Source organism: Salmo salar, chromosome ssa06, assembly GCF_905237065.1.
Source record: "Salmo salar chromosome ssa06, Ssal_v3.1, whole genome shotgun sequence".
Classification (NCBI taxonomy): Eukaryota; Metazoa; Chordata; class Actinopteri; order Salmoniformes; family Salmonidae; genus Salmo; species Salmo salar.
The window spans coordinates 38,597,627-38,741,805 of record NC_059447.1 but is presented as its reverse complement, the minus strand read 5'-3'; the positions used below and the strand labels follow the sequence as shown (position 1 = coordinate 38,741,805).

At 41.8% G+C, this 144,179-nt stretch overlaps 1 protein-coding gene across 1 annotated transcript; it reads right to left on the bottom strand.

Moving 5' to 3' along the window:
* Nucleotides 1-49,615: 49,615 nt before the first annotated feature.
* LOC106607349 (heparan sulfate glucosamine 3-O-sulfotransferase 4) lies at nt 49,616-140,271 on the bottom strand. The gene is made up of 2 exons (XM_014204238.2): nt 138,822-140,271; nt 49,616-51,857 (listed from the first exon to the last, which is right to left on the bottom strand). Exons 1-2 carry the CDS (start codon nt 139,439-139,441, stop codon nt 51,203-51,205), a joined length of 1,275 nt encoding a protein of 424 aa, XP_014059713.1. The 5' UTR covers nt 139,442-140,271; the 3' UTR covers nt 49,616-51,202.
* Between the last annotated feature and the right edge of the window lie 3,908 nt (nt 140,272-144,179).

Here is a 144,179-nt window from a genome sequence, read left to right as displayed (position 1 = left end):
TTTTATTCAATGTGTGTGACATACTGTGAAAGCATAGCTTTATGACACTGAATATTTACAGCCATATACATATTTTCATTGACGTTGTACTTTCAATTGGTTGGGGTGTCTTTCCAATTTGTTTCTTGGTAATCATAGTTTTTTCTCCAGAATAACCGCTGTTGATGTAAATTAAAATTGCAATTGGAGACAATCTATTTGTGAAATCACCAGTGCTCATAATAACAGTGTTTTCTCAGTATAGTTCACAATGTTCGTCTCCAATGAGAAAACACTATTGTCACTCCGGAAATGTACTCTGAAAGGAATAAAAGATAAAAGGTGGAATGAATGGTTTCTTTCACAGGAGAAAAACGGAGACAGTAATATAATGTCACCATGATAAAAAGGCACCCAAAACCTTCAGACCTTCAAAACATCACATCCTCTAAGGCCATTGTGTGAATAAGTCAGACTGACATGACAATGCATGGCATGTTTATGTATTTACATGGACCTTATTTGCATAATACAAATGCTCAACCAAGAGCTGAATGCCAATGTCTTGTCCTATGTATAGTTGAGAGAGTAGGTGATACGATATCTTGTCCAATAAACTACGGTATTGCGTGTATTTGTCTTTTATCTCTTTAATTGGATGGAACATAGTTAGAGATTTATTATCATTCCAGTCTGGTTAGGACTCATATGCCTGATGTTTTGTTACTCATATGCTCAGCTTTCTTTCACTTTATTACAGTATATAGACTTGTTTGTATATAAGGCAAAACAGTGAAACATTTATTTGATAAGATCAAATTCGACATGTTCTGATGAAATCAGTTTAAGTGTGCCAGAGCCAGACTGAGTAATTAGTCCTTGTGAGTGCCTTTGTTGCAACTGAAGAAGAAAAAATTGTTTATTATTAATGGCATAGTATAAAATTAGTAACATTGTCCACCATCTCAGAAAAAGAGCCACCATTTTTTATTAGATAAGGATAAAGATGAAATATCCAGTTGTCATATCAAGGGTAATGGCAATGATAAGCAAAAACCATATAATTTTTCTTCTCATTAAAAAGATCTCCTCGTTTTGCAGAGGAATGTTGCTGCGAGATGGCTGACAGCCCTGGGACTACATTTCTACAGCACAAGCTGATGTGAAATATTTAATTGAACACCCCTTCCTGCTTCACTGATCACAGCTACAGCTCAAATTTAACTTGTCCTTATCAGGCCGCTCCCACCACCCACCCCACTCTGACGCTTTGTGAAGGCTTCTATTTGAAAGCTGTCCGAATCTCCTCTTTACTCTCTCGTTTGTATGTGTGGCTGGCAAGATTGAAATAAATATAGTTACTCTCTGAATGCTGGGCATTCAAATTGGAAGTCCTGTCCTGGCACGGGCCAAACGGATTCATGTTGGAAAGTGTGCTTACATGGTTTGGTTGTGCCATCGTGTTACTATTCTATGCCAATGGTAAATGTGAGGCCAAACAATTATTGGAGAATAATGGGCAAGTTAGAAAAATCTGACCACTATCATGGTGAGGGAAAACTTAGTTAAGTGTGAACAATTAATTGTGGTTCCCCGTACATTAATCAAGGGTTAATAATCAAAGCCATTTCAGTTTTATCACCATGTAGACAATACTTAGAGAGGCAGCAGGTAGCCTAGTGGTTAAAGAGTGTCGGGATGGCAAATGGGCTGGTAAACGAAAGGTCGCTGATTTGATTCCCTGAGGCAGCTAGGTGAGTAATCTGTTGATGTGTCCTTGAGCAAGGCACTTAACCCTAATTGCTCTGGATAAGAGTGTCTACTAAACCACTAAAATATAAAAAGGTACATTTTCATATAAAGAGTAGAATGGATGAGTTTCCATTGAGTGCCCTATCTACATAAGCAAGGCAGACATAGGAAGCATGACACAAACTGAGAGTGAGGACGAGACATAGAGAGATTGTTTGAAATTTGGACTGGTTATGCTTTCAAACTAATAGATGGAGGGTACGCGTCTCCTCACAGAGATTTGTCCTACATCGACAACATAATGCTTTCAGACAGGTTCAGCACCATATATCTGGTGGACAGCTCCCCTACAACCATACTATAAACCTTGACAATCTTGGGGTTTGGGTGGCTTCTGAACACAAAACAATGTTGATTGCAGTTGAGTGTGTGATGTTATATCATCTCAAATCTTCATATGCAAAACCAGATATCCATATAAAGTGGTATGGCAAAGAGTTGTGATCTGATGAATTTTACATACTGTATTTTCTGGATTGTAAAGGTTCTCAAGTCATACCCAATTACATTTATTTGAAATGACCGAATCCAAGTTAAACAATGTACAGCCATGCATTATGTTATCCCTGAGAAGATTCATAGCATCCAAGTGTGAAGTCATCCTGTAATTCCTGCTGATGCATGTAGCTAAAGATAATAAATGTGCTATAAATGGGTGTCACTTAGCCAAATTATGCTATAAATATGTCATAGCTGTTGAAATACTGAGCAGAGCGGCAAGAGATATTAAAATGATATTTCATCTATTCAACTTTCGGAGTAAAAAACAAGACATCTTATAGACACTCAGTTGAAGATCGGGTAATTCACACCTCATAATGTATCTGCTGTATACATACAGGAAATCTTCATCCAGTCATTTCCATTCCCCTTTATTATGTGACATTTCTTTCAAATCGTACCATGAAATTATACCATGAATTTATGATGTTGTATTGGACTATATTCCCTCTTCACTGTACGGTATGGTTAGGCATATTCCACTGGGGATGAACACAACCCAAGGCAGGTGTCTCCTCAATGTGGGAGGCATACAGTTGAAAAACCATGCATGCAATCTGATAGAGCCGCAATCCTTTAGTTGTCTCAACTCATACTATAAAAGAGGAAGTTTCTTGACAAAAGGCCTTGAAATCTGACATTGTCTTGCATTGGAGTAGACAGCAGTCATTTGGCATGTCACTGACTGCCAACCAACGACCCAGAGTAGGGAAAAAGGAGTGAGGAGAGTGACGCAAATAAGGCTTCATTACCATGTGGGCAAAAGGAAGTGTGTCACTGAGTAACACAATGTTAGAGTTTCATTTAAATGTAAGTCTCTAGTAAGGACTGCTGACAGTTTTGACAGGATTATTACAACAATGGCATGCATTGGTTCCTCAAATATTATCGCTAATTCATTTAAATTGCAGTTATTACAATAACAATCTGAATCAGTCACCATTTGTGCTTCAAAGAGCTGTCATTCTACAAAAATATGATATTCATAACATGTACAAGGTACCTGAAGTATGCATATATGGATACACAGTCTTACTGCAGATATACATTATTCAAGGCATATCTTTATTTTACAGTACACCTTCTTTATACAAGGGAAGTAATTAATGAATCCAAAAACCTCAGTACCTTGGCAAGTCCTAACACAATGAAGGGATATTGAAAGAAAATGGAGCTTGTACCAACACTACTATTGCCACTCAACATTTTGTAGACCAAAGATTCTCAGGAATTTCAAGATTTACCCCGGATCATGACCTTGCATCTGAAAAGGCGTTTGACAGTGCAAAAGGCAGGACCTATCAAGGCTATAATGCTCACATATGGTTTCATTTTTCCCCTTCCTTCAAATCCCCTAGGCCTCTGCCAGGGAATCTGCTGCCCTGAGGCAATTAGAGTAGCTGTCAATGCAACAAACCGAGAGGCTGATGCCATTCATTGGGAAAGGGGGTAGTAGGAGAGGGGCAAGGAGCTGTAGCAGGGAGGAAAACAGAACCTCCTCTACACCAACACTTTTAAAACATCAGCAGCAAGACCTTGCTTGCAATATACAGTTTTCCTGTGTGCAGTGGGTCCACAAATTAAGCATATAAGTGAGAAGTCCCTTTCTTCATTTGTATAGATAAGGTTGAAAGAAAACATACTCTCCCTAAAGACAGCAACATTTTTGCTACTCATTACCTCTGCGTTGAATATTAACGAGCTGTTTGGATGTGATTATACTGTATGATGTGGAGATTAGAAAATTCGGAGCAATTTTATTCTCTCTCTTTCCTCCCTTTGAGTTGTCACTGAGTTTTTAACGTTTTCAGGAAATCATTTGCAGATGACCCACGAAGAGGGTTGTGCATTGTGTTGATAGATATGGTATGTCAACAATATTTTATCCTTGCTAACTCGGGAAAACCCCCAAAACAATTATTGCACAAGCACAGGTACAAACAGAGAACCAGGAATGTAAAACAGACAATCAGTAAACATCAAAGGTTACCCGGTGAGTGTTTATTCTACCAGGCTAATTATCCTCTTCTTGAGTCTTAATCAACAAACATGTTATTTCAAGCTGTTAGAGTAACACACTAGTGACTCGGGGAGGGCATATTTGTCTGACTCCTGCTCGCAATAGCAGGTTGGCTCGTACGAGGCTAGCTCAGACACAGCTTTCTTGAGCAATTCCCATTTGTCAGCTTCAATTATGCTATTGTGGATTAACATGAAATACTAGCTAAGATTGTCTAAAATTAAGCTTGATTCTAGATTAGTGTCAGAAACTGCATTCCAGCACGGTAGCATAGCAACACTATGGATGCTTACATGTTTCCTCTGTCTGTTCAATATGACACTCTTGGCTCTCTGACTTCACCTCTGCTCAGTAATTTCCAAGAACAGTGTTAGTACACTGTATGCTGTTGATTACAAATGTCAACCAACACTTCACATCCTGGCATGCAAACTATACATATTCACACCAGTAATCTCCACTGTATCTCACTGATCATAATTTTTTTCTTGCTCCTTGCTTAGTTTCCAACTTCAATGAATTGTAAAACATGTGTGATCAAGATATATTTAATTACTGTTAAAAGGGTAATTGCCTCCATCCCAACTGACTGTTCCTCAGTTCAAAATTCATTCATTTTTCAGCCTCAGTAATTGCCTCCTGATTCTGTATACAGCTATGGAGTCCCACAACCATCTACTGTAACCATAACCCACTATAATATTATGCGCTCTGATCTTTTATTTAGTACTGAACTTTTCCCCGAGGAATAGGAAAAGTAACAATGACAGCAGATAGCACCTTGCATCAAGGGGTGGAGGTAAACAGATAGAAGAAGGAAAACAAAGGTTGTGTCGGCTGAGCAATATCAGGAGAACCTTCTCCTCTCCTCCCATGTGAGGTGTCATAGTTTGGATGAGGCTCATTTGGTTCGACCACATATTAATACCCACAACTGGATGTAAACCGGGTGTAAACATGGTTGTTGTGTCATAATGGTGGGTGTAGCTGGTGTATGCAGTCAGGCGCAGGAGAGCAGAGAATTGGGAGCAACGTAACTTTACTCAGAATAATGAATGGTGCAAGGTAAAACACTACACTTGCCCAAACACAAACCCACGAACATCAACTTTTACACACGGGCAAAAAACAGCACCCGTCGAAATAACCAGTCACCAACATTACCGAACATGACATAAAACAATCCCGCACAACACCATGGGGGAAACAGAGGGTTAAATACATGAACAATAATTAGGGGAATGAAAAACAGGTGTGTAGAAACAAAGACAAAACAAATGGAAAATGAAAAGTGGATCGGCGATGGCTAGTAGACCAGCGACGCCGACCGCCGAGGGCCGCCCGAACAAGGAGAGGAACCGACTTCGGCTGAAGTCGTGACATGTTGCAATGTTTATTATTGTTCTTCATTTGGTAGATCAGTCTTTAGGGCTGCTTTAAATGTCCCAACAGTTTGAAAAGCCCTAAAATGTACAGGAAGGGTTTTCTAAAGGCCTGGAGTGGGAAAGGAAAAGGCCTTGTCCTCGTTCACGGTCAGAATACAACCTTGTCCACCTTGGGAGGTGGTTTCATCAGATTACAATTTGTCCCAAAGTGTTCACACCTGGCCATGGTGATTGGATCTTACTAGACGTGAACACAGATCATATCATTGGATGCGTTTTAATAACAGACGTAAACAGGGTCCAACACAGCAAAGGGTACTGATTACATACAGTATATGTTTACAGCAATTTGAAAAAGTCCCAGCATTAATCCATAACAATGCAAACTTAGATTGTGGGTTATGACAGGTTAGGACAATTGTACAGTACTTGTAAATTGTGAGTGTAGGTACAATGAGTATAACGAAAAATGACCATTGAACAACAGGATATACAGATTCTGCCTGTAAAATACAGATTGTATTCACAGTGTTGATGGAAGAGAACTATAATGGGTTTCATACCATGTGATAAATTCAAGAAAATATGCTGTATCAGCATTTCTTTATGTGTTCATAAAGTCTTGCATGTCTCATTGCTGGTGAAGAAATTATCTTTGGCTAGTCTTATTTCTAGTCTAAAGATACATAGACCAATTTATCTTTGAAATAGGTAACAAATAAACAAGTCTAACAACCATAATCAAACTACATGCTACACCCCCCTGTGCGCGCACACACACACACACACACACACACACACACACACACACACACACAGTCTCGTACGTCACTGGCCCAAAGTACGTAAAGTCCCAGGAACCTACCTGAACTCAAACCACAGTGAGAGTGAGTCCATCCTTTTCAAGGAGGTCAATATGAAGAGAATTCATCCACCTGAACATTTCTCAGCTGTCATCACCATCCAGACTCAATAACGTTGAGGGATTGTCCTGACCAAGGTCAGACCTCTCAGTCACTGTGTCCCAGTCCCTGCCAGCTTGTCTCACGGCCATCACATGAAGCTTAAATGAACTAATAATGCTGAAATGATCCAACACCTGGTCCAGCCTCTTCCCATATACCAACCCAACATTATCTTACTGTAACAAACAAACCAGTTCTCTGTGCGGAGCTCACCGACAATCCTTTATACCTGTGGAAAGGGGGAACAAATAGCCCAATCGCTTGAGCGTTTGTCTAGACTAATTGAAACCTTAATGTTTTAATTAACTCAACATTGAGAAATAGCTGTAATATCTAATCACTAAAAGGCTGAGGGGAAGGTGAAGTCACATTTAATAGGCTACATCATTATAAGTTATTAGGCCTGGCTCCATTATTGTCTTATGATGATGATAGTGGCCGCCACTTTCTATCCTTTAATAACGCAGCACAAATTGGCATGGCGTGTTATTCTTTGTTTATAATGACCTCTGTATGACAGCTCTTCATTTTCACAGGTAAAGCATAGGTGACGTTTGTTAGACTTTAGTTGGCAAATTATATTGTTGAGGATCTACTGCATGTAATGTTCACAGTAGATGAGCTTTATACAAGACAAACTCATGAAGGACAAGCCCACTCCTTATAAAGGACAGAATTTTGTTTTAAGTAGAATGAAAAGTTGCCTCTCGTATGTTCAATAGCAGAATACGAAGAAAATGATTGAGGAGGTTAGCCTAATAGTGTCTTGGTAACCTGGAAAGTGTTACCAATATATAATGACTCAATTTAAATTGTTTTCAATTATTGTTTTCCGTAATCAAAATGATCAAATTACATTAAGGTTCTGGGCAAAAAATTATATTTAAATCTCTATTAGCTATCAGTCAAACAATTGTTAAGGAATGGTATACAGGTATGCATGGGCCCTAAGCTAGTTTTCATGCCTTCCTCCCTTCCTGATGACCCTCACAGCAAACATATCTGCATAGAAGTGGTGCTGATGCGGTCCAAGTTTAGAACAGGCTTAACTGTTTGTAACTAAAATCCCCTTACTCAAGATATTTTAATGAAGGATGGTAGAAACGTTTAGGCTTGTTATGGTATTCTTGTTTCACATATTTGTGTATCAGTTTCTAGGAAACTAAAAGGATAGGGAATGAAAGAAACGGTAAGTAAGATACATACAGTATTTGATCCTAGAAATCATTTCTGTAGTATTATGTTCATCTGGTAACAATGTTATTACAACGTTATTTTGAAAATGAACAGTACGCGTGGGAAAGGAAGGGAATACAAGGGTTAAAAAGTCATGTAAATAAGGTTATATTGTGCTACTTTCTACATAGTTTTTCTCTTCGCTCCTTACTTGAAGCCTCCCTCTCTGGATGACGCTGTCCATGGTGCTGAACCTACAGTTTGACTAAAGTGCTGTAGCCAGTAATGGTTTCCTTTTTCCTTCTTAAAAAATGGTGTCTAAGTGTTTTTAATTTTTAATCCCAATAATGCATTTAATCTTTAACCAATTCACCTAGGTTTGTAAGACCCTTGATTCACTAATAATTGGGCAAAGTCTCAGATTTAATAAAAAAGGTTCAAAGATCTTTATTCAAGAGAGCTCTCAAGTCAAAAATGAGGACTCAGTCCTTTTATAATACACACACACACATTCCTATCTTTAGACCACTCCCTGCTCAAACAACCAGTACTTTTCCACTAACCACAAAGAAACATAAATGTTGTCACATTCTTCAAGGCTTTCACCTCCCCTCCCCCGTTGGGACCCTCTTGGTTTGAAACCCTCTAATGATTTTCTATTATCTACTCTACAACTCTGTTTACATCCCTACTAAAGGATATAACATCAAAGTATTACAATCCCAACCGATCTACCCACATCCTGGTTTTATCTTCCCATGATTCTCAAACATTTCAACCTATCCTATAATGACAGAGTGGAACAATTTAGTCATTATTCTAACAGTGACACAAAATATGTTTTTGCCAGTGAAAGTATTTCCTGTATTTTCTGTATTTTGTCACACCTGTGGAAATCCAGAGAAGACATTGGAGGTGATGGGGGATGAATGATCCTAGTTGATGGCATCATTCATCCTGCCTCGATCAATGTGTGTCTTCTCCTATCTCTCTAGTCTACATTCCTCAATGCCACATTAACTCTTCTTGTGTTAAACCCATTGGCACCAAGGCCAGTGATACATGTATTGTCAAAATCATTAACAGGCAACATTTGCAGTCATCTGAACTACTGCGAGGATTACTAGTGCATGGCAAAGAGCATCTAAACAATATTTCAATATTCCAAAAATGTTGATTCTCTACCAATATTTGCATTAATATTGACTACCAATAAGCATGTGAAGACAATGATCAGTCCAGTACTTTACAACAAAATTCACTAGGTTTACTATAAACATAATCATCTAACATAATGTTTCACAATTATGCCAGTGGTAGTGTAACACATTGAAGTGGTGTGTTTTGACAGCTAACAGTCCAGATGAATCTATAAAGACACTCCAGGCCTCTCTCTCTCTCCATTGCTGCTCTATACCGTACTGGCTTCTGTCAATGTTTTTTCGCCAAAGAGTGAGTGCACTCTTGGGATGAGCAGCAGTGATTTTCAACATACTGCCAGTTTTTTTTTGCTGACATTGTGGGCAAAACGCAGGTGCATTCATTATCCTGTAATTACCCTGCTGTTAGTCCTCTGGTCTATTATTCATTACATGCATTCTCCACACAGCCCAGTGACAGGAAGTGGAGAATGGATGAGCACCACAGATAGGGATAACCATATCAGCCCCTGTACCACCATCATTAATACAGCACAAAAGGTGAGAGCTACATCATCACAGTTCAAGGCCACTCCGAAATGACCCTTGCGTACCTAAATTGACAGAGATGAGAATGTCTGGCTGTGCTATCATTGTTTTTTGTTGAGTTAAAATGGAGAGAAACGAAGTTTAAAGTACGGTCAGGAACCTTTTCTCTGTGACGCAAATTCTTTGCAAATCTCTTATTGGTATCAGGAGCCAAAATAAAATGGAATTCACAAATAAATACAAATATTTCAAATTGTTTATAGACAAATGATACATAAGACTTGCAACTTTTTCATTATCATTTAGGAAATGGAGAATTGCTGGGAAATATAATGTGCCACCATAAATGATGCTTTAATAAACCCTTTTACAGTGAACATAGTGCTCAGAGGCTGGTCATGTTTCAGGGGTTGCAAGCAGGCCAACTCAGCAGGCCTGGGAGGATGTAAGAAAGAGTGCACTGAATCACTCCAAGGGGATCATGGCACCAGAGGAGCGCTTACTCTCATAGCAGAAACGAAAACAAGGGAAGCTAGATCTGTGCGACTAAGGGGAGAATAAATTGAGCCTGTATCGATCCTGTAGCAAGCCCGGCAGAGAACAGAGCTGGCACAGGGAAGGGGCTCATCAGCCCTGGAGATGCGACACACATGTAAGAATAAGGGCTTGCTTGAAGGTAAGGATCAAATGCTATCCTAAACAGAGCAAGATGAAAGCGGCTCAACAGGGACACCAATTGACCTTTATAACATTAAAGTGGATCAAGGTGCTCTGTGATTTATTTGCCATTTGACCTTTGGTATCAAAAATCCTTAAAAGTGGTCTTGGTTTCTGTGTTAAAGGCCAATAAGTATTTCATGATAAATTGATGGGTATCTGTTCACTTTAGATAGAGAGTGCCAAAGCGGGCATACATGCTGCAATGTTGTTTGATATATGCTTGGCATGTCAGACTACTGTCATTAAAAAGAAAGCTGGCTGTCCAATCTAGGGCTGAAGTCACTTTATACAGATCTAGTAACCCCTTCAAAACAGGTTGATATGCAATTCATCCACGCATACTGGTGCAGCAGCTGTGGGCCCATACATTAGTAACACAACCATTTGCATGATGTAGTTAGCGAGCGTTCCACTGTATTCACAGCCTTTAGAGGGAATGACAACAAGCCATTTTGGAGTTAGATTCAAGGTTTCACAGAATAGATTGATGGGAAGGCCCTGGAGCCATTTTTACTGAAGCAGAGAATAAGCTACTTATTGGGATTCAGAAATCTTACTTGTCATGTGCATCAGAGTTGAGTTAAACTGCATTTACCAGTAGAGGAAAGTGGGGTAAGTTGAGTCAAAAGGTGTAACTTGAGCCACCCTTGTTTCTAGGAAACCATACACAAAATGAATAATTTGACCAAATCTTTAGGAAGAGGTCATCATTTCATGGAGTCTGTGAAGGGAGGAAACACTTGGAAAAAGTGGTAAGCAAGCTAAGTCCCAAAAAATTATTTTCATCAAGTCAGATGAATTTATTGTGTTAGAGGTTTGATGATGCTTGTATCTACCAAAGTAGATCATTTTAAGATATTTCTATACATCAGTTGGGGTCTCTATAAGCTTCAATATGAGGTCCTAAACCTAGCATGAAAGTACATCCTTGTAGCTGTGTGAGCTAATATAGTTAAAATGTTTGCCTTGGGGTAAGTTGAACCAATGGTTGAGCCAATTTCAAGGTCCCAAAAAATATATATTGTATTTGTCACATGCGCCAAATAAAACAGGTGTAGACTTTACCATGAAAAGGCCATTCGGGCCTTCCTCTGACACCACTTGATATAGAGGTCCTGGATGGCAGGGAGCTTGGCCCCAGTGATGCACTGGGCTGTCTGCACCACACTCTGAAGCGCTTCGCTGTCGGGCAGTGCATTTACCATATCAGGTGGTGATGCAGCCAGTCAAGATACTCTTGAGGGTGCAGCTGTATAACTTTTTGAGGATCCAAGAGCTCATGACAAATCTTTTCAGCCTCCTGAGGGGGAAGAGGCGCTGTCGTACCCTCTTCACAACTGTGCAGGTGTGTGTGGACCATGTTAAGTCCTTAGTGATGTGGACGCCAAGGAACTTGAAGCTGTTGACCCGCTCATCTACAGACCTGTCGATGTGGATGGGGGCACGCTTTCCCCTTTTTCTCCTGTAGTCCACAATCAGCTCCTTGGTTCTTACTGGCGTTTAGGGAGAGGTTGTTGTCCTGTTACCACACTGCTAAGTCTCTGATCTCCTTCCTGTAGGCTGTCTCATCACCGTCGGAGATCAAGACTACCACTCGCGTCAGCAAACTTGATGATGGTGTTGGAGTCGTGCATGGCCACGCAGTTGTGGGTGAACAGGGAGTACAGAAGGGGACTAAGCACACAACCCTGCGAGACCCCTGTATTGAGGGTCAGCTTGGCAGAGGTGTTGTGACCTACCCTCACCACCTGGGACCGGCCCATCAGGAAGTCCAGGATTCAGTTGCAGAGGGAGGTGTTCAATCTCAGGGTCCCCAGGTTGGTGATGAGCTTGGAGGGGACTATGGTGTTCAACACTGAGCTGTAGTCTATGAACACCATTCTCAGATAGTTATTTCCCCTCTTGTCAAGGTTGGAGAGGGCAGTGTGAAGTACAATTGAGATTGCGTCATCTGTGGATCTGTTGGGGCAGTATGCAAATTACGGTGGGTCTAGGGTGTCTGGGATGATGGTGCTGATGTGTGTCATGATCAGCCTTAAAGAATTTCCTAATTACAGATGTGAGTTCTACAGGGTGATAGTCACTTAGACAGGTTACCGTGGAGTTATTGGGAACAGGGACAATGGTGGTCAGCTTGAAACATGTTGGGATTACAGACTAGGACAAGGAGAGATTGAAAATGTTTGCGAAGACACTTTCCAGCTGGTCTGCGCAAGCTTAGAGAAAACTCCCTCGTATTCCACCCGATGGCCTTGTGAGTGTTAACCTGTTTAAACGTTTTACTCACATCATCCACAGAGAGCGAGACCACACAGTTTTCCAGAACAACAGGGGCTTTCACTCAAGACTCAGTGTTGTATTCCTCAAAGCGAGCATAAAAGACATTTAGCTCGTTTGGGAGTTCTGCATCACTGAGCATCTCATGGCTGGGTTTCCCTTTGTAATCTGTTATCATCTGCAAGCACTGCCACATGCAGCAAGTGCCTGAGCCGATGTAATAGGATTCCACCTTCCTCCTATATTGTCCTTTTGCATGTTTGAGGCTGGAGTTGAGCAAATTGAAGTGTTTTCTTCCCAGGCAAGACATTATCGCTGGGATATGAGATAACAACAGGGACTGGCTTATGTTAAAAGTGTACAAAGAAATTACAGGTGTAATTTAGGTGTTAAGCATGTGCTCAAAATGATTAAAAGACAAGTGATTGTGATGAATTGTGTTTGGGAAATAAAGATATACATGGCTTTAAAAAGGTAGTGGTAATATTTAATTCAGTACAGACATTTGTAGGTGGCTTAACTTACTCTGTTCCGCGGCTCAATTAACCCCATACCCAGGGTAAGTTGTGTCGAGACCACTTTTTTTGTTTTCAAAACTGTAATGTTTACATGAATTCTGATTATTTCCAGGGATGCACTACATCCTGAAACATATGTAGATATAATTGGTAGAAAGAATGCTATATTTCCATTGATGGAGTGATGCTGAATGTAAAAAATGGATTGTTCAACTTACCCCACTCTCCCCTATAGTAATTACAGAGGTGCACTAAAGACTGGATGGAAATGATGAAAGATTCCACCATTTCCTCTGTCTCTAAGAAGGATAGAGCCCACAACCACTAGAATACACTTTTCCATCGATGAAGAGATGTCGAGTGATTGAAATAAATTAACATTTGTTGCAACTGCCCTCAGGAAATAGATCAGTATGAAAACGCCACCCTCTAGTTAAGCCACAGCAACATTAAGCCCGTCAAAGATTAATATTACGTCTGTATTTGTTCGGTCTAAGCTGTGTTATCCATATTTACCCAACCCTAGGCCGCTATTCAATTTTAATCCAGGTTCAGGTTGGTGCGGTCACCAGAGTAATTGTCATATGTGGTCAAGTAAGCAGAGAGCCCTGAATATTACCATCTACCGTGTTTGGGATTCAAACGAAGTCTCCAGAGGGCTGGTTATAATGTGAAGTAGGTCTACTTACTGGCTTGTCCAGTCACACCATCATTACATTATTCAGTTCTCTGCCTCCTTTACTCAAGCCTTTGCTTATGTTAGTTCCTGAAAATTGCCTAGTGAAAATACAAACACAGCTCATGTGGGCTGTTTCGATTCCTTTAAATTGTGGACGGAAAACACAAACAGAGCACTGATGTGAGATATGGTTTGTCGTGTTCTGCATGCTTTGCGTGCAGCAATTAGAAGAGGAAAATGTTGGCCATAACGAGCAATTGGATTGACCATCGATCTTCTCCAAGTTCAGTTGGTATGTCAGGATAACATTCAAAATGGATTCACCTCGAGGCACTCTAGACCTGTCCAAAGGGCTCCTCACTCCTGCCTTTTTCCTTGAACCTCAACTCCCACTTGAGGTTCGGTTCTGCCCCTCATCTTGTGCCGCGGTCTTTCTCCACCACAGCAACATTTATATTTCAACGGGTTGAAAATGAATTATGCACAATAACCAGTGAAAATACATTTAATGATGCCTCCTTGGTACAGTCTGGCAGGGCGAATGAACGAAGACTGATCCTCTCCCCCATCTTAGCCTGGGGGAGGGAGGTGCTGATTTGAACAAATCTTGAGCTCATCCCTCTTGTTACTCGGTGTGAGTGAAGTTGATGCACAGGTTTGGAGCGGAAGATAGGGATAGGGTGGTACTTCACCCTGTCAGCATATTGACTTGCTCTGACACCTCATGTAATGGTTCTTATTCAGTAATGAAATGACGGGGGAGGCTGAGCTGAATCTGGGGTGCGTCATGACAGACTTTTAATTAAGAGCCCAGAAGAGAACCATATCCCTTTGACCTCATCATCCACACATAAGCCACAACCCATGAGTAGCCCATTATATCCACACAATTTGGAGGTTATTCTTGTCTCTTTCTGGCTAGGCAACCTGTTAAATATATGATAAATGTGAATTCGTAGATATTCAGACCCCAGGTTGAGAACCTCTGCCAACCAATAGCAGTGTGAGAAAACATTGTAACTTTTTGTGAAACATAACTTACTAGCAACTGCTGTCACATTCAGCAAAGTTTTTACTGAAACTGCATTTTTTTATTGCGGAAAAAAAGTGCAGCGGCTCATATTTCCATACTTTTTTTTTTAACCTCAACAAATTCCTTTCTGTTGTATGGGGTGTTTGCATATCATTTAACATCAAAGACTGTTTGTGCTCAAAACAGGATAATTTTTTCCTGCATGGTGGTTCTCCTCATCCTGAATCTGATCAATGACTTCACTTGAAGCTATGTATCTAAATTATAATTGGGAGTAGCACACACACAGTGTCTTCCTAAAAACAATCTGCCTATCCCTTGGTCAGCCTAGTGATTAATGGAGTTCCAGTAGAACACAGTGGAAGCTCCACACTCCCCTTCACGCTCTTCCATCCTACCACCCATCACCAAACTTTCCCTCATCCCCATGAAGTCTAGCAGATTGCACTGTCTTACAGTTTTGAATTATACTTTTGCCTTCTTTCGAATGCAGTTTTTAAATGGTTTATTTGGGGTCTTTGTCTCTGCATGCCTCGTCCTGACTGTCTCGTGTGATTTTGAGCGCTGTCTGTTTTCTGTGCAATTAAATGATAAGCATTTTCTTTCCACCATTCAAATGATTGTATGAATCAATCGGAATTCATGAACAGAACATGATTGGCTCTCACTGGCATTGCTGCCATAATTGACCTGGACCCACTTGACTCAAGAGCCACCTCTTATTCTCAGAACGCTTTGCCCAAAAGACAATCAAAGTCATTGACTTCACATTTAGTCCAGTGTTCACATTCACATTTAGTCCAGTGTTCACATTCACTAATCAGTTAAATGGTTGTAATTTGTGACCACTTTCAGTAACTACATTTTTAGTATTCATGTAGTGTGAGGATAATTATTTAATCCATATGAACACATCTAATATTAGCATTGAATGTTTGCGAAATGGCCAAATGAAAAATATTAGAAAAATAACAGACATGCTGTCACGGTCGTGTGGCGAGACGGACCAAGGCGCAGCGTGATTAAAGTTCCACATCTTTATTTTAGTGAAACTTTCAAACAAAACAAGAAACAAACCGTGACATCAGTGGTGCTACATGTACTCACTCAAAACAATATCCCACAAGCACAGGTGGGGGAAAAAAGCTACTTAAATATGATCCCCAATTAGAGGCAATGATTACCAGCTGCCTCTAATTGGGAACCTAACCAAAACACCAACCTAGACATTTTAAACTAGAACACCCCCTCGTCACGCCCTGACCTACTACACCATAGAGAAACAAGGGCTCTCTATGGTCAGGGCGTGACACATGCAGACATGTATGGCATATAACATTTCAAGGCCACCCAGCCACACACATTGAACTTGCTTTCATATATTACCAAAACATTTAATTGAAAAGCACAATTAATTCAAAATATGACATTCCTGAACATAATTGGTATTACTCCATTATGATAGGGATTAGTGTACTGTAAAATTAACAATATGTTGGTAGTGTCGACAGTGTTTCAAATAACTATTCAAGGACATTCATTCATTTATGCCAAAATGTCTTATTAAGATTATCGAGAAACCGTCAAATATTTTACTGTAGGTTTTCTGGAATTAGAGATATTGTAACTGAATTTACAAGGTTATGATGTTGCCATCAAAGAGAAAAATAATGTATCTACTTTAGAATTACTGGCAGTAATGGCTTTTCAGTTTTTATGAGTTTATGGCTCTTACAAAAAGACTGAAGTTGGTTGAATGGTTTGATTGTTATTGGAGGTGATATTTCACGTGTATGACATGTACACATGGCCATTTTAATGGAAAGGGTAAATAACGCATTGGATTTCCATAATACAAATATTTGTTAAAAGTCCAATGTAGCCGTGTTTATCTGAATATCAAATAATTGATCAGTTTATGGATAACAATTAAGTATCTTACTGTGATTGTTTTCAATTAAAATTGTCAAAAGAGACAAAAATATCCTTATTAAAAATAAATTTCAATAGCAAAATGTTTACTAGGACTGTCTTGGAGTGGTCTGGCTGAGGGGCATAATTGGAGTACAGAAAGTATTTACACCCTTTGACTTTTTCCAAATGTTGTTGTCTTACAGCCTGAATTTAAAATGGAGTCTGTAATACCCCATAATGTCAAAGTGGAATGATGTTTTTTTTTTTTTTTGCAAATTAATAAAAAATGAAAAGCTGAAATGACTTGCGTCAGTAGGTATTCTACCCCTTTGTTATGGCTAGCCTAAATAAGTTCAGGGGTAAATGTGCTTAACAAGTCACATAACAAGTCCATAAGTGGCATGGACTGACTCTGTGTGCAATAAAAGTGTTTAACATGATTTTTGAATTATTATTCCAAAACATGCATCATGTTTGCAACAAGACATTAAAATAATACTGCAAAAAATGTGGCAAAGCAATTAACTTATGTCTGGGGCAAATCCAATATAAAATATTTCTGATTACCCCTCTCCATAGTTTTAAGCATGGTGGTGGCTGCATCATGTTATGGGTATGCTTGTAATCGTTAAGGACTTGGAGTTTTTCAGGATAAAAAATAAACGGAATGAAGCTAAGCACAGGCAAAATCCTATAGGGAAACCTGGTTATGTCTACCTTCCACGGGACACTGGGAGATGAATTCACCTTTTAGCGGGATGTTAACGTAAAACGCAAGGCCAAATCTACACTGGAGTTACTTACCAAGAAGACAGCGAATGTTACTGAGTGGCCGAGTTACAGTTTTAACTTAAATCTGAAAATCTATGACAAGGCCTGAAAGGGGTTGGCTAGCAATGATCAACAACCAATTTGACAAAGCTTGAAGAATTTTGAAAATAATAATGGGCAAATGTTGCACAATCCAGGTGTGGAAAGCTCTCAGAGACTTACCTAGAAAGACTCACAGCTGTAATCGCTGCCTAAGGTGATTCTAACATGTATTGACTCAGTGGGTTGAATACATATCTAATCAAGATATATTAGTGTTTTATTTTTCACAATTGTTTTACTAATGTTAGAATTGTTCTTCCACTTTGACATAACAGATATTCTGTGTAGATCGTTGACAAAAAATGACAATTAAATATGTTTTAATCCCACTTTGTAACACAACAAAATATGGAAAAGGTCAAGGGGCTGTGAATACTTTCTGAAGGCGCTGTATGTAAACTCAAAACTAGCTTTTATTGGCATAGAGGTTTGAAACTCTATTATTATTGGTCTATTAATGCTGCAATATGTAACTTTTGGGCAACCAGACCAAATTCACATAGAAATGTGAGTTATACAGTAGATTTGTCATTTTCATAGAAAGCAAGTCTAAGAAGCGGTAGATCTGTTCTATGTGCACTCTTAAGTTTTGTTTTTGCATCTTTTTGTTTCGGTTTTGTACACCAGTTTCAAACAGTTAAATACAGTTAAACACAATAGTTTTGGTTATGGAAAATATATTTCACAGCGGTTTAGATGGTGCAATGATTCTCTACACTATACGTGCTTGTTTTGTTACGTAAACTGAAATTAGGCAAACTATTAGAATTTTAGCAACTACAAAATGGCGGAGCATACTGGATCTTTAACTTATACCGCCTGTTGATGTCAACAGGGAGTGCAAAACTCTCACCAATGCAAAACAAGCTGAAATTTCAGGCAGTCTTTCCAAACAGCTCTTACACAAAAAGGGCATTATCATGATGTTCACAATTTCCCAGTATTATTCCAACCTCATAGTGTGGAAATATATATATATAAAAAACTGGGAAATCACGTTTTGACTGTGCTGCCCCTTTAAATTAATAAACCATTCATAGTATTCCCTATGGAGAGAGTCTCTTGAAGTATGAAACCAATGTTTCTCTCTGATCTGACCTTTGCTTGATGAGAAAGTCAATCTTTGTGTTCAGGCGTCTGTTGCATAATGCACAAAATTGCGCTATGGTAGAGCGTGGTAAGTCTTGTTTGTTGAACGCATTAACATATTGGGGCTGTTTGACAGCATGGACAGGAGTCTGTGAATACCTGCAAACAGCACTATAATCCCGGAAGGTTCATTACCCACAATCTACACAAGCCTTATTCCCCAGGGGAAGCACCAACACTGCTTGCTTATTTCAATAATGGTGTCTCCAGATTTTATGGGTTTGTCGGGAAGAGTGGAGTGTGCCAGACTACACAAGCGGCAATGAGTAAACACTCAACAAAAGAGTTCATGTTTCAAATGCTTTTAATTTAGCTTTTAGTCTTACAGCTTTTAATTGCTAAGCTTTTCAGTGTCTCTGGAGTTTTAGTCCACAAAGTTGCTCAGGCAAGAGGGAGGTTAAAGATGGCAGCCACCTTTAGTCTCTTATGTCAGTGGTGTCGTGGCTTCACTGGCAGAGTTTGTAACTCTCCTTCGGAGGAGTCTGTAGCCGGTAAGTCTTAACTGCTCCAGTTGAGTGAGGTCCAGCCTGCACTCTTGTGCTGGTCAGTTGATTAGGGAATGCCTTGCAGGTGTGCTGATTAGTAATCCAACTGAACTAGGCATACATGTCTTTGAACAGAGGGAAGTTTGAAGGTCCTTGAACGCTTTCTCAGCTTCTGAACTCCATTTAACCTTTTCACGTGTGAGCTCCAAATATCTCTAATTGTCCCCCCATCGAGAGGTTTTTTTCATGCTTGTGATGTCAGAATTCACACACTGTTCCAGAATTTGACTGTTACGCAACAGGACAGTTAACCTGGGCTGCCCTCAAGCCATTGGCATGCTGCCTGCTAATTATCTGTTGGCTATGTTTCAACTTGTCAATACATGATTGTCTAACAACAGTTAGAAATTAGGTATGTTACACCTCCTCATTAATTCACATAGAATTATCCCATTTCACTGTGGCGAACAATTTACGTTTGAGGCAGATGAGCTGAACAAACTTCTCTCTTCGATGAGAGCCCATGTACTCCACCAATTGGTGGTTCTAGCTTGTATGGCTCCCTGGGCGAACCCCTAATTCAGCCCCGCCCAAAACAAATGCACCATTCTGCACTAACAGTCATTTTTATTCAGACATTTGGAACAAGACAAATAAATAATCCTAACATTTAAAACTGTATAAATATATAAAATATATATAAAAATAAGACTCATAAATATCAAAAAGAAGCAACAAAGACAAATAGAAACAAATTTTATTTTTTTTAAATATATATATATTTCACCTTTATTTAACCAGGTAGGCAAGTTGAGAACAAGTTCTCATTTATAACTGTGACCTGGCCAAGATAAAGCAAAGCAGTTCGACACATACAACAACACAGAGTTACACATGGAGTAAAACAAACATACAGTCAATAATACAGTAGAAATATAAGTCTATTTACAATGTGAGCTAATGAGGTGAGATAAGGGAGGTAAAGGCAAAAAAGGCCATGGTGGCAAAGTAAATACAATATAGCAAGTAAAACACTGGAATGGTAGATTTGTAGTGGAAGAAAGTGCAAAGTAGAAATAGAAATAATGGGGTGCAAAGGAGCAAAATAAATAAATACAGTAGGGGAAGCGGTAGTTGTTTGGGCTAAATTATAGATGGGCTATGTACAGGTACAGTGATCTGTGAGCTGCTCTGACAGCTGGTGCTTAAAGCTTGTGAGGGAGATAAGTTTCCAGTTTCAGAGATTTTTATAGTTCATTCCAGTCATTGGCAGCAGAGAACTGGAAGGAGAGACGGCCAAAGGAGGAATTGGCTTTGGGGGTGACCAGAGAGATATACCTGCTGGAGCGCGTGCTACAGGTGGGTGCTGCTATGGTGACCAGTGAGCTGAGATAAGGGGGGACTTTACCTAGCAGGGTCTTGTAGATGACCTGGAGCCAGTGGGTTTGGCGACGAGTATGAAGCGAGGGCCAGCCAACGAGAGCGTACAGGTCGCAGTGGTGGGTAGTATATGGGGCTTTGGTGTCAAAACGGATGGCACTGTGATAGACTGCATCCAGTTTATTGAGTAGGGTATTGGAGGCTATTTTGTAAATGACATCGCCGAAGTCGAGGATCGGTAGGATGGTCAGTTTTACGAGGGTATGTTTGGCAGCATGAGTGAAGGATGCTTTGTTGCGAAATAGGAAGCCGATTCTAGATTTAACATTGGATTGGAGATGCTTAATGTGCGTCTGGAAGGAGAGCTTACAGTCTAACCAGACACCTAGGTATTTGTAGTTGTCCACATATTCTAAGTAAGAACCGTCCAGAGTAGTGATGCTGGATGGGCGGGCAGGTGCGGGCAGCGATCGGTTGAAGAGCATGCATTTAGTTTTACTTGTATTTAAAAGCAGTTGGAGGCCACGGAAGGAGAGTTGTATGGCATTGAAGCTCGTCTGGAGGGTAGTTAACACAGTGTCCAAAGAAGGGCCAGAAGTATACAGAATGGTGTCGTCTGCGTAGAGGTGGATCAGAGACTCACCAGCAGCAAGAGCGACATCATTTATGTATACAGAGAAAAGAGTTGGCCCAAGAATTAAACCCAGTGGCACCCCCATAGAGACTACCAGAGGCCCGGACAACAGGCCATCCGATTTGACACATTGAACTCTATCAGAGAAGTAGTTTGTAAACCAGGCGAGGCGATCATTTGAGAAACCAAGGCTATTGAGTCTGCTGATGAGGATGTGGTGATTGACAGGATGTGGTGATTTTTTTGAGTTGAAAGCCTTGGCCAGGTCAATGAATACGGCAGCACAGTATTGTTTCTTATCGATGGCAGTTACGATATCGTTTAGGACCTTGAGCGTGGCTGAGGTGCACCCATGACCAGCTCTGAAACCAGATTGCATAGCGGAGAAGGTGCGCTGGGATTCGAAATGGTCGGTAATCTGTTTGTTGACTTGGCTTTCGAAGACTTTAGAAAGGCAGGGTAGGATAGATATAGGTCTGTAGCAGTTTCGGTCAAGAGTGTCCCCTCCTTTGAAGAGGGGGATGACTGCAGCTGCTTTCTAATCTTTTGGAATCTCAGACAACACGAAAGAGAGGTTGAACAGGCTAGTAATAGGGTTTGCAAACAATTTCAGCAGATAATTTTAGAAAGAAAGGGTCCAGATTATCTAGCCCGGCTGATTTGTAGGGGTCCAGATTTTGCAGCTCTTTCAGAACATCAGCTGACTGGATTTGGGAGATGGAGAAATGGGGAAGGCTTGGGCAAGTAGCTGTGGGGGTGCAGTGCTGTTGACCTCAGTAGGGGTAGCCAGGTGGAAAGCATGGCCAGCTGTAGAAAAATGCTTATTGAAATTCTCAATTATAATGGATTTATCGGTGGTGACAGAGTTTCCTATCCTCAGTGCTGTGGGCAGCTGGGAGGAGGTGTTCTTACTCTCCATGGACTTTACAGTGTCCCGGAACCTTTTTGAGTTTGTGTTGCAGGAAGCACATTTCTGCTTGGCTTTTCTAACTGCCTGTGTATATTGGTTTCTAACTTCCCTGAAAAGTTGCATATCACGGGGGCTGTTCGATGCTAATGCAGAATGCCACAGGATGTTTTTGTGTTGGTTAAGGGTAGTCAGGTCTGGAGAGAACCAAGGGCTATATCCCCGGATTTATAGCTGATGACCGCCAACCGTGGCTAGCTGAACTCCAAGGTTAGCCAGTGAACTGGCCAACCTCTGGCTAACCTCTGGCTAGCTTCTGTTGTAGATTTCAGATTTGAGGTAAATAATATATATATTTTTTTTAATTGGTGAGGCAGGTTGCTGGAGAGTGTTTTGAGGTTAAGTTTTTAGAAAATAAAATATAAAAAGATATGCGAAGAAAAGATGTAAATATATATATACATGGGACACGACAAGACGAAGGACAAAGACGTCAGGCTGCTACACCATCTTGGATTCTGTCACGTCCTGACCAGTAAAGGGGTCATTTTGTTATTGCAGTTGGTCAGGACGTGGCAGGGGTGTGTTTGTTTTGTGTTGTTGGGTTTTTGGGGTACTGTTCTATATCATCTATTTCTATGTGGTTATCTAGTTGTTCTATTTCTATGTTCAGGTTTTGGTTTGGCCTTCAATTGGAGGCAGCTGATCTTCATTGCCTCTAATTGGAGGCCATATTTAAGTAGGGGTTTTCAGCTTGTGTTTTGTGGGTGTTTTTTTCCGTGTATAGTCTGAGCACCTTACAGGACTGTTTTTCGTCGTTGTTTTGTTCCAGTGTTTTGTTTCCTCTAAAATAAAATAAAATTATTCACATACCCGCTGCATTTTGGTCCACTCCATACGACGACTGTGACAGAACCACCCACCAAAAAAGGACCAAGCAGCGGAGGAAGGAGCAACAGGAGAGCTATCTCGAGTCCTGGACATGGGAGGAGACACTAGCTGGAGAAGGACGATGGAAGAAGGCTGGAGAGGACCGGAAGTGTTATGTGGGAACACGGCTGGCAAGGAAGCCTGAGAGGCAGCCCCCCAAAAATGTTTTGAGGGGGCACACGGGGAGATTGGCTAAGTCAGGCAATAGACCTGAGCCAACTCCCCGTGCTTATTATGGGGAGCGTTTGGCGTGGAGAGCACCGTGCTATGCTGAAGTGCGCATGATCTCGCCCATCCGCACGCACAGTCCGGTGCTGTCGATACCAGCCCCCCGCAAGTGCCGTGCTAGAGTATGTATCCAGCCAGGAAGGAGTATGCCTGCTCAACACATCTGGCCACCAGTGTGTCTCCTAGGCCCAGGCTACCCTGCGCCTGCTCTACGCACGGCAGCCATCATGCCTCAACACAGCCCAGTTCGCCCTGTGCCAGCACTCCACCCATGCAGGGTTACAGTTACAACCCAGCCAGGACGGGTTGTGCAGGCGGTGCACTCCAGACCTCCAGTACATCCTCAAGACCCGGTCTATCCTGTTCCTGCTCCTCACACTAGCCTTGAGGTGCGTGTCACCAGTCTGGCGCCTCCAAAGCCAGCCCCAGGCATCAGGCCTCCAGTGCGTCAGCCCAGTCCAGTACGGCCTGTTCCTGCTCCTCGCACTAGCCCTGTGGTGCGTGTCACTAGTCTGGCGCCTCCTAAGCCAGTCCCACGCATCAGGCCTCCAGTGCGCCAGCCCAGTCCAGTACGTCCTGTTCCTGCTCCTCGCACTGGCCCTGTGGTGCGTGTCACTAGTCTGGCACCTCCAAAGCCAGTCCCACGCACCAGGCCTTCAGTGCGTCTGTCCAGTCCGGCGCTGCCAGAGTCGCCCCGCCAGTCTGGCGCTGCCAGAGTCGCCCCGCTGCGAGGGTCCCCAGTCCGGGGTCGGCGGCGAGGGACCTTGCTCTAGAGGCGCCACCAAAGTGGAGTGAGCCAGTGGTGGAGCGGGGTCTGCATCCCGCTCCTGAGCCACCTCCGTAGGGGGGAGGATTGGGAAGGGGGGGGTGTTGCACAAGAACCGTCGGTGACGGTGGCCACCCTCCCTTCCCTCCCTTTAGTTTGGGGTTATTGTTTTTGTGAGTTTTTGTCTCAGGTGCATTCGGGGTCTGCACCTTTGGGGGGGGGGGTAATGTCACGTCCTGACCAGTAAAGGGGTCATTTTGTTATTGCAGTTGGTCAGGACGTGGCAGGGGTGTGTTTGTTTTGTGTTGTTGGGTTTTTGGGGACTGTTCTATGTCATCTATTTCTATGTGGTTATCTAGTTGTTCTATTTCTATGTTCAGGGTTTTGGTTTGGCCTTCAATTGGCACCTTACAGGACTGTTTTTCGTCGTTGTTTTGTTTCCTCTTAAATAAAATTATTCACATACCCGCTGCATTTTGGTCCACTCCATACGACGACCGTAACAGATTCAATATATAAATACAAATAAAAAAGAGAATTGAAATATTTAACTATTCCCAAATTGCTAAAAAAACACAAATAAAACTAAATCGCACAAATCCTATAATACACAAATAGAATAACACACTTATAAAGAAGAGAACCTGATTATTACACTATTGCATTTCAAACAAGAAACACAAACTAAATTGCACAACTAATTGCATTACTAATTGCATTAGTAGTGTACAAAGTTAGGGGTGCATTATTTGATAGATTCCCCCGCTCCCCCTACCTCAGGCTTCCAGTGGGGAGACCTGAGGTCAACCTACAGCAAACCCCTCCCCATCTCGTACTTCTGAGTGGGAAACCTTCCCAGGCAGTAGCCTGCCTAGCTCACAAACTAGAATCAGGGTGCCCACTCCGACAAGTTTAATTGACCCACAGTCCCACACGGTGACAGGATATCATTGACATGATGTGCAAATGAGCGAAAGAAAAACAAATTGTGCAAATGTCACCATTCGTAATATACTGTATATATACAGTTGAAGTCGGAAGTTTACATACACCTTAGCCAAATACATTTAAACTCAGTTTTTCATTTTATTCATTGGTAGATTTGGATAGAAAACACTCTAAAGTTTCTAAAACTGTTCAAATAATGTCTGTGAGTATAACAGAACTTATTTGACAGGCGAAACCCCGAGGACAAACCATCCAGGATTTCTTTTTTTTTGAGGTGACAGTGTTTTCAATGAGTTTTCTATGTGGATCTAGATATCTAAGGCACTTGCTTGTAGTTCCTATCGCTTCCACTGGATGTCAACAGTCTTTAGAAATTGGTTGATGTTTCTCTTTTGAGTAATAAAGAAGTATTGCTTTTCAGAACGAGGGTCAAGTCTAGTGTACTGTTGTGGTTGGGGCGCGCAACCTGAAAGCTCGCTCCACTTTGTTTTCATCCGGTATTGAACACAGTTTATCCCGTCTTAAATTTTATTGATTATTTACGTAAAAAAATACCTAAAGTTGTATTAGGAAATTTGTTTGAAATGTTTGGATCAAGCTTACAGGTAACTTATTAGATATTTTGTAGTCATGTTGCGCAAGTTGGAACCGGTGTTTTTCTGAATAAAACGTGCCAAATAAATTGACATTTTGGAGATATAATGACGGAATTTATCAAACAAAAGGACCATTTATGATGTTTATGGGACATATTGGCGTGCCAACAGAAGATCTTCAAAAGGTAAGGCATGAAATATATATCGTTATTTCTGAGTTTTGTGTCGCACCTGGCGGGTTGAATTATGATTGTCATGTGTTTGTTTGATGGGGTGCTGTCCTCAGATAATAGCATGGTTTGCTTTTGCCGTAAAGCCTTTTTGAAATCTGACACGGTGGCTAGATTAACAAGAACGTAAGCTTTAACTTGGTGTATTGCACTTGTGAATGTATGAAATTCACTGGATGTTGTCGAAACGTTCCGCTAGCGGAACCCCTAGCCGTAAAAGGTTATTAAAGGCACAGTCAACTTAGTGTATGTAAACTTCTGACCCACTGGAATTGTGATACAGTGAATTATAAGTGAAATAATCTGTCTGTAAACAATTGTTGGAAAAATTACTTGTATCATGCACAAAGTAGATGTCCTAACTGACTTGCCAAAACTATAGTTTGTTAACAAGACATTTGTGGAGTGGTTGAAAAACAAGTTTTAATGATTCCAACCTAAGTGTATGTAAACTTCTGACTTCAACTGTGTATATATATATATATATATATATATATATATATATATATATATATATACTATACATACATACATACATACATACATACATACATACATACATACATACATACATAGATAATTTTTTTTTTGTGCGGCTGCCCCCGGCAAGATGCCGCCCTGGGACGCTGCCCATGTTGCCTATTCCTAAATCTGCCACTGACTCCACCAGTGTTTCCTCAGGTCAAATTTGTGAATCTCCAGTCAGGACCTGCCCAAACTTTTTCCCCTGGAGCATTTTAAGGTTGGTGCCTGCATTGCCTTCACATTTTGTGCACAAATTAGTTTACATCCCTGTCAGTAAGCATTTCTCCTTTTCCAAGATAATCCATCCACCTGACAGGTGTGGCATATCTAGAAGCTGATTAAACAGCATTATCATTACACAGGTGAACCTTGTGCTGGGGACAATAAAAGGCCACTCTAAAATGTGCAGTTTTGTCACACAGTTTTGATGGAGCGTGCAATTGGCATGCTGACTGCAGGAATGTCCACCTGAGCTGTTGCCAGAGAATTTAATGTTAATTCCCATAAACCACCTCCAATGTTGTTTTAGAGAATTTGTCAGTACGTCCAGCCGACCTCACAACTGCAGACCATGTGTAACCATGCCAGCCCAGGACCTCCACATCTGTCTTCTTCACCTGCAGGATCGTCTGACACCAGCCACCCGGATTGCTGATGAAACAGCAGAACTGAGAAATGTCTGTTCAAACTGTCAGAAAACGTATCAGGGAAGCTCATCTGCGTTCTCATTGTCCACACCAGGGTCTTGACCTGACTGCAGTTTGGCATCATAACCAACTTCAGTGGGCAAATGCTCATCTTCGATGGCCACTGGCATGCTGGAGAAGTGTGCTCTTCATGGATGAATCACGGTTTCAACTGTACTGGGCAGATGGCAGACAGTGTGTATTGCGTCGTGTGGGCGAGCGGTTTGCTGATGCAAACATTATAGTCAGAGTGCCCCATGGTGGGTGTGGGGTTATGATATGGGCAGGCAACGAACACAATTGCATTTTATTGATAGAAATGTAAATGCACAGAGATAAGATGACGAGATCCTGAGGCCCACTGTTGAGCCATTCATCCACCACCATCACCTTGTGTTTCAGCTTGATAATGCACGGCCCCATGTCGCAAGGATCTTTACACAATTCCTGGAAGCTGAAAATGTCCCAGTTCTTCCATGACTTGCATACTCACCAGACATGTCAAACATTGAGCATGTTTGTGATGCTCTGGATCAACGTGTACGACAGTGTGTTCTAGTTTCCGCCAATATCCAGCAACTTTGCACAGCCATTGAAGAGGAGTGGGACAATATTTCACAGCCTGATCAACTCTATGCGAAGGAGATGTGTCACACTGCAGAGGCAAATTGTGGTCACAACAGATACTGACTGGTTTTCTGATCTATACCCTCACCTTTTTTAAGGTATCTATGACCAATAGATGCAAATCTGTATTCCCAGTCATGTGAAATCCATAGATTAGGGCCTAATGAATTTATTTCAATTGACTGATTACTTAATTAACTGTAACTTAGAAAAAACTTTATTTTCATGTTGCGTTTTTATTTTGTTCAGTGTATAATGTAACTGCGGACACGTTTATTTCATAAACTTTATGGAGTTATACTCAATTGTACTTATGTAGTTACATTTGTAATAGTTCTGTGATTCAAAATTCAAAAGGCACTTGTACATCTGAGCTAACTTTGTTGCAGGTGCATGGTAACAGTTGAATAACATGAGAAAAACAATGCTAATTCTAATAGCATCAAATAAGTATTATCTTGTGTTCTATTCTTTGAAGCTGCTCTGGTCACGGTTAGAAGGGATGCAGCTTTAGTCAAATGAACGTCGAAAGTAGATTTCTTTTTGCATTTAAGCTAACTCTAACCCTTTTCCTAAGCTTAACCTAACTCTCCTAACCTGCCACATTAATTCTCCTAACCTTCTGCATACAGTGAGGGAAAAAAGTATTTGATCACCTGCTGATTTTGTACGTTTGCCCAATGACAAAGAAATGTTCAGTCTATAATTTTAATGGTAGGTTTATTTGAACAGTGAGAGACAGAATAACAACAAAAAAATCCAGAAAAACGCATGTCAAAAATGTTATAAATTGATTTGCATTTTAATGAGGGAAATAAGTATTTGACCCCCTCTCAATCAGAAAGATTTCTGGCTCCCAGGTGTCTTTTATACAGGTAATGAGCTGAGATTAGGAGTGCTCCTAATCTCAGCTTGTTACCTGTATAAAAGACACCTGTCCACAGAAGCAATCAATCAATCAGATTCCAAACTCTCCACCATGGCCAAGACCAAAGAGCTCTCCAAGGATGTCAGGGACAAGGTTGTAGACCTACACAAGGCTGGAATGGGCTACAAGACCATCGCCAAGCAGCTTGGTGAGAAGGTGACAACAGTTGGTGCGATTATTCGCAAATGGAAGAAACACAAAAGAACTGTCAATCTCCCTCGGCCTGGGGCTCCATGCAAGATCTCACCTCGTGGAGTTGCAATGATCATGAGAACGGTGAGGAATCAGCCCAGAACTACACGGGAGGATCTTGTCAATGATCTCAAGGCAGCTGGGACCATAGTCACCAAGAAAACAATTGGTAACACACTACGCCGTGAAGGACTGAAATCCTTCCTTGAGCAAGGTCCCCCTGCTCAAGAAAGCACATATACATGCCCGTCTGAAGTTTGCCAATGAACATCTGAATGATTCAGAGGACAACTGGGTGAAAGTGTTGGGTCAGATGAGACCAAATTGGAGCTCTTTGGCATCAACTCAACTCGCCGTGTTTGGAGGAGGAGGAATGCTGCCTATGACCCCAAGAACACCATCCCCACCGTCAAACATGGAGGTGGAAACATTATGCTTTGGGGGTGTTTTTCTGCTAAGGGGACAGGACAACTTCACCGCATCAAAGGGACGATGGACAAGGCCATGTACCGTCAAATCTTGGGTGAGAACCTCCTTCCCTCAGCCAGGGCATTGAAAATGGGTCATGGATGGGTATTCCAGCATGACAATGACCCAAAACGCACGGCCAAGGCAACAAAGGAGTGGCTCAAGAAGAAGCACATTAAGGTCCTGGAGTGGCCTAGCCAGTCTCTAGACCTTAATCCCATAGAAAATCTGTGGAGGGAGCTGAAGGTTCGAGTTGCCAAACGTCAGCCTCGAAACCTTAATGACTTGGAGAAGATCTGCAAAGAGGAGTGGGACAAAATCCCTCCTGAGATGTGTGCAAACCTGGTGGCCAACTACAAGAAACATCTGACCTCTGTGATTGCCAACAAGGGTTTTGCCACCAAGTACTAAGTCATGTTTTGCAGAGGGGTCAAATACTTATTTCCCTCATTAAAATGCAAATCATTTTATAACATTTTTGACATGCGGTTTTTTTCTGGATTTTTTTGTTGTTATTCTGTCTCTCACTGTTCAAATAAACCTACCATTAATATTATAGACTGATCATTTCTTTGTCAGTGGGCAAACGTACAAAATCAGCAGGGGATCAAATACTTTTTTCCCTCATTGTAAGTTCTCCTAACCTGCTACGAAATGTCAAATCTGACATTAATTTGACAAAAGCTGGATCCCTTCTAGCCAAGGGCTTATCATGACCATTGCATTGGCCTGTGTATTCATTTGGCCTGCATAGCTCTGCCCTGCCCTGCCCTGTTGTCAAGCCCTTGTGGAGCACTTCAGTTATTATGTTACTTGTAATATTGTTTAATTGCTATCCTGACGTTTTATTATAATTACTAATAATTCCTCTTTATTATTTACTTTCAGAAATGACACACACACAGTATTTGACATAACTTGCAAACATCATAACTGGAAGTGGACATCTTTTGTGCCAAAGATTGAGGACCGCTTTTGTATTCTAGCAACATACTATTTGGAGAGGGAGTTGGGAGGATGAGGGAGTGGGGAAGTGGGTGAGATATTGTCAATGTAATTGCATAATAGAACTGTATTTAATTTGCATGTGCACTGTACGTCCAATTACCAAAAAACTTTTCTGTAATCATCTCACTTGTTAGCTGGCGGTCAACTATGTGGCTTTGAGGACAGCAGTGTCGATCAGATGTAAAAATATATTCTTATACCACTTGGTGGCTTTCCCAGCGCATGCCACAAAACTGTTTATCATGTCCGACTTATCCACTGCCCCCATTTTGCGATTATAGTCAAGCACACAGTCTCGTTTGATCTTTCTCTCCCGTCAGGTGGTCCACCTTCCCTGTGCCTCTCTTCTCCTGTAGCGCCAAGGTTGTGTCCACTATGTCTTCCAACAGCTCTTCTGTCAGAAACAGCTTGAAGCACTCTGCCTCAGAGGGAGATGGCAAGGGGCTTTGCACTCCAGACTGGGACTCATCAAAGCCAACTGTGGTTGAAATGGCTGGAAGCCTTCCTGCTACCGCAGACTTCCCGCACTTCATCCACTGTCGGTCTGCCTCCATCACCATCAGCATCTTCAGAGGGACCTGGGACTTTGTCGGTGGGCAAGGGGTCCTCAGAGTCAGGGTTCTCAATGGCCACAAGTTTGAGGGGCAGTTCCTCACTGTCACTGTCAGAATCTGATTCTTTACTGTCATACTTAGAATCATTGTCAGAATTTTACAAATATCTCCAGAATTTCCACATTTGTGAGTCGTCTCCTTTCCAAAGGCATTGCTAATGCTACAGCTTAGCTTGCTAGCTACATACAGTACATAAACAACAACACTGAATGGCTTCAAGTGAGTGTCAGGGGTGATGTGATTGCTGCAGGTGTGGTGATACTGATGATTTGTCTCCACAGATGGTTTGTTTACATAGCAGGTTAGGATAATTAATGTGGCTTGTTAGGAGAACTAACGCAGCAGGTTAAGTGAATTAACATAGGAGGTTAAGAGAATGAGGTTAAGGTTAGTAAAATGTTTAGGGTTAGCTACAGTTGTCAACAACTGTTGTCCCCAACACAACCACTAGATAGGTATGTTGTATGCTATCTACTCCATCTAGCACAACGGTAGAAATGTAAACAAACCATCTGTGGCGACAAATGATATGTATCATAACACAGGGACAGGCCACTTGTATCAATAAATTACTAGCAGAAAATGGTTTGTGTGGTAATTATTTATTCATGTACAGTTTTATTCATGTTTTCAAGTACTGGTGATAAAATCATGCATTCTGATTCTGGCATATATTGTAATGGCCACATATGATGTGTGAAAAATACTTTTTTGAAAGTTGTACTGATTATAATGACATAATGCTAACTTATTTGGAGCCATGTTTGTTGACATCATTCAATGCATTCTGGGTGTCACGTAAACGTTTGTCAGACCAAAGTTGTTATAGCAAAACAAGGCTAAGGGATGGTTCACTCGTCTTTCGAGTAAACCTTCGGAAGTGAAAGATGGGAATCCACTGGGATTCTCTGCCTCTAACCCTATTACAGGGGCTGAGTCACTGGCTTACTGGTGTTCTTCCATGCCGTCCATGGGAGGGATGCGTCACTTGAGTGGGTTGAGTCACTGACGTGGTCTTCCTGTCTGGGTTGGCCCCCCCCCCTTGGGTTGTGCCGTGGCGGAGATCTTTGTGGGCTATACTCGGCCTTGTCTTAGGACGGTAAGTTGGTGGTTGGAGACATCCCTCTAGTGGTGTGGGGGCTGTGCTTTGGCAAAGTGGGTGGGGTTATATCCTGCCTGTTTGGCCCTGTCCGGGGGTATCATCGGATGGGGCCACAGTGTCTTCTGATCCCTCCTGTCTCAGCCTCCAGTATTTATGCTGCAGTAGTTTATGTGTCGGGGGGCTAGGGTCAGTCTGTTACATCTGGAGTATTTCTCTTGTCTTATCCGGTGTCCTGTGTGAATTTAAATATGCTCTCTCTAATTCTCTCTTTCTTTCTCTCGGAGGACCTGAGCCCTAGGACCATGCCTCAGGACTACCTGGCATGATGACTCCTTGCTGTCCTCAGTCCACCTGGCCGTGCTGCTGCTCCAGTTTCAACTGTTCTGCCTGCGGCTATGGAACCCTGACCTGTTTACCGGACGTGCTTGTTGCACCCTCGACAACTACTATGATTATTATTATTTGACCATGCTGGTCATTTATGAACATTTTAACATCTTGACCATGTTCTGTTATAATATCCACCCGGCACAGCCAGAAGAGAACTGGCCACCCCTCATAGCCTGGTTCCTCTCTAGGTTTCTTCCTAGGTTTTTGGCCTTTCTAGGGAGTTTTTCCTAGGGAGTTTTTCCTAGCCACCGTGCTTCTTTCACATGCATTGCTTGCTGTTTGGGGTTTTAGGCTGGGTTTCTGTACAGCACTTTGAGATATCAGCTGATGTACGAAGGGCTACATAAATAAATTTGATTTGATTTGATTTGATGACACACTCCCTTCACCTTCAACATGCATAGTGTAAACAGACCCAACTCATCTTGTCACCTCTTCTTATCTTTGGTTGACACAGAAAAACAAACATGGCAGCGCATACAAACTCTACCCATTGTGGGATTTCTTTTGACTTTTAGAAAGTGTTTTACTTAAATTATCTCGATCACTGGTGAGCTCACCCGTGATGTGATGAATTGTAAGTAGTAATTACTATTAGCTCATTCATATTATGGTTTCTATCAGCTGAGAGTTGGATAAATATGACCGTGTGCATTAGCTCACTCTTTACTCAGTTAGTCCTAGGACTAATGTAGCCTACATTTTCCGATTTGTATGAGAATTGTGTTATGCTGCTGCTAGATCTGTGAATTTCTGAACATTGCATCCAAAAATAAACTGCTCACATTGAGGACAAAGTTGTAAAGACTGTGGTTGTGCAAAAATGTTTCTGTGAAATAACAGTGTTGCAAGCTCAAACGCTGACTGTTGCGTCAATCGTAACTAGACGTTCTAATGAAGTCTTCTAATCATACCGGTTTGAGCATACACTGCAGGGACCACTGTAGAATGATCACACCTGTGTTCGTACGTGTCAAAGGGTTAACCTTCTTTGGCTTGACCTTTCGTGTCATGTCTTTCAGGGTAGACACCCGAGCAGAAAACGACAGAATAAACCGCTGGTAGTAACTGGCCAGCCTCATGAAGGCTCTCACCTGAGTCTTGGTGGTTGGATAAGTTGTGGATTGCCTCAACATTCTTCTCCTGTGGTTTGATGAGTCCTCGACCAATGGTGTATCCAAAATATTGCAACTCACTCTGTGAAATGTAGCACTTCTGTGGGTTGCCGGTCAGGCCTGCCTGTCTGTCAGAGAGAACCCAAGACACAGCCTAACTTCTCCAAGTAATCTTCCCAGGTCTCCAAACAGATCAATGTCCCGATTTGGCCGTAGGACAATGTCCATCAGCGGTTGGAAGTTGGCTGGGGCCACGTGAAGGCCAAAGGGAATAACCTTAGAGCCCATCAGTTTTGGAGAAGGCAGTTTGGTAAGATCTAGTGTGGTGATGTAGCAAGCTCATCCAGGCCACTCTATGAGCTCATCAGCCCTTGGCATGGGATAGGAGTTAAACTCTGACACCTCATTAAGTCATCGGTAGTCATTGCAGAAGCGCAGTGTTCCATCTGGCTTTGATACCAGGATGATGGGGTTGGCCCATGGACATTTTGATTCCTATATGGCATCCAACTCCCACATCCTTTTGACCTCAGCACAGATGGCTTTGCGATGAGGTTCAGGGACCCTGTATGGCTTCACATGTACAGTCTTCCCAGGTGGAGTACGCCAATCATGCTCTACCACATCTGTCCGCCAGGGAAAGTGTCACGTCCTGACCAGTAAAAGGGGTTATTTGTCCGTTTGGTCAGGGCTTGGCAGGGGGTGTTTGTTTTGTGTTTCGGTGTTTTTGGTTTATGTTCTATATTTTCTATTTCTATGTGTATATCTAGTTTTCTATTTCTATGTTGGGTTTTTGGCAATGACCTCTAATTAGAGGCAGCTGGTTGTCATTGTCTCTAATTGGAGGCCATATTTAGTTGGGTTTGTTTTCACTTGTGTTTTGTGGGTGGTTGTTTCTAGTATAGTCTGTGCACCTTATTGGACTGTTTTCGTCGTTTGTTTATTTTGATTAAGTGTTTTCTTTAATAAAATAAGAAGATGAGCACTTTACCCGCTGCGTTTTGGTCCACTCCTTACGACGCCTATGACAGAAAGAGGAAAATACATCCGTGTACTGTTCAACAAAGTGTCTCACCTCTTGGAGTTGTTGGGGAGTAAAGTCTTGCGCCATGTTTACGATATCTAAGGGTATTTCCTGGGAAGCTCTGTGGGGACACAGTAACATCATCCTCCTCCCACTTCTTCAAAAGGTTGATGTGATACACTTTCTCCTGTTTACGGCGATCTGGTTGGTTTTACTTGTACATTGCTGGTCCATGACTTCGTAGGGACCCTGCCACCGGGTGAGGAACTTGCTTTCTGTGGTGGGGAGGAGGAGGATCACACAGTCACCAGGATTGAACTCATGTGCTTCTGCAGGGCAGCTGTAAGTCCTCTGTTGTTCTCTTTGTGACTCTTGCACATGATTGCGCACAATGGGCATCACCAATGTGATCCTGGTCTACATCTCAACCACATGTTCTACCAGGGTACGATGGGCAGACGGTGGGTCTTCCCAGGCTTCCATGGCAACATTGAGGAGTACTCTTGGGCGGTGAGCGTGGAAGAGCTTGAATGGGGGAAATGCACCAACTCCTTAGCTATGGCCTTGGTGGTAATGATTCGCAGGGGAATCATCTCAGGTTACCTGGTGGCATAGTCTACCACCACCAGGATATCTCAGTATCCTCACACAGACTTTGGGAGGGGTCCAACAAGGTCAATCCCCTATCCTATCAAATGGGGTCTCAATGAATGAGAGGAGCGTGGGTACACCCTACTGGTGCAGTCCACTGACAGGTGGGACACCTCTGACAGTAGTGTGTGACAGCCGTGTAGATTCCAGGACAGTAAAACCTCTGTACAATTTGTTGCCTTGTCTTTTCCTTGCCCAGATGAGCACCCAAGACATGACAGTGGGCCAGCTGGAGAAGAACTGCAACATACACTTTGAGCACTAGGAGCTGTGATGTAAGACTTTCACCTACTTCTGTAACCCGATAGAGTAGCCCTTGACGAAGGGCAAAGTAAGGAGTCACCAAAGGCCGGTCTCCCAGGGCTTTACCATCCACACCTTGGACCATTCTAGAGCACTTGGCAAGGTTTTGGTCTCTCAGGTGGGCAGCGCCGAAATGGCCCTGCAACAAAACAGAGAAGTCATTGATAGGTAGGGGGGCTCACCTTCAACATCGGCGAGATCTTTGTTGTGGTCAGGCTGGTCTGGTTGTGGGGCATCACCCTGCAGCACCTCCATTGACCTCTACTGGCAAGAATAGGTTTTAGTATGTTTCCCCTTCTCAACAGGCAGCAAAGGCTTGTGTTTATGTGAACACCAGCGATAGTGCGAGAGGGATTTTTGCTTAACCCAGCAGCCTTAAAAACGGTAAAATCCGGGGCAGTTTCGACCCAGGAGTAGAGGGGTCATCAATTCTGGCATCACCCCTGCAATGACAGTCCATGCCCCACAATCAGTGTTGAGCCGGATGCAGGTTGTCTGGTCGTGCCTGGTGTCCCCATGGATGCAGGTGAGGGGTAGGGTGTTGTGGTTTCGAAGAGACCATACAGGAATCTATTCTGTCCATATTCAAATCATAGCACTACCAGAGTCCAGAGTAGGTTATGGGAGCCCACCTGCACTGGATACTTGCAAGCGGGTACCTCACTTCCGTCATCGCTCAGGTCTGACAGGTGGCAATGAAGGGTTGACCAACCACCCCTGGATCTGTGGGCATTGGCTCATCTGTTAATCGACACTTGTGAGTAGGGTGTCCCTTGGCCTCACATTTTCCGCACCAAAAGACATTACGTCATTCCTCTCTGGCTTGGAAATACGCGTCTGTTTTGGCAGGCTCATATTTTCTTGAGGAAAAAGCTTGTGTGTCGGCTTGTTTCTTCAGAAGTGGAGGTTGTTCCTGTTTGTTTGACTTAAGTGCATCTTTTGTGGCCTCCAACTTTTCCACCAGCTGAATCATGTCCTGGTGTGAGGGAATTGTTGGGTGGCTGCTTTGCGCAGATTGTAGGAAAGGGGTCTCATGAACCGGTCCAGGACAACTTTGTCAATCACCTCATCCACAGAGTTGACTTGTGGCTTCGGACAATTTTTCCCAAGCCACCTTAGGCGGTATAATTGCACCCATCGTGCCTGGCCAGCGTGGTATTTCCAGGTACTGAACCATTGTGCGCTGGCAAAGGGGTTGAGCCCTGATCTGCTTAGGATCTCCTCCTTCAAAACGGTCATAGTTATTGGCCTCTACTGTCTCCAGATCCTGATAGGCTTGTTACTCTTCTCCTGTGAGATATGGGCTAGAAGAGCTGACCATGTCATCCGGTCCTCAAATGGCAAGAGATAGGCCTCTGGGACAGCATCATCAGTCATTTAAGTGAGGGTCTCTCTGGCCTTAATGGTGGGTGAGGGGAGAGGGGACAGGTTTAATAAAACACCTTAAGTACATTTTCTCCTTATCATTTTCCCATTAAGTACATTTCCTTAACTTTAAATCAGTTGCACTGACTTAAGTGCTTAATTCAGTATGGATATTGATGTAAACAGAATTTGTGGAGGTGAATATTGCTTTCCTCTGCCCTGGTTACAAAAGGAAAACATCAACCAGCTGGCTAGGTGCATAGCTAGCTAGCTACTTAGCTAAACAATGGAAGGTGCACAAGCCATGGCTGCAAAGATAGCTGCCTAGCTAGCTACCTACTCTGTAAGTTAGCTTGACGTTTTAGAAAGTAATAGAAACAAGTTGCGAAAAAGGTAACTAAAAGAAATGTGTTTTAGCATCTTTGTAATAAATTTGTTTCTCGTGTCTTAAATGTAGAAGTTTTATTTAGCATCATACTGGATGTATTTCTGTATTTTAAAAGTTTTATATTGAAAACTAATTTTGTCTCTATACTCAAAGTTTGGATTTGAAATCAAACATATTTTCATCCATATTGAGTGAACTGTTTAGAAATCACAACACTTTTTGTACATATCTCACAACCCCCCCCCCATTTTAGGGGAACAAAAGTATTGGGAGAAATTCACTTAGATGTGTATTAAAGTTTTCAAACGTATAGTGTAGTATTTTGTCCCATATTCTTAGCATGCAATGACTACATCATGCTTGTGACTCTATACACTTGTTGAATGCTTGTTTTACTTGTGTTTCAGATTAGTTTGTGCCCAAGAGAAACTAATGGTAAATAATGTATTGTGTCATTTTGGAGTCACTTTTATTGTAAATAAGAATAGAATAATGAATAACAATAGAATAATGATTCATTAATAATGATGAGTGAGAAAGTTACAGATGCACAAATATCGTACCCCCAAGAGATGGTTACCTCTCATCATTACAATAACAGGGGCACTGAGCATTTGTTGGGGTGGTATGATATTTATACCACTGTAACTTTCTCACCTTCTTCCACCATGGTATTGGAGGTCCGCTGGCTGACTCCATGAAGGTTTATGAGTTGTCCCAGCCTCTCCCAAGTTTCCTCCTCCAGTGTTAGACATGGTTTCACTATTGCACTAAAAGAAAGAGGGAAAAAAGTTATTGTTTACTCAATTGCCCAGCATTAACTGCCCCCATTAAATGTCGAGAAGAGTGGCTGGTGGCACTATACACAAGCGACAATGAGTAAACACACAAGTAAAGAGTTCAAGTTCCAGATGCTTTAACTTTAGCTTTTACTCTTACAGCTTTCAATTGTTAAGCTTTTCAGTGTCTCTGGAGACTTAGTCCGCAAAGCAAGAGTGTGGTTAAAGATGGGCAGCCATCTGTAGTCTCTTGCATCGGTGGCAGCGTGGCTTTACTGGTAACTCTCCTTTTGAGGAGTCTATAGAAGGAGAGACAGTGTAAGTGTAAAGGCGCCCGCATACTAGTAGGTTCGGTTTGCTCCTAGCAGAACTCGGCTAGGCGAAGCAAACACCTGTGCATCGCATACTCCTTTAAAACACCTTATAGTTTTTGATGTGAAAAAAGCAATATTACTGTTTGTCCCTCTTGAGACACCATAGCAACAACATATAGCCAGTGTACACTTCCTCAAAATAGCGTAAATTAATCAAAGATAAATCAAAAAGAGCTCCTCGTTTATGCAGAGGTCTTAGTCTCGCAATTTTACATTAACTAAGATGTTTGGTACAGTATTTCTCAGGTGAAAAAATGTGCATTAAAACTAGCCATCTCTTATTGAATGACAAACACTTAATTAATGAATACCGTCCATACAGTAGTTCCCCATCCTACTAGGAGTAGTTTTGTTGTCCAATCACCGATGAAGGGATGTAGACTTCGCCTCCAAAAAAATTACTGTGCAAACAGCTGGAAAAAACCCTGCCGAACACAAAAAATGTCACAACATTTCGTCCTAATATACACAAACTGTTTCAACTGGGAAGCATGCAACAGGCTTTAGCGCCCACACCAGTAGAAATCCACATTTTCGAGCTGAAAGATGATGGCCAGAGCTTACCCATGATCTTGCACAACGATTTATGTCAATAAGTAATTATTTTATCCACAGTATGATAAATTTGTGCTTGAAGTGACAAACTCAAACTGCCCACTTCATGCAAATCCATGTGAATGCAGTATCTTTTCCTGTGATATGACATGCAATTTATTTTCAGCCTACGTTTTGTTTCAGGGCTGGGTTTTAAATGAATGCTACCACCCACCAGCATGGAATTGTTTATCAATCAGAAACAGCTGCAAAGTTCTTCCTCTTCTCAATTGAGATGAGACAAACAGCCTGAGCCATGGAGCAAATTAAAATAGAGGGTTCAAACTTGTGTTTTTGCACCTCCACTTTTTACCAGAAAATTGTCATAATCCATTGAATAATTTGTCAATTTTCACTTATTGTTTTAGCTGGTCTGTAATAAAAATATACATTTTATTAATATATAATTGAGTGATATGATAGCATTTTGCAAACCTGCTTCCCCCGTCACCCCAAGATGAATGGTTTTGACCACTAAAGTTTTGCTTCACTACATGCTCCAATACTTTGATAGTTGTAACGTTAGCTAGATTTTGCGGCATGCTCTATCATGAGCAAAGTCATTGTAGCCTATCATTTCACTTCCCCATGAGCAAGGGCTGACTTGGCTTTACTGTACTGCAGCCGAATCCTGCCAGCAGCCTAAATACCAAAGGTTGCACCGTGTCCATTACAACGTAGAAAAATGCATATCAGTTATCTTTCAATAGTCCATATTACCCGAGCTTCATCTTATTCTTTCAAACTATTTCTATGGCTGATTTGCAACTGCAATTTATGGAAGATGCCCTTAAATTGGCGATAACAATAGATGGCAAAGTCAAAGATAGGCCAGTGACTTCCATCTGAGGCAAAGTTTACCCTAAATCAATGCTTATGACAAATCCAGTTCCAAAACCGGCCAATCTTCTTAATATTGTGTAGTAAATAACAAATAAAAAAAGAGCAACATCAGATAACATTAGATTACTAGCTTGCTAGCTAATGTCCGCATGCTAGCTAAGCTACACTGACAGCTGTCAGTGCCCTATTTCTTGATGTTTATCAACTCCAAGTGGAAGTTGCCACACCTAATTTGTGAATATGTATACGTAGCCTTCGTCATTCTTCTGAGGTGAAACCTAAACATGCATTTCCTCCCTAGGACGGGAAATTGCGTCAAAACAGTGGCAGCAACTTCCTCTGGGAGGCCCTTTAAGTGGGAGAGTAGGCATGCTGTGGCTGTCTTCCTAACTGTTCCAATTGAGTGAAATCCAGCCTGCAATCTTGTGCCAGTCAGTTGATTAGGGAATGCCGTGCAGGTGTGCTGATTAGTAATCCTGTGTTGGGTGAGCAGAGCTGTGGTGCTGTCTTCGGTTGGCCTGGTGCTGAAGGGAGTGCAGCTTTCCACAGTGCTAAAGTGAATGCTGCAGTGCTGAAGTGAGCGCACCTGTCTCCTGTGCTGAGGTGGGTGGCTTTGTCCATGGGGCTGAAGTGGGTATATGTCTTGGCCCATACTGTTCTATATGTTTACTAATGATCAACCACTAGCATTAAACAAAGCCTGTGTGTCTATGTACGTTGATGATTCAACATTATACACGTCAGCAACCACAGCCAGTGAAATCCCTGCAACCCTAAACAACGAGTTGCAGTCAGTTTTGGAATAGGTAGCTAGTCATAAACTAGTCCTGAACATGTCTAAAACTAAAAGTATTGTATTTGGTACAAATCATTCCCTAAGTTCTAGACCTCAGTTGAATTTGGTAATGAATGATGTGGCTGTTGAGCAAGTTGAGGAGACTAAACCTCTTGGTGTCACCTTGGATTGTAAACTGTCATGGTCAAGGCATATTGATTTAATTGTTGTAAAGATGGGGAGAGGTCTGTCTGAGATGCACAGACATTTTTACACCACAGTTGACCAAACATGTGCTGCATGCCCCAGTTTTATCTTATCTTTACTATTGCCCGGTGATATGGTCAAGTGCTGCAAAGAAGGACCGAGAAAAGCTGCAGCTGGCCCAGAACAGAGCAGCACATATTGCCCTTCAATATACACAGAAGGCTAATGCCAAAAGTATGCATGTCAGTCTCTCTTGGCTCAATTCTTGTTTTTGTGAGAAATGTTAATGTGTTGAAAATTCTAAATTATCTGTATAATCAACTTAGCTCTAACATACTTACCCCACTAGACATGCCACTGGAGTCTCTTCACAGTCCCCAGGTCCAGAACAAATTCAAGAAAATGTACAGTATTATATGGAGCCATCATTGCATGGAATTCCCTTCAATCTCATATAGCGCAAGTGAAAAGGAAAAAACGAACACATTTTTTGTGTGTATGTACTGACATGTACACTATTTATACAAAATCATGTGGATACTCCTTCAAATTAGTGGATTCGGCTATTTCAGCCACACCCGTTGCTGGCAGGTGTATAAAATCGAGCACACAGCCATACAATCACCATAGACAAACATTGACAGTAGAATGGCCTTGCTGAAGATCTCAGTGACTTTCAACGTGGCACCGTTATAGGATGCCACCTTTCCAACAACTCAGTTTGATGGAAATTTGCCCCGGTCAACTGTGAATGCCCCCATGCACAAAGCAAGGTCAATACAGAAATGGTTTGTCAAGAATGGTGTGGAAGAACTTGACTGGCATGGCACAGAGCCCTGACCTCAACCTTATCAAACATCTTTGGGATGATTTGGAATGCCGACTGCGAGCCAGGCCTAATTGCCCAACATCAGTGCCCGACCTCACTAATGTTCATGTGGCTGAATAGAAGCAAGTCCACGCAGCAATGTTAGAACTTTTATTGGAAAGCCTTCCTAGAATAGTGGTCTGTTATAGTGGGGACCAACTCCATATTAATGCCCATTATTTTGGAATGAGATGTTTGATGAGCAGGTGTCCACATACCTTTGGTCATGTAGTGTATGTGTAACTGATGGATGCACACCCACCCACCCACCCACCCACACACACACACACACACACACACATGCACTCTACACACACCCACACATTATTATTATTTAGTTGTATTGTTTATTTTGTGTGTGTGTTTGTGTCTTTAGTTTTTTTTATATATGTCTGTAATGTTTTTGCTGATGTAATAAATGTATGTAAATTGTAAAGTATTTTTGTCTGTAATGTATTTTTAGTTATGTGTCGACCCCAGGAAGAAAAGCTTGTGGCCCTGTCCATGGTGCTGAAAGGTCCTTCAGCCACACATTTGCCCAAGCCACTCACGATTTCACTGTGTTACAAGGTTTTCCTGCTATGCCATTCATACAAATGTATGACAGCTTGCATGTAAATCTTCAAAGCTGTTGTGCTAACAAGGAAAATATAATAATGACTGGCAAAATGTGGATCAACAAACATAGATGACAGCCACCAATGTTGAGATGGTAAGACGCGGTCACTGATTTTGTTGTTCACTGACCACACTTCTTACCTTGTTTGTTTGTGCCAGGTGTGTGGGGTTTGTCAAGTATACATGCATTAGGCGCTCTTCCCTCAGAGAACTGACATTACTTTATTTTTGCATCATTTATGTAGCTTCAGGGTTAGGATGGAACAGAACAACAGTCCAATGTCCAAACATGAGAAAACCTGGTGTAACTTTTGGCATCCTGCCTTCTGTCAGGTTATCTCTCTATTCAATCTGCATCGTGGAAGTTCAGCTTTACAGCGTGATTGAAATTTAAAGGCAATGTTCCCGCTTTAGTGGAGACTGCATTCACGGTAAACTCTGCATATGTTGGCTCAATCTGAAATGACCGTTGAAATTTCTATCGTGGAATCTGTAATGCTTCAGCTTTACAGATTGACTAGAGCCTTAATATGTTTAAACTTCGCCTGTGTACCTCAGCTTTTGTGTCAGCTTAACAGATTGTATAGAGCTCTAATACGTTTAAACTTTGCCTGTGTACCTCAGCTTTTGTGTCAGCTTAACAGATTGTATAGAGCCCTAATACGTTTAAACTTTGCCTGTGTACCTCAGTTTTTGTGTCAGCTTAACAGATTGTATAGAGCCCTAATACGTTTAAACTTTGCCTGTGTACCTCAGCTTTTGTGTCAGCTTAACAGATTGTATAGAGCTCTAATACGTTTAAACTTTGCCTGTGTACCTCAGCTCATGTCAGCTCTTGTATTGCCTGTAGGCTTTCGAAATGAGGTTCTTGAACATATTGTACCCTTCTCAATCAGTCACTTGCAAAACATGTGGAATACATATGCATTGAAAACGTCCAGAGTGACATGCCTTTTCTGCAAATGCGCTGAAATGCCAACCAGAGATTTCTAACCCTATGATCGTGGTAAATCCTGTGCATTGAATTGTCTTACAATGTAAGTAAGTAGCTAAATCAACACATGTTATATCACTGGTAATGGAGAATCATAACAATGTTGAGCAAATATGTACGTGTTATGATTAACAACTGCATAAAACCTCCCAGAAAGGTTTGATAAATTATTCAAGTAATACCTGGGGCAATTCTAAATAAATGTTAACCATGAGGGTAAGCGTTTCCATTACCATCGTTCATTTCAAGTAACACTTTCAGAAATAGGACAGGAGGCTGTTTAATAATGGAGGCTTTCCAAATAATTTAATGCATGATCTGCACTAAGAGGGGGAGCTTGGATGACGATCTACATAAAGCAGACCATAGTTGCATTCTGGCAGATAACTCCTCCCAATACACAAAATCCATTCTACTGTGTATACTTGACTGTGTGCTATATGTTTGCATTACAAACCACACACCAGAAACCCTGAACCCAATAAGAATTCAAATTAAAAGGCTATACAAAACAATATGCATACCTGATAAACGGAAATTGTCCAACCTTTGTCAAACGTTAATTCCTCAGACGTTTTTGTGAATGGTGTTAGCTGATTACATGTAAATGAAACTGTTGGGAGATTAGACAAATCTAATGAAAGCTGGTCTTTACATGTGACTTGAAGGAAGCTGGTACTGTACAGTTACCACCAAGGGAGACAGGTTGACTTGGCCTAGTGGGAACAGATAGGACTAATTCATCTCCTACTTAGGGTTTATTGTTCATGCAAAATTACCGTACCTACATGAAGATTATGTAGACAATTCTCCAGAGATGTCTTTTCTTTTCATTGCATGCAAGAGAAAAATAGAGAGGAAATTGCAAGGCTTTTGATAGTAATCATAACGCAAATGTATACATCATAGACTGGTGAAAAAATACATGAATAAATGTATCACTTAGGTTACAGTCAGAGGTGTATAGTGAAACAACATATACAAATAATATTTTATGTTTCATTAAAAATAGATGATTCAAGGAACAACGTGAAGTTGGCCTCTCATTAGCGACATTTTCCCATGGCACAAATGGATCATAAACTCATTGAAATAATGCTGTCGGAATTGTGAATCAGTTTTAGGACATGCATATGAAAAACAAAAGGAGAGCCGCACACTCTAGGAGCTCAGATGCAATAATTAAGTCATTCACATAACACATCTGATAAAAGATTAACAACCTTGTACAACTCACCCAACTGTGGCCTTCCATGTCATTGCATTGACGTCGGAGTGAGTGTCTTGTAGGGAGCAAGATGTCTTTCTTTAAAAATCAACAAACATTGATAATTGTTACCCTCAATACCCTCTTGAAAAACATACCTTCTAATTTGGCTGAGAATCTTTTACTTTGCTGACAAATGAGAGGGGAGACCAAACCCTCATAGGAGAATAGGAGTTATTGACGGATGGGCACTAAGCCTAATTAAGAAAAGAAAGAAGTGCTGCATCGTATGTGATATCTAGTGAGTGTATAATTGGTGAAAAGTTATTTTGAGAACTTAAGTGGTTTATAGTCCAGTTGCAGAGTTTTAACACCCCAGGCGTCCTCAAACCCTTACATTGACCAATCGCTAGCATGTCTAAACCTAACATTACCCTATCCCCTTACATGAAGCCGTTATCAGATGCATCAGGCCAGGCATTTAGATCACCTACTGTACCATGAGTTTTAGATTTTTCAGAGCATAATAATTGCCCCCGAAGGCATGCATCACTGAACAAAGCAACGTGAGAGACCACTGTTGCCACTTTCAGGGCAAACTTACATGATTGTGTACAAAGGAAAACAGAACATGAACAGGGAGAGAGTAGCGAGTCTATCGGTATGGCAACTGTAATCAACAGACAGTAAATGCAGTGAACTGTAATATTTCCATTTTAAAGTGCAACTGAAGTGTCACGATCACTGTCCATGAACTCCCTGTCATAAATAAGCCAAGGCGCAGCGTGCCGGTAATTCCACATCCTTTATTTAGAAGTGAAACCGAACAAAACAATAAACAGGATAAACAGAAAGAAACGTGACGTTCCGGGGCTGCTCAAAGGCAGCTGCACAAAAACAAGATCCCACAACTCAAGGAGGGAAAAAGGGCTGCCTAAGTATGGTTCCCAATCAGAGACAACGATAGACAGCTGCCTCTGATTGGAAACCATACCTGGCCAAAACATAGAAATAAAATACATAGAATGCCCACCCCATATCACACCCTGACCTAACTAAACAGAGAAAAACGTCTCTCTCAGGTCAGCGCGTGACATGAAGCTCAACTTATCGGATAGAAAATGGCCTATGTGGCATCGATATTAGTCAGAAACATTTATTGACTACAAAGTGTAAAGGAAAATATTGTTCATAAAGTTAGTCTCATCCAAAACAATTTTGTAAGTGAGTTCTTCATGACTTACTTGAGGGTTGGGTTTAGATTCCAACAATGCTCACTTGCCCATTAAAGGCACCCGCATACTGGATTCGGTTTGCTCCCAGGAGAACTAAGCTAGGTGAAGCGAACATCTGTGCCTCGCATACTCCTTTAAAAGACCTTCGCTTGAAAAATGAGAAAAAAAGCAGCAATATTACTGTTGAGATGCCGTAGCAATAACATAGCCAAACAACTTCCTCAAAATAGTCAGAATTAATAAATCAAGAAATCTGTAATTCAATTGGACTTTTTTGTAGAGGTCTTAGTCGTGCAATTTTACATCTGACTAAAATGTTTGGTGCAGTATTTCTCAGGTGAATTTATTTGCATGAAAACTGGTCATCTCTCATTGAATGACAACAAACACGTCATTGAAGAATGTGTCTCATTGGGGACAAACATCAGTAACAGACACATCGAACCACATCCCCAAGGCTGAAATCCCTTTTTTTCTTATTGAGCAACAGAGAAACACATGCAGAATCAGTGTGTTCAGTCACTCTTTAAGATGTTTATGTGGCTTCCAAGAATCTAATTCACAATACATACTGACTACACCTCTGACAAACATAATTAATGATTGCTGGCAAAAGGTTAATATCCACTCAGCAGAAAATGAATCAACAGTGTATTAATGAGCCCATTACCAACAATGATGGATCAAGAAATTAGTCTCCTTTAGGACGAGGAGCATATTGGATGCAGAGAGATATTGATTGGAAGAATAATGCTTCTTATATAGACAACACTTTGTCCTGCTGGCATCAGAAGGGTGATCCCAGACAATACAGGCCTTCATGCACTGTAAATAGTGTTGTAATTGATACTCGGAGACGAGGATGAAAAACAAGCTCACCCCTTCCCCTCCTCTACAACAACAGTTTACCTATTTAGACCCCCCCCCCCACTCCTACAGTGATAGCTAGATCATAAACGTTCCATGGCTCTAGACAAGATCAGTTTAGGTCATGTAAATGATATGCTGGATCCTGTTGAGATGCATTCTATTGTACTTTACAGGAATTGTTTGTTTCCATTTGAGATTACACTACTGTACTGTGTTAAAAAAGGACCCTTTCTCCAAACATATTTGATGACAAATTCATGTTTTTAAAAGGCCCAATCTTGAATAATAAAACAAAATGATGTAACAATTTCACTAGAGAGAGAGAGTAAGGGCTAGATTCAATCCGGCGTGTGGACGATGCGCGCTATAGCACGATTGAAATTTAAAGGCAATGTTCCCACGTTGCCAGAGGGTGTTTCTCAATATGCATAGTACCGCGCTCCACACTCTCATGCTCCGAGTGCATGCTCTGATGACGTTCTCTTGAATACGTTCTTGTGAGGACGAGAGTGTGGAGAACGCATAAAACATTACATTTGAGAAGCACTCACACTCCCCCTACTGTATTACCTCAGGCTACACCTCCCCATTCACTGAACCTTCTTCCAGCCAGGACAATGGACAACAATAGGCTAAACAACATATACACAAAGCAACTGTTTTACTTCATAACTGTCAGTTAGCTATATGTGAATCGTAATAATGTAGCTAACCAGATAGTTTAAAAGGCAAAATGACCTAAAACTAATATTATGCAAGATGGATGTAAATTCTTTGTGGGTAGCTAGCTAACAATTCTGCGTGGCTAGCTATTGGAACAGTGGTAGCTAGCCAGTTAGCCCTATTGACTTATTATGGGCTTGCGATCTACGGTACGTAGGCAGGTAAACATGCAAAACTGAACACAGCATGTATTTATTAACGTATCAAGATAAAATATTGTAGTCAGGCAACATATGAGATGTGAATAGGCAACATTTCATTTCAAAGTTGGAGTGTATTTCCTCTCGCTTCAACTCAAATAATGGCCGCCATTGATTTCAATAACATTTTGGTCATTTTTGAAGTGGTTGCATCATATTTCTTTGCATACTTTCCGTTAAAGCTTGCATCGATGCCTGATTCAAAATATATACAAACAGAGTACGTCTTCGAGAAGCGCTCTGCATGCTCACCTACTTTGGATTTGGACACATACTCCGACCCTCCCGTGCTCCAATTTGCATGCTCAGAGCACGGTAGTGTGCATTTTGAGAAACACCCAGAGACTGCATTCATGGTAAAAGCTGCATACAGTATGTTGTCAGAAATTACCTTTACATTTCAATTGCACTATAACTCTCGATCTTCCACGCTCCGGATTGTATCCAGCCCTTAGTTTATCGTTTTTCCAAGGGTAGATTTGCATCATTGTTGTTTACGTTCATGACTTAATGTTCTTCTCCGTCATTCTGTGAGCTAGGCTATATGTATAAAGAGCTTTTTTTCATTGGACAGTTGGCTACTGTGAAGTACTGCGGATGCCACTTGCAAGGAAATTATACATGGTCTCTATTATCTCCTTACAGGTATTGAGTGACAGACATTCATTTGTACATTCGGGGAGCATGATGACAGCGAAACAATAGTGATTGTGATGAGTGGGCGAGGCTCCTCCCGTTGTCTAAGTAGAGCTCCTCTCTCCTCTGTCTCCTCACACCACTGCCGTGCTGAGCCAAAAACACCCCACGACCCCTATAGGGAGAAACATGTGGAGGACAGCTTTGCATGCCTTTCATACAATGGAACTCTCGCAAGGCGTATCAAAGCACTACACTACTCCACCTACTGTGGACTGTACTTTGGTGCACAAAGAGAAGATACTTACATGCTTTGTAAACATTTTTATCTGTTATCATGACATGTTAGGTATCTTTGTCCTTCCATGTGGCATCTCTGAACAATGTGTGAGGGGAATTTGAGGCATACAGATGTTGGATTTAACTTTGATCACCCTGTTGCGTGATAACTTTCTTGAAAGTCAGGACATTTAAAACGTCCCTACAAAAATGTCACTTTTGCAGCATGATTATTATCCTGCTGTAGAAACTGGCTCAAATTAAGATCCTACATCTGTATGTACTACTACATGTACCAAAGTTGTTGTGCCACTTTGTCAAATCCAGTGGTACATCTTTTTATACAATTTTGTTTTACTGAGATACCAAGGAGGTATTTCCTAAAAATATGACTGATATTATGTTTTTCCTCTCAACCCTCTTGTTTAATCTCTTAGTTGTGCAGCCCTAGTTTCTCAAGCACACTGACTCAGCAGAATTTTGTTCCCTTAATAGCATGGACCCTAATTAAAAGGAAAGAACTTCTCCAAGCAATATCTGAAAGTTTGCTACATATTTAGAATCGAAAATGTTTAAATGAGTTGCCAGAAAAAGAATTACTTTTGTGTGCAATATAGTGATTAGCTAGCTGGAATATTTTGTTTGTTTTTATTTGGCAAATGGAAAGTATTATTTTTGCAAGAAATCCCATTTCTCCACCTCTAAGCATATGCATTCAATGCAGTTTCTTCATCAGAGTAAAACAAACACACTATTAAAACAGGCAGCAAAATCCCATTCAAATTTGATGATTTGATGCAACGTACCATTTTCCCCAAAGTAGTCAAACTATAAAAAATGGTATTTATGACCCCGCATCGCTGTTCTAAACTGAACAGAGCGAGTAGTGCTAGAGTGCAGAGAGAATCATGTGAGGAATGAGAGAGTGTGCTCCGGGGACGGAGAGAGACAGAGGTTCACAGGAATACACCAAGGGGATATCTGCACAGAGAAGCCTCAGTGGAAGGTGTGACTGGGAAACTGAGGCTCTAAGGTAAGTGTTCATGCTCAGTGATAGAACGGGTAGTATAGTTCTTACCTTGATTGAATCAATTGCTCTGTGTAACTAGCTGCTGCACCCAGCCTCCCCTGGGTGACAGGGAGGCCGGCAGAGAGTGAACCAATCCAGCCTGTCATGGCCGACCAGAAAACAGGGAAGATTAACAGTGTAAAACATCATAGCTGTGGGCAACCATTGATGTGTAGAAGACGGTATTTATTGACTCATTGACTGTATTGATTGTCTCAATTGATGAGAAGTCCAGAGACAGTAGTAAGACAGCATACAGAAGCACAGCAAGCTATGCAAAAAGGATGATGGTTCTTATTTCATGGAGTGAAACATAAAGTAACATTTATAGAAAAGCAGAAAAGGACTGTAAAACTCTGTTATTATAATCCGTGCCATGTATACAAACCTGGATGAAGATGAGGAGCTAAGTGGGTTGCAATGCGATGATGTACATAATGTTTCCTCAACAGGCAGACATATTCCAGTCAGATACATGATACTGTCAAAACAATATGGGAGATTTACTGGGTAAACCTGTGCATAATAACATTTTGTCTGAAGCAAATCCTCAATTTGACATTGACAATGATGTTCCAGGCTTACTTAATTAACCCATTTATCTCTTAATGACAGAAGACTGCGTGGCACCAGATGTTTGTTAACACCCTTCTGTTGGGTCCTCCTCTGTTGTTCTTCACCTCATCGACTTAACAATAATCGACTTAACAGGAGAACCCCATTGGCTTGCAAATCTCGCTGCAAATTTTGTTTTCGTAGTGGTTCTGTCACATTTATCATATAATAGCTCTATATAAAATAGTTTTTAGAATAGTTTCCCTCCATTTATAATATACTTTGTGCACACCTCAAAATAATGTTACTTCAGATTAGTGGGCATAGGATACTTTGCATGGGTGTGACATTTACAGTAATCCCTTGATGTGTGTGAGAAATACATTTTAGTTGATACACCATATGCCAATTCCAGCCTAAAAAATGATGATATACAAAAACTATTTGATATATATGTACTGTACATTTGTTTAAAACATGTTACCTACGAGTGCAGGTCAACAAAAATATTGACTCTGTGGAAATTAAAGCTATGCTTTGGTAAACTTGGATTGACAAAAATTGATTATCTCCATTTATAATACATACACAGACAACCTCAAATACGACATGAGGGTCACGTCAAAGGATAATTGTACTGTAAGATTCATTTATTTTCTTTTATCTCTACAGAGTGTGGAAATAAATCATCCAGAATACTTCATGGCCTCAGTCATCTGAGTAGTATGACTGTTTTGTACTGTACGCTGGTGGGTGTGGGTGAAAGGGCAACAAACTGCATGAAAAGTAAAGGGAGAAGAAGCAGGCAGAATACACCCTTAGGGCTCAGGAGGTAAGGACACTTAACTTATCGCATGCATGCATCATTATTGTCGACATGATTCATGTATCAGCTCTATGTTTTTAAAACAAAAGGAATAAAATCATCTCCTCTTCACAAATATAAATATAATTTTATGTATAGTATGTACAATAATGTTTTGCCACCATCAACAACATTAGTTTTGAGGGAGAGAATAGAAGCATATCGGTAAACTCTTTTATCCTATGGATACAGACACTGTTTCAAAGACAGCCATAATTGATTGACGTACTCAAGCACTCTCTCAGAGGATGAAGTGGTAGGGACAGACAGTAGATCTGTTATTTAGAAAGGCTGGTGGTGTAGCTGTGGCTGTGACGTGGGGCAACAGTCTGTTAGTTCTGAGAGACCCGAGAGTCACTGCCCTCCTCCAGCTCCCACTCAAAGTTCTGGCCAGTCATTTGGTAGAACATCATGTTAAAGGGTTTGAAGAACTTGTGCAGTCGGCGGATAACGTCCGGGTCAATTTTAGGGTGAGTTCTCCCCTTAGATTTGCCGAGACATCTCGGGGTGCTGCTGTCCTCTGGCTTCTTGAGACAAGGAAATCCCTTCGTTTTGTTGAAGTAAAAGTGTTTATCTGTGACGATCCGCTTGAGTCCCAGAAAGTCCTGTACCTTGCCCATCTCGCCAGCTGGATCAACGATAAGCCTCTCTCCACTGACAAAGTGCATCTGGGCGAGAGGGAAGTACTGCATCCACGTCTCCAAGTGGAGCGCGTAGATCCCTATACGTAGAGCACTCCACGACGCATCTATTAGGCCCAGCGTCCGGTTTTTAAAGGCCAAAACCTCAAAGGTTGGGATCTCAGGTTTTTTGGACAGAGTCTGTGTGTAGTCTGAAATGGCCCTGGTGACAGGGTTGCGGACCACAATAATTAACTTGATGTCCCTGGCCATCGTGTGGATGCGTTTGGGGGCGTGGTTAGTCACAAAGTAGCTAGGTGTCTTCTCCATGGTGATTTGTCCCTCCAGCGTCGAAGGCATCAGGTCTCTGAAAACACAAAGCAGCAGTTACCTCAGCTCTGTTAATACTGAACTCTCTGCACCTACCGCAACACAAATGAGGTACTCAAGGACAGGGTAAAATAACATTTGGTATTTATGGAGCAATAAATTATTTGAAATTACAAGTGAAAATAACTGTTATTATCACTGGATATTATGTAGCGAGGAGAAACATACAGCTTGTTTCATTTGTGGAGTAATATGTGCAAGATAAAAGAAACAGAAGATGTAACGGCAAGTGAGGAAGTATGCTGATTGCCTAATTGGCTCCATCTGTGTTACTCCAGGAGCTGTTTTGGAACTTTAATAATGAGTTCACTGCATATCATTAATACTGCTGGTGCCTGGGGTATTGTTTTGTCATACATTTATTCTGTGTGCTCCACACTGTGTGCCTGCCTTGAGTTTCATTCCCTAGCATTCACTTCCACTTCTGCGTTGTGTGCAACACACTTATTCCTTTTCTTTCTTAAGGTTAGAGGCTGTTCATTGAAGGGAATAGTGATTAATTATACAATTCTTTGTGATCATTTGTAGTAGAACAGAAATGCCCCTGCCTTGAGAGTTTTATCTCAGGGATAACGGGAAACCATTTGCCAGTGCCGCAAATATTATGTTCAACTTTGTCTCTGGGACTAAGTTGGGGGATCAATCAATGTGGAAGCAAATGCAATTCATACATACGAAAGAGAGATTAGTTCCTACAATTTCTCTTTTTTCCTCTATGGATAATAAAGCATTATGTTTACCTCAAGCAAATCGATATTAAATGCTTACATTGTTTTCATTGCAATCCTTGTTCTATTTGTTTAGACATGAATCATTACGGTCTAAATTGGCCACATTAAAAGCCGTGAATGGTATAGCCTTTATATACTTACACCAAATAGAAACATGAAATACAATACAAGTTTATGAACACTGTAATAAATGCTACTGATTTGATCATGTTTTACCATCTCCTTGCTACATAAAAGTAATTATATTCTTAGTCATACTATATTTTCTTTGAATTTGTGAAATCTACATCTCATAATTGTTCCGTTCCTTCAAAACAAATGATTCCACTTTCACAGATATAGAGAGTTCAATGTTTTCTCAATTTAGATTGTCATCAGCATAGACTGAAGATGGTACAATATAGCCACATCAATCATTTGCATCCTGGACACATTCTATATGAACTGTTCTCTTTGCAAAGAATCCAATTTACTGGGAGAAACAAATCAAGTGTTATGTACATACATATTGACCCCCCTCACACCACATGCACACACACATGGACACTGGCCCTCAAGTCTCACAAGTGGCCTGGTAATGTCATTTCTGTAACAGTATTGCACTCCTGATGGGTAATTTCCCCCTGGATTCTGTTTGGCTCAAGATACTATAGAGGCTGTGGCTATTTCTTAGGCTGTAATTGGATTTAAAACATACCTACAGATTGCATAGTGACTGGATGGAGTATTAGTTTTCATTACATTCCATCAATGTTCCACACTTCCTCAGTGGGGTAATGAATGGCTAAAGATTTTTTTCTCCCTTCAAGGTCTTCAGCTGATGGCTATTTAAAGTAAAGTCTAAAGCAGGTTAGATGGTAGCGAGGGTGTGCCATCACTGTGTATGAGAACTAAAGCACAGAGAGAGGAAACTCAATAAAACACACCACAATGAAACGCCTTGAAACAACCTATGTACTGCACATCCTATACAGAACCATAAGGTTCATTGCTCTACCATTGCTCTACAACATTCGCAGAGTACGACCCTGCCTCACACAGGAAGCGGCGCAGGTCCTAATCCAGGCACTTGTCATCTCCCGTCTGGATTACTGCAACTCGCTGTTGGCTGGGCTCCCTGCCTGTGCCATTAAACCCCTACAACTCATCCAGAACGCCGCAGCCCGTCTGGTGTTCAACCTTCCCAAGTTCTCTCACGTCACCCCGCTCCTCCGCTCTCTCCACTGGCTTCCAGTTGAAGCTCGCATCCGCTACAAGACCATGGTGATTGCCTACGGAGCTGTGAAGGGAACGGCACCTCCATACCTTCAGGCTCTGATCAGGCCCTACACCCAAACAAGGGCACTGCGTTCATCCACCACTGGCCTGCTGGCCCCCCTACCTCTGAGGAAGCACAGTTCCCGCTCAGCCCAGTCAAAACTGTTCGCTGCTCTGGCACCCCAATGGTGGAACAAGCTCCCTCACGACGCCAGGACAGCGGAGTCAATCACCACCTTCCGGAGACACCTGAAACCCCACCTCTTTAAGGAATACCTAGGATAGGATAAAGTAATCCTTCTAACCCCCCCCTAAAAGATTTAGATGCACTATTGTAAAGTGGTTGTTCCACTGGATATCATAAGGTGAATGCACCATTTTGTAAGTCGCTCTGGATAAGAGCGTCTGCTAAATGACTTAAATGTAAATGTAAATGTAAATAAGGACAAAATAGCATGTCTCAACAGTAATGTGTCATGCCTCTTTGACGCAAACATCCCATTGACAGGACAGATAAATGATTCTCAAGGTGACCTCTTCTATATACGTCAGCCACATAATAAGCTATTGTCCTCATCAGGCTTCATTCCAAAAAAGATGGAGGTTGAACAAGCGCGCGATACCTTCATCTCTGATTGAGGTCGAACTCATTTTGACTGAGAATGAATCAGTCATGGATCGTGTACATCGAAAATGTCAGTGGAACAGGGAGGCGGAACAAGAAATCCCAATGCTGATAAACAAGCACATTTTCCTGCATGCGCCAGGCAGATGACTCCTCTGGCCTTGCACTCTGGCGGAACTGAAGTAAACAACAGCAAAGAGTTAACTCTCATTTCTCTACGCATCAGCTGTTGAGCTCAATGTGGGTCATTCAGGTGGGTAAGTAAATAAAACACAGAACGCTAAAGAGGCCCGGCGAACCATCTGCTGTTTACTCAGTCAGACCACATAACACATCTCTTAACATTTACCTCTTGTACCATAACGGCAGACCCTCTAATTTATACACTAAGGGCTGGATTCAATCCCTATCGCTGATGTTCAGCGATATAACGCGCTTGAAATGTAAATGTAATATCTGATTGAGCCGACATATGCAGCGTTTATCGTGAATGCAGTCTCCGCTAACGCGGGATCATTGTCTTTGCATGACAAAAGGGCTACAACGCGGAACTTCGGCAATACGGATTGAATCCAGTCCTATCTAACATAAGTGTAAGGACTTCACGCTTCCTGAAAGACAGTGAGTCACTCACGTCCTGCTCCTGAAGCATATGGGGATGCAGTGGTTATATGACAGAGTACATTACATGGTGGTCATGCTTGTATCAACTTAGACAGGAGAAACAACTGTGTGACTACTATATATTATGACAAGAAAGCTACAGTTCTCAATATGAGAGGGTAGAAAAGGTCATTTCAATAAGTACTTTGAAAGTATGCTGTTCTGAAGTAGTACATTGTAAACAGGAAAAAGGTTTTTTTTAAATGCATTTTCATTCGCTGCTTTGAAGTTAAAAGCAATTGAATTGCTTCTCTTCGTGATTTCTAATATACAGAGGAAAAAAGAGGATGACAGCACTGATCATTTCTGTCAGGTGTTTCAAACTCATGCAAATGGAATGTCCTTTGAATCCTCCAATCAATGGATAGCTACAGATGTTGGCCCAGACTCAGACAAACCCCTATTGTAATATAGTTGCTTCACCAGGTTGGGTGCCACTATCTGTGCACTGTGAACTAGGTATAGGTTCACTCCACCGACCATCACAGCTTTAAACGCTTTCACATAGGGACAAAATGAATGCTAAATTCACACGTCTGGAGGAGTTACAAAAGATTCAGGAAATGCATATTTCCTTTCAATACGCAGACTACCAACAGTGCCATTTCATGACCATCTCTTAAACGCCTACTGAGGAAGTATTCTGCTACACTCACTATGAGTGGGCTCTGGAACATGCCCATGCATTTTCCTCAATGAATATGTTTCATTACGCCCTGTCAAAACCATTAAAGAAGAAAATGTTGAGGCATGACGAGTTGGGGAAAATATTCATTTGCATCCCAGACACTAATAAGGCCAAGCTGTTTCTTGGAGCATAGAAAACATTGCTGCTGAGAGGCTTGGTCATTTCTAATAAAAGACTGGCACAGTAATAAAAGCTTTTCCAATCTCTCATTTGGCTTCATCGTGGCACTGGTACTGAATCAAACTCACAAAGCCATGTCATGTCAATGGCATTTGTACAATCCTTGAGCAATCCACACACAGTGGGTCCTATCCAGTGAGAAAACAACATTAGTTTTTTTGTCATGAGGAATACTGTAAATGGACTCATTCTTTATTTGTTAGTGGATGAAGGCATTATTTTGAGAAGAAAAGCAGTGTATGTTGCAAAACACTTGTAGCAGCTGTGTGCTGGCACACTTCCATCTCCCAGCTTTGCAATTTTACTTGGTATGTGTAATGAGCACAACATTGGTGTACAATTTGCCCGTGCGAAAAGAGGGAGAGGTGAGTTTAATTAAAACATAACACAGCCTCCCCGCTGTAAATAAGCCCATTATACTGTAGATGAACTGTGTGCTTCAATGGAACAGTTAAGGAGAGAACTGACAGCTGGTCCTGATTAAAACCTTTTCCCGCTCTCTTCTTGAGATCCCCTGAAGACCATTCCACTTCCAACAGTGGGGGAGCCAGGCACTTTCTCTACCCACAACAGCAGAATGCTGCGCTGAGATCTGAAGCAATGTTCACATTCTCTTTGGACATAGAACATCATGAAATAAAACAAAGGCGAGGAAAAAAAAACTTTATGGACCCTTGGAACATCATAATAAACTGCATGATTAGGCCATTATTATTATACATTGGCCAGTAAATTAGCCTATTTTTCACAAGATTAAAGCCAGAGGGGGAGAATAGGAGCAATCGCATTTCAAGGATTCTAAAGATATTATCGTCAGCTTTCAAGTTCATTTTCTGTGTCACTCTTTTAAGTTCAGTGGCTTAGATCAGAACCGAAACTGTACTCTGCAGATCCATCCCTAATAAAATTTTTTTTTCAAACATTACTGTTTTTATCAGCACTCAAATACACAGATCTACAATACTAGGAACATTCCACTCATTTGAATATATATGTTGTTACTTCTAAATGTTCCTCGCTTGTGTTTGTTTATGTGCATTTGGATGAACTGATGAGAGTGCTTCAGGCTACACACATACAATTTGCTCACAATAGCCCTCTATATTATACGATTGGTGTTGCAATTACAACAACAAGCAGATGTGATGGCCTGTATTCTGCTTCAGAGCACCACAGTGAATAGACAAGTACAAATTATCAGTCACCCTCATTGTCTCTCAATGTCATTTATTTACCTTACCCAAACACAGTCAAGAATATATTGGAATAAAATAAAAGCTCAAACAGTAATTGCTGGTCACACCTGAGTATGTCAGAAGCAAAGAGTAAAATGTGTATCCAGGGCATTTTCGCAGATCTGGTTCAGTTATGCAGAACCAATTAACAATATGACAGATTGAACTTGATAGATTTCCTATCCTGCATGGTAAAAACCGCTAGGAACACTCATCTGGCCACTTAGGAGATTCGGCTGCAGCTGATCATGGATGGAAGAAACGCCACACATCTCTCTCATACTAAGGCCTTTGCATGAGTGACGAGTGAAGGGCATCTATTAGTGCGTGGATAAGCATGTGGGCATAAAATATAGAAAACCACTTCACATCAGAGAAAGCCCCATATGGCTCACACCATTGTCCGAACAAAGTGACATAAAACCATCCATGGATAACGTTCAATATGGGTTACCCATATTGTAAGACATTGTCATCAAGCCAGAGTGCTGTTAGACAGTACAGCGCACACTGTCATTGTACTATACATGGTTCACTACAGGAAGTTTTAAGTTGAATTCTTGATCCAGGAATCATGGAATCAAAAAAACAAAGAAACTAAAATATATGTTTGACTTAATAACTCAAATGGCTTTAGATTCTGAATTTGACATTTTAGTCATTTTACAGTTCGTGCATTAATCTTAAAATGGGACTAGGGCTGTAGCGGTCATGAAATTTTGTCAGCCGGGTGATCGTCAAGGTAATAACTGCCGGTCTCACGGTAATTGACCGTAATTGACATAAACACATTTAGCATCTCCTGGCTTCCACGCATAGCCTTCAAGCCACTGATGCAGACCTTTGGAACATCTACATTTTAACAAGTCTAATAAATCCATGTAATATAGCCTACACCATCATAGTACATCCATTATTTATTTTAGACAGGTCTAAAGAATCATGATATGAAGAAAATGTAGTATATTTCAGAAGAACAGAATAGTATACTCTGCGTTGTCCTTATGTTAGGCCCTGATCTGGCTATGCCATATGGCTGTGGGCTACACTAGTTCATTTAGCAGACAAGATTTGCTTAGAATTCCGTGGCATTATTTTCTGTTATTTTATAGTATGAAGAATACAATTGAACATAGCTGAATAAAATAGAAAGGACATGTGGCTATTCTGTGTTGAGCGGTTAACAAAGAAACAGGTACTCCTATATGCTTAATTTAGAGTTATTTAGTTGTGATACAAATGTTGGGCTATATGTTTTGATTTTTAAAACATTCTAAGGCTGCATGATGTGACTCTAATGATGATTTTTAAAAAGTTGCATGAAAGGCATGAGCTCCACTTTGTTTTCTTGCACAGGCTGTACACACTTCATCAGTCTCTTCTTCACAATTTAACAAGCACTTGATAATGCCTTGAATTTCCCGGCTGAATCCCCTTTGTGTGGCCATACTCCCCCTAAAAAAAATCCATGCCTTTTGGGGCCAGTGGCCGTTGTGCCCCTGGGCTGAATATAATAATTATAATTCCCTTCTCCCCGTTGCGTTCTGAACCACCTCTCACTCACATGGCACTCAGTCACGTGATCAGGTCTTTCTCAAAGGCTACAAGTGAAGACAGACACATTCGGGGACACAACTGCGCGCGTCCTCATCCAATTCCGAGACACATATTGAAGATATTGGAAGAACTGTCCACATTTACTTTTCATCAGCCAACAAGATAAGTAGGCCTAGCGAACAGCAAAATGACAATCTACTATCTCCCTTAGCACAAAAGTTGACCTATTCTATTCTGTGCGAGAAATGAATATTCAAAAACATAGTCCGGAACAGTTGTGCGATGCGATAGATCCCAAATTAATACAACCACTAGCATCAAAAAACCTGTTTTAAGCAATGAGCCTGACGCAACAGATGAGAACGTTTAGCTTAAAATGTTGATAAACTAGTAGGCTATCACATTATAAGCGCAGCAATGTGCACACGGTAGTAATAAGCGCAAACGTTCCATTAGCAGGAAAACACGATTCTTAAAAGTGACCACAAATGCGATTATTCATGTTATGCTTTTATTATAAATGTGCATTTTTATGGTGAAAATGATCTTCCCCAAATTTGAAACTCACGAGCTGCATAGGTATGCCAGTTAGGCTCTACACCCGCTGTAAAGCGAATGAATGTGTTTCATTTTAAGAAGTTATTTGGCCACTTTAGTTGTGATACAAACCTTATCAAAACATATAGGCCTATGGGATAGGCTACATGAGGTGTGTGACTATGATTTGAAAAAGTTGCAAAAAAAATAATGCGTTGTTTGCCTTTAGCTGGGCATCATTCACACGTGACAATATATAATTTACAAGTGATAGGCTAATATTGTCACCCATCACACTCTTCTTGATTTAATCTTGTCTTTACATATACTAAATAATATGTGTGAGAAATTTGTTTTGATTTAGAATGGACCATTATCATGCACCTGTCTCGAAACAGCGATAGTGGGAAAAAAATACATGTAATCTATGCACTTAAATAGCGAATGAGGACGCTTTTCCCTTGGTTCATTTTCCTGCCAGCCAGGTAGGTTATACTCCTGTTTTAAAGAGAAGCAATGTGCTTAATATTAGGAAGGTTGAGAAATAAATATAGTAGGCAACATGAGCTCATGTGCTCTCATGAAGTGTTTGATTCGATTTTCGATTACATTGATGTCAGAGTGATTAGAGGGACAATAGAATACGGAGTACCAGGCAGTCGGCACGTTTGGTAGGACACTAATTACCATCAGCAGCATCAGAGCTTGGAGAAGCCTAATTACCGTGACTAAATGCTCACATGGAATTTGACTGCCCATCACGACTCGTGACCGCCGGTGTGTCGGTACTGAGGTCACTGTAACAGCCCTAGATGGGACAACCACATATCTCAGTCATAGTAAATATTTTTTTCATCAATAAAGTATCCATCAGCAAAGTCAGTGCTAATAGTAAAAAGTCAAGTGTGAGTATTAGCTCCCGAAAAGCAAAGACTGAATGTCTTTAAGATTGTAGAATATAACAATATTTGATTTATTGATTTTTATTTAACCTTTATTTAACTAGGCAAGTCAGTTAAGAACAAATTCTTATTTACAATGATGCCTAACCCGGGTGACACTGAGCCAATTGTGCGCTGCCCTGTGGGACTCCTAATTACGGCTGGTTGTGATACAGCCTAGAATTGTACCAGGGTCTGTAGTGATGCCTCTAGCACTTAGATGCAGTGCCTTAAACCACTGCGCCACTCGGGAGCCCCTAATAGCTTGTGCAATTCTCTCAGCTTATGCCAAACCCATGATATCCCCCACTACTCCATGGAAACCGCTATTGGCTTGAGTCAGCAATCCTAGCCAGAACTATATTTGTCCACAGCACTGCTTTGTCCAAACTAGAATTTGGAGTTGGCCAAGACTCAACTCACGCTCTATGACTGTCAATTTGTTAGTGTAATATGATCGATGTGATATATCCTCTCGCCCACAAACTTAATATGAAACACTTGTTTACTGTTCATAGTGTATGGATTTAATATAAATAATGCTGATGATATCCCTGACAGCATCTGCTCCAAGTTGCAGATAATTCTATAGTTATACGTTTTGGAATTGTCATCATCTTCATCATCATCATCATCCTTAATCATCGGCCTTAATCATCAGCCTCCAATATAGTGTACTGTTTTTCTTCCTTCCTTTTGTATTGTGGTGGGTGTTGATGAGTGCTTACAATATAGAGCTTGCGTTGCTTTGAATAAACCCACCAATGAATCTCCATTAAATGTATTTCTGACTTGTCAATTGTTCCCCCAGTCTTCAAATGAGCTCATGATTCAATGTACTTTCTTCATCTGTGAGAAAAGAACTGGCCTGCAGGAACATTCAGACATCTACCTTGTTGCTGAGGCATTATTTTGACGTTGAAGTTGTGAAATCAGGACACGTCAAGTTAGAGAAGCTACTGTAGATTCCTTTCATTCGTGATCAATTTAATTGGGGGTCAGAATTTCACCTATTTTTTTGTCAGTTTAACCTGGTTTACCCCTAATCTGACTGAAATTGTACAATCACACTCCAATCATGATATTGAACCTCCAGTTTGCCTCTGGTCTCTTTCTGTTGTCGGTTTATTGATTAACCCCAGGATATGGAGTCATTAATGGAATCACGCACATTGGATAATTCACAATACTCTTCCCTTTTTGGTGTCTGGGTGAAATCACACAGAGGTTTGTAGACAGAAAAAGGTCACGTAGAGTTAATGCCTGTGCAAAGAATGTGGAGATAATTCACTCACCTATCAATCTGCTCCATTAAACCAGCATGATCAGTTCAATAGAGCTCTGAATGACGCTTGAAATACTGAAATCAAATCAAATGAGCATTATGAAAAGCGTTTAAGTCATAGCTCTCTCTTTACTCTATTATAGCATGTCATAAAAAAAATTGAAATCCCTGAGTTTTGTATACATCATTTCTAAGTGTGGTAGACTATAGCCTTCCCTTCAGAATGTTGAGCTCTTTTCTGCAACTATTTATAAAGTTACTCAGCAAAGGGCTGCCAGCAAGCCTTTAAACATGCAGTAGTAGGTGGTAACTTAGAATGAAAGCTATTTGCTGCAATCTGAAGATGTCAGTATGTGTCCACATTCATTACGGAATCTGAATAATATTTCGAAATCCTATGCCACTCACAGAAGCTCTTCATATGCAGGAGGCTCTTCAAAAATATATGTTTGACTAAATTAAATATATGAATGGAAGGTATTTGTTTCTTAAGCAGTCCTGAGAGGAAGAGGAGTGAACGTTGGTCAGAAGATAATGAGTTTTTATAATGCATTTCTGTTGCAGTGTCAAAACGTCAGCACTGTTCAGTAGCTAAATCGCAATGTCTGCGCTTTACCTGCCCACCTATTTAAGTAGATTCTTCCTACATTATTTGTATTAAGAAAGTTACTTAGACATCTGTATGCACAGCTTAGTTTCCCTGTCACAAAAAGAGCACACCAGGTCTGGGTTTAAGGGGAAAAGCAACATGATTACACCCTGGTGTTTATTCCAGAACATCTGGCTACAAGGAAATAGGCTGCTAAGAATGTTCTAATCATGTACAGAAGGCCTAAGCCGCTCCATTAAGGACTAAGCTGACCTATCAGTGGAACCTTTGCTAATCCAAAGTGTGCTCTAGCTGGCACAGATTGCTCAATTCAACCAGTGAGCTGAAAATACTCTGAAATGGTGGACCAGGTTTGTGAACGGCTATAGCCATTTATGCAAATACTTATCCTTTCGATTATCTCTGTACACAAAGGCCAGTCTTTTTTTCTTTTGATATATAAATGTTCATTTTATGGCATATACAGTCATTTTCAGAATTATTGGCACCCTTTTAAAGATGAGCAAAAAGACTGCAATAAATAATACAAATACTAAGCTATATTGTATGCTAAAAAAAATGAAAATGATTTTATACTAATACAATTGCTCAGATAAAAAATATTTTGTTTAAAAGCAATATTTTTTTCTATATAAATTATTGGCACCCCTGTTTTCAATACCTCACCTTGCGAGGATAACGGCACTGAGCCTTTTCCTAAAATGTTTTATGAGATTGGAGAACACATTGGGAGGGATCTTAGATCATCCCTCCTTGATATCCTTCGTATGTGCTTATGGACTGCTCTCTTCAATTCAAACTCCAGGTTTTCAAATCGGTTTCAAGTCCGGAGACTGAGATGGCCATTGCAAAATAGGCTTGGGCGGTATACTGTACCATATACCGGGGTACTTGGAAAAAGCCACGGGATGTTTTTTCAATACCGTCAAAACTATTTGACATTTGAATATTTGTAGCTACTTTTTAAGTTAACACGTGCAGTCAACTTGTGCAATACATTAGGAGATAAAACAGATTGTGTAGTTCCCCAGAACAGTTGAGCTAGTCGCGTGTTTCTTTGTAAATAGAACAGCTGGAGAAAGCAGGAGCTAGTGAGTCCATAGCGTTCTATACAGTATCTATCGGTGAGTCTCTGTTGTGCTGCACATGAGTTCATGAAGTTACACTTGTATGCAATTCACTACTACATGTTTGCCATAAGCTATCTTATAAAGGCTTTCTGCCGTGAGAAGTTTAGGTGAATTATCTGTACAGCTGCCATTTTTTCCCCTGTGCTTTTTTTCTCCTCCGTTCTTCTCCCCTCTGCTCCGTGTACACATGATGCTCTTCCTTCAGAAACAGCATGTTTTGTTCATTTGCACAATCTCTCGAACACCTTCGCTTGTAAATGTCGACACTCATCGAAAATGACATCTGGTAGCGCCTAGCTATGCTTGTAAACTTTATGAACTGGATTCACCTGTCTTTGCAATTAGTTTATGTTCGCTTTCACACGTTAGCATTTAGCTAACAGCATCTATGTGGTTTCGCTATTACTTGTGCTGATTTTGTTAGCATTGTGGTTAATAGTAGACCCCCAATGGGCTTTTTTTTGTGTTTTTTTTGCGCCACCTTGTGTGGTGTCTGGCGGTAATACCGTAAATTCCAGGATGGCAGAAGAACGGTGTGATGTTCTAAAATCTGAATACTGGCCAAGCCTATTGAAAAATGTTGATTTTGTGGTCAATTAACCATTTCTTAGTGGATTTTGATGTGTGCTTGGGGTCATTGTCTTGCTGGAAGATCCACTTGTGGCCAAGTTTCACCGTCCTGGTAGAGGCAACCAGATTTTTGGCTAAAATGTTCTGGTACTGGATAAAGTAAATGGAGCCGGTGACCTTAACAAGGGCCCCAGGACCAATGGAAGCAAAATAGCCCCACAACATAAAAGATACACCACCTTATTTTACAGTAAGTATGGGATTCCTTTCTGCTTATGCATCCTTATTTTGATGCCAAACCCAACACTGGTGTGCGTGGCCAAAGAGCTCTATTTTCATGTCATCTGACCATAGCACCAGTTCTAATCCAGGTGCCAATGCGATTTAGCATACTCCAGGTGTTTACATTTGTTGGATGACATAAAAATAAAGCTCTTTGGCCACACACATCAGTAGTGGGGTTTGGCGTCAAAATAAGGATGCAATGCTCTATTATAAACTGCGTTCAAATGTTTTCAACACAGTGGCAGCTGCATTCATATAGACAATATTTCCATAGTCAATAATGGGAATGAATGTCGACTGAATGATTTGTTTTCAGCTATTTAACGAAAGACAGAACCTGTTCCTAAAGAAGAGTTCTATAGGAATAAGGAATAATTGAATTCTTAATTTCTTAACTAAGTCATCAACGTGCTTTATTGAACGATAGTGTCACATCTACTCCCGCTCCCCCTCTCTGGCACTCATTGTCGCTAGTTTACTAATTACTACCCGCACCTGCGCCCCATGAGACTTACCTGGACTCCATCACTTCTATGATTACCTCCCCTATATCTGTCACACCCTTTCATTCTTTCCCCAGGCAGTATTAGTTATGTTTCTCATGTCCAGACGCTACTCTTGGTTTGCTCCATGGTTTTTGTATTATTAAATTCACCCCCTGTACTTGCTTCCTGACTCCCAGCATCTGCAATACAGATAGCTTTTCGTCAATCCAGATTCCCAGGTGTTTACAGTATATGCGGGGACACAATCAATGAGGGTGTAACAGTGTAGGTTCCGTCCCTCTCTTCACCCCAACCTGGGCTCGAACCAGGGACCCTTGCACACATCAACAACTGACACCCCACGAAGCATCGTTACCCATCGCGCCACAAAAGCCGCGGCCCTTGCAATGCAAGGGGAAACCCTACTTCAAGTCTCAGAGCGAGTGACGTCACCGATTGAAACGCTATTAGCGCGCACCACCGCTAACTAACTAGCTATTTCACATCAGTTACACTCACCCCCCTTTTGACCTCCTCCTTTTCCGCAGCAACCAATGATCCGGGTCACGGCACCAATGTAACAGTGTAGGTTCCGTCCATCTCTTCGCCCCAACCTGGGCTCGAACCAGGGACCCTTGCACACATCAACAACTGACACCCCACGAAGCATCGTTACCCATCGCGCCATAAAATCCGCGGCCCTTGCAATGCAAGGGGAAACCCTACTTCAAGTCTCAGAGCGAGTGACGTCACCGATTGAAACGCTATTATCGCGCACCACCGCTAACTAACTAGCCATTTCACATCGGTTACAAGGGCACCATACAAAGTGATTTGGAAAAGAAGTATCAAGTATTGAAATGAAAACAAAGATTCACTAGAAGTTTACAAAACTTACATTGAGCCAGCTAGAGGCTGAGAGAAGGGCAGTCAGTCGATTGGCTGACCAGGGTAAATTAATCCACCATTTCCTTCAAATATAAAGCATCACTTATCAACTTTTTCTCAGTAATGATGCCCAAATCTGACACAACTTGCTTAGGCAGGGAAAGAGAGGAATTTCCATGCTTCAGTACATTAACCGTTTTCCAAAATGTTGACGGATCACCAGGAGAGTCTGAGATAGAACTTAGAAAGTAGCCTGATTTAGCTTTCTTGATTGAGGAAGTGCACCTATTTCTCAATTGCCCAAAAATCGTCCAATCAGCTACAGAGTTCGTTTTTCTATCGTGCGCACAGACCTGATTTCTCATCATAACAAGATCTGAAAGTTCTACAGAGAAACAAGGAGACAAAAACAGTGAGAAAAAATTATTACTTGTTAAACAAAATGTGTTTCTCTGAACTGTATTAGTATAAGATAATAGATATTTTTTACATACAATACAGCACAGTATTTGTATTATTTATTTTATACTGTCTTTATTGCTCATCTTTATCAAGGGTGCCAATAATTCTGGACCTGACTGTATCTATGAAATTTAGCATGCTATCATTTCATAGTTCTTCCACAGCTGTGGTATAGTTACATCACACATGGACGTCTTGAGCGACAGACCTTTCACAGGCACGATAGTAGAGTAGGTGAAGGACAGGAAATGCATGCTTATATAAGAACGACAACTATGTTTACTTACATCTGGTTAGTGCAGGGATTGTTTTTCCTGGTAATGTCTGACAAAATGGTTTGAAATGGGTTTCAAATCATTCAATATGTATGCATGTGTTGTTGTGCTGAGTTCTGGCCTGTCTTCGGGGAATAGTCTTATTACCATTACTCTATGTGGGTTGGTTTATGCAAGCCTGGCTCTTATGGATGGGTTGATGCAGTGTTCAGTTTGAGTACATTTGAGTGAACATGCCACTGGCTACTTGAATTTTCTGTGTATATAATATAATTAATTGCAATCTGATCTCACAAAAACACCAGAGAACAACTTCATCTAAAAAGATTGCTTCTAAAGGAATCCCCATAGTGTGCCCTGTTTCTGATCCAGAATCTCTAAGGGAGGGACCCTTGTTCAACAACATAAGGGCAAGAGGGTTAACAACACTGTCAAAATAAACCACTCAAGAGAAAAATATGCTATGGCCAGACCACTCGATTTAATGTCTCTCTCTACGCTGGACAGGGTTCACGTAACACGAAGGGTCTTTTTTTCATTCTAGGTTATATTTTCATGTACAGTGCCTAGGGAAGGTCTTCACATTTTGACATAATGTTATGGGTATGCTTGTCACTGGCAGAGACTGGGGAGTTTATCAGGATCAAAATAAATATGAAAGGAGCAAAGCCTAGGTAAAAAGTGAGAGGAAAATCCGCACCACTCTTCGGAAAACATTATCCTGGGATAGAGTTTTATTTTTCAGCGGGACAACTACACACATTTTAATGCCAAAGACACACCAGAATAGCTTTCCATGAGGTGTTGAGTGTTCCTGAGTGGTCTAGTCTCAGTCCTGACTTAAATTTTCTTGAAAATCAGAGACAAGGTTTGAATATTGCTGTCTATCAATGACTCCAAACAGAATTTACTGAGCTTGAGCAATTTTTACAAAAACTATTGATATATGTTGCCCTAAGAGCTGTGCAAAGTTGGTAGAATCTTATTCAAAATGATTCACAGCTGTAATGGCATCCAAAGGTGCTTCGACCAAGTAATTATAGTGCATCGGGAAGTATTCAGACCCCTTGACTTTTTCCACATTTTGCTACGTTACAGCCTTATTATAAAATGGATTAAATTAATGTTTTTCCCCATCAATCTACATAGAATAATGACAAAGCAAAAACAGGTTTTTAGAAATTGTTGCAAAATTACTAAAAATAATAAACTGTAATACCTTACTTACATAAGTATTCAGACCCTTTTATATGAGACACGAAATTGAGCTCAGGTGCATCCTGTTTCCATTGATCATCCTTGAGATGTTTCTCCAACTTGATTGGAGAAAATATGTGGTAAATTCAATTGATTAGATATGATTTAGAAAGGCACACACCTGTCTATATAAGGTCCCACAGTTAACAGTGCATGTCATAGCAAAAACCAAGCCATGAGTTTGAAGGAATTGTCCATAGAGGTCTGAGACAGGATTGTGTCGAGGCACAGATCTGGGGAAAGGTACCAAATAATGTCTGCAGCATTGAAGGTCCCCAAGAACATAGTGACCTTCATCATTCTTAAATGGAAGAAGTTTGGAACCACCAAGACTCTTCCTAGAGCTGGCCGCCTGGCCAAACTGAACAATCGGGGGAGAAGGGCCTTGGTCTGGGAGGTGACCAAGAACCCGATGGTTACTCTGACATAGCTCCAGAGTTCCTCTATGGAGATGGGAGAACCTTCCAGAAGGACAACCATCTCTGCAGCACTCCACCAATTAGTAATTTATGGTAGAGTGGCCAGACGGAAGCAACTCCTCAGTAAAATACACATGACAGCCCGCTTGGAGTTTGCCAAAAGGCGCCTAAAGGACTCTCAGACCATGAGAAACAAGATTCTCTGGTCTGATGAAACCAAGATTGAACTCTTTGGCCTGAATCCCAACCGTCACATCTGGAGTAAACCTGGCACAATCCCTACAGTGAAGAATGGTGGTGGCAGCATCATGTTGTGGAGATGTTTTTCAGTGGCAGGGACTGGGAGACTAGTCCGGATCGAGTGAAAGATGAACAGAGCAAAGTACAGCAAGATCCTTGATGGAAACCTGCTCCAGAGCGCTCAGGACCTCAGACTGGGGCGAAGGTTCACCTTCCAACAGAACAACGACCCTACGCACACAGCCAAGACAACGTAGGAGTGGCTTCAGGACAAGTCTATGAATGTCCTAGAGTGGCCCAGCCAGAGCCCGGACTTGAACCCGATCAAACATCTCTGGAGAGACCTGAAATAGCTGTGCAGCCCCATCCAACCTGACAGAGCTTGAGAGGATATGCAGAGAAGAATGGGAGAAACTCCCCAAATACAGGTGTGCCAAGCTTGTAGCATCATACCCAAGAAGACGGTCAACAAAGTACTGAGTAAACGGTCTGTTTTCAGTTTTTAATTTATTTATACATTTGCAGAAATTTCGAAAAACCTGTTTTTGCTTTGTCATTCTGGGGTATTGTGTGTAGATTGATGAGTGTAAGGGGTGTTTAACTGGCGGCAGAGAAGTCAGACGCAGGAGTGAAATAACTGTGTTTCCAACGGCGAGGTTTATTTTTTTTTAAACACCGGAAAAACATAATAATACAAATCAATGGGTAAACATAACCCGACGCACACCAGTACAGATGTACACAAACACTTACAATAAACAATCTCCGACGAGGACATGAGGGGAAACAGAGGGTTAAATACACAACATGTAATTGATGGGATTGGAACCAGGTGTGAAGGAAGACAAGACAAAACCAATGGAAAATGAAAATGGATCAGTGATGGCTAGAAGGTCGGTGACGTCGACCGCCGAACACCGCCCGAACAAGGAGAGGGACCGACTTCGGCGGAAAAAAATATTTAATCCATTTTAGAATAAGGCTGTAACGTAACAAAATGTGGAAAAAGTCAAGGGGTCTGAATACTTTCCCAATGCACTGTATTATTGGGTGTGAAGACATACACAATCAAGACATCATATTTGAAATACATAATCATAATTTATACTTTGAAAGTGTGGAGTAGGTTGTGTAGCTCTATATGAAAACCCTCAATGTAATCATTTTTAGATTACATTTTAAGGCAGTAAAATGTGAAGAATCTACAAGGGGTGTGTAGACTTTCACTATGCACTGTATATTTTATGATTCTCAGGATCAAAGCCTAGCATCTGCAATCCAATTGAACTGTGCCCAAGTACCCCACTTGCAACCATGTTATAAAGAGAATCTTAGAGAATATTCCACATTGGTAGAGCACTCAGTACAGATTGTTGTTGAAGTTCAGCATTATGTCTCCTCAACAGTATGCTGAGCCAACTCAATATAAAGTCCTCCTTTATCTTTGGGAAAAGGGACAGGGAACATGTCAGCTGTGAAATGGCCATCCCAAGTCATTGAGCAGACTCACTGGCTTGCAATGCTAAAGATGGGGGAGATAGGTTTGTTATCCTGGAATAGATCTCAGTGTATCCCTCTGAGGCCAGCTTTGAACCAATGAGCAGCACTTCCAATAAACCACTGTACACATCCTTAATCTCCCCAGCAGAGGTAGTCTGACACTGTGAGTGAATCTGCCATAAACACACATCGCAAATGCAGGATAATGTTTTACAGATATACAGATTAACTCGTGTAATCCTCGCTGCCAAAGGGAGAGCTTAAAAAGGAACGTATCAAACGTTTATGGACAAAATAAAACCCAAATATTAAACCTCATCTCAGCTCCGGGAGCTTTTTTTTTCTCTTGTTGCTCTAATCTGAAATATTTTTCTCTTCTAGGAGTATCTGCAAGATCACTGACAAATCTTCTCCTTCTCAAGAGAACTGAACATCTGAAGAAGAGGGTTAAAAATGAATAGTTGAAGAACTTTACAGACTTTACCGACAGTGTCCACGGCGACAAATGACTGTGATCCCGGGGTTAAAACACTGCTAAGTATAAGCGGTGTTTCTCTGACCACAGCTGAAATAAACTATTTAACAGTACTATTCATCAAGGTTATGGAGAAAAATGAGTGCTAGGGTAAATCTTTTCCAGAATGTCAGTGGGCTTGCTCACACTGCCGAGGCTAAACTGACTTATTCACCATCATCAGCAGCAGTTTTACAGTCTGAAATACCGGACTATTATTCTAAAGGCCTTTTGATGGATTTGAGTTCTGCCTAAATGTGCCTTTTTCACCAAATATTGGCGTTAAAAGGAAGTGAAGTGAGTAAAGCTAACCCAGCCAAGAGGATTTTGCAGGATGAAAGAGTGCTCCAGTATCAGTGAGCATTTCCTAACAGGAAATAAGATACATCTCCAGACACTGATGGAAGATCCTGTCCTTCGATTCCCAGCTGCACAGCCAACCTTGAAAAAAATATTCATTTAGCAGGCAGGGCGATATAAAACATTTTACTGCTAAACAACAGCTTACATCACCTCAAAAATGTAAACAAAATACATTTTACTGGGTGGAACACTACAGTGAAACAGAAACTTCAGGTACTTATCTTTCATCCCAAAGTAGTTGCAGAAATACACATAAATACAAATGTCTAATACTGAATGCGAACTGTTGTGATTGCATGACTTTGTGGGCGGTGATGGTCCTGATTAGTTAAAGCAGGGGCATATCTCTGGCTCTGTGCCTGTGTGATGGAGTGATTGACCTGGGACGGTATGCAGCACAGTCAGAGCCTTTGAAGCTTGCCACAAAGAAGGCCTGCTCCACTTCAGAAATGGCAAGGATGTGGACTAAAAGGTGTCTGGCCGATGAATAACCTCTTGGAGAGTTTACTGTCCCCACTTTTATCCATATACTGCTTCAGTTAGATTATATTTTCTACAGTAGCTCAGGAGAATAAAAAAATATAAATACTTTGAAGAAAAGTGAAATGGTACAATTTACAATTTTCCATGACAGTTAGCTCCTTGAAAGGCTGGATTCATCTAGGAATGGTATAATAGAGAGGCACCAGTTTCTTCTACAAACGAGTATGAATTTAGTGTTTTGTTTATTTTCCTCAGCTAGCTACAGTACATTACACAATTTCTATTTTATTGGCCTATATTCTGCCTCTGATGATTTATTTATTTTTTACCTTAAAAACTGTTCGAGTAAATGTGTTTCACTGATTTCACGAGGCAACTGAATGTCTGTACTTATCTGTAGTGTCAGTCCATGTCTTCTCCTGATATATTTGGATCTTATTTACAAAATAACAGTTTAGCAACCAAACCCTGCAAACATTTGAGAAAATAAGACATCCATTTAAATGAATGAAGACAAATTATGAGGGGAAAGTCATCTTACTTGTGTGGTAATGAAATGATGGCCTTTGGCATCATTTCCACTGAGGCTGATTTCCCTTCCTATAATACATGCAGATATATTCCATGTAATAGTACAGCCTCCCTCTTATGCACCATTGTAGTTCCATCAGCCCCATTTTAACACTCGACCCTCAAACAACTCCCTCATGACCCACTTTAGTTTTCCTCAACTGCTGTGAGAGTCTCTTTTGTTTAAGGACGATCCACTGCCTGTCAATTAACCAGAGTGTCAGAATCACTGGATATAATAACAGATCTCATATCTGACCAAAGATTGTTTAATGTGATCAAACATTACGGAGAATTTGATGACTTTACAAGTAAAAAAAAAAACCTTTCCAGGAATTGTGGACTTTTTTTCTTGTTCATTACATTGTCTACTTGTGGTACTGAATATGTATAATCACATAATACCGCCTTGGCAGGAATCATTCTGCTGATCAGATAAACCACTTCCAAAGCACTTCTGAATCATGGGGAGCAAGGAAGGTTCACTAGCAGCTTTATACCTTACACTTGATACCCGAGAACTTCCTATAACCTCAGTCACCCCAGTGCCAGAGACTGTCCCTGGGCCCCATTAAGTTGAGCGAGACAGGGTACAAAAGGATAAAACATCCCAGTAAAGCCCTGGAAAGCTCATGGGGACTGCTACCCGTGCTCCAGCTTGGTTACCGGAGAGCACTTAAGTGGAGGGTACTCCTCTCATCAGGAACATGTTCCCCATCTACACTATTGTTATATTAAGCCCCTGTTTCTGAGACCACAGCACATTGTCAAGACCTGTCATGCCGCGGAACTGTAGGTTATAAGAATAGATTTGCATTCCATGAAAGTGCAATGACAGTTCATCACCATACACCTCTGGCTGTGGAAGGGCTGTATCCCTACATAATAATGATATCAGGCCTATTCCTCTGCAACCAAAGTATCTATCTATCTATCTATCTATCTATCTATCTATCTATCTATCTATCTATCTATCTATCTATCTATCTATCTATCTATCTATCTATCTATCTATCTATCTATCTATCTATCTATCTATCTATCTATCTATCTATCTATCTATCTATCTATCTATCTATCTATCTATCTATCTATCTATCTATCTCTCTATTTATCTATCTAGTGCTTATACCGAGCGGTACAGAGGGTTAAAGGGTAAAATGATCAAAATCATTTGCTATGAACTGAACTGTATATTTGAATTACTTTGAATTTAGCCGGCTGGCTATTCCTTGCTGCCTGGTTCTTGAACAACATTCAATTAAGTACTGTGATCTGATGATTTGACACAGCAAACTGCATTGCGGCTTTCTGGTGTCTCCCCTACTGCGAGGAATCCTAAACAGATGTTATTTCAGAGAGAAGACTCTTTATAATGAGGGAGGAAGGAGGGAGTGGAGTCAACCTATATTGAGGGTGCACATTTTTATTTTCCTGTCTGAGAACTTGCAGACTTTACTTCAGAATACATTTGGATTCTGGTCTAGACCGTTAGCATGACTGGGTATACACTTGTCTGGTTGCTTTTAAATCTATGTGACCTCTAGCTAAACTATAAGACACATAGATAGACCTACTCTGCCTGAAACAGAGCTACTAATCCTGAAACTCCCCATGAAAATGGCTTCAATGTCTATGTGGCTGAAAATGAAACACTCACTACAACAATGACCCATGTCTTCATCAACACTACAGTAAGTGGTCCATCTGTATACATCATTAACTGCTGGGCTTTTTACTGATTTATCATCTAGTAGAAACTATCATCTCAAAGCAACAGCCATTACATCAGCGGTAAGATGACCGGCACTTCAACTCCTACTGAAGGCTGCATCTGACACAGGTGGTGTGTTGGATGCATTCCTGTTAGGAGAGGAATGAATAGTTGCTTTGAATAATTTGGTGGGGGCCATCGATCCATAATGCCTCACAGAAGCAACTGAAAATGTGGACCAACAAGAAAGTTAAAGGACATCTGCATAGCACACAACTTTGTATATTGATTGACTAGACTGCTTTTGTTTGCTAGCAAAGTGGTGTGCGGCTAACAGCAAATAAGTGCACACACACACACACAAGTGAATTCTTTAACCCCACAGTAAGCTAAGATGGTTAGCTAGTTAGCTAACGTTGTGTACAGTTAGTTTCACAACCATTTAGCAATTGTGACACACCTGCATGCATATTCACTTTCCATGTAATCAAAGTCAAAGTGTGTACATTTTTCTTCAAAATTGGCTTAATTAATTCTGTCTTGACTCATATCTTGCACTGAAAACAGATCTCAAGCATTCACATCTACTGACGAATAATATTGGAGTTATTAATGTTTTTAATAGACCGTTTTTATATGTGAGCACAGCAGTTAAAAGCTTGTCGAAGGAATTTTCCAGGCAATTAATTCCCTGCTTGCTTATTTCACATGATCACATCTGAAATGAGCAGATTCAAAACTACAGGCAGAAATATCATCTGCTGCATACGAGTGGTAGTTGTTTGCACCGTTCAAGATGGAATCAACATACATAGAGCACTGTAAGCATGAATAATGTGTATATTGACTATCCAAGACTATGGTGAACAATTCAGTTATGAAGAGGGTAGGAGCATGACACGTCCATGCAAGGCTTGTGAGTAAATGGCTTTGCTGTCCACCAAATGAGCAGAAGGGTATTATGATGTGGTCCAAGCTCCTGATGGACTCATTATAAATGGTTTCTACATTAATTCTTGCCTCACACAGGCAGTGAGCTATTACGAGCTTATTTTATCCCTTTATCTGTTCATTATTTCCCTGAGCAAAGGACGCCGGCATCTCACAGTCCTCCCAAGTGTCCTGCCTCCTCGCATGTCCACAGCATGGTTAGGGTTGAAATTAGCATCATGCAGCTTGGAATTCTTTCACACCATTATACCCAATGACCATGTGTAACAGAGTTAAGAACGTACCGTAAGCTCACTCCACGGATAGCTTGAAATGTCACTGAAGGAGCTATCGAATTAGATATTTGATATAATTCGATAGGTCAAAAAGTTGGTACGTTCTCAAGGAGGGCAGTCATGTGTGTCTGCGAGCACAGAAACACTGGTTTGAGTGTTGAATGGGGACAGGGACAGTGCAGGAAGCTAAACTGTTATCAGCACACTGACGTCAGTTTCACATGCAGCAATACATTACTTTCCATGGAATGATTATCTCTCAGTGCATCAGTGCTGCAATCTACACCAATATAGTGTCTGAATCTGTGGTTGTATTGAGGAGGAGTTCGGATTCACAGCAATGTTTATTCAGGTGTCTTATTCAGGGCCGGCTCTAGCCTTTTGGGGGCCCTAACAGAGATTTGGTTGGTCCCCCCTGTAATTCTACACATTTTGCCATAGGCCAGAGAGGATTTTATTAGAATTTTATAAAAAATGTAGCCATGATTTATACTATGCTAATGATATGAGTGAGAATAACTAACCACATTTTAAAAAAAAAATGCTGATGCACAACCAATTATCGAACTTGCACCTTGTGTATTCGATTATTCTCTCTCAACAGTAGGTTTTTAGCTTATGCCTGGAGCCGGCCCTGGTCTTATTAGTACATTTGTACCAGAGGAGGTCTAGTAAGAGGAGCAATATAAGGACAGGCTCATTGTAATGGCGGGAAATGTATTAATGGTACGTTATCAAACATATGGAAACCATGTTTGACTCGGTTCAATTTATTCCATTCCAGCCATTACAATGAGCCTGTCCTCCTATAGTGCCTCCCACCAGCCTCCTCTCGTTTGTACGGTACATCAACAACAAATTAGAATGGTCCAGACACACCAAGACAGTCGTGAAGAGGGCACGACAAAGCCTATTCCCCCTCAGGAAACTAAAAAGATTTGGCATGGGTCCTGAGATCCTCAAAAGGTTCTACAGCTGCTACATCGAGAGCATCCTGACCGGTTGCATCATTGCCTGGAACGGCAATTGCTCGGCCTCCGACCGCAAGGCACTTCAGAGGGTAGTGCGTACGGCCCAGTACATCACTGGGGCTAAGCTGCCTGCCATCCAGGACCTCTACACCAGGCGGTGTCAGAGGAAGGCCCTAAAAATGGTCAAATACCCCAACCACCCCAGTCATAGACTGTTCTCTCTACTACCGCATGGCAAGCGGTACCGGAGTGCCAAGTCTAGGACAAAAAGGCTTCTCAAAAGTTACTCCCGCTACTCTCTGTTTATCTTATATGCATAGTTACTTTAACTATACTATTCATGTACATACTACCTCAATTGTCCCGACCAACCAGTGCTCCCGCACATTGGCTAACCGGGCTATCTGCATTGTGTCCCACCACCCGCCAACCCCTCTTTTTACGCTACTGCTACTCTCTGTTCATCATATATGCATAGTCACTTTAACCATACCTACATGTACATACTACCTCAATAAGCCTGACTAACCGGTGTCTGTATATAGCCTTGCTTCTGTTATTTTCAAATGTCTTTTTACTGTTGTTTTATTTCTTTACTTACCTACACACACACACACACACACACACATACCTTTTTTTTTTCGCACTATTGGTTAGATCCTGTAAGTAAGCATTTCACTGAAAGGTCTACATCTGTTGTATTCGGTGCCCGTGACAAATAAACTTTGATTTGATTTGATTTTACTCAAAGCCATTCTGTGATTTTCTTTGACCATTACAACAAGAATACTGCAATGTGGGTTTAATGGCCTTAAAGACATTACTAGAGCAGCACGATACAAGCTCAACGGGAGGTCTGAATCTGCCTTTCATTATTGATGTGACAACAGCCCCAGTTGGACAGTGCTGAAATCACGTTGCCCTAATGTGCAGCTGGTGACAGTCATACACTGTCAAACCTCACACACTCACTAGTGATGCTGTTCACACACACACAGTGGTGTAAAGTACTTAAGTAAAAATACTTCAAAGTACTATTCAAGTAGTTTTTGTAGGTATCAGGGCCCCGTTGCATAAAACACTTTAAGGTGAATTTCCCCCTTAAATTAAGTGAAAAGTTAAGGGTGCCCATGAGGTCCTTTAACTGCTTCATTCAGTATTGATATCAACATAAAAAGCATCTGTGGAGGTGAATGTTGCTTTCATCTGATCTGGTTACAAAAGTAAAACCTCAACCAGCTAGCTACTTAGATAAACAATGGAAGGTGCACTATCCCTGGCTACAAAGATAGCTGGCTAGTTAGCTATACTGTAGCTACTCAGTAAGCTAGCTTGACGTACTAGAAAGTAATATAAACAAGTTGATTAAAAAAAAGTAGCAAGAAACATGGTTTATTATCTTCTGAAGCAATTTGGTTGTCCTGTCTTGATTGTAGAAGTTCTATTTTTCCAATCTCACAAAACGAAAGAGATAGTCAGTGAATCAGTCCATCTCCATAGTAGCCAGATACTCTTTCTGCCATACATTCCTTCAAACTACCGTAAAACCCCTTAAGTATGCCCTTACCTAAGGAAATATTTGAGGGGCTCTATGCAACGCCCTTAAACAATTCCCTTAGGTAAGGGAACATTATTTATTAAGGTAAACCCTTACAGGAAACACTTTAGATGTTTTATGCAACCGGGCACTGTACTTTACTTGACTATTTATATTTTTGACAACTTTTACTTTTACTCCACTACATTCCTAAAGAAAATGTTGTACTTTTTACTCCATACATTTTCTCTGACAACCAAAAGCACTCGTTATTTTGAATGCTTAGCAGGACAAGAAAATGGTCCAATTCACAGACTTATCAAGAGAACATCCCTGGTCATCCCTACTGTCTACGATTTGGTGGACTCACTAAACACAAATGCTTTGTTTGTAAATTCTGTCTGAGTGTTGGAGTGTGGCTATCGGTACATTTGAAAAACAACAAAATTGTGCCGTCTGGTTTATGTAATATAAGGAATATGAAATGATTTATACTTTTACTTTTGATACTTAAATATATTTTAGCAATTACATTTACTTTTGATTAACTATATTTAAAACCAAATATTTTTAGACTTTTACTGAAGTAGTATTTTACTGGGGGACTTTCACTTTTACTTGAGTCATTGTATTTTACCCTCTTTTTCTCCCCAATTTCGATCTTGTGTCATCGCTGCAACTCCCCAATGGGCTCGGGAGGCGAAGGTCGAGTCATGTGTCCTCCGAAACATGACCCTCCTAACCGCACTTCCTAACACCCGCCCGCTTAACCCGGAAGCCAGCTGCACCAATGTGTTGGAGGAAACACCGCTCAACTGACAACCGATGTCAGCCTGCAGGCGCCTGGCCCACCACAAGGAGTCGCTAGAGCGCAATGAGCCAAGTAAAGCCCCTCCGGCCAAACCCTCCCCTAACCCAAACAACGCCGGGCCAATTGTGTGCCGGCCTATGGGACTCCCGATCACGGCCGTTTGTGATACAGCCCGAGATCGAACCCGGGTCTGTAGTGACGCCTCTAGCTGCAGTGCCTTATACCGCTGCGCCACTCGGGAGGCCCTTGAGTCATTTTATATCAAGGTATCTTTACTTTTACTCAAGTATGATATTTGGGTACTTTTTCCACCACTGCACTCACACACACACACACACATGCACGCAGGCCACATGCATGCACACATACAAGCTGTTGTCGCCCCATCCTACCGCAGAGTGTAATTATTCATGCTGCTTAAGTGCTCTGAACCAGACATTGGAATCATTTGTTAGGTGGAACTTGCTTCAGAGAGAAAGTCAGTGACTTGGGTATTTAGTTTCTCCATATAGTGAATACAATGGACTTGAAATTTCTGCTTGAGATGAGATCCAAAGAGAGAAACTGATTGAAAGAACAATTTTGGGGAACCTTCTCCTTTCTTCAAGCACTTGTTTAGCCTAAACATTCCATTTACCAGCCAGCCCAGACTCAAGAGCAGGACTGACAAACAATATCCTATACAGATGTTGGATCTTCATTTTATCACCCTGTTGCAGGAGAATTTTCCTGCAATGCAGGACATTTTAAACTTGTAGTGTATTTTACATTGCAGTGGGAAAAATCTGAACAATACAACAATATGTTAAAAAAAATATATATATACACACATCACAAAAGTATTGCACTGGGCCTTTCTGGTATTAGCGGACTGATATAGCCATCTGTAGCGAGGACAAAACTATTTTTACAGCACCCCCACCCCCAAACGTATATACCCCTACAAAAATATCAATTAATTATAATCCACATAATAATTGACATTTCCTGTTGCTACAGGATTATTTTCCTGCTGTAGCAAACTGGCTCAAATTAAGATCCTACATCTGTAGCCTACATAGAACTGATTTCGTACTCATTCTAAATCACAAACCACATTTTCTGATAAAAAAAATAATTAATGAAAAGGAGAAAAAAACAGCCCCACTTTAAAACTGCAGATGCTTTAAATTTCCCCAACATTTTATCACTTAAATAATATTCTCATTCAACAGCCTCACTCACAGTGATATTTCTGATCTGACAGCGTGCATGCATATTGCATAAACCAGCCATGGGCAGTTTGCTCATCATTGACCAAAGCCCCCCATCTCACCCTCCCTCTCCTCCCCCCCTCCCTCGTCCCTGTCTTCCCACTCCCGTATGAGATAACACCGCACAGGGCCCTTTGGGTTCCTGATCCTGACACTGAAAGCTGAGTCACAGAAACCCCCAGCTCCTGTCTGCCTGCCTGGCTGTCACTGGCCCTGACGATGACAGAGAGGCATAAGGCTGCAGGCAGCTCACACATTCCCCCTGCACTGAGTCTGCTGCCTCAGACTGTGACAGTCCATCTCATGTGGGATGAGCTATGTTGGAAGGCCCTGGGAGCAACTCCTGGCTGTCTAAAATAGAGGTATGGGGAGTTTCTGAATACCTGTCAAGCTATGCCAAGCTGTGTGTCGTACACTCTAGCAATTTTAATGACCCTAGACTTAACTAGCTGTATGTACAGCAGGGATCATCAACTAGATCAGTAGCGGGCCGATTGTTTTGTTGAGAGTATGGTCAGGGGGCTGGAACATAATTACAAATAATTTGTAGACTGCAGATTGACCGCAAGAAGCCCAAACAAATATAATGTTTGACTAAAACATAATCATTTCAAACCTTATTTACATTTGTATATGATCACGTCTCTTTATTATGCGTGGGAATATTTGGGAACAGATTTCTTAAATTAAAATAATTTGGAGCTGATTTCCTGGTGTTTTTACAGTCTTTTATGTTCAACAATGAATATATTAAAACAATTCTATCATTGTTTTTATATTAATTATTTTTTGTTCAGAAATCTTGGGAGGGGGAGCAAATGAAACCACACACGGGCCACCAGTTGGGGAACACTGATGGACAGTATTGTTTGGTCCCACACATCTCTATCCCATAATGCTGTTAGGTCCATTGGAGTAGTGTCACCTGTGTTATTTCACACAACTTTCCTTAGTCACGTTTTGCTGACAAACTATTGACAAAATATTTAGATTTTGTTGTGTTACAGACTGAATTTAAAATTGATTCAATTCAGATTTTTTGGTCAGTGGCCTACACACAATAGCCAATAATTTCAAAGTGGAATGATGTTTTTCAACATGTCTACAAGTTAATTAAAAATGAAAAGCTGAAATGTCTCGAGTCAATAAGTATTCAACCCCTTTGTTATGGAAAGCCTAAATAAGTTTAGGAGTAAAAATGTGCTTAACAAGTCACGTAATAAGTTGCATGGACTCTGTGTGCAATAATAGTGTTTAACATGATTTTTGAATGACGACCTCATCTCTGTACACCACACATACAATTATCTGTAAGGTTATCTGTAAGATTCAACCTCAAAGATCAGGGAGGTTTTACAATGGCTCGCAAAAAAGGGCACCTATTGTTAGATAAAAACATTTTTTTTTTTAAATCAGACATTGAATATCCATTTGGGCTTGGTGAAGTTATTAATTACACTTTGGATGGAGTATCAATACAACAAATCAGTCACAACAAAGATAGAGGTGTCCTTCCTAACCCAGTTGCTGGAGAGGAAGGAAACAGCTCAGGGATTTCAACATGAGGCCAATTGTGACTTTAAAACAGTTACGGAGTTTAATGGCTTTGATAGGAGAAAACTGAGGATTTAAAGGCAATGCTACCAAATACTAATTGAGTGCATGTAAACTTCTGACCCACTGGGTATGTGATGAAAGAAACAAAAGCTGAAATAAATCATTCTCTCTACTATTAAAGCTGATTTTGCGATGTTCATGAAGAAAGGATGAGAAAAGGTGCATCTTCCCACAAATAATACTTTGGTGCAGCACATCAAAATCGATGAATACAAAAGTTATTTATGTAGCCCTTTCACAACAATGAGTGTCACAGAGTGTTTTACAACAACCTGGTCTAGATGAACAAAGAGCATGCAGCAGCAAAGGTTGGAGTGCATATGACCATCTAGGCCAGACAAATTGTCAATTTAGGCAAGAGAGTACAGGTAAAGTATGTGACCATTAATTAACCAGTTGTTCATTTACGCAATATTCACGACATGGATGACCATAGTAGATCAGAGTGTACAAGACACTTTAGCCAGAGAGTTGTCCACATAGGCTGACATACATCTCATATCCTGAATAGGCCTCAATCCGCTCAATCCACTTCATCCCCATAGGGACATAAGTCCATAATGAGTCTTTATCTGGGCATTCTGAGAATGTGGTCAAGCCATCAGAGTCATGTTGTGACATTTTGGCAACTGGTCTTCTTGTATAGCTTACTGTAGTGTATTTTATTCATCCAGAAGACGCAGCAGATTCTTGAGACAACCACTGCTAAAAGACTCCACCCTTCTCATGTCATTCTTGACAACAGGGCAACACTCCAAACCATACAACAGAACAGATTTGATAGAGCTGTTCTATTCTAGGTGGATATTTGTTTTGAGGCTGTTCTGCAAAGACATTCAAATGGGACGAGTTTGGCAAATGCACAATGAGAGATTGTTGTCTAGAGATCTTCCAGCTGGGAGAACACTCAATACCACTGGGTTTATAAGAATGGTTTTGGTCATGATCCAGTCAATGTTAATAAGAAAGAGAATAGGAGAGATGAGTGACCGCGGGCCTGTCTCACTCAGACTGTACAGGGAATCACTTAGAGAGGGTACTGCAAAGAGAATATACATGAAGAGGTCCAGAAACTGCTTCTCTAATAGAAATCCTTCATCCCGCTTGTGGGCGATGTCATCATGATGTTGGCTAGCTAAGCTCATGCACAGAAACACATAATCAGGTCAGCGTCCCGCCGGTCTACGCATGTGCAGGCCATCAAATCAAAGGCACTCCTTTGATATGAAGTTGTTTTTGACTAAAATTAAAACGTGTCAGTTTGTCACTTTTATGAGGTTGTAGTAATTACATGTTCAGCTATTTGAGACATTGGCTTGAATCTAGGTTGTGCCTTCAGAGAAAAGTAACTAGTAAGGAAGACATTTTCACTTCTCCCATAGACTCCCCGACCCATCTGGTCTGTTGAGTCTGCTTCTCGAGATGTTCCCAGTAGTATTGGCCACTTGTAACTCTGGGTTTGAAACCTCTGTGGTATTACCCTTGAGCTTCACTTTCAAGCATTATGTAAAAAAAAAAATGTAATGCAATTTTCTAATCAACAACAGAAATAATATCATATTTGGTAGGTTGTCAGAAACTGTCACAACTTCCGCCGAAGTCGGTTCCTCTCCTTGTTCGGGCGGCGTTCGGCGGTCGACGTCCAGGGGTGGAAATCCCGGGGGGGACACGACCCCCCCATCCTGGGAAAAATATGATTTGTCCCCCCCAATATATCACTGAAACATAACTATGTAATTTAAATAATATTAATAATACGCAATGAAAGCAACTGTGCTGATTATAGACACTTAATAGCGCGTTTTTAAGTTTCAAAAGATTGCGACCCCCCCCACCCTTTGCCTCACAATGGTTCGATCCACTGCCAGTTCCTTAGTTGGCAAGGTAACAGAGGGGTCGTATCCACTGTCTGAAAGGCACTCAATGAACGTAACTGACGTGAGGTTAATCCAGTCAATCGCGCACACACACTAGCTGAATATGCAGAGCTAGCGCGCAAATATTAACTATTAAGCTAGCTAGTACCTATTCCATTTATGTGGCCTCGTCAAAGATGGAATCTTTGCTATCGTCAATTTATTCCAAGATCAGCATGCAGATGATGTAAGTTAGTGCTTCAAAGTCCCTGCGATAAGGTTAGCGATAAACTGGAGTCCAAACTGGACAGAACTACACTCTCTTCTACCATTGTCTTAAATATATATAATGGTCTCGTTGCAAAAGCTAAATTGTCGCAAGGGAACTTTTATTTATTTATTTATTTATTTTATTTCACCTTTATTTAACCCGGGTAGCAAAGATTATAGCAAACACCACTGAAACGGAATTGGTGCTTGCTAGCTTTGCAAATTCAGCTATTGTTGGAAGCCAGCCAATATGAAACAAACTATTAAAATTACAAAAGGTTGCAGCATATGTTGTGTAAATGGTGAACTCATACAGCTGTCAACTCTTGTCATTTTAATCCGTTTCACATTTGCTAGCTACCTTTTAGATCGAAGCCCAAATAGAATGATAAAAGATAAGATGATAGAAGCCCATCTCCTACTGTAAATAACCTACACACTGTGTGTGTGTGTAGCCAGCCAGCCAGCCAGGTAGAAAAATGGCAGAAAAATAAAAGACGGACATCAGAGTATTTTTCAATACACCAAAAAGCATAGTAAGAACCCTAGTAGCCTAATATCTCAAAGACTAGTTGATAAAATGTTCATCAGAAAGAAATGAAATTCTAATGGAAATGTTTCACAACGATGTCATTAGGCAGAGCAGGCAACAGATGGCACACAGACAGCAGAGTTGGGGACAGATATGCAGGGACAGACTGGCAGAGACAGGGAGTCTCAGGTAAGTTTGTTGAGTCTTTGTTTGGCAACATTATGAAAGGTTCTCAATTTTTTTTACTTGTAAAATAGGAACATAATTGGAAAATGCCATGGATACCCCCACTCTCAACTTAAACTGGTGACTGAACTAAGATTTGTTAAAGGCAATGGTATTGCTGTTGTGATTAGTTGTGTAGTTTTGGGTACCGGTAGTTAGGAGTACGGCAAACACCTTATTTCTTTGGTTCCTCAATATACATTTACCATATTACAATGTAGGCTATGTGTTACAGCACTACTTTTGGTGTCCCCCTCAGGAATTGCTCTTGAGAAAATTTAATGTAATTGTCCCCTCCAAAGTTGATATCAGATTTTCGCCCCTGTCGACGTCACCGGTCTTCTAGCCATCGCCGATCCACCTTTCATTTTCCATTTGTTTCGTCTTGTTTTCCCACACACCTGTTTACATTGCCCTCATTACTTGTCATGTATTTAACCCTCTGTTCCCCCCATGTCTGTGTGTGTAATTGTTTATTGTCAGGTTGCCAGAATAACAACCTATCCTTCAACGTAACCAAGACTAAGGAGATGATTGTGGACTACAGGAAAAGGAGGACTGAGCACGCCCCCAATCTCATCGACGGGGCTCTAGTGGAGCAGGTTGAGAGCTTCAAGTTCCTTGGTGTCCACATCACCAACAAACTAGAATGGTCCAAACACACCAAGACAGTTGTGAAGAGGGCACGACAAAGCCTATTCCCCCTCAGCAAACTGAAAAGATCCTCAAAAGGTTCTACAGCTGCAACATCGAGAGCATCCTGACTGGTTGCATCACTGCCTGGTACGGCAATTGCTCGGCCTCTGACCGCATGGCACTACAGAGGGTAGTGCGTACGGCCCAGTACATCACTGGGGCTAAGCTGCCTGCCATCCAGGACCTCTACACCAGGCTGTGTCAGAGGAAGGCCCTAAAAATGGTCAAATACCCCAACCACCCCAGTCATAGACTGTTCTCTCTACTACCGCATGGCAAGCGGTACCGGAGTGCCAAGTCTAGGACAAAAAGGCTTCTCAACAGTTTTTATCATATATGCAGTCACTTGAACTATACATTCATGTACATACTACCTCAATTGGGCCGACCAACCAGTGCTCCCGCACATTGGCTAACCGGGCTATCTGCATTGTGTCCCACCCACCACCCGCCAACCCCTCTTTTACGCTACTGCTACTCTCTGTTCATCATATATGCATAGTCACTTTAACCATATCTACATGTACATACTACCTCAATCAGCCTGACTAACTGGTGTCTGTATTTAGCCTCGCTACTTTTATAGCCTCGCTACTGTATAGAGCCTGTCTTTTCACTGTTGTTTTATTTCTTTACCTACCTATTGTTCACCTAATACCTTTTTTGCACTATTGGTTAGAGCCTGTAAGTAAGCATTTCACTGTAAGGTCTACACCTGTTGTATTCGGCACACGTGACAAATAAACGTTGATTTAATTTGATCATTCTATGCTCAATACCATGTTATCTTTGCCTATTGTCCGTGCAAATTATTGTACAGCCATTTCTAAAGCTTGCACAAAGAAGACTACTGCCAGGGGGAAAAAGCTATTACCCACATACTGTAGGCAGAAGTGTTTTGATGGGTGTCTTGGTGAACTTGTGAAAACTTGTGAACAAAAATTGTGAATAAAATGGCAGTCAAAAGCAGTTAAATGTCATCCGAAAAATGGCATAGATCAGGGCCCTAAAACTTTCTTGCGCCCAATTAAAGATAAATATGCCATGGATTGATATGAGAGCCATCAGGTTCAGGGCACTTCCATTTTACAGCAATTAGTTTGCAGAAGACTGGGAGCTTCTCCGACTGCTGAGCAGTTCAGCTTCATGTGAAGAGTTCCACAGACCTGTAACATGAAATCAGTTAGTTGGAATCAATGTCCATGACCTTTGCTACCTCCAATATTGCTGGGTTGTTCTGACAGAGTCCTTTATATAATTGTAGCGAGCACATGTCATGGGTAGGGGTTGAACCAATGTGCCAATCTGCCAGTCACGATCCCCCTTGCTCATTGCTGCCCTTCATGCCCTACAACACATGCCCTTTATGAACTGGCAAAATAAAGAAATGCCACAGATTACCTTTCTGAGGCCTTGTCATGGACATTTAAATTGACCTGCAGACAATGTTATTCCTCTCACCTCTATTCTCCTGCACACAAAACAATTCCTTTCTGATGAGTCCCTTTCATATGCCACATTGCTTAGGCACAGAGAAGCAGGCTGGTGGGGGGGATGGGGGGCAGGAATTGCTCACATGAAAAGAATCACACAGATTGCCCCATGAAAAATGCACTTGATGTTGGATGAACTGATGCCAGAACTACCCTGGCTCAGGGTGGATGGCACTCTGGAGAAAAAGGAGAGACAGAAACAAACAATATCATTAAAAATGCATGATTGTCTTTTCTTCTAACGTACAGTATTTGACCAAGTAAATGGTTCCTTTACATGGTAATCCAGAGAGACATAGAGACAGGGCTATTAAAGAGAAACAATGCACAGAGAAGGAATACACAAGCCCTGGGAGAGTTGCGACTGAAGGAGAGCTACAAATGCATTTTAAGCCTTTACTACAACACAGGCATACTTTTACAGTGTATCAGGAAGTTCAAAAAACGGAAATGGGGGATGAAAACATGAAATGAGAAGACCTTTTAGTCAGTGGGCTTCATTTCATCTGGGGAAATGTAATGTCAAAAGAATTCACCTGAAATATTAGCTATACAGTTTTATCAAGTCTACATTTCTGAGAATTAATCTGAGATTCTGTGCACAAACCACAGGCACAAAACTGGGCCTCTCCGACGCAATTCGCACAGCACACATTCAAAGTCACTTCTATAAGCCAGGTCATTTGAAATGCTACATCATTGAGGTCAGAATTCAATTTTCCTGCTTTGAAGGCAGTCGACTCTTGAATGGTTAATCAATTACAGTTGCTTTGCAATTTAATCCTCTCTGCATAATGCCGTAGCTAACTGTCATTGCCTTCCCCCTCACTGGCAGAAGAGTGGCTGTGCACTATGCACATCCTTTAATGTCAGTGGGCAGCACAGGCTTTTGTTTGAAGAGGTTAGTTATTTATTGCCACTTTAAAGCCAACAATCCATTAATGCTAGATTTGTCAGCCATGACGAATCATAACTGTCATCATCATCACCTTCATCATTATTAATGATAGCATATAGAACTAAACCTCACTACCATCCCGTAGGAGTTAGTAGCTACCATCCAGTAGTAGCTACTTTGGCCGTCTTCTGTGTTCTCCAATTTGCTGTATAATAATGAGACATGCTTGTTGTATTTTCCCATCAACTGCAGTTAAAAATATTCTTCCTCTTCATGTCATCTTTAACAAGCTTGACAGAAAACAACCTTGTCTCAATTAGTTTTGTCTCCTTATTTCTTGATCAACATTTTACAGTTGCACGCTATATGGCTTTCATATAATGTGTTTCCCAGACAAAATCAAGCATGGTTCCTTTCATCTCCGGAGGAGACAACCCTTGTGCAATCCTGCTTTCAGACACTGTCTGAAGTGTACAGAGCTCCACATAGCTGTGGGACTTATTTACTTCTCTCCTCCATCATCTACATGTCAAAACCACTTTTCAACTCTTATCACTTCATCTGGGGGAAGAGAAATGAAATGGCGCTTCATTATGACAGCAGCGGCGAGCATGATAAAAGGCTGAGGAGCACACTGACATTTCCCTTGACAAGTGTGGCCTTGGAGTCAGCTAATGTTTAAAAAAGAACAATATACAGTATACTAGTTTTTTCCCGTATTTAAAGTCTCATCTCTAATGGGAGACACAGAGCTATTGTGGGGGACATGCTTACAGCAAACTTTCATCTGCTCAGAATGGTTACCATGGTAACGATAAGGAGAGGCTCAGATCACCAAAAAAATTGACCAGGATATTGGAAGAACTTAATAAAGTGGACCTAAAAGTAATCACCAAACCATGGGGGAAAGCAAATGTAAAATGTGAGGAATCAATTAAATACGAAATGGTAGGACAATGACCACACAATAATCGTACTTTTGAATGTGTTTTTCTGAATACTGTTGATAAAGTCGGGTAACTGTGTGTCTGTGGTGTGTGGGTGAATTAGATTCAACAGAAGTATCAAATTTGTATTGAAAAGGGAAGTATAGGCTAGTTGCGCAAACATGCTGTCAGTATGTACATACTGTACCATGTATGAACTGTAGAATGTATGAACTGTAGAAGGTTGCTAGCTATTGTAATCTGTAGAAAATTAAATGTATTGGAAAAAGGTGGGCGACTACACTGTCATCCTGTGAATATTACCAACTAACAGACATATCTGCAATGATGCATAGTCATGAACATTCTAAATGGAGGGATCTGAGAGCTGTGCAAATTATATACCATTTCTGGCAGTGCACCAATGCTACTCAAGCTCATAATAATTAGAATAACATATTTTTTTTAGCAGTGTTTGAAGTACAGTATTTCAATCAATTTCACTTACATATAATCACTGTACTGGTCACATCTTGAGCTTTTATCAACAGGTCACATGGACTGGCTCTTAAAGGGCTGAATAGGAAGCATTGTTTCTGGATAATGTAATATTATTTTAGTTTCAGTTTGAAGCATGAATGACAATAGACAGGTTTATGGGTTATGCAAGTGTGCTTTCTTTGCCATGAACCCTATTGATTACAGATAGAGTACCATTCTCATAATGCCTCTTGAACTAAGTTACCAAACATATTTACTAGAATGAACAGGTTATTCCTAAAATTGAATAGAATGCATTAGGAAAAGACACCATATCGGGCTACCACTAAGTGCCTCTCTTACCTTACTTTTGATTGAATACCCAATGTCCTACTATGAATTTTAATCAGGTTTAATGTGAAAATGTTTATTTGCTAATTGTGACAGTCTCATAAATAGAACATCTGGCTGTTTATGCTTAAAGCAGAACAACAAATGTAAATTAGATTACTTATCTCTCCTGCCTCATTTGGATGATAGTGTGCTGACTTAATCTGGACCCCACAAACCAAATGACTAATGTGTCAAAAGGCAAAACGCTTAGAGGAATGGAAAAAGCTCTTTCAGGCATGAGTTCTGCTGTTTCCACGCATGGCTGATATGAGGATGAGAATGCCGACCCGCAGGCCCCCCCAGTAGGCATAGCACTGAGTGAGTGAGTTCCCGTTGGTCACAATGAGTCGTCAGCAGGGGAGTTGAGTGTCTATGCGAGGCTTTGTAAATAAATAAAAACAAGTCAGCGTCTAATTAAGCTCAGTATAGCAGGGGTTTGTTCGGCTCAACTTGTACAGCTGACGCTAATTAAAAGTTAGCTCGCTGAACACATCAGATCCATTTTAATTCATGCACTCGAGTTATTTAAATAAAACTATCTCCACAGCAGACATGTCATATGCTTTGAGTTACCGAGGACCACAACTCAAAATGAAGAGACTCTTTACTCTCAAGAAGATTAAAACTGGTCAAAACAAGTGATTCATATCTCCTGGAATACAGTAGCTATTCTTCAGCATGCATTCTGAGTATGTACAAAGAAAACTGTTTCAGTCATTAATAAAAAAAAATCATATACAGTCTGATTTGATTTGAAATACATTCCAAGTTGATTTGTCACATGCGCCGACTACAAAAGGTGTAGACCTTACAGTGAAATGCTTACTTACAAGCCCTAACCAACAGTGCAATTTTTAAGTAAAAAAATAGGTATTAGGTGAAAAATAGATACGAAATAAAAACAACAGTAAAAAGACAGTGAAAAATAAACCGTAGCAAGGCTATAACAGAAGCGAGGCTATAACAGTAGCGAGGCTATATACAGACACCGGTTAGTCGGGCTAATTGAGGTAGTAAGTACATGTAGGTATGGTTAACGTGACTATGCATATTTGATAAACAGAGAGTAGCAGCAGCGTAAAAGAGGGGTGGCGGGGGGACAATGCAAAAAGTCCGGGTAGCTATTTCATTACCTGTTCAAGAGTCTTATGGCTTGGGGGTAAAAGCTGTTGAGAAGCCTTTTGGTCCAAGACTTGGCACTCCGGTACCGCTTGCCGTGCGGTAATAGAGAGAACAGTCTATGACTGGGGTGGCTGGGGTCTTTGATAATTTTTAGGGCCTTCCTCTGACACCGCCTGGTGTAGAGGTCCTGGATGGCAGGCAGCTTAGCACCAGTGATGTACTGGGCCATACACACTACCCTCTGTAGTGCCTTGCGGTCGGAGGCCGAAGCAGTTGCCATACCAGGCAGTGATGCAACCAGTCAGGATGCTCTCGATGTTGCAGCTGTAGAACCTTTTGAGGATCTGAGGACCCATGCCAAATCTTTTTAGTTTCCTGAGGGGGAATAGGCTTTGTCGTGCCCTCTTCACAACTGTCTTGGTGTGTTTGGACCATTCTAGTTTGTTTGTGATGTGGACACCAAGGAACTTGAAGCTCTCAACCTGCTCCACTACAGCCCCGTCGATGAGAATGGGGGTGTGCTCGGTCCTCCTTTTCCTGTAGTCCACAATCATCTCCTTTGTCTTGATTACGTTGAGGGATAGGTTGTTATTCTGGCACCACCTGGCCAGGTCTCTGGCCTCCTCCCTATAGGCTGCCTCGTCGTTGTCGGTGATATGGCCTTCCACTGTTGTGTCGTCTGCAAACTTAATGATGGTGTTGGAGTCGTGCCTGGCCATGCAGTCGTGGGTGAACAGGGAGTACAGGAGGGGACTGAGCACGCACCCCTGAGGGGCCCCTGTGTTGAGGATCAGCGTGGCGGATGTGTTGCGACCTACCCTCACCACCTGGGGGCGGCCCGTCAGGAAGTTCAGGATCCAGTTGCAGAGGGAGGTGTTCAGTCCCAGGATCCTTAGCTTAGTGATGAGCTTTGAGGGTACTATGGTGTTGAACGCTGAGCTGTAGTCAATGAATAGCATTCTCACGAAGGTGTTCCTTTTGTCCAGGTGGGAAAGGGCAGTTTGGAGTGCAAAAGAGATTGCATCATCTGTGGATCTGTTTGGGCGGTATGCAAATTGGAGTGGGTCTAGGGATTCTGAGATAATGGTGGTAATGTGAGCCATTACCAGCCTTTTAAAGCACTTCATGGCTACGGAAGTGAGTGCTTCGGGTCTGTAGTCATTTAGGCAGGTTGCCTTAGTGTTCTTGGGCACAGGGACTATGGTGGTCTGCTTGAAACATGTTGGTATTACAGACACAATCAGGGACATGTTGAAAATGTCAGTGAAGACACCTGCCAGTTGGTCAGCACATGTCAGGAGCACACGTCCTGGTAATCCGTCCTGCCCTGCGGCCTTGTGAATGTTGACCTGTTTAAAGGTCTTACTCACATCGGCTACAGAGAACGTGATCACACAATTGTCCGGAACAGCTGATGCTCTCATGCATGCCTCAGTGTTTCTTGCCTCGAAGCGAGAATAGAAGTGATTTAGCTCGTCTGGTAGGCTTGTGTCACTAGGCAGCTCGCGGCTGTGCTTCCCTTTACAGTCTGTAACAGTTTGCAAGCCCTGCCACATAAGATTAATGTCGGAGCCGGTGTAGTACGATTCAATCTTATCCCTGTATTGGCGCTCGCCTGGTTGACGGTTCGTCGGAGGGCATTGAAGGATTTCTTATAAGCTTCCGGGTTAGAGTCCCGCACCTTGAAAGCCGCAGCTCTACCCTTTAGCTCAGTGCGAATGTTGCCTGTAATCCATGGCTTTTGGTTGGGGTATGTACAGTGCCTTGCAAAAGTATTCACCCCCATTGGCGTTTTTCCTATTTTGTTGCATTACAACCTGTAATTTAAATGGATTTTTATTTGGATTTCATGTAATGGACATACACAAAATAGTCCAAATTGGTGAAGTTAAATGAAAAAAATTACTTGTTTCAAAGAATAAAATAAAAATAAAAAACGGAAAAGTGGTGCGTGTATATGTATTCACCCCCTTTGTTATGAAGCCTCTAAATAAGATCTCATGCAACCAATTACCTTCAGAAGTCACATAGTTAGTTAGATTGCACAGAGGTGGACTTTATTTAAGTGTCACATGATCTGTCACATCATCTCAGTATATATACACCTGTCCTGAAAGGCCCCAGAGTATGCAACACCACTAAGCAAGGGGCACCACCAAGCAAGCGGCACCCTGAAGCCCAAGGAGCTCTCCAAACTGGTCAGAGACAAAGTTGTGGAGAAGTACAGATCAGGGTTGGGTTATAAAAAAATATCTGAAACTTTGAACATCCCACAAAGCACCATTAAATCAATTGTAAAAAAAAAAGCTGCAAAGCTCCACAGCGGAGATTGGAGTATCTGTCCATAGGCCCACTTTAAGCCGTACACTCCACAGAGCTGGGCTTTACGGAAGAGCGGCCAGAAAAAAAAGCAAACATGTTTGGTGTCGCCAAAAGGCATGTGGAAGACTACCCAAACATATGGAAGAAGGTACTCTGGTCAGATGAGACTAAAATGTTGCTTTTAGGCCATCAAGGAAAATGCTATGTCTAACGCAAACCCAACATCTCTCACTCCGAGAACACCCTACCCACAGTGAAGCATGGTGGTGGCAACATCATGCTGTCAGGATGTTTTTCATCAGCAGGGACTGGGAAACTGGTCAGAATTGAAGGAATGACGGATGGTGCTAAATACAGGGAAATTCTTGAGGGAAACATGTTTCAGTCTTCCAGAGATTTCAGACTGGGGCGGAGGTTCACCTTCCAGCAGGACAATGGCCCTAAGCATACTGCTAAAGCAACACTCGAGTGGTTTAAGGGGAAACATTTAAATGTCTTGGAATGGCCTAGTCAAAGCCCAAACTTCAATCCAATTGAGAATCTGTGGTATGACTTAAAGATTGCTGAACACCAGCGGAACCCATCCAACTTGAAGGAGCTGGAGCAGTTTTGACTTGAAGAATGGGCAAAAATCCCAGTGGCTAGATGTGCCAAGCTTATAGAGACATACCCCAAGAGACTTGCAGCTGTAATTGCTGCAAAAGGTGGCTCAACAAAGTATTGACTTTGGGGGGGTGAAAAGTTATGCACGCTCAAGTTTTCTATTTTCTTGTCTTATTTCTTGTTTGTTTCACAATAAAAATATTCTTCAAAGTGGTAGGCATGTTATGTAAATCAAATGATACATACCCCCCAAAAATCTATTTTAATTCCAGGTAAGGCAACAAAATAGGAAAAATGCCAAAAGGGGCGAAAACTTTTGCAAGCCACTGTACGTACAGTCACTGTGGGGGCGACGTCCTTGATGCACTTATTGATAAAGCCAGTGACTGATGTGGTGTACTCCTCAATGCCATCGGAAGAATCCCGGAACATGTTCCAGTCTGTGCTAGCAAAACAGTCCTGTAGTCTAGCATCTGCTTCATCTGACCACTTTTTTATAGACTGAATCACTGGTGCTTCCTGCTTTAATTTTTGCTTGTAAGCAGGAATCAGGAGGATAGAATTGTGGTCAGATTTACCAAATGGAGGGCGAGGGAGAGCTTTGTATGCGTCTCTGTGTGTGGAGTACAGGTGATCTAGAATTGTTTTCCTTCTGGTTGCACATGTAACATGTTGAGAGAAATTAGGTAAAACTGATTTAAGTTTCCCTGCATTAAAGTCCCCGGCTACTAGGAGCGCCACCTCTGGGTGAGTGGTTTCCTGTTTGCTTATTTCCTTATACAGCTGACTGAATGCGGTCTTAGTGCCAGCATCTCTCTGTGGTGGTAAATAAACAGCCACGAAAAGTATAGATGCTTATCATAAGATACTCTACTTCGGGCGAGCAAAATCTAGAGACTTCCTTAGATTTTGTGCACCAGCTGTTGTTTACAAATATGCACCGCCCCCCCTCGTCTTACCAGAGTGTGCTGTTCCATCTTGCTGGTGCAGCGTATATCCCGCTAGCTGAATATCCATGTCATCATTCAGCCACGATTCCATGTAACATAAGATGTTACAGTTTCTGATGTCCGGTTGGTAGGGTATTCGTGATCGTACCTCGTCTAATTTATTGTCCAATGATTGCACGTTGGCAAGTAATACTGACGGTAACAGCAGCTTTCCCGCTCGCCGTCTGCGGATCCTTACGAGGCACCCCGCTCTGTGTCTCTTTCTCTTGCCAATGACGAAGATGTTGGCCTCGTCAGGTGTTCGAAGTACATCCTGTCTTTTCCGAGGTGTGTGATCGCTGTCCTGATATCAAGAAGCTCTTTTTTGGCCTTAAAATACGGTGACAGAAACATTATGTACAAAAAAAAAGTTACAAATAATGTTAGGCGCCGGTAAAACTGCTGCCATTTCTTCCGGCGCCAATGGGGATTAGATTAGTGTTAATCAATTTCACCTCCAGTAGTTAATGATTTTACTGTACAGCCAATAGAATGTAAAGGATTGCATGTGGTACATCTTATCACATTCTATGTCAAAGATTATAATAAGATTTGTTATAGCTCATATTTTCTCCTAAATCCAACTGAAATGGCTGTAATCCTTTTCCACTTGCATGTTAGGGAGGTTTAAAGCAATGAACACATGTTATTCAGCTGGCACATGGAATGACGAGTTACCCTCATAGAGTATACATCATAAACTAGTATTTTTACATGCATACTAATCATTCACTATTAAACTGATTATGGCCCAATAAAGTATTAGTCATGTAAACACCTTACTCTGCTAATCTTAACGGCATAAGGTCATCATCGAAACACAGATTAAAACACCTGGTTTTCTGAGCAATCTTTCACAGTATTAGGACATGTAAAACAAGCCTCCCTCTTATGTCAAGTGAGTTTGGAAAAACTGAAAGTATGCATCTTAGAAATAGTTTTCACATACAAACTTTATATGTCCGAACTAGGCTTCCCAAAAATAACATAGTCGCTGTGGTAGAATGTTTATTTTGATTGTTTTTCTGCATTTATCAAAGTCCACTAGGTAGCCTGATTTCAGATGTGTCCATGTAAACAGGATTAATAGGGAAATTGTTCTTCTTGTAAAGCATGTAAACGTTTAAATCAAACTATTATATTAATCTGACAATTCGCAATCGTGTTATTGTGTGCATGTAACCATACTCACTGACTATCTAAGATATGAGTACTGATGATCATAAACTCAGCAAAAAAAGAAACGTCCTCTCACTGTCAACTGCATTTATTTTCAGCAAACTTAACATGTGTAAATATTTGTATGAACATAACAAGATTCAACAACTGAGACATAAACTGAACAAGTTCCACAGACATGTGACTAACAGAAATGGAATATGTCCCTGAACAAAGGGGGGGTCAAAATCAAAAGTAACAGTCAGTATCTGGTGTGGCCACCAGCTGCATTAAGTAATGCAGTGCATCACCTCCTCATGGACTGCACCAGATTTGCCAGTTCTTGCTGTGAGTTGTTACCCCACTCTTCCACCAAGGCACCTGCAAGTTCCCGGACATTTCTGGGGGGAATGGCCCTAGCCCTCACCCTCTAATCCAACAGGTCCCAGACGTGCTCAATGGGATTGAGATCCGGGCTCTTCGCTGGTCATGGCAGAACACTGACATTGCTGTCTTGCAGGAAATCATGCACAGAACGAGCAGTATGGCTGGTGGCATTGTCATGCTGGAGGGTCATGTCAGGATGAGCCTGCAGGAAGGGTACCACATGAAGGAGGAGGATGTCACAGCGTTGAGATTGCCTGCAATGACAACAAGCTCAGTCTAATGATGCTGTGACACACCGCCCAAGACCATGACGGACCCTCCACCTCCAAATCGATCTCGCTCCAGAGTACAGGCCTCGGTGTAACGCTCATTCCTTCGACGATAAACGCGATTCCGACCATCAACCCTTGTGAGATAAAACCACAACTCGTCAGTGAAGAGCACTTTTTTCCAGTCCTGTCTGGTCCAGCGACGGTGGGTTTGTGCCCATAGGTGAAGTTGTTGCCGGTGATGTCTGATGAGGACCTGCCTTAGAACAGGTCTACAAGCTCTCAGTCCAGCCGCTCTCAGCCTATTGCGGACAGTCTGAGCACTGAAACAGTGTTTAAACCCTTTACAATGAAGATCTGTGAAGTTATTTGGATTTTTACGAATTATCTTTGAAAGACAGGATCCTGAAAAATGGACGTTTCTATTTTTGCTGAGTTTATATATGTGTGTATATAGTGTATGTGAAGCCTTTCAGTATGTGTATATATTTATATGTTTTGTGTATGTACAGTATATGCAATTTTTATATTCAATGTGATTTTCATGTGGGCATTATTTTTTTTAACCCTTAAAGTCACTGTAGGTTTTTCCATTAAGCGGGGTGTAAAGATAAAAGGAAACATTTACATGGCACTAACAATTAGAATAGGACTTTTCTCACTAATTGCCAGATTGTCAGCTTGGGAAATTGTTTTATCTCAAGACATGCCGTCAGAAGTCCCAAGTAAGACAGATATCCCTTTTTAGTGCATTATCAAAGCAGTTTGGCGGTGATATACCGTCATGGACATTGACGAGCTTCCAATTCAACTCCCTAGGAAAGAACATTTCCATAGATAAAGTGAAATAAAAAGTAAAAACCACCCACTGACTAGGAGGCAGTAAGCATCAATCATTACAGCTGCAACATCTGGAAATGGCTGCGCACAACAGCTCTATTCTATTAATCCTCTAAAATCCACCAATTTCAGGAAATTTAGGACAATAATCGCCAAGCACGACCACTTTCATCCACTTTGTCTGTATATTTCTGCTTTTCCAAAGCATTATGGTCCAACAGTGCTCTTAACATCTAAAGTAAATCCCAGTTCCATAGATCAATGCAGACCAGCAGGTGATGTGTGGCTAAATCTGTACTCGTTGACATTGTGCAACTACACCAGTTAATTCATTAGAGACCTCTCTCTCTCTACAGGCGTAATATTTTGTCTAAACATTAGTGTAGAGGCTAGCTCCACAGAGAGGCTAGCTCCACAGAGAGGCTAGCTCCACAGAGAGGCTAGTTCTACAGAGAGGCTAGCTCCACAGAGAGGCTAGCTCCACAGAGAGGCTAGCTCCACAGAGAGGCTAGCTCCACAGAGAGGCTAGCTCCACAGAGAGGCTAGTTCACAGAGAGGCTAGTTCACAGCGAGGCTAGCTCTCTACAGAGAGCAGTCATGATTTGATTTGACCATAAAAACAGACAATAATTATTATTAAAAGGGATGACAGCAAAAGCATACACTTAACTAATTGAGCGTGATGAGTATCCTCAAACCAAATGAGCTATGACTAAACGTCTCCTTGGAAATAGAAAGCTCCATTTACTAGGGCAAGCAAAGAGAGGCATGACATTGCACACCACATCCGATAATATACAGGGACATGCTGCTCCGTGTCAGTTCCATAAACACAGCAATCAGTGCAAAACTGGGTGCCAGGGAAAAAAATCTATGATGCTTAAACATGTGGTGCTAAAATAGGAATTCTAAATTAGGTGTGAGTTGTGTATGCCCATCCTCTTTATCACTGTGGATGCAGTGCCTGGTGTTCAACTTCAAACAGCTAGAGCCACAACCAATCACAAGGAAGTTCCAGTAATGAAAATACATGTGTCGCTAATTTAGCGCCTGCTGTCAAACATCTGAGATGTGTCTTCGGGTACGAAAAATGAGACTGAATTGTTCTACATATTTTAAATGCTGCACAATGCTGCATTTGTCCTAACGATGTATTTGTTCTATCAATTTCACTCCTTGGCGACAATGAAAGGCTCTAAAAATAGACACAGAGATCAAAGGCACATCTGGGACTGGCAACCAGGAAAGAGAACTCTATCATCAGTCAGAAAAAGAGGGTCTGTACAAGTCCTTTCGGAGTGCAAAGGAGAGAAACATAGCTGTTCCTCACACATCTCCTCAGAGAGGCAGGTGTTCCGCGTCACCTGAGGTCACCAACACTCTCCCTACATGGGCTCCATGTTCTCTGCAGGTATTATCAATGTTTAAAAGCTGAACAAGAGGGGGAGTGAAAAAGCAAGGTGTACATACAAAGCTAGAAGATAAAAAGAGAAATCGCAAGAAGGTAATATAGTGGGAGAAAGCGAGGAAGAGGAAAAAATTAAGCACTCGAAAAGGAAGAGATGAGGGTGGTCAAATTTTTTCAATTAATTTTTCCCACCCATCTTATTCCAGAAATATAAAGTAGGTCATACATTTTCCACATTTTGCGTTGTATAAATCTAGCAAATCAGTAGGCAACTTCCTCTCTCTCCAGTTAAAAGCTAAAATATGACGTAAGTATGAAAAATTGATGGCTAAAAGAACATAGCCATTCCCAGAATGCTTGCCCTTAGTGCACTGAACGAAAAGCACCATACAAAGTGTCTCTTCATAGCCTGGACATTGCACTAAAACTGTCAAGCAGCGCTGTGAATAACTAACTGCCTTGCCGTGTACAACTGCTGTAATTAAATACTCGGTCACTAAATATGCTCCCCAAAGCTGTGAATGAAGAATGTATTGCTAGCGTTTTAGTGAGTTAGAATTAGCAACATTTTGGAGACCACCCTGCTATTTTGATGTGCAGTCAGACACAGTGTATGACAGAAGGCTTTGGATATGTGTGCTTCACAGTGGAGAGACACTGTGGATGCGTTTTTTTCACATAGGTTTTGTGTGTGTGTGTGTGTGTGTGTGTGTGTGTGTGTGTGTGTGTGTGTGTGTGTGTGTGTGTGTGTGTGTGTGTGTGTGTGTGTGTGTGTGTGTGTGTGTGTGTGTGTGTGTGTGTGTGTGTGCTTCTGAGAGGAGAGTCTGTGGGTGTGTGTGCTTCACAGAGGGATGGGGCGTGAGTCATAATTGAGATCCAGAGCCCTGTGACAGCCCTCATGTCAATCACAGCCATCAGTTAAGAGCTGGCTGGGAGGCACAAACATTACTGTGCACACATATAGTGATCACAATGGGCTCTGTATTCATGTCCAGCAGCCAACAACGCACCAATGATACTACGGAGCCTGGAAAACTCATTTAAGACAATTGGAAAAATCGTTTAAGCTTAGATTTACAATGAGCAAAAGCTTATTAAAAAGGTCAACTATATTAGTTTACCGATAATGTAAAGAAATTACATGTATGATTCTGTTATAACTTGTGCAAGACAGTAAGTCGAGGTGTTAGCTTTAATGTGAAACATAATAACGTTGAATCATTGGAATCCGTTGTGGGTCAGTGACATGACATAGCCAACATAGCATGCAGCACAAAGCTCAACCCCATTTTAATGAACCGTTCCATTGCAGCGCTACAGCACAGGTAGCGACATAGCATATCTCTTTCATGACAACTTTCCGAGCCCTCAAAGCAGGCTAAGTGGTACAGAAGCACAGCATTGATTACATTACTCAAGGTAGGTGTAACCCCGTTTACATCCAGTGGACATCAACATCGGCGCAATAGCTCCTCATCAAAAGCTGCCTCATTACCGGTGGTATCATTAAACTGAATGCTCAGACAGCAGCAGTCGGCCATGAGACAACAGTGCCAGGAACGCAAGGTGACAAGCTCATCCTTAATGACACATTTGCATCTCAAAACACAGGCAGGCCACTCTGTGGCTCGCCTGGAGGTGTTTTATTTATTTATTTATTTATATAGTTTCCAGTAGTTGTCAGTATTAGCCACGTCACATTCCTTAGCTAGCATAGCGCCCTGTGAGCGGAGCGGAGCACCCACTGTGCTGTAAACGAGATTAGATGAGTCCTGTTGAGAGGTGGCTGTGCAAGCTGTCCTCTTTTGTGTGCCGCTGACCTTCTAATGATCGCGTCACCGACACGGGACAGCACCCCTTGTCTAAAAATGCAACGCAGGACAGTGTCTGAAGAAGGAGATAGACTAGACTTAACCGCCGGTAGCCTACAGACTCCTAATTTCATTTAGCTCTTTGCAAAGCTGATAGTGAAATCCGTTAGACATTGGGGAGGCGGTTGGCTTCCCCTCTTAATTACCTGAAAGAACTGCAAGCCAAACAGTACGGATATACCCTCCAGATTCATTGATGGCAATTGCCGTCAAGTAGGCTAACCCCTCTAAACTGGCGCATGGATTTCTAACTAATCCGAGTGGGAGGGAAAAGCCTGATGGATAAACAGTGGATGGAACTGAGAAAAACATTTTAGCTGGGGCTTCAGTACGTCCTAAAGCAAACACCACCCTCCACCCCAGAAGCAAGAGGGATGTTCATACACTTGTCTTTTCCATAGAAGTGAAACTACCAGTGATTTCACTGCAGGCCGGGGGTATACCAGACATATGGTTTTCACTTATTCATTGTGCTGTTTTAGTTGTTAAAGGACAGGAAACATCTTCACAGAGGGCACTTCTCATAATAGCCTGAAACACTCCTATGAATAAGCCTGGGCATTTCTTATGGAAATACTGTGTTCCGCCATGTAAGCAATATGCCCCGGGTGAAAAGGCAATAAGCTAAGGTTTGCTCAAAGCTAATGCCTGCTCCAGAATATACCTAATGGCATTGAAACAAGTAAGGCTATGGCAGTTGTTTCTTTAGGGTGTTTGTGTTGGTAATGGTGGAGAGTCTCCAGTGGTTTGGGAAGGAATTATTAACAAGGTCACAAACTCTCTTTATCCCTTTCCCGATCTCCCAGTATTCCACCCGTCCTGACCTGATCGATGCAGCTTTAAAGTCCACAGTTTCATCGCTAGCTTCTTAAATATATATGTTTTTGTTTAATGACTCTTATCTCATGAAAGAGGGTTGTTGTATTCCACTATTTTGGGCTGCAATCTGTATTGTGCACTTCTTAGTTCATGCGTTTTATTTCTACTGTATCTGACTAATATGTTTTTGAAACGTACAGGGGTTTTAGTATTAGCGAAAGCTAATGATGAACGGCTCTGTGGAGACATCCTATTTGTCTCCTTGATCAATGTCATCTTTAGTTTTTCTGAGATGTTCCCTGCACTCCAGTCCACTCGCTCCCCAGTAGTGTCGCACTTGAGATAATGTCACTGGAAGGGCATAGGCAGCACTTTCACCTCCCCTCTGTTGTTGAGACGCTCTTCTCTTTTCATCAAGCACCCAACCAGACATGGACAAGCATGTTAAAAGGTTATTAGTTGTCTTCACAGATCTCTATCAAAGATAGGACTTTGTACACAGAAAGATACAGCAGGGTGACATGGCAGTACATGTACAAGAGACGAGGCAACAAAACAAACCACCTTCTGTTTCAAATCATAAGATGTCAGAATTCTTTCCAAGGAGTGTTGCTAATGCAGTAAACAATGCCCTCAAACCCTGACTAAACTGTTTTATTTTCTGAACCCTGAAACAAAATATCTCTCAGGAGATGGGGGAGGAAAAAGAGGTCTGTGCTCATTTGATTTAGAGCACCGACTGCAGAGAAGAAACTTGAAAGATGTACATTTACAAGAGTGAAGTAAGGTTTCCCCCGGCACACAGTAAATAATCCTTCTTACTGAAAAAGATACGTAGAACTAGAACCACCAAAATCCCCTTTGGGGGGCAAGTTGGACATCTGTGACACATAGCACAGTTAAAAGAAACTGTGGTGAGAGAAGCTGAGAAGGGATACGAACATTGAGTGTTTATATGTCAATAACAGTCCATATGATGGCCTTGAAACCTGCAGTCAAGACATATTGCCATTAACATACATACATACATACATTTTAGTACTATAAATGTAAAAAAATTATAAAAGAGATTCTCAATTTGTAAATACAGTTGAAGTCGGAAGTTAATATACACCTTAGCCAAATACATTTACAAGATAAAGCGTGCAGTAGGAGTCTTTCTTGGAATATAAAGGACATTACCAGGACATTACCTCAGCATGGGGGGGGTGCAAACACTGGGTATTGTCTTCACTCTAATTCCAGGCTATCTTTTATTAAACCAGCATGACAGACCGGGAAAAGGAATCTTTCTATTGCGACATAGAAAGGAATGGTAAGGGAAAAGGAGAGGCATATTCAGAGCAGGTGCATAAAGGAATGCTAATTTCCCTCATCTCACCCTACAACAGGGATTTTAATTGGCCATTCAACTATTCAATTACAGAGGATTTGAATAGCACTAATTTCTAATATTTGACCCTTTGTTTTAACGACAGGTGTGAAACCCATTAACAGAAAACAATCTTGTTATATCAAACTACAGTTGAAGTCGGAAGTTTACATACACCATAGCCAAATATACCGTAAATTCCGGACTATAAGCCGCAACTTTTTTCCCAGGCTTTGAACCTCGTGGCTTAAACAATGACGCGGCTAATATATGGATTTTTCCCACTTTACATTTTTTTTCTTCCAAAAAAACACATTCTGTGACGTGCTCAGTTTTTTGGCAGCATGAAGCTTTCATTAGACCAATGAAATTGCCGAACGGGTTACGGTCAAACAACTTTTTTGTTTACTGTTTAAATTAAATCGAGCGCTCTCAAACTTCCCATCATTCTGATTACGATAGTCATTTTGTCACCCTCATCATGGCAAAGACACGGAGAAATGCATATGATGCAGCTTTCAAGTTGAAGGCGATTGATCTGGCTGTTGGAAAAGGGAAATAGAGCTGCTGCACGGGAGCTTGGTCTTAATGAGTCGATGATAAGACGTTGGAAACAGCAGCTAATTTTAGATTTTTTGTTACAAGCCGTGTTTCGTTAAAGCCTGTGTAAAGTTCATTTGTTTCAATGTACCGGTAGGCACCTGCGTCTTATAGACATGTGCGGCTTATTTATGTTCAAAATATATATATTTTTTTTAATTCAGGCTTATATTCAGGTGCGCTTAATAGTCCGGAAATTACGGTATTTAAACTCAGTTTTTCACAATTCCTGACATTTAATCCGAGTAAAAATTCCCTGTCTTAGATCAGTTACGATCACCACTTTATTTTAATAATGTGAAATGTTAGAATAATAGTAGAGAGAATTATTTATTTCAGCTTTCATTTCTTTCATCACATTCCTAGTGGGTCAGAAGTTTACATACACTCAATTAGTATTTGGTAGCATTGCCTTTAAATTGATTAACGTTTTGGGTAGCCTTCAACAAGCTTACCACAATAAGTTGGGTGAATTTTGGCCCATTCCTCCTGACAGAGCTGGTGTAACAGAGTCAGGTTTGTAGGCCTCCTTGCTCGCACACGCTTTTTCAGTTCTGCTCACATATTTTCTATAGGCTTGAGGTCAGGGCTTTGTGATGGCCACTCCAATACCTTGACTTTGTTGTCCTTAAGCCATTTTGCCACAACTTTGGAAGTACGCTTGGGGTCATTGTCCATTTGAAAGACCCCTTTGCGACCAAGCTTTAACTTCCTGACTGATGTCTTGAGATGTTGCTTCAATATATCCACATAATTTTCCTACCTCATGATGCCATCTATTTTGTGAAGTGCACCAGTCCCTCCTGCAGCAAAGCACCCCCACAACATGATCCTGCCACCCCCGTGCTTCCCCCTTTCTCCTCCAAACATAACGATGGTCATTATGGCCAAACAGTTCTATTTCTGTTTCATCAGACCAGAGGATATTTCTCCAAAAAGTACAATCTTTGTCCCCATGTGCAGTTGCGAACCGTAGTCTGTCTTTTTTATGACGGTTTTGGAGCAGTGGCTTCTTCCTTGCTGAGCAGCCTTTCAGGTTATGTCGATATAGGACTCGTTTTACTGTGGATATAGATACTTTTGTACCTGTTTCCTCCAGCATCTTCACAGGGTCCTTTGCTGTTGTTCTGCAATTGATTTGCACTTTTCGCACCAAAGTACATTCATCTCTAGGAGACAGAACGCGTCTCCTTCCTGAGCGGTATGACGGCTGCGTGGTCCCATGGTGTTTATTCTTGTGTGCTATTGTTTGTATAGATAAACGTGGTACCTTCAGGCATTTGGAAATTGCTCCCAAGGATGAACCAGACTTGTGGAGGTCTATAATTGTTTCTCGGAGGTCTTGGCTGATTTCTTTTGACTTTCCCATGATGTCAAGCAAAGAGGCACTGCGTTTGAAGGTAGGCCTTGAAATACATCCACAGGTACACCTCCAATTGACTCAAATGATGTCAATTAGCCTATCAGAAGCTTCTAAAGCCATGACATCATTTTCTGGAATTTTCCAACTGTTTAAAGGCACAGTCAACTTAGTGTATGTAAACTTCTGACCTACTGGAATTGTGAAACAGTGAATTATAAGTGAAATAATCTGTCTGTAAACTTCCGACTTCAACTGTTAACAACCATTATTAGGTGAGTTGCTTACATTCCTCCAGAATCTACATGTGTGAATTGGAAATGTTTTTTTTCTTCACATATCCCACTCCCACGAAGAGTGGGGTCACAGCCAGGGTCAGCCATTATCAACAGCAACCCTAGAGCAATTAGGGTTAAGTGCCTTGCTCAAGGGCACATTGACAGATTTTTCCTCTTGTCGGCTCAGGGATTCAAACGAGTGACCTTTCGGTTACTGGCCCAACACGCTCTAACCACTAGGCTACCTGCAATATTGATGATGAATTGAGTATTGGTTTTAAAAAGTTGTATAAAAAAAGGAGATACAGCACGAGACCTTCGATGACTGCTAAAATCAATATACACAATGGTTTCAAAGTCAGTATTCAGAGGTGAGAAGGCCTTTCCTGTGATAAATAAAGTTTGCCCTATCTGCTCTCTGACATGCTCCACACTCCTTGCATTTAACAGTTTATACGGACTGTGGTTTCCAATACGTTCACCGAAGTAAAAGGGGAGAGAAAGAGAAAACCAGCCAAGCATTTTATAGGCAGAGCAAATGGCTTGGCCACATCGCGTAATGCTCCCTTCCTGGAGTAGTGAGCATGTGTACGTGGAAAGTAGCAGTGCTTAGGTACACATGTGTCTCTGTTTTTATTTCAGCTGAGTCAGAGGCTGAATCGATGCAGTTTGACAGGTGATGCACTTGGACTAAACCTGCTAAGAATGGCCTCCAGACACCTCTTGAATATTTGAGGTGTAGGGAGCCTGGGTTAGAGCATACAGATACCTACAATGCTCCTTTCCACCTTGGTAAAGGTGGACTTCAGTACAATAGGCCTTCCATGGTGAAAATACAAATGAGTCAACATCTAAACAGAAAGACAAAATTAATGTTCCAGGACAATCGTTCCTATCCGTCTCGAAAGACCAGTGAGAGCTGTAGAGGGCTTTTATACAATAAACATCCACAGCGTATCCCTAGCTGATATTGCCCAATCTATTGTTCCCGCTTCACTCTTGTTGGCTCGATGCTCATGGTCTGTTGCATGCTTAATTAGATAGGCCACGTGAGTTAATACGTTTTGTGATGAAGGCAAAAGCCATAGGTTAGGGGCCACTCTATCCAATACAACTCGTCTAATCAGAGGGTCCAATGGAGAAATTAATTGTCTTAAAATCATGAAAGCCAGAGTATTGTGTGGATTACACTAATCTACCTCGTACAGCTACTTGTTTCAAATTCGATAGCGAGATGAAGGAGAGGCAGAATGAAGTAGTGTATAATGCACAAGTCATAACACATGTTCATTACTCAAAATGATGCAGTGTAATTGAGAGTATTACGGTTTGTGTTCTGTGCTGGTGTAGTTAGAGTGCAGTCTAATTTCTCCACCCATTTCAAGTGAAAATAGGCACTGTAAGAGAACCGATTCAAAGGTACACAGATTGTCTCTAAATTATGTTTCTGTCATGCCTTGCAGTTGACATGGTTTAATAAGTAGCATGTGCATATAATTACATGAATTAGTAAAAAAAAAAAAAAAACACAGGATTTGAATACATTACCATTCATTATAAATATTCAGCACATGCAAATAGCCCTCCACAGTAAATATAAGGTACTTATTTGGATATTCCAGGGAGGTACAGTATTATACAGTGCAGTGTATTATACAACAGAACAGTGAACTATAAGCAGCACATACATCTGATCATAAAAAGCATCAGTGCAACCAACCAACCAACTGCACAACCCTCTGCTTTGGTAAAGGTTGGAAAAGATTGTCTGTAAGCCTTGCAGTGACCTCACTTTGTGCAGGTTGCAGAAGTAATTTTAGAGGAATTCAAGTCTTCACAGTAGAGCAAACTTTGTTTCTCAGCTGGAGATTTAAAACACTAAATCTAAAAGGAACTAAAACACTTTTACGCTTGCTAGACACTATCTGAGACCAACCTCTACTGATGCTTAATTGATGATACAAGTCTGGCATTTTGGCCAGATGGCATCTTTCATAATCCCAAAGCTATTGTGATCGCCTGAGAGTAACACATCATGTTATTTTTCCTCTGATAACAGAGTTGCCAAAGAATGGAACGAACCTTGCAATTACCAGATTACGCAGCACACTTCATAAAAATGTATAAATAATAATTAGACCAAAATACATCATGGTGCCACATTGTTGACAAAATAATCTGCTCTCTTTAAACATCTCTGGCAGCGATTTCAACCCAAAGTGCTGCTTGTGCCATGGTGGGCGAGGGACTTAAGACTGCGCCTTGGCAACAGAGAGGAGGCTGAGGAGTCTGTTCTAGACCAACCCATGAAGACGCTGCTGAACAACACACACAGCGATGGGACGGCAACATCAGTGCAGTCATGCCAGATGACAAACACTGGAGACAGCGTGAGCAAATAACCAAACAGCAGGAAAAACATTGAGAATCAAATTCAGCTAATCTTCCTGCAGATTGCTGTGAGGCAGGCAGTGCATGAGATTGCCTATCGTCTGCGAGTTTAATTAATTGTCTTAGAAGTCCCGACTTGTATGCTTTCCACACAGGACGAGAACAAAAGACCAAAGGATAGGAGGGGAGGGTTGTCTCTCCAATATTGCAGACCAGAGTATGCACTAGGAATCACTAATGAACTTCATCCAATTTCATTCTAATGGTTATCAGCGGTGATTTGATTCCTCCGGCCTTTGTGTGTAATCATCGATTGTCCCGAGAAAGGTGGGCTGTATAGAGCCCAGTAAACAGCAGGTAATTAGTATTGCTGGACCTTTTGGCAGGATTATACTCAACACAGCTTTTATTAGCCTGCATGAATGGAGGAGGGCGGTATTTATTTACACACGTAGAGAGATAACGCTTGCTTCTGTCATAAGTTCTATCATGACTTTCCTTCCAGGATGTATTTCATGACATAATTGAAATGACTGATCTAAATAAAACATATCAGAAGTGACGCTGACACATTTAGCCATGGGGAAAGAACATGAAAGCACTTGCAGTTGCATGCCTATAACGCTGCAGGGGAAAAAAATACACATGATTTTAAGGGCATTAAACACGTTTCTTGCTATGACTCGAGAAATCATACATCATAGATGCCAATCGAGTCCATGCTTTGAAGAACAGTGGGGGAGACAGTGATACTGGTATCTCTTTTTCTGTTGTTCAAAGAATGTACTGCATCCATTCAAATGACTTTTTCCAGTCTAATTTTACCCTGTAATTACATATCCCTATATTAATAAACCTCATCAGCTGTCAGGGATGAGCACAGTGGGGTCCTGAGTAAACATTCCATCAATGTTTAAGCCTCACACACAAAAATGCAAACACTGATTACTGAACTCACAGCGGCTGGCTTTCACAATGTACAGTTTGTGCAACCCGAGCATTAATTCACCATTATGGCTCTCACACAGTAGGAGCACATTAGTCACAGGGTTAGAGTGTCACTGAAAGCTCTGTTCTTAATGAGTGTTGTTTGGTGGGGGCGATGATGATAATGGTTATTTGGCAGGGTCTGTTGTTGTTTAATGTTTATGGCGGATGGAATCGTTGCTTCGATCTTCATCATGAAAATGTGTCCTTTTTAATGATAAACAATTTTCCACATGACTTCCCACGCAGTACAAAAGGGTGGGTTGATCTGACCTATGCACTTGGGAGCACTGGGGTCATGTCCTAGGATTCACTGATGTCAGTGTACCTGCCTGTATCATGGTCATAGCAGGGGGCAGGATGTAAGGGTTAGAGGGAAGGCTGACTCATATGAAAGCTGATACTCTGTTAATGTCCCTCTACTGTGGTGCTGGATCACTTACTACAAATGTCACCTCAGTAAGCTGCCTGAGCCTGGCGCTCTGCCCCCTCCGGCCATACGACAGTCAGAGTCAGGCCAGGCAGGGGCACACTCCGTGGGGCAGCAGACACTGTGCCCCTGCCCCTACGGCTCTACTAGTGGAGAGTGGCTCACACCGTGGGGCAGCAGACACTGTGCCCCTGCCCCTACGGCTCTACTAGTGGAGAGTGGCTCACACCGTGGGGCAGCAGACACTGTGCCCCTGCCCCTACGGCTCTACTAGTGGAGAGTGGCTCACACCGTGGGAAGGTGGACAAACAAATACCATGCCCACTGCAGGAAAGTAGTTAACAAATAGATAGAATACAAATGTGGAAGCAGAAATCAATCTCACCAAACTTTGCCCGCTGTATATCGGTGTCTTACTCAGACCAAGTAAGACAGAGAGAGAACCTCCAATTGAACTTTCACCCTCACACTATAAAGTTCAGTTTGAATAGCCACAGAATTGTGCAGAACTGAAGGTCAGTGGTGAGTTCTACACAATTCTTGAGTCCTTCGTCTCCAGCAGCTAAGAGAACTGCTGTACCTGTCCTCGGAGCAACAACTCCCACGCGCACAACTCAAGCCTCTAGTGGGGGCGGCTAAGAGGCCAAATCACTCCCCTGATGTCTCAGAGAGTAACAATGTTTTTCAAATCCACAGAGTGGAGAAGGCGAAAAATCTACCTTTCACCATTCTACCTGATGCATTATTTAACCACATCTTAATGGCACTTAGGAGGCACAGAGGATTGAATAAACTTCAGCAGTGCACTACCTAATTAAAACAACCTTTTTATTTATGCACATGGCTGTTGAACTTTTACAAGTCCAGTGGAGATCCAGGTAGTCGTGGAGGCCGGCTCTGCCTGCTCTCCCTGATGGATAGCCAGCCTCTAGGCTCAGCTGTCTCCCCCTGACACAGGATGGCCCGATTGATTACGCCTGCTGCCAGTCTTCCTGAGAACTGCCAATACTCCCTATCAAGAGTCAGACGTGGAAGGCCATGCCAAAATAAAGGCATCAAGTGTGTATCTAGAATTACCAAGCCTACCTCCCCCAGACAGAGAGGCATGGCCGGCAGATGGATCCAACCGCTGACTGACAGAGGATAAGCCCTGGTTGCCTGAAATGTCATATGCTCTGAGCTCCACTGTTAAATATAGGCCTCATTTCCAATAGATTAAAGTAATCAGCAGCTCAATGGCGCTTTCAGTGAAGTTAAAAGGGAGATGGGAGATAAGCTGGCAAAGTGACCGGCTGATAAGGAGCTATCCATGCAACACAAGGAGGAGAAGGTATGGGGATAATTGTTCATCACGTTTTGTCCCCTGCTATGTTAGATGTGGGTTTAGACACAGTGTAGGAGCCTGATACTGGCGTATACTTCAAGAAATTAAACAGAGTTAATACAGCCTGTGTCTCTACCACACAAAGAACTTTTCCACAGAGAAAATAGAGCCAGGTGATTGTTATTGAAAACTGAATATGAGGGACAATGAAAAGTGAACAAAAAGGAAAGTGTATATCGAGACAACATGCACCCCTTTTCTGCAATTAATTCTGCCACACAGCATTTACCATAGCATCTAAGACTACAGTGGGCAAATTGCTGTATAATTACATGTTAAAAGTTAGACAATTACAGCCATCCTGTCTTCTTTTTCTTTCACAGAAACAGCTGCATAATCGCATGTAAATTAGCTCGGAGGATGTAATCGCGGACATATTTGAATGGCATTCTTAAAATCACAGAGGAGCCGTTTCAGTCTCACATCACTTATTCCAGCATTAAGAATAACAACAGATCAGGTAGAAATAAAAGTGTTAAGTTATTAATGTATCATGCAGCCTGGAAGACAAAATGTGGCTCTTTTGAGGTTGAGAAGGAAATATCTGACCTGTATTACAAACTCCCCCCCCTTAAAAGATTTAGATGCACTATTGTAAAGTGGTTGTTCCACTGGATATCATAAGGTGAATGCACCATTTTGTAAGTCGCTCTGGATAAGAGCGTCTGCTAAATGACTTAAATGTAAATGTAAATGTAATGTTATAGGGGGTATTCTTTGAGTTAATCCCCCTTTGTGCTCATCCTTGTTTATATATATTGTGCTCTTAGTACTTACTAGCATTGGATTCTCACAATCTGTTCCAGGTGTCCCTGAGATTGTCTGCAGTAGGTCATGCGTATATTGTGAGGGGGAGTTGGATGATCAGTGTAGACATCCACCGTCAGCCCAGGTAATGGGAAACCACATGACCCATTGTAACGGGAGAAACCAAGCCTAGACACAGCAGAGAAGTCTCCTTTTCCTGCCCCTTACTGCCGTGTCTCCTGGTGACGGCGTATCAGTAGGCAAATCAGCTTAGTCATTGACCCGGTGCCCTCTGGCGCTCATTAGGCCTGGCTCTGACAGTGATGGAGGGGTGGGCTTGTCCAGAAGTCTGTTACTGACACTGGAAACACGGGTCAGAGCTGGTGGGTGGCTGGCGAGATTAGCGTGCAGCCAGACAGCTCTCTGGTGTATCATGCCCCGGGCGAGCTTTTTGCCTTCTGCATGAGATGCTGCTCTGGGACTTAGTCGGGAACCCAACCCCCCCCCCCCCCCCCCATACTATCTCTGCTCTTGTTACCCTGGATAATGGAGGACAAACTAGAATTGGAGAGAGTGGCTACACAGAGTGATGTCATGTGGCTCAGGCAAGCACTCAAGGCATTATGTGCCCAACGTACTGAGTGCACTGAAATGAGAGAGAATCAACCGGAGCTTTCTGGCAGTTTCCACAGCATGGGCACACGTTGGAATGGTACATCAGTACCAGAGTACTGGGACACACATCAAACAGTGATCTCTGAAATGCAATTTTTTACTGACTAGTCCTAGGCTAATCCCTGTTTTTATACAGTGCATATGACACAATATTCCCCAGGATTGCATTACATGAAATTAAGCTCAACTGACTATAGGGTAGATGTATGTGGTTGTATATGAAAGTGAGGGAAAGTTTGACATGGTGTGTTTGAACTCCTCCTCCCACTTTGAGGCTGCCATTTTATGCTCTGCAGTGCTACAGATTATGGCCCACTTTGATCTTATCATTTTAATATCATCCATTGGCGATAATTGGAAGTTGGCCAAACAGCTCTCCCAGTGTGAAAACTAGCTGAGATCTTACCAAAAGTAATTGCATCATCTGCTACATGTGTGTACTGTAAGCATTGTTCTCTTTAAATCAGCCTGAATTACTGCTGCCTTCTCATTAACAGTGTAAAAAGGGAGGTTACCCAATAAATCCAATGGCAAGTAGTGGCCAATGAATCAATCAATCATGGTAACCATGCCATTAACATCAGTTTACTTTGCCTTTCTTAATGGCTAAATGGATATATGCTTGATCGTTAGTCACTGAGATGTCTTAGGTTGGCACATATCAAATGAATAAAGACACATTACTGTCATCACGATTCCTGCAACTTGAGTGAGACCTCAGTCAGGACTAGTGGGAGTTGAAAATCTGTTTAGTTTCACAGCAAGCAAAATTATTTTCAGATTCGCAAATTTCCCCCGTCTTTCCATGGATCCCACAAGGTGACTGGATTCACAGAGCTCCTACTAGCTGCAGAAGCAGACCCATTCAGAGGATTCTTCTCCCCCAGCTCTGTGCTGCTGTTAACTGCACTTCTATAAATAGTCCAACGTGCAGCGTTAAGACAAAAGACAAAAGACATTCGATGACTTGATTGCTTGCGATAGAAAAAAGGAAGAAAAAAAACGAAGGATAGAAAGAAAAGGGACTTCAGGATCTAAAGATAAAGCGTGCAGGAGGAGTCTTTCTTGGAATATGTGGGATGTGTGGCTAATTTCATTATTTTCTAGGGGCGGGTGTGAACACTATGGAATGGTGATGCTTCACCCACATATAGCAGTTTACTGGATGGAGCAGAGCGAGCTGGTTGGCTAGAGGCTCTTGTGGTATTTAATCAGGCTCCCCAGGACATTACCTCAGCATGGGGGGGGGGGGGGGTGCAAACACTGGGTATTGTCTTCACTCTAATTCTATCTTTTATTAAACCAGCATGACAGACCGGGAAAAGGAATCTTTCTATTGCGACATAGAAAGGAATGGAAAGGGAAAAGGAGAGGCATATTCAGAGCAGGTGCATAAAGGAAGGCTAATTTCCCTCATCTCACCCTACAACAGGGATTTTAATTGGCCATTCAACTATTCAATTACGGAGGATTTGAATAGCACTAATTTCGAATATTTGACCTTCTGTTTTAACGACAGGTGTGAAACCCATTAACAGAAAATAATCTTGTTATATCAAACTTCAGTTGAAGTCTGAAGTTTACATACACCAGAGCCAAATATATTTAAACTCAGTTTTTCACAATTCCTGACATTTAATCCTAGTAAAAATTCCCTGTCTTAGGTCAGTTAGGATCACCACTTTATTTTAAGAATGTGAAATGTCAGAATAATAGTAGAGAATGATTTATTTCAGCTTTTATTTCTTTCATCACATTCCCAGTGGTTCAGAAGTTTACATACACTCAATTAGTATTTGATAGCATTGCCTTTAAATTGTTTAACTTGAGTCAAACGTTTCTGGTAGCCTTCAACAAGCTTACCACAATAAGCTGGGTGAATTTTGGCCCATTCCTCCTGACACAGCTGGTGTAACGGAGTCAGGTTTGTAGGCCTCCTTGCTTGCACACGCTTTTTCAGTTCTGCTCACAAATTGTCTATAGGATTGAGGTATGGTTTTGTGATGGCCACTCCAATACCTTGACTTTGTTGTCCTTAATAAGCCATTTTGCCACAACTTTGGAAGTATGCTTGGGGTCATTTTCCATTTGGAAGACCCATTTGCGACCAAGCTTTAACTTCCTGACTGATGTCTTGAGATGTTGCTTCAATTTATCCACATAATTTTCCTACCTCATGATGCCATCTATTTTGTGAAGTGCACCAGTCCCTCCTGCAGCAAAGCACCCCCACAACATGATCCTGCGACCCCCGTGCTTCATAGTTGGGATGGTGTTCTTCGGCTTGCAAGCCTCCCCCTTTGTCCTCCAAACATAACGATGGTCATTATGGCCAAACAGTTCTATTTTTGTTTCATCAGACCAGAGGATATTTCTCCAAAAAGTACGATCTTCGTCCCCATGTGCAGTTGCAAACCGTAGTCTGGCTGTTTTATGGCGGTTTTGGAGCAGTGGCTTCTTCCTTGCTGAGCGGCCTTTCAGGTTATGTCAATATTGGACTCATTTTACTGTGTATATAGATAATTTTGTACCTGTTTCCTCCAGCATCTTCACAAGGTCCGTCTAAGGTTAAATAGAACAGGCTATGAGTGCTTGACCGGGTGTCACTGACTGCATCTGCATGTCTCTGTGGGAATGAGCTGTACTTTAATCACCATGTGCATTTAGTGTACTCTAGTCTAAAGCATACAATCAGTACATTGCCAATTGTAGTAATATTGGTATGGTGCATTAAATGGCAGGGAATTTGCGTATTTTAAATCACTAGTAATATTCTAGACCCACCATTACTTTTGGTGCATAGATGTCTAAATTGATTCTGATTTGACTCCCGAATAACCGTCTTTGGCCAGAACCAAGTCTGCTGTGCCAGTAAATCTGTCAATTTTGTGTTATTCAGAGTGCCAATTAATATTGAAAACATTGGCCAACATCCAAGACAAACACTAAATATTTGTCTTTAACCTTGACTAATGATTCTAAAGGAACAATTTGGTTTTCATCCAAACATTAATAACTCCAATGAAACCATTCAGGGAGGAAAAATCATAGCTCACATGCAATGAACAAATTCAACATCCTAAAAACATGCCAAGCAGAAAACATTTCCTTAGTCAGTTGGACCAGTTGAAAACATGTACGTTCCTAACTCCATTGTCACGCATTTCCAGACAAGACTTATAACGGAACTCACTTCTGACAGATTGTGTGGCGTTTCGGCAGGTGTGAGCTCAACTCGGGAAAATGGCATCGGGTGAGATCAGGAGGGACTGGCATGGTAGACTCTCAGTTCTTTCCCTTAGTGTTGGGTTAATGCAGCTGTGCCACTAAAGCTGTCAGGACTTGTAATAGCACTGCAGATGTACAGCTGCCAGCACTAAAAGGCTATTACTGGTGCTACTGTGAAACTCAAATATGTACAGCAACAAATATGATGGAGTGAGAGGCAGGGATACACCCAGAGTGACAGCCAAGATGTGATGGGAAAATATACAGCGACAGAAACGATGCATAATAATAAACTGCAATTCATGTCAAACAAAACTAGAATAAGATTCAATCATTTACTGTACTTACGCTCATCTTGTCTGAAAGTAGAAAACAAAAACACCCCCTTACTTATCAAGCAAAACAACCCCTTACTTATCAAGCAAAACAACCCCTTACTTATCAAGCAAAACAACCCCTTACTTATCAAGCAAAACAACTGGTTTAATCTATATCTATTGCTTATCAATTAGTCTAAAGACAGACCATAATCTGAACAGGTTCCTTGTCACAACAAATGCTTTGATACGTATTAAACTTGATTTTAGAATTATTTCATATTTTATATCCTACAATCTTCACTCTCCATCCAAATAATTTCCACATACAGCACAATGCCACTAGCACCAATTATACAAACAGAGTTGCTTGTTAGCGTATAATAGCATTTAATTATCTTGTTAAGCACAACATGATGGAATATTAATTTGCAGGCTTTGCATTCTGAACCAGCGCACCACGTTCCATGACATCTAATTAGTCAAAGTCATTGTGCAGGTTAGTCAGGTCACACAAGTTTTAGAAAGGCTTTCATCATCGTTCTGTTGCTGATGCTAACCATGATCTGCTCTCCAGACCAGACCTTCATAGTGGATAGAGGATACAGGAAGAATGTAATGACTTCAGGTCTGTTGTCATTTGAAGGGCGAAATGTCTTCTGAAAGCTAAGTATCGTACAGTCAAGCTATCTCCAATATCTTATCTGAAAGTGGAACACAATGCTTCTCCCAAGATATGCACACAGCTGAATGTTAATAGCATAACGCATAATGCTTTGTAGCTAGTTATTTACATTTCCACAGAATAAAGACATGGTAAAATTGAATCATAAAGGACAGGCAAAACCAGCCGAAGAAAAGCAAAATACCCTAGAGTGTATTTTCTTTCTCTAAACCATGTGTTTCTTTATTCCTTTATGTTCTTGAATCAGAGGCCCTCTGAGGAGAAGACAAAGAGGACTTACTATATTCAGTACAATGTAGGCCATGCGCCTTCAAGCAAGGGTCAGGCCCCACAGTGGATAGATACTCTGGTCATGCTCTGGAAGAGAATCAGAGAGTACCCACCAAACCCACAGAGAACAGCTTGCCCTTGTTATACAATGTTAAAGACACGCAGTAATAAAACAAACAAAACCATTTAAAAAGTCACAATTACATTAGGCTGTGATGTAACAACTATTTTTCAGAGTATTTCAATTGTTTGACGCTACTCGTCTGTGCAGAGATGGAAAATTATGCTTCAGTTATTGTTTCATTTTTATTTACTGAGTAGTAGAAGTGTATTTAACAATTCCAAGAGTAATGCAATTTATTGTTAAACAATAAAGCACAGCAATCTTTTTATTGTTTCAAGTTGAATTATATCACCAATACGGTAGTGAACCATATAATCAAAAGAGCTTGATTAAATTAAATGTAACATTGTCCTATAAACTCCACAGTAATACATTTAAGTATAATCATCTATTTCTAGCCAGCCCGGTTTTAAAGAGCAACGAAACTATCTCCTAGTTGACAGGGAAGCAGACTGACTGGGGGCTATCAGAAATGATGCAGCCGACTGACAGATTTCAACATACCAATGGTGAACCAGGAAGTCAGGCAGGGAATATTAACATCTCTCATTACCATACTAAGAGTGTGTGTTAGGACCTAGACTAAGCAACCTGCCACAGACCAGAGCAAGGTGGGCGCCCAAGGTCAGAGTCAAAGCCTGATCTTCCACACTGAATCTAAATCAATCTGATGAGATAATATTAGACAATGACATTTTTTAATGAGCAGAGTCATGATCACCATTAAAATGGTAGCAATCAAACAAGGATGACATGCTACTTGGCCTGCGCTCTGCAGATCCATCCCTGAGCGGAGAAGTTTCCAGTAGAGTAGGCTTTACAACTGGGACTGATAAATTAATAAGCCACACTCATATAAAGTTTATATCCATGTTTTCCACCGGTAGTCGGAGATTTTAGTGCTGGTGAGTTGTGTGTGACACGGCATCAGCTTCTCCGTCCAATACGAGTGTGAGTGAACATTCACAGTATAGAACTAAACTACAGTAAAGGACCTACTGAACCATAAATCTGTATACATGTTATGCAGTTATCATGACTCCCCAATCGATTGGCAGTGTTCTACACACAGATACCAACACAGTCTGATACTGTGACACTTGAGATGTGTAATGTCTCTAAGGAAAACATTTTTTTTTGCATGTGTGTTCTGGACGTTCAGTGCAATTCCCCTTTAGTGGACATGTTGTCATGACGGCCTGTCACTTTGAGGAATGGCTCGCCATTGTCATGCCGATGGGCAGTGGGAATTGGTTGCACAGCTGGAGTTATGTTAAGCATAAAGCGAAGTGACAGAAATGCTAATCAAGTATCAAAACTGACACTGCATTCCCATCGGTGCACATCAGACCTTCAATGATTTATTAGCAAAAGTGAAAGCATGTGTCAGTGTTGTGTGTGTCTCGTGGGTAAGCCCAGCCATCGCCAAGGTGCACCACTTAGCCACTCCCCCCATTCCCCCTCAAGCGTGGTCAGCACTCTCCACCGGGGCCGCTGATAGCACCGCTGAGGAGTAACTCTCAATATAGATGAGATGCACACAATCTATCTACCTAACTCACTCCCTGTGTACTAAAGGGGCCACTATGAGAGTACAAGGAAGTAGAGGGTGTGTGCATGCCCACCTCAAATGTGTTCCACTGCTGAGTAAGTCTTTTTGACCTCTTCTCTCCCCTGTCTCCCCTTCCATTGGCTGTCCCTGGATCTGAGAGGGGGATAGAGAGCTGCAGCAGACCCCAATTATCTCAACGTCATTCACAATCCCTCATTCACCTCTCCAATCGCCGTCTACCCCTGCATTCATTTTAGTCAGGATATTCCTTTCGGAGCCTTGGGGATCCGGAGGTGGAGAGGTTAAACACTGCACAACTCAACTGAATTTGGCATTAGAACTGAGGGGATGAAACTTAAAAGACAGCTGGCTCTGCTTTTCCCATACTGAATATGATTTGCATCGTGGACCGAGTGAGAAAGGTGTCTGTTTGCTGTGTCTCCATTTTGTTGTTGCCAATTAATACTGAGCTTCTTTGTGAGGATTCTGGAACGAGGCCTGGTTTGACGCATAAACAATGCTATGGTGCATAATTTAGATTGGGTGTTAAAAAAAAAGAAAGGAAACATGAGATCCTTTCACTCTCCTGGTTGCCTCAAAATTCCTTGCTGTTGACTATAAAGCCCAATTCTAAATAATGAGATCACTTACCATTGAGCAGCTGAGGAGAGTTTATTGGGATATTGTTATGCTAGCACAATACCGAACACTGCAAACCGTTTTTAAGGATTTGCATGAAGTGCAATTCTTAATACCGTCATATTTCATCCTTTAGCATCCATCAAACAAATGTATGCCTAAATATGTAACAGATATAATGACTTTGGCTTCCCCCATATGCATTAAAGAATATTCACACATAGTGATAAATATTGGAACAGCTGGTTTCTGCATAATTCATATGTCTTAACATCTGAGAGAATGGCCGCCCCCGCCAAGCCGTTTTATTGGTTCCCCCGCAAATCAAGACCAAGTCCCTGCTGCCAAGTTTTGCAGCCATAGCGGGCCTGTTCATTTTTAATAGCGAGGGGAGAGAAATAGAATTCATAATGATGTTGGTTATTTAGTGGGGCAGACCAACATGTTGCCTTTTTCCTTGAGCAAAGTATGAATCATCATAGACTTTCCACATTGAAAATATTCTCCTTCAGCACAAACAAAAACACACAGACAGACTGACAGGCTGACACAAAACATAATGCACACACACACACACACACACACACACACACACACACACACACACACACACACACACACACACACACACACACACACACACACACACACACACACACACACACACACACACACACACACACACACACAATTCTCCAAGGACTATTTTTTGTTGAGTCCGCCACTACCTTTGATGTTGATCGCCATTAAAAAGGCTGCTTTGTTTATGTGTGTAATTAATACCAAGTCTTTGATTACCGCCATTTTTAGAACAGGAGAGAACATTGATATTCCACTCCTTGTGAAGTTCTCTTTCTCCACAACATAATCAAGTGATACAGGGATGGGCAAAATCTCTACTTTTCAATCGCACACAATACCGTCCTCCCTCGCTCCTGCTCTTTTGTGACAAGAGGTCCATACTGTTGAAATAGTCATGGTCTCCCGTGAGTAAGCTGAATGCTTTTCTGTGTTATGGACAGTGTGAACCATTGTTGCATGAGAATAGCCACAGGCAGTTCATGCTTCATAAGGAAAGGAAAGGTGAGAATGCAGTGGGAGACTGGTGTATGAACAATATGGAGAATAGTAGAAGAAGAGGACTGTGCATTTCCAAGGCAAGTTTTGTAATTGTCAGAAACACTGTAAATCACAAGCTCTAACAGAGAGCTTGCTGAAAGGTTTTTACTCCCTAGAGTATCTGTTGCTCAAATATGCTACCTGTCCTGTCTAAATACAGACATCTGCCTCAGTGATGCAGCATTACTGGAGCTCTTTCTGCCTAAAAATCACTACCGTCCGGGGTTTATACACCACAACATGATTCATTTATGATCACCGGCCAGTTGGTTTCATACATTTGATAAAATTCTAAGTATATGGCTCTAACCAATAATGAAGGCCTTTAAAGATAAGCTACAGAAGGGTTAACAGTAATGTAGCTTTTCCATGTCTCTCTAAGTGATTGTTGGCAAGTGTAGGGGCCAATTCCCAATAACTATATAAAAAAAAGGGTTTCTGGGTAATTATTTTTAAAGCAGCTGTGCTCGTGTAACATCTACAGGGAAGGTTGGTTATGAAAGGCCTCTGAGAAATGCTTCAAATACAGTCACGCCTTTACAGTAAATGCACCCTAGGATCAGAGCAAGCTGGATGGAGGAGCTATAGGAGGACGGGCTCATTGTAATGACTGGAATGGAATAAATGGAACGGTATTAAACACATCAAACATATTGAAACCACATGTTTGACTTTGTTCCATTTATCCTAGGAAACATAGTTGATGATTCTCAAATGCTGTAATCATGTCAATAAAAATATTGAATAATGAAGGCTCTGATATATACACCCTTGTGCTATATTTACAGCGTGAAATATAAGTAAAACGTTTAACATTGTGTAAGGAACTCATTTCACCACTATTGTAGAACATGATGTTGTGCAGTGCTCCTTAGAAATGCAAAAGGGCTTTGACTCCAGTGGAACCTGAATGAAATGTGCTTGTTGGATCTAGTTGATTATTGAGGGCTACATCAAGATAAACACATGCTGACAAGAATAATAATTATCCTGTCTGACCAAATACGCATCATTTGATGAAAGGAAATCTTTCATCATACTGCTGCAAAGCCGAGATGTGATTGGAAGGAAAGGGCTGTCTGAGAATAGGTTATTTCCAATTTACAAGCTCCGTTTTCCTGTATGGTTGTGACGGCTTCATATCGGGTATACACTAACGGTATAAAGTTTCAGAACACCTACTCATTCGAGGGTTTTTCTTTATCTTTACTATTTTCTACATTGTAGAATAATAGTGATGACATCATGAAATAACGATGAAATAACACATATGGAATCATGTAGTAACAAAAAAAGTGTTAAACAAACCAAAATATATTTTAGATTCTTCAAAGTAGCCACCCTTTGCCTTGATGACAGCTTTGCACACTCTTGGCATTCTCTCAACCAGCTTCACCTGGAATGCTTTTACAACAGTCTTGAAGGAATTCCCACATATGCTGAGCACTTGTTGGCTGCTTTTCGTTCCCTCTGCGGTCCGACTCATTCTAAACCATCTCAATTTGGTTGAGGTCGGAGTATTGTGGAGACCAGGTCATCTGATGCAGCACTCCATCACACCCCTTCTTGGTAAAATAGCCCTTACACAGCCTGGAGGTGTGTTGGGTTATTGTCCTGTCGAAAAACAAATGATAGTCCCACTAAGGGCAAACCAGATGGGATAGCGTATTGCTGCAGAATGTTGCGGTAACCATGCTGGTTAAGTGTGCCTTGAATTCTAAATAAATCACTGACAATGTCACCAGCAAAGCACCCCAAAACCATAATACTTCCTCCATGCTTTACGGTGTGAAATACACATGCGGAGATCATCCATTCACCCACACCACATCTCACAAAGACACGGCGGTTGGAACCAAAAATGTCTCATTTGGGCATTCCACTGGTCTAATGTCCATTGCTTGTGTTTCATGGCCCAAGCAAGTCTCTTCTTCTTATTAGGCTCCTTATTAGTGGTTTCTTTGCAGCAATTTGACCATGAAGGCCTGATTCATACAGACTCCTCTGAACAGTTGATGTTGAGATGTGTCTGTTAATTGAACTCTGTGAAGCATTTATTTGGGCTGCAATTTCTGAGGCTGGCAACTCTAATGAACTTATCCTCTGCTGCAGAGGTAACTGTGGGTCTTCCATTCCTGTGGTGGTCCTCATGAGAGCCAGTTTCACCATTGCGGTTGATGGTTTTTGTGACTGCACTTGAAGAAACTTTCAAAGTTCTTGACTGACCTTCATGTCTTAAAGTAAAGATGGACTGTCGCTTATTTGAGCTAATCTTGCCATAATATGGACTTGGTCTTTTACCAAATAGGGTTATCTTCTGTATACCACACCTACCTTGTCACAACAACTGACTGGCTCAAACGCACAAATTAACTTAAGAAGGCACACCTGTTAATTTAAATGCATTCCAGGTGACTACCTCATAATGCTGGTTAAGAGAATGCCAATAGTGTGCAAAGCTGTCATCAAGGCAAAGGGTGGCTATTTGAATAATCTCAAATCTCAAATATATTTTGATTTGTTTAATACTGTTTTGGCAACTAAACTCAGCAAAAAAAGAAACGTCCTCTCACTGTCAACTGCGTTTATTTTCAGCAAACTTAACGTGTAAATATTTGTATGAACATAACAAGATTCAACAACTGAGACATAAACTGAACAAGTTCCACAGACATGTGACTAACAGAAATGGAATAATGTGTCCCTGAACAAAGGGGGGGGTCTATAATCAAAAACAACAGTCAGTATCTGGTGTGGCCACCAGCTGCATTTAGTACTGCAGTGCATCTGCTCCTCATGGACTACACCAGATTTGCCAGTTAAGGATGTTAGATGTTACCCCACTCTTCCACCAAGGCACCTGCAAGTTCCCAGACATTTCTGGGGGGAATGGCCCTAGCCCTCACCCTCCAATCCAACAGGTCCCAGACGTGCTCAATGGGATTGAGATCCGGGCTCTTCGCTGGCCATGGCAGAACATTGACATTTCTGTCTTGCAGGAAATCACGCACAGAACGAGCTGTATGGCTGGTGGCATTGTCATGCTGGAGGGTCATGTCAGGATGAGCCTGCAGGAAGGGTACCACATGAGGGAGGAGGATGTCTTCCCTGTAATGCACAGCATTGAGATTGCCTGCAATGACAACAAGCTCAGTCCGATGATGCTGTGACACACCGCCCCAGACCATGACGGACCCTCCACCTCCAAATCGATCCCGCTCCAGAGTACAGGCCTCGGTGTAACACTCGTTCCTTCGACGATAAACGCAAATCCGACCATCACCCCTGGTGAGACAAAACTGCGACTCGTCAGTAAAGAGCACTTTTTTCCAGTCCTGTCTGGTCCAGCGACGGTGGGTTTGTGCCCATAGGCAACGTTGTTGCCGGTGATGTCTGGTGAGGACCTGCCTTTACAACAGGCCTACAAGCCCTCAGTCCAGCCTCTCTCAGCCTATTGCGGACAGTCTGAGCACTGATGGAGGGATTGTGCTTTCCTGGTGTAACTCGGGCAGTTGTTGTTGCCATCCTGTACCTGTCCCGCAGGTGTGATGTTCGGATGTACCGATCCTGTGCAGGTGTTGTTACATGTGGTCTGTCACTGCGAGGACGATCAGCTATCTCCCTGTAGCGCTGTCTTAGGCGTCTCACAGTACGGACATTGCAATTTATTGCCCTGGCCACATCTGCAGTCTTCATGCCTCCTTGCAGAATGCCTAAGGCACGTTCACGCAGATGAGCAGGGACCCTGGGCATCTTTCTTTTGGTGTTTTTCAGAGTCAGTAGAAAGGCCTCTTTAGTGTCCTAAGTTTTCATAACTGTGACCTTAATTGCCTACTTAACGACAGGTGCATGTTCATTAAATGTTTATGGTTCATTGAACAAGCATGGGAAACAGTGTTAAAACCCTTTACAATGAAGATCTGTGAAGTTATTTGGATTTTTACGAATTATCTTTGAAAGACAGGGTCCTGAAAAAGGGGCTTTTCTTTTTTTGCTGAGTTTACATGATTCCATGTGTGTTATTTCATAGTTTAGATATCTTCACTTTTATTCCACAATGTAGAAAATAGTAAAAAATAAAGAAAAACCCTTGAATGAGTAGGTGTTCTAAAACTTTTGACCGGTAGTGTATATTTAGGTGATAGTCCCTGAACACAACACATGACTCTCCAAAGCCAAGATGCACAATGTCAAAGATTCTGGACTGATATGCTTCTGACTGTCACTGTACACATGTAGTCTTTTTACAAGGCACAATTATCGAACCTCACTGACGAAAGAAACCACTTGAGATTGAGCTTCTTGTTTGGAGGAAGTAGTCCTGTGAAAAGCAGGTCAGGATAAACAGGCTTTACTACAAGCCTTTATGAGGTCACTGAAGAAGTTGATGTGTGACCCTGCACATGACTCTACATACAGTACACATCTTGCACAGACACCATAAGGATCAGAGGATGTGTGACGGAACACTAGCTAAGCTATCCTACTGGGAATAATACATTTAATTAGTGTTCACACAGCCCATGTTTTGGAGAGAGAGGGGGAAAAAAACCTGGCTAGTCTTTTCTAGAGATATCCTTCTTCCCCATAATAAATCTGTCCACGTCTCCCATCCAAACAGCTCCAATATGCCAGGGAGAGAATTTACAGTGCATCTCTGATTTGTTTGCTGCTATTAATGGGGCAGTGAGGAAGGAAGTGGTCTGTGGCTGCCAGCGCAATATCTGACCTCTGAGAGTGCATTAAATCAAGCTATTAGGGACCGCTGCAATAAAGAGGACAGCCAAGGAAGGCAGAGTGCTCTCTCCAAAACAAACATGCCCCAGCCAGACACAACACGAGGCTGGGATCACAACCTCAGGCTGGGCTGATATGGTTTTATAGGGGGTGCCTTGGTGACAGTCAGTCAATCCAGTGGGTTGTCAGTTCTGGTCGGGTGCAAGCCAAATAGATGAACCAGCACAGCGGGCAGCATTGTAGAATGTTAAGAAATGCATGGTTGATGCTGGGACCAGGAGTTTTCCTAACCACATGACATTATTAGGAAATATTCCTGTCCCTATTGAAGCCCTATTGGAACATTTTTCTGTATTAAAACATTTACTTCCTTATAATAAAGAAATACATTATCATTGACAATTATTTTCATCTAGGAGTGGGTGAGGATGACTATTTGGTGTATCTTCCACTTCGCCGCATGCACAGGCCCACAGGTCCACAGGCCCACAGGTCCACAGGCCCACAGGTCCACAGGCCTGACTGCATTTTAAATAACTGGGTCTGTGCCATAGGAGGAAAGAAATTACATTCATTATCACACCAGGACTGCTCTGGTGAGTTTCACAAATTGACAGACCATGTGGTGGACTTTGCTGTGTCTTTCAGACTCAGATAATGGACAAGTCTGATAGAAAAAGGCCCTTGACTCGTGAAACAAAAGGAACTAAAATCGGGGGAATGCCAGGGCCATGTCTGGCTCTGTGGGGCACCATTTATTTGAGTTGGGGGGGGGGCATACCCTTTCAATGTCAAGGCTTGTCTGAACTCTATACTGTTTTTCACTGATATTCCTGTATTACTAGGGCTAGTCTTTGAATTTTGCCTTTCTAAAGACACTGTCGCAATATGAAAACGTTACATTACCTATCTTCTCTTTTCCTGTTCAAACTCGTGAGGATACGGGGACATATCATTTTGACTTACACTGCAATAACCTAAACTCAACCTACACTTCAGCTGCAGTCTGATGGTGGCCTGAGTGGACTGGTTTGGGAGCAAGAAGCAGCATCCAGTATTTCAACCACATCTAAGGCAATTTTGCCAAAAGGTTGAGACATTTACAAATAAACTGGTGCACTCAGTCAAGCAAAGACAACTATGATTCAATTGTGAATCACGTTTACGGTGGAATTACTATGTACAGGAACTTTGCTATATCAGAATGTGAACAACTCATCAAAAGACTATGGGCAAATCACCTGTCAGAACAATTTAGAGACATGGCGTGGCTAATCTGAGTGTGAAGGCTTCCGGTGCGAGCAGTAGTCCAATGGAGCTGTTACATTAAAACCAAAAAATACCCAATGCCATCATGCACTGATGATGAAACACTTGAATATGGATAACTAGAATGTAGTAGAATGAAGACAATTGGGGAACTAATGCTGTTTTCATTCAAGTTCAACCAAATGCCATACTGTATGGAAAAGTTCGTGGAACATTTAATGAGATCTACAAAGACCTTTTCCGCTTCACAGTATTTATAGTAAAGCGCACAAAAAAGCTACAAAACAAGAGATGATGCAAACAACTGTCTATATCTCATGAAAGGGAAAATAATCAGTTATAATTTTAAGACTAATCTTTAAAAAAATAAAAATCACACTTTTGACTGCACTAGGCCTTTAAGAGTTTTAGTCTCTTCATCTATGGGTGGTACCGTGGGATGTTTGACTTTGGACATTCACTCGTCTCGAACACACAACAACCCACACCCCTCTCACAGCTTCAGAGTTGGGTTAGCCCAACAGACAGGTGAGAGGGAGAGTGATCGTATTACACCTGGAGTAGCCTATAAGAGAAAATGCCTCAGTCCTAAAAATGTACTTCAATAACATCCGCTAGAATGCAGACCGACCCATCAAGCAGCCAATGGCTGACTGAGTGAACTAACCAAACACAGCGTCTTTGTTTTGATCGGATTCCGCCGTGAGCAACCATCAGTGGTTTGTAGGCAGTTTTCAGTGCATTACACTGTCTTGGCACCACAAACCAAAAATCTACTGAAAGGAAAAACATCAAATGGGTGTGTTTGTGCAGATCCATCTGTGTGTAGGGAAGGAGCCAGCTAAGTGAGTCCCAACTATTAAATAGCATGAAGAAACACATGCAACATTAGTAGCAAGGCAAATGAAACTATCTGTTATTAAACACAAGGTGTAAAATTCCTTCCTCTTGCATCGCACTGTTGGTTAACTAATTATCATGCAACAACATTTTGAAACCCTGAAGCGTTTGTTGAGTTTACCCAAGGTGCGGTGAGTACGTGTTTAGCCCTGTAAAAAGTGGGTTTATTACAGCACAGATCTAACAGCGAGTGATTCAGTGTGAGGCTGAGACGACGCAGAGCCAGAGGCTGCTGGGATTGCTTCATTTATATTCCACTGATTGCATCAGAAAATTGTGAGACTGTTAATTGGAGACAATGTGGCCAGAAACAGATACGGAGAGACATGTGACTACAACAATGGCATCAAAGATAATATTTAGCTAAAAGCCGGTGTTAATGATGACAGCAACAACAATACCAAGCTGTTCTCACAGAATTATATACCTTTAATCATTAGGAAAATACTAGCCCTCACAACTATCCCCCCAAATAAACTTCAGTCGGGTTAGATATGCCCAATTGACCTTCCGTTGGCACGTCAATGTTTCGAATCAAGAAGCAATTGTTATTGCAAATGCTCGCTTGCATCCATCTGAGGACATGTTGACAAAGCTTTCATTTATGACCGATTCCCCAGCCCAGCGAGCATGGCCCCAGCGTGACGTTGATTAGGTGGCTTGTACGAAATAAGCTTGAGAGGCCCATTTCACCACAAACCTGTATTCATTTAGTTCTGCAGATTTATACTGGCCTGCTATCTCGGCAAGAAAATCCAGCATGACATGAGTGAAATTTGCCCTTTTGAAAAGAGGGTTAATCTTTCTTTCTTTCCTACTGCAACCTCAAATCTCACTGTGGCCAGCATGCCTCCAATGATCTGGGGGCCACAGCCAGTAAATTAAATTAAATTAACCCATTAGTTACAGCACTGTTACCTTCTCACCTCTGCCCAGATGCGCTTTCATGGTAAGTTGTCCCATCATGAAAAAAAACAAGGGACTCGGTATAGGATTGTGATGCCAAAGTCACCTTGACTCCAAAGACAGGGTGGTCTGTCCTCAATGTTCATCACAAAGATCAATTAAAATAGCCTGTTTTGCAATACAGGACGAGCCCAATATGTTCCGCAGGTGTCTGAAGGTAAATGTATGCTTATTTAAAAATCAATTCATACTTAACATTCTCCCTCCTCGAGTCGTGCAGATGTGAAACAAACTGGAGGTCGATGGGAGTGGAAGGAGACCGTAAGCAGAGTCATCCCAGGCATACTGAAAATGAACGGGATGAATAACCAAGTGTAGCTCACATATCTACAGATAAACCTCAGACAAAAAGAGTCTAATCCTGCTATAGCCCTGGTTATGGGTTGGCATGTTTTCACTCCTATCTTTTCTTCCTGCTCTGAAACAAATCTTTTGAATATACTGTAACTACAGTTTGACATCTATCTTTTTTTGGAACGATACAAAGCGTCATAGCTAAATCCTGACATTCAACAGAAAAACAAGACCATGGGGAAACGGGACTGTACCTGTGATGTCTGACTGTGTACCCCTTTGTACTTACCCCCATACGTAGAGGATTATGGGATATGTAACTTTTCTTTTAAACACACAAGCATCTTTAACATGATTTCACTGAAACACATTTCCTCGTGTGTCGCCCTGCACACGTGTGTGGCTGAGCATGTTACAGGCATAAAGAAAAACTATCAGACACATTAGTTAAGAGTTGGCTTCACATGGTTGGGAGGAGCTAATGGCCCCATTAAAACAGGAAGAGCATGTTAACTTGCAACTAAATCTCTAATCCCAATAATCCAAATTATCCAGGAAAAACAATCACCTTCTTATACACCAATTAGTAATTAGCATAATCCCTAAAAGCAGCCTTTTGCATTTCATCGGCTTAGTCCAAGTCTCAAAGGAGCTTGGCACAATGCCACAGCCTCTATATAAAAAACACTTCCACCAGCCTACACAGAGAAGAGAGGACAGCATTCTCATGGTGGAGGTCTGATTAATAAAGTGTTCTTGATACAGATGGTTGAAACTCGAAAACCTAAATACTTATAACAGGGTTTTTATAAACATAACTCCCAATGAAGATTTCCTACTTGAAAATCCCAATCAACATGGAAAGGGAAAGGGGGATATCTAGTCAGTTGTACAACTGAATGCATTCAACTGAAATGTGTCTTCCCCATTTAACCCATCCCCTCTGAATCAGAATACCATCCCAATGTAAGGACTGTGTTGTGCGTGGTTTACACGTCTAATACTCATCTCCTTCATTGTTTCACACTGTGCTAAAATATTCTAGCGGAATACCCCATGGTGATTTCAGGCAAAGAAAGAGCATGAATAAATAAACAACATAAAGCGATGAGAAACTTCAAAGGCAATGGGGCAATCGCAGCAAACAAGCTCCTGGAAGCCAATGAATGTGTTTGTCTTTGTTTGTGACAGTGACTCAGGGGTGTAAACAGAGGAATTAACGCACACCTCCGGAGTCTCAGCACATCGCACCGCCATAATTGAATTAAGCCTGTCAAGATTGTTGTGAGCTGTGGATGGCGTCAGTGGCGCGAGGTGCATGTGGGCTCACGGGACACCTGTATATTTCTATAGCTAGAACTTCCTTTTCATTCTGCTCTGTTCTTTGGCGAGTCCTTGGAGAGAAAAAAAAGACAATTGCTTTCCATGTCATCCCAGACTATATCTCAAGGTAATTCCTACATCTTGATACGGCCAAGCTGATGCATTTCCTATGAATAAGCTCTGTGTGTAACATGTCATGGGCATGCAGGCGGAATAATGCTACTGGAGGAGCGTGGAGGGACAAGTTATGATTTCCACTCTCCCCACATCCCTCAGCTTAACACACTCATGGAGTACATGTCAGGTCACGGCCACATATTTGAAACATGCTCCCAACAGCCCTTGCGTGACGTCTTGGCTCCATGGCCAGCCCTGTCAGAGAGAACCCTGCTCTGACTGAACCAATGCATCAGCTTGCTTTTGGGTTTGTGTCATTCGACTGCATCACTCACAACCGATAAGGGGCATGTATGCACAGCACCAAGTGCTCCAGGAGAGGCGAAAGGAAAATTGGAATCTTGACAAGTATGATTGACATGCTTATTTGTCCCAAAAGGAAGTCTTATTCAGAGAGTTTTAAAGATGGCTGTAAAGCATCATTCTTGCCGAATGGAATCATTGTTCCTTCTGACTAGAAGCACATCACAGCAATTCTGCGGCAAGTAAATAATCCCTGGGAGATAGGAATCCTTTCAAGCTTAAAATGACTTGTGCTTATACTTTATTTTTGGTCCAAAATAAATCATTTAACAGGCGAGACTTGGGCTGTCATTTTCAGGCAATCCATCTATGACATGGAACTGAAATAGCGGTCTAAGAATTCCCTGTTTTCCCATTGGCGATGGAATGGAAAAGAATGCAAGGAAGAATTCCATCCAGTTCTATTTTGACAGACACAACCTAAAGGGAGGCCGAGCCTTGATGGCAAACATGCCCCAATGCCAATTTATTGTGTTGGCAAATTGAATCAGCAAATTAAATTCTAAACTCAAGTAAAGTCAACTTTACTGGAATTGGAGAACGATCACTTTAGGTGTTTGGGTGTAGCTTTGTCCATGACACGGAATAGGAAATGAATGTCAAAGAGAGAGGGTAAGGTATTGCATGTGAATAGCAAGAAGAAGCTGGGGTAGAATGAAATTGTCTGCACTAACCCACTGCCAGAGTGATTTGTCCTCTCTCTAAGCCACAAAGGATGAGGCAGTATTACTTCTTTCATAATTCTAGTGTCACAATAGAAATAGACTAAGATAGCCCCCCAAGGCTGATCCTAGAGTAGCACAAAACAAATTGAATCCACATTCTCCCAACACAAAACACTGATTCCATTGCAGAAAAAATAACATTTTCCTTGGCAGTGCAATGCTTTGTGGATGGTGTTCATGACTAGACTTATTTTGATAATACCTGCTGATATGGTGAAACTGGAAAGATAAAGTGTTGTGAATTTTTCCCACAGTTCCGCTGTAGAGACACATACACATAAGATAGCTATACACACCTAAATATCTAGCTAGTAGACATTTAGCTAGCTACCTTGTAACAGGTACAGTTGAAGTCGGAAGTTTACATACACCTTAGCCAAATACATTTAAACTCAGTTTTTCACAATTCCTGACATATAATCATAGTAAAAATGCCCTGTCTTAGGTCAGTTAGGATCACCACTTTATTTTAAGAATGTGAAATGTCAGAATAATAGTTGAGAGAATTATTTATTTCAGCTTTTATTTCTTTCATCACATTCCCAGTGGGTCAGAAGTTTACATACACTCAATTAGTATTTGGTAGCATTGCCTTTAAATAGTTTAAATTGAGTCAAATGTTTTGGCTAGCCTTCCACAAGCTTCCACAGTAAGTTGGGTGAATTTTGGCCCATTTCTCCTGACCGAGCTGGTGTAACGGAGTCAGGTTTGTAGGCCTCCTTACTCACACATGCTGTTTCAGTTCTGCCCACACATTTTCAATAGGATTGAGGTCAGGGCTTTGTGATGGCCACTCCAATACCTTGACTTTGTTGTCCTTAAGCCATTTTGCCACAACTTTGGAAGTATGCTTTGGGTCATTGTCTATTTAGAAGACCCATTTGCGACCAAGCTTTAACTTCCTGACTGATGTTGCTTCAATTTATCCACATCATTTTCCTACCTCATGATGCCATCTATTTTGTGAAGTGCACCAGTCCCTCCTGCAGCAAAGCACCACCACAACATGATGCTGCCACCTCGTGCTTCACGGTTGGGATGGTGTTCTTTGGCTTGCAAGCCTCCCCCTTTCTCCTCCAAACATAACGATGGTCATTATGGCCAAACAGTTCTATTTTTGTTTCATCAGACCAGAGGACATTTCTCCAAAAGGTACGATCTTCGTCCCCATGTGCAGTTGCAAACCGTAGTCTGTCTTTTTTTATGGCCGTTTTAAAACAGTGGCTTGTTCCTTGCTGAGCGGCCTTTCAGGTTATGTCGATATAGGACTCATTTTACTGTGGGTATAGATAATTTTGTACTTGTTTCCTCCAGCATCTTCACAAGGTCCTTTGCTATTGTTCTGGGATTGATTTGCACTTTTCGCACCAAAGTACGTTCATCTCTAGGAGACAGAACGCGTCTCCTTCCTGAGCGGTATTTTTTATTTATTTAAATATTTTATTTATTTCACCTTTATTTAACCAGATAGGCAAGTTGAAAACAAGTTCTCATTTACAATTGCGACCTGGCCAAGATAAAGCAAGCAGTTTGACACATACAACAACACAGAGTTACACATGGAGTAAAACAAACATACAGTCAATAATATAGTAGAAAAATAAGTCTATATCCAAAGTGAGCAAATGAGGTGAGATAAGGGAGGTAAAGGCAAAAAAAGGCCATGGTGGCGAAGTAAATACAATGTAGCAAGTAGAACACTGGAATGGTAGATTTGTATTGGAAGAAAGTGCAAAGTAGAAATAGAAATAATGGGGTGCAAAGGAGCAAAATAAATAAATAAATACAGTAGGGGAAGTGGTGGTTGTTTGGGCTAAATTATAGATGGGCTATGTACAGGTGCAGTAATCTGTGAGCTGCTCTGACAGCTGGTGCTTAAACTAGTGAGGGAGATAAGTGTTTCCAGGTTTAGAGATTTTTGTAGTTCGTTCCAGTCATTGGCAGCAGAGAACTGGAAGGAGAGGCGGCCAAAGGAGGAATTGGCTTTGGGGATGATCAGAGAGATATACCTGCTGGAGCGCGTGCTACAGGTGGGTGCTGCTATGGTGACCAGCGAGTTGACATAAGGGGGAACTTTACCTAGCAGGGTCTTGTAGATGACCTGGAGCCAGTGGGTTTGGCGACGAGTATGAAGCGAGGGCCAGCCAACAAGAGCGTACAGGTCGCAGTGGTGGGTAGTATATGGGGCTTTGGTGACAAAACGGATGACACTGTGATAGACTGCATCCAATTTATTGAGTAAGGTATTGGAGGCTATTTTGTAAATGACATCGCCGAAGTCGAGGATCGGTAGGATGGTCAGTTTTACGAGGGTATGTTTGGCAGGCAGCATGAGTGAAAGATGCTTTGTTGCGAAATAGGAAGCCAATTCTAGATTTAACTTTGGATTGGAGATGTTTGATGTGAGTCTGGAAGGAGAGTTTACAGTCTAACCAGACACCTAGGTATTTGTAGTTGTCCACATATTCTAAGTCAGAATCTTCCAGAGTAGTGATGCTGGACGGGCGGGCAGGTGCAGGCAGCGATCGGTTGAAGAGCATGCATTTAGTTTTACTTGTATTTAAAAGCAGTTGGAGGCCACGGGAGGAGAGTTGTATGGCATTGAAGCTCGTCTGGAGGGTAGTTAACACAGTGTCCAAAGAAGGGCCAGAAGTATACAGAATGGTGTCGTCTGCGTAGAGGTGGATCAGAGACTCACCAGCAGCAAGAGCGACATCATTGATGTATACAGAGAAAAGAGTCGGCCCAAGAATTGAACCCTGTGGCACCCCCATAGAGACTGCCAGAGGCCCGGACAACAGGCCCTCCAATTTGACACACTGAACTCTATCGGAGAAGTAGTTGGTGAACCAGGCGAGGCAATCATTTGAGAAACCAAGGCTATTGAGTCTGCCGATGAGGATGTGGTGACTGACAGAGTCGAAAGGCTTGGCCAGGTCAAGGAATACGGCAGCACAGTATTGTTTGTTATCGATGGCGGTTAAGATATCATTTAGGACCTTGAGCGTGGCTGAGGTGCACCCATGACCAGCTCTGAAACCAGATTGCATAGCGGAGAAGGTGCGGTGGGATTCGAAATGGTTGGTAATCTGTTTGTTGACTTGGCTTTCGAAGACTTTAGAAAGGCAGGGTAGGATAAATATATGTCTGTAGCAGTTTGGGTCAAGAGTGTCCCCCCTTTGAAGAGGGGGATGACCACAGCTGCTTTCCAATCTTTGGGAATCTCAGACAACACGAAAGAGACGTTGAACAGGCTAGTAATAGGGGTTGCAACAATTTCGGCAGATAATTTTAGAAAGAAAGGGTCCAGATTGTCTAGCCCAGCTGATTTGTAGGGGTCCAGATTTTGCAGCTCTTTCAGAACATCAGCTGACTGGATTTGGGAGAATGAGAAATGGGGAAGGCTTGGGCGAGTTGCTGTGGGGGGGTGCAGTGCTGTTGACCGGAGTAGGGGTAGCCAGGTGGAAAGCATGGCCAGCCGTATAAAAATGCTTATTGAAATTCACAATTATAGTGGATTTATCGGTGGTGACAGAGTTTCCTATCCTCAGTGCAGTGGGCAGCTGGGAGGAGGTGCTCTTATTCTCCAAGGACTTTACAGTGTCCCAGAACTTTTTTGAGTTTGTGTTGCAGGAAGCAAATTTCTGCTTGAAAAAGCTAGCCTTGGCTTTTCTAACTGCCTGTGTATATTGGTTTCTAACTTCCCTGAAAAGTTGCATATCACGGGGGCTGTTCGATGCTAATGCAGAACGCCACAGGATGTTTTTGTGTTGGTTAAGGGCAGTCAGGTCTGGAGAGAACCAAGGGCTATATCTGTTCCTGGTTCGAAATTTATTGAATGGGGCGTGCTTACTTAAGATGGTGAGGAAGGCATTTAAAAAAAATAACCAGGTATCCTCTACTGAAGGGATGAGGTCAATATCCTTCCAGGATACCCGGGCCAGGTCAATTAGAAAGGCCTCCTTGCTGAAGTGTTTCAGGGAGTGTTTGACAGTGATGAGTGGAGGTCGTTTCGCTGCTGACCCATTACGGATGCAGGCAATGAGGCAGTGATCGCTGAGATCTTGGTTGAAAACAGCAGAGGTGTATTTAGAGGGCAAGTTGGTTAGGATGATATCTATGAGGGTGCCCGTGTTTACGGCTTTGGGGTGGTACCTGGTAGGTTCATTGATAATTTGTGTGAGATTGAGGGCATCAAGCTTAGATTGTAGGATGGCTGGGGTGTTAAGCATGTCCCAGTTTAGGTCACCTAGCAGCACGAGCTCTGAAGATAGATGGGGGGCAATCAGTTCACATATGGTGTCCAGAGCACAGCTGGGGGCAGAGGGTGGTCTATAGTGAGAGTGAGAGACTTGTTTTTAGAGAGGTGGATTTTTAAATGTAGAAGTTCGAATTGTTTGGGTACAGACCTGGATAGTAGGACAGAACTCTGCAGGCTATCTCTGCAGTAGATTGCAACACCGCCCCCTTTGGCCGTTCTATCTTGTCTGAGGATGGTATGACGGCTGCATGGTCCCATGGTGTTTATACTTGCGTACTATTGTTTGTACAGATGTGGTACCTTCAGGCGTTTGGAAATTGCTCCCAAGGAGGAACCAGACTTGTGGAGGTCTACAATTTTTTTTCTGAGGTCTTGGCTGATTTCTTTTGATTTTCCCATGATGTCAAGCAAAGAGGCACTGAGTTTGAAGGTAGGCTTTGAAATACATCCACAGGTACACCTCCAATTGACTCAAATTATGTCAATAAGCCTATTAGAAGCTTCTAAAGCCATGACATCATTTTCCAAGCTGTTTAAAGGCACAATCTAATTAGTGTATGTAAACTTCTGACCCACTGGAATTGTGATACAGTGAATTATAAGTGAAATATTCTGTCTGTAAACAATTGTTGGAAAAATGACTTGTGTCATGCACAAAGTAGATGTCCTAACCGACTTGCCAAAACTATAGTTTAACACGACATTTGTGGAGTGGTTGAAAAAGCGAGTTTTAATGAGTGTATGTAAACTTCCGACTTCAACTGTATCGTGCATGTGATTATACACAAGAGTAAATGGCTACACAAACCTGCCATTCACAGTTGTAGGAACTTGCTACAGAGTGAGTTACATTAGGCTTTTAAGTGTGATCCAATATCCATATTTATCCAGACTGACAGTAATTGGTGGTGCAGCAATCTGAAGGTTCTGATTATTTTCCATCATAAACTCATGTTTAACAGCCAGACAGAGATGGCACAAAAGGCTTTCTGGTGGGAAGGTGCCGTCTGTGTCATAGCGCTGTGCCATGTCTGCATCCAGTCAAAGGCATTGGAACAGGAAATAAATATCTTTCTGTTGTGGACGCTGGTGGAATCTCTGGGCTCTGTGGTGCTTGGGAGTTTAATCAAGTGGAATAGGGGAGGGGGGATGTTGAGACCAACCTGACTGCAGCGGTCCACTCTCTTCACAGACACTGGGGCATGCTGCTAATTAAAAAGTTGAATTCCACGACTGCTGCGTTGGCATCCCAGTACCCAGAGGTGCGTCCTTGCGAGCCTTGGCGCCATCTTATCAGGCATAGACAGATTCCAGCTTGCCGGGGAGGAGCGGAGGACGTGGAGGCACTGCAGGAGCAGCAACACAGGCCCAGCTGGAAGATGGAGAGATGGCATCCAGCCTGCTGCTCAGGGATCAGGCCCACCTCCCTCCATCCCATCTCCCCGCTGACTGGAGTCACGGGCCCCTAGTCTGGTGGCAAGACTCAGGGAGCTGAGCCGTGGAGCGGCATGCTGAGGTGGGAGCGCAGGGGTAAACAAGGGATAAACACAGGATTTAGACTCTTTGAAGCTACTCTCAGCGGTAGATCGCTGTCTCCGACACACACTTCCTGTCAGAGGGTCCTGTCTTACTACACTGAAGGGTGCGGATAAAGCTGGGGCTGGAATTCATGCTATTCTCCACAGAGTCCCCCCGGGCCTGCAGCAGTGCAAAGACATGGTGCTCTGACATGGTCTCTACACTACTAGCATTTCATATTTACTGAGAAAGAAGAAGCAGCAAACTGGAAATTCTTTCGTTAAGCTTTTTCCACCATTCAGTGGGAAACAGAGCCTCGATGGAAAAAGTAGATAAAAGAATGAGAGCACTTCATTGCAAGGCCTTGGCAGAGCGTAGAGCCTGCACTGTGTGGGCTTCTGTGCGGTGTAGGTCCCTATTGATCAGAATGCATTACAACTCACACAAAGAGAGAAAGTCCTTGGTGATGGCAAGGCTGATTCTTTGGCATCTTTTTTAAAGGCCACCTCATATAAAAGCCAGCAGGCAGCAACCAAGACCTCCGCCTGAGGTGAAATAGCTTGGGGAAGGAGAGCACATTCAGAACACCGTGCTGCACATTATAAGCACGAATGTAATTTAACATTATTGTTTGTCACATTGTGCAACACAGGGCCTGGCAACGGTACAAAACAGCTCAAAAGATTTACAGTCACATTGCCTCAGCTTTTATCGCTTACAAGGTAGAAGTGTCATTCTCCCAACACAATGATAAGGGGCTCGGAGACCTCAGAGCCGCTTCAGAGCTATGCATCTCATTGGACAACTCACACAATATGATCAGCATTGTAGTACAACCCAAATAATCTTCCTGGAAAATCAATTGTATCACAAGCAATAGAGTTGTTCCTGAATACCAGCTCAATGAATCGCCTGCTGTTTTGCAGCACCTATTTAAACCCGAGATAGGCTTCCAGGCAACGGCGTGATTCTTCTAATGATGGTATAGCTATTATGATCTGACACACAGAAAGAATGACCTGCTGGTTAAAGACTATAGCTTCCCTTCAAAAGCGGTAAGGAGTTTAACAAGGCATAAGGTCCTCCCCGACAAGTCTTTTAAACATTGTGTTACCCGGGTAAAACAGATGTCACCAAGGTGCTGCATCATATTTCATGAACAAGAAGATTAACTTACTCCCTGTGAAATATATGCCCAGCGCATGGGGTATAAAAATATGTTTTCACTTGATATTTCTACCAGATGAATTCTGTATGCGTACCAGGATTCTGGAGCACCGTATAACTGTGGCAAGCACAGAATAACTCTCTCAGTGCACACCTCTTCAGGCTGTGCATTTGTACTGGCTTCTTTTAAATCTTTTACAACGGTACCGCATTCATCCTCTGCCAGTGTCTAACTCTCCAAGCCATCAAAAAGTACGAAATGGGCCACCGCTGCACAACCAAATTGATTCAGTGTATGTGGTGACATTATCAGACTCAACCTCAGAAGCCAACGTTAAATGGTCGTGATCATGATTTCAGTCATAGGATTAGGCACACAGCCTACACAGCAGGCCTGCACACAGTCTACACAGTAGGCCTGCACACAGCTTACACAGTAGGCCTGCACACAGTCTACACAGTAGGCCTGCACACAGTCTACACAGTAGGCCTGCACACAGCCTACACAGTAGGCCTGCACACAGCCTACACAGTAGGCCCTGCACACAGCTTACACAGTAGGCCTGCACACAGCCTACACAGTAGGACTGCACACAGTCTACACAGTAGGCCTGCACACAGACGTGGTGTAGTATATATTTTGAAACAGAAAAAATCCACAAAATTGACATGCTTTGTCTGTAGCATCAGGACGTGGGCAGATCACATAGTTCTGAGTGTAACCATTTTTTTCCCTTGTCACACTACAACACTGTTAAAATTTGGCAGACAGAACAGCCACATTGCTATATCGTCCCCATGGGTGTAAAAAACACAGCTACCCGATACTTACATTTCTGCATACGTCATCCTGAGGTTAACATTAGGACGAAACGTGGAAATAAATGTTAAGAGTGCTTAAGGGATTTGGTTGGCTCAGGGGCACTAAAACACACAAGCACACTTTGGTGTTATTTATGTAAGCCTGTCATCTTGTCGTCTAATGAGCCTGACACCGAAAGCGTAATGAAACGTCTCACATTAACACGGGCTAAATGAACAGCCAACAGCTGAGGACAGAGGAGAGCATAGCTCCCATCCACACTGCAATGAGTTGAGGCAGATGGTCTCCTGTATACCCAAAGCCCCGAGCCACTGTACTAGACTGGGTTCACAGGCACAGCACCTCATCCCTCTGGGCACAAGCATGGAGTCAGGGACTCTGTGTACTACTGGCTGGCTTCATTTTCATTCTCTGCTCACTGAGTCCAATTGAAATCCAGCATTCCCTTGTTTGGTCAGACCATCATCTTGCTAGATGCTGGCACTTTATTGAGCGCCACTGTCAAACGGAGGGACGGACGAACCCTCAAACAGACTGTGGTTTAATGCCATGATCGTTTATCTTTTAATAAACAGGGAGAAAAAAATCACAAAGGAGGCAGTGAGATGTGCAGTGTTGGAAAACATAGAAAAACCATGACTGGGTGATGAACCTGACTGGGGGAATCTTTACCTTGAATGTATTGCATGTGAGAAGACATGGATGGCACAACACTCAGGATCAGTAGAGAAACATCTGGATTAGCTGATCAAAATGATGATCTCTCTACCCCCATGCAGTCATACAGCAAAAGCCTGGCAATATGGCTTTTAGATAGATGGGCTTAAATAGGCCTTTAGCTACATGCATTTGGTTTCAGCTCTGTGTCAGATTAAATAGCTTTAAAATGACCACTTTTTCACAATTCCTCCAATATACACTGAATCAGATATGGATCTTGGTGAGAGCAGAATGTTTTCATTTTGTTATCAAGCTACGGGACGTTTTTCTGCAATGGTGGACATTACAAAGCATTTGCTAAATAAACGCAATATTCCATAGTTGGGAACTAGCTATTATCAGATGGAAATACACTTGGAAATACATTTTGTCAAAATGAGGCAAGATTGTCTATATTTGTGACACTATCAGAACATGTGGTACAGTATGAACACTAACTTGACATCACATCCCAAACCCAGAGTACACTGCTAAGGTACCAGGCCTGTTGCACAGGGGCAGTTCTGAACACTGTAGAAAGGTAATACCACAACTGTAGGTGGGATCTGAATATTGTTCCAATGAATGCACTCGCATGAACACCTGATGACTGAATAGTTTGGCTATTGCTGCATGCTATGTTCATATACATGCATACTATGATAAAACATGGTATATTATTGTAAAACTAGGTTAGCTGTAGTTCAGAAGAAAGATATAAAGGTGTACTGCATAGAGGCTACTTTGTTCCCTAGGTGTGGTTTCTAAGTGATATGAATATTTTAGTTTATCATCCAAATCAGTCTAGCTCTCATTTTGATGCAGCGGGAATAGATATTAATGATTAGGCTAACTGATCAACTGTTTTGTATTGTTGGATGTAAAACAAGTGCTAGACTAGAAACATTTTTAAGCGGAATTACTTGGCAGATATCCAATCTAATAGGTAGACAATTTTTAAGCAGAGTTGTTATTTTTATTATGATTATGATTATTATGATTATAATGAATAATGCCATTGATAGTGGTATAGGCCTACTTATTATTAGTAGTATTATTAGGGATAATCTAATGCATTTTAAATATGACCCAATCGAGACTATCTACCAACACATGGTTTATGTTATGTGGGGTAATGAGACCTCTGAACCAGATATGGGTTATTAAGTGAGTGGATGCGCGCACCTGTACCAATCCAGCCCTTTCTCGTAGTTCCTGTCGAAGAAATGTGGCTCATTCCCAACGGCTCTGATATCGGGATGGACCCTCAAAGCTTCGAGCAGAGCCCTGGTACCTCCTTTCTTCACCCCAATTATAATGGCTTGGGGTAATTTTTTCACCCCATAATCCGAGGTGCAGTTCACCCTGAGTTCGTTGTCCGTGGTGCTGAATTCCTGGCGCTCCCTCTCCAGAGCGGGAGATTGATACACCGCGGCAGTTTTAGTCGGAGCAGCCTGATTCCGAACCCAATCCAATGTTCTTTGTTCGGTCTCCACATTATCTTTGACAGTGGAAATTGCAACCGTTTGCTCGGCGGTGGCGGCAGTCACCTCTATCAGCTCCTCGTCCAAATAGCCCTGGGGTGAAGTGGAATAAAGTTTCTCCCTTAATGTTACGAAAGTTGTCTCCTCCGTCACCAGCCTCCCTTGGTACACGTAGTTCTCTTGCAAGGGGAACTGTAACGAGTTGTAACAGCTCATCAAGCTATAGAACAAGTAGGTGACAGAAAGGGAGAGGGTGAACATGAATAAAATTTTCCTGGGCACTTTAGAGGTAAAAACCGAAGTGCTGGACCAAAATGCCATCTCTGATAGCAGTGATCCTCTCAAAGAAGTGGCCAGACATGTTTCCACCCCAATACTTGCATGGACACTCAACAACAATAATCTGTCACTATCAGCATTGCTCCACTTGAAAATGTGAGTTGCTGAACCACTCCAGCATACCCCCAATTCGCATGGTTATAAGGATACAGGAAATAGATCGTTAAAATTCCGAAAGAATATCGCATCCCTTTTTTGAGTAGCCTATCGATTTCTTATTCCAACGCTGACAGCCAATGTCACCGTTTATTGGACTGAATTTGCAGATTAGAATGCCTGCGGTCTGGTGTCCTTCCAAATGAGCAGCCTGGTTTGAAATGGGCAGAGTGTGATGGACGAAGTCTTGGCATTTTACGGAAAAAGAAAAAAGGGAACGCCAAAATGTTTGAAGTAGTGTGCAAAGCACGTCTTCATCCCGACACACTGACGGCCAATTACAAATCCGGTGGATCTTCCCAACAAGGGTGAAAAAACTGCCACACATTGGTCCTCTCACTGCTAACTTTGTGCAGTAGAAAGTGAACAACCTTTGCATAAATATTAATTGACTCCGCTCTCTCAGTAGCCAGGAATGTTGCTTGCTGTCCTAATGCCTTTTGTTGATTGGTAGATACGATGTGCGCATCAACTGTATGAGCTCGCCCGCACCGAAGCACTATTATATTAGTAGGAGCACCTCAAACTCAGTAAGCGAACACCCACTTTTCGCAATCGGTGCCAGAGTGTAGGAAACCCAATGAGACGTCAGATACGACAGCCAGATAGCACTGAGATGACATTGGGAAGGCGGGATGACTATTCCTCCTCCTCTCCTTTTTCTATGCCTTATGATCAGCAAAGATATTGCTGGATGAATGTAAGGGTGAGTAGGGAAAAGTAGAAAGCGGTGTATTGCCCTGTATGCACTTAAGAAGAAATCTTAAAGATAATTTGCCCAACTAATGCAGGCTACATCCGAATTGCCTCAAATGATTTACTAAATAAAATCTGTCATAATAATAATTATAATTATTCTACGACTACTACTACTACATAAGTATTCTACAAGCAGCTCATGGCTGCTCCCTACTGGTGTTCTCTGGAACATTGCAATAGTTGTAACCGTGATCTTGGGAGATTTTACACAAGAAGGTAGGATGGATGGTTGGAGAATAGATCAATATTTTTTTCGATGGAAATGATGTGTGATAAAAATCGTCGTTTCACTCCACCAATTCATATCAAAGAGGTTGTTGCTTCTCATGCATGCTGGTCTGATACAAAGGAGGGGCACATGACAGTGCTAGAGAGTGCATTGTAAGTGAGCTGGAACGGACACTAGGCTGATGTATTTTGCATTGAAGATACTTATGTAGGGAGAACATATCTATACCACATTTATTACACAAGGTGACAGTCAGTATTGTTCTCTGAATTGAAAGATGTTGACAAATGTGACTTATGCCCTTTTGGGAGGTAGAGTAAGAGATTCTAGATTGTGAGCCACTGAGATATGTCTCCTTTTATTAGAGAGTCTCATTCATCATACTCCTCAAACACACCAGGAATATCTGCACCACAGCAATGCCTGGACAACAATAAATGGAGGGGTCATTTTACAGTAATAGCATATGAAAGTATGAGAGAATGCTTATTTGGCCAAATTTCTCTTCCCATCACATCTCTAAGATCGTGTAACCAGCAGTTTGGCAAATCAAACAGTGGCTGAAATGACTGAGCAAGGAGGAAAAAAGGTGAGAACAAAGATATTTTATTGCCAAAACGCAATAATCCTGGAGTAGTGAACAAAAAAATCAAAGTGCAGCTCTTTTGCTTTAGACCCATGGCCTCCCACAGGACAGGAAATGCTGAACAATCCAATAGGACATCTCTTATACAGAGAAAGGCAGATAAATCACACCCTTCCTTTTTTCTTAGCAGCTGTGGTACATACTGTACAGCCACTTCAGCATACAGTATGTTTTGTTATAGTATCGTTATGTAAATGTAACTGCCAAAATAATGGAAACACTTGAGTAAATGAGGGATACAAAGTATATTGAAAGCAGGTGCTGCCACACAGGTGTGGTTCCTGAGTTAGTTAAGCAATTAACATCCCATTATGCTTAGGGCCATGTATGAAAATGCTGGGCTGGCCATTATTTTGGCTACTATTGCTATGCCCCCATAGGATACTATTGCTATGCCCCCACTATTGCTATGCCCCCACAGGGTACGAGTGGCCACTGAATAGTTTGATGAGCATGAGCAGCACCTTGGACAGCGTTTTCCACTGCCTTCAACAAAACACCAAATTATGGAATTTATTGTGAGAGAATGGTGTCCCTCCAATGAAGTTCTAGAAACGTGTAAAATCTATGCCAAGGTGCAGCATTAAAACTGTTTGTCAAATAATAGTTCTGCAGGAGGGGTGAAGTCAGGCGCAGGAGACTCAGGTACGTGAAACACGTAGTTACTTGAATGAAGAAAAAACAAGTCCAAAATATCAAGCCGACAAGGCAAGGGAAAAATATTCCAACGAAGGAAGACAAACACAGTCTTGGGAATATATCGGGACGCAGCCCAGCAACCCTAATGCCAAAACGCTAAAATATAAATGGACCAGAAAAGAAATCCCCCCCAACCTACAATAACAGACAAGAAACAATCCCGCACAACCCCAAACACAAAACAGACAGACTAAATACCCCACTAATTACTAAACACAAAACAGGTGCTACCCTAACCAGACATTACCAAATGAAACAGAAAAGGAAATCGGTGGCAGCTAGTAGGCCGGCAACGACGACCGCCGAGCGCCGGCCGAACGGGGAGAGGCGCCACCTGTGGACGTTGTGACACTGTTCTCAATCAATCAATCAAATTTAATTCTAAAGCCCTTCTTACATCAGCTGATGTAACAAAGTGCTGTACAGAAACCCAGCATAAAACCCCAAACAGCAAGCAATGCAGGTGTAGAAGCACGGTGGCTAGGAAAAACTCCCTAGAAAGGTTGGAACCTAGGAAGAAACCTAGAAAGGAACCAGGCTATGAGGGGTGGCCAGTCCTCTTCTGGCTGTGCCGGGTGGAGATTATAACAGAACATGACCAAGATGTTCAAATGTTCATAGATGACCAGCAGTGTCAGATAATAATAATCACAGTGGTTGTAGAGGGTGCAACAGGTCAGCACCTCAGGAGTAAATGTCAGTTGGCTTTTCATAGCCGATCATTCAGAATATCTCTACTGCACCTTCTGTCTCTAGAGAGTTGAAAATAGCAGGTCTGGGACAAGGTAGCACGTCCGGTGAACAGGTCAGGGTTCCATAGCCGCAAGCAGAACAGTTGAAACTGGAGCAGCAGCACGAACAGGTGGACCGCAAGGAGTCATCAGGCCAGGTAGTCCTGAGGCATGGTCCTATGGCTCAGGTCCTCAGAGAGAGAGAGAGAGAGAAAGAGAGAGAAAGAGAGAGAGAGAGAGAGAGAGAGAGATTCACATAGGACACCGGATAAGACAGGAGAAATACTCCAGATATAACAGACTGACCCTAGACCCCCGACACAAACTATTGCAGCATAAATACTGGAGGCTGAGACAGGAGGGGTTCTGGCTTGTGGTGTCCCAACGCCCTATTGAGACGCTTTAGGTTGGTGTTTCCTTTATTTTGTCAGTTACCTGTATATCCACTGCCATTCAAGTACTGTATCAGAGATCCTGCAGTCCACACATACGAGACATTTGGTTGTCTAGAAGTTCTCATAACTGTTGATATAATAATTGTTGATTGGTAATTGAAGATTGCTAAATCCAAATTATATATATCAACTGGTTGATAACACCTAACTTGAGATAATCCATTTTGCATAATGTATGTATTGGTGTCAACCTGAGATGTGTATGAAAAGTTACAAAGTACTTTGGTACAGTGTGGGTTGTGGAATGTGGAGGTAGTTGGAGCTGGCCTAAGGGGATCACTATATCCAGGACTCATTGTCTCCTGGGTGTTTTTTCTTTTTCTGGAGGAAGAGTCTGTCTCAGAATGTCTGTGTTTTAAGATTAGGGAGGGATTATTACAGTAAATCAATTTTGATTGCATTCTTCAAAATTGGCATAAAATGGAGTCCATATTTCAAAATGAACAGTTTATTTTTAGTTCCTGTCTTACCAAATTATATCTATGCATTCATTAGAGAAAAATACTTGCTGTAGAGGGTCGTAACCTCAACTCATCAATGTGGCAAATCATTATTTGAAGTCATTATGAGCTTACTGGAATTTAGATAATTTTCCAGCGATACAGGTGGTTTACTCCCTGCATGTTTAAGCCTTACACTGACATAATGAGCTGATGTGTTGCACCACAAAAGCCCTATATAGTCACACAGTCACAGATACAGTATGCAAAAGAAATGCAATGACAGCAGCCATGTCCAAGATCAAAGTCATTCTTCGCCTTTAAATCGATTGAAATCAATCGATGATATAAATAATTAGCTAATGTCAGTAAACACAGTATTTATTGTTAACTGTCACAAGAGGATGTCAGCACCGGGCTGTAGAGACATGCTGTCTGGCTAAGAGTCACTTCAGTGAGTTGCTCAGAACACTTTGCTGAAGCCACATAGACTCCCATGGTTAGAAATGGCTGGAGTCTGTCAATGCGGAGGTGAATTGATAGATATCAGGCCTTTATGTGATCGATAACGTTGACCAGCCTGCCATTCTGTGAACTAATTAGAT

Excerpts from the sequence above, each read along its gene's own strand:
- LOC106607349 (XM_014204238.2), bottom strand. The coding sequence starts at position 139,441 with ATGGCATTTTGGTCCAGCACTTCGGTTTTTACCTCTAAAGTGCCCAGG. Across the intron at positions 51,858-138,821 it reads AAAGGGCTGGATTGGTACAG|AGACCTGATGCCTTCGACGC; the intron begins GTGCGCGCATCC and ends TTGTGTTTTCAG.